General features: G+C 42.8%; 1 protein-coding gene across 2 annotated transcripts; it reads right to left on the reverse strand.

The window, feature by feature from the left end:
• Positions 1–646: 646 nt before the first annotated feature.
• npas1 (neuronal PAS domain protein 1) lies at positions 647–70,256 on the reverse strand. 2 transcript variants are annotated; one of them, XM_061682444.1, is made up of 13 exons: positions 70,228–70,256; positions 69,320–69,367; positions 49,526–49,693; positions 45,743–45,981; positions 26,507–26,574; positions 24,327–24,416; positions 12,226–12,406; positions 12,030–12,145; positions 9,415–9,611; positions 8,851–8,957; positions 6,779–6,926; positions 4,087–4,199; positions 647–2,815 (listed from the first exon to the last, which is right to left on the reverse strand). In XM_061682444.1, exons 3-13 carry the CDS (start codon positions 49,618–49,620, stop codon positions 1,749–1,751), a joined length of 2,421 nt encoding a protein of 806 aa, XP_061538428.1. In that variant the 5' UTR covers positions 49,621–49,693; positions 69,320–69,367; positions 70,228–70,256; the 3' UTR covers positions 647–1,748. The 2 variants fall into 2 exon arrangements, with proteins under 2 accessions (XP_061538428.1, XP_061538426.1); XM_061682442.1 differs by lacking the exons at positions 69,320–69,367; positions 70,228–70,256 and adding an exon at positions 67,006–67,181.
• Positions 70,257–107,463: the final 37,207 nt, after the last annotated feature.

Consider the following 107,463-nt stretch of genomic DNA (forward strand, 5'->3'; position numbering starts at 1 on the left):
TGGAAAAAATTAGAATACCAAAGCAGAAAAGAAAAAAAAAAAAAAGAAGAGATCCTCTACTGACTGGAATATTTTATTGTTATTGTCATCAGTATCATTGCTTTTCTTTTCTTTTTTTTCTTCTTTACATTGTTCATGTTGTTCAATAAGCGGCTGGAGTATTCACAAGGATGCGAGTATAACGTTAGATTCACAGTGATAGGCAAAGGGTTAGCTATTTAATTCAATTAAAAACAACAAGCGCGCACACACTCACACACACACGCGCGCGCGTGCACACCCACGGACACACACACACACACTATTCCAGAATATGTGTGCTCGCTCATGTGACAAGTGCAGACATTGTTGATGTGTTCGGAATTTGTATATTTTACAGACACCACAATCGAGATTTGGGGAAGAAAAACAAAATAAAAACATATACATGGGTGACATTTTTCTGACACAGCAGATAAAATGAATGTCAGTGGAAAGTGCTAAAGAATACAAATAGGCTTCAGTTTTATTCTAGTATTTATACTAGGCGACGATTTTAAAGAGCGCTTTAAATCCCACCACGTTTTTCACAGTTTAATACCTGTTCTGAGTACCTTTTTTTTTTTCATAAAAACATCAGTGAAAATGACTTGAAATGTCCCTTTCCCCCCCCCCCCCCCCCCCATTTTTATTCTTCAGTGAAATCCCACCACATGTAAAAGTGACTGATGGGGCTTTATTCCCCAGTCAACTGATACTGAAAGTGTCTCCTGACCCAACTGTGACTTTAATGGCTGTCATTTTATGACCCGTTTTTATGCTCCGTTACTTCATCAATGACTATTTATTCCCTCGGCTGCTGCGCGGCACGGCGGCTACGATATGGCGACTGCGCTTGCGTTGTTTTCTGTTTTAACAGGACGACATTAAGCTGTGTGAAGTGCTTCGAGTTAGAATTGTCAGTTAAGTGCTAAAAAAAAACCAAAAACTTTTCCTACCTTTTGAAATGATAAAAAGATATTCTGATGATATTGTGCAACCAGTAAAATCTTCATCCTTTCATTGCCTTTACGTAGAAACAACACAATTAAACAAAAATATGGCTTTCATACACATACAGGATGACGTTGCATTGACAGTACTATTATTAATCCTTAATAAAGTTAATTTCACGAGAAAAAAAGCATTTTGTTTAAATTCCATTTTCTTCTTCTCTCTGGGCGTATTATTATTATTAATTATATTTGTGTCCCCAACAGTGTGCTTTTAATTAATATGACTCTTTTTGTAATGATTTTGAATTTCAATACAAAAATGTATTATGAAGTAACCCCTAGAATCAAAGTCCCCCAAAAAGATGATTTATATATACTGCAATAATAAAAATCCACTCCTACAAGTGTCCATCTCTCTTTTTTTTTTTTTTTCCCCTACCGGGGAGAGGGTTAATTGTGTTAATTGGGGTGAAAGTTGCGGGCGAGGTGGGGGTGCTATGTGAGCTGAGGGTCATCATGGTTGTTGTCACTATATACAATATGGCTTCTCTGGGTGGAAGAAACACAGAAGTGGTCTGGCGATAGACACGCGCAGTTCATTATTTTGTCATAAAAGTCTCGTGGGAGCTCCCATCAAAAGTGGTCGAGTCGCTGTCAACTTGTGCGGCGCCGAAATAAACGTCCTGTCACACTTTTAACATCGTCCAATTAGCGACGTCCTCCGAGGATTAACGTCCTGACGCTTGTGCGCTTTTCAACGTCTTCTTCATGATCTCAGTCCTCCTCAGAGCCGGCGGCCCCGCGCAGTCCGTTCATACAGAAGGGTAGGCCGGAGGAGAAGGGGCTGTCCGACGGGGAGAAGCCGCTGAAGGGCGGCAGGCCGGCCAGGCGCTGCAGGTGGGGGAAGAACGCCGGCGGGGGGCCCTTGTGGTGGTCCGAGCGCAGCTGCAGGCCGTCCCCGTGTGCGACGGCGTGATGGTGGGAGTGGGGAAGCTCGGGGGGAGCGTAGCGGATGGTGCTGGGGGCGTACAGGCTCTGGGGTCCCTGGGGGCCCAGGGCGAGGGGATGGAAGAGGACCCGCCCCGCCGCGCCCCCTGCGGCCAGTCTCTGGAGGAGCTCCAAGTCGGGGCCCCCGCCCGGTGCGCCGCCCCGGCTGACCGTCCCCGGCAGGGCCCTCTCCTCCCGGGGAAGGGGGGAGGACACGGGCATGACGGGGGACAGGGCAGGGGAAGGAGGGGTGAAGAGGGCCTTTGGGTGGGCTTCGCTGCTGGAGGAGGGGTCGAGTATGGGGGTGTTGGGACTGTTGCCGTTGAGGCTGCTGGAGGGGGTGTGCGCGTGAGAGGGTTGGGGCTGGCTGCTATGCGATCCCCAGCGCCCCCCGGTGGCCAGGGCCTCGTGTTCAGTCTTAATGCAGGGGGACGGGGTCACCACACTCTTCAGCTGCTGGATCACCGCCCGCCCGTTGTGCACCCGGCCTCCCCTCTCACCTCTCGTCGGGGCGTGCGGCCCCCTGCTCGGCTTCCCTCCGCCGTCTTCTTGTTTCAATTTTTCACCGTCACCCCCCTGCTCCCACTCGGGCTCCTCCTCCTCCTCCTCCTCCTCCTCCTCTTCCTCCTCCTCGCCCTCGCTTTCGCTGGCCAGGTCCGAGGAGGCCGACACGCTCTCCTCGGCGTGCCGCAGCTCCTCCAGACGGCGGCGGCTCTCAGTGGGGGCGCCCTCGGGCTCGGACCTCAGCGGGCGCTTCCTCCTGTTCTCGGGCTGGACGGCGACCGTGGCGAATTTTTCTCGGGCTTTCGTGTCAGGGTCATTCTTCCCCGCTGAGCTTTTTGTTGGCTGCGAGCCTAAGGAGGAAGGAGGGTGGTGTCACGGAACATTTGATACTTTAACTTTTCATCTTTTCCTTTAATTGAGAGTAGGGCTGCAACGAGTACTCAAATGTTTCGAGTAAAAAAAATGTTCAAGGCTTGTTTTCTGCCTTGGGGATCCGCTTATTTAACTCATTCACTGCCAGCCCTCTCGGTTTGACAATATTGGTATTTCCAGTAGCTGTCTGTCAATGGCAGAAAAGAGTTAAATTGCGAAGCAGACGGACTAGTGCAACGAGATTACATCATCAAAGCGAGCGAAAGCGGCGGTAGCGGAGAGTATGTGTTTGATTCAAGGAGCGCAAAATAAATGGCGACTACGCGGTAGTTTGTAAGCTGCCGTTAAACACGAAAGAAGGAGGAGACGATGGCGACGACATCAGAGAAGACAAATGTGAGAAAAGAAGACAAAAGTCCAAAAGACTGAGCAGAAAGGCGAACACCGGTGACGTCTTCCAAGCAAGACACACACAATGCGGTGGAAAAGCCAAGATGAACATTGCGCAAATCAGTGAGTTTAACGTTGCGTTAACGTTTTACCAGCATCATGTCATCCCTGCGGAAGACTGCGATTTCTTTGAATTATTGTCGAGTTTATTACGATGGCGATAAGTAGAGTATGTGTGCGACTATTCAGGGTGCTTGCTTGTCAAGGAACACTTTTTGCTCAGTGATTTAAGCACCGTGTGACACATGGCCAGTGTACGAGCATCGTATCTGCAAGTGGCTACATTTTGAGTCAAGAGGGGCTTTCCCACCGCAGGAACCTGAGCAGGAACCTCCCTAGCTACCGTGGTAGCTCGACTTCCCCCTGACAAAAACTAGCAGGGTACGGAAGGTTTGATTCTCGCCCCTGCTGGTCTTATTGGGCCACTAAAATGACTTCAGCCGGTTCGGATGCACAGCTGGATTTGTTTCATTTTAGTTTCATTCTCAGATGACCACACGAGAGAAGTACGGTGGCCTTGAATGGTCAAAAAGGGTGAAACTTTATTAGAGCTAATTCGTGGTGACGTTGGGGTAATAAGCAGCTGTCACGTTACTTAATATGCTCAAAAGTATTAGCAGGTAACCTTATGAAGTTCTAGAAAGTAGATTTGCTTTTTAAACAGTCCAAAAAAATTCACGTCTGAAGTAAAAGCAACAAATCCAAAAAGCCTCTAGGTCTTGGCTCTGGACCTGTGTTAAAATTCAGCCTTGGCGGGGGGCCTGCTCGCAGGGTATTATGGGATGTAGCAGCGTCCTACCTCGGTCCTGCGGGGAGCTGTTTGCGGGAGGGGAGCTCACTCGAAGTCGCTCGGCTCTGACGCTCTCCGGCAGCTGCAGCAGATCCAGAGGCGTGTCGGGCAGCTCCGTTCGACTGGATGGGACGAGGAAAAGAAAAAGGAATAAAAAACAAAATAGCCATAAAAAAGAGGCGGAGAGGAGAGGCGTACATAAATGATCTTTGAAGCACTTTCAAAGCGGATTTAAGGGAAAAAAATCACCCTCGTGGCAAACTCTAATAATTAGGCTGCCTCCGTCACCTCAACATGACACGCTGGCCCCCAGCACACCTACACAAACAGGGACACGCGCAAACACAGAGACAGGCAGGCATCGCCCTCGACAAACATAAACACACACACACACACACACACAGAGCCCGCCTGTACACCGCCACGCTCCTCTCCGAACTGGAGGAGTCTGTTGGAGAAGTTAATGAGCTCTTGTAATTACAGCACTAATTAACTAAAACACTATTCAAGCCCCAAAATTCTGACATCCGATGGTTGTAATTATATGGCCTCAGCCCAATTAGCATCGACATTCAGCCTACTCTTGTTTTTGTCTGACTGCTCGGCCGCCTCAACACGTTATTATGCACTTAACGTGTGTGTGCGTGTGTTTACTGATGAATGTGTGTAGAACAGGGAAATAAATAGTGGAAGCATCTATTATTGAGCTTGTGCAGTGGTCTGTGTCACATTGTAACATTCGTGTCATCTGCGTGTGTGGCTTATTTTTAAGTCTGACATTAAACATTGTGCAATTGATTGAAAAACGACTGCCTAATAGCAAAAGTGATTGTCTATATATTTTTACTTCGTATAACCTATGAGAGAACCCTGACATAAACATGGCAAAAAATACTGATTAAAAATGTTGAAATCACAATACGTAAGCAACATAAAATGTTCTAGAAAACAAAAAACGTCAAGCAAAATGACTAAAAATGTATACTTAAATAATAAAACTGCTCAAATAAATTAAAGTTTTGATCATAAGAATTTAAAACAATAAAATATCTAAAAATGAAAACAAAACCTGTGTATTGAGAAAAAAGAAAATGAAAAGATGTTTCCATCCATTCATGTGAAACACATTACATAAATATATCTCAGTCAATATGTCACCTGGTTCATCATGCGAAAAAAATAGATTCAATAAATTTAAAAAAATAGGTAAGGGCGTAGGTTCACATAATATACATAAAATAGCACTATATAAAAACATACAATTAAATAGAATTAATTAAAAGTTAAAAAAAAAAAAACATTTAAAGAAATAATTCAATATGCATGACAAATACTGTATGTTATATACAGACAATATAAACACATTTAAAGAATGAAGTAAATATATAAAAAAATTAAATATAGATTAAAAAGGGCAAAAAGTGTAAAATACTTGATGTAAAAAAGTGTAGAAAACAAAATAAAATAAGAATAATTTAATGTAAAAAAGAAATGAATTTTTACGAATTCCAGTATAACTCGTGAGACATTTTACACAGAAACGTCTCATAATAATATGAAACAAAAAATTTGATTTAAAAAAAAAAACACCATAAGTGTGTAGGTTCACATAGGATACATAAACAATTCAAATGAATTAAAAATATATACAAATATGAGAATATAAATAATATATAAAGACAAAAATAAATAACAGTTTAAAACACATTAAATAAAAAAAAAATATAATTATAAAAAGGTTTCATCATAAGAAATAAAATTTGTTCAATATGTTAAGAAATAAGAGAAAATGTTAAAAAAAAGGTACTGTAAAGAAAATGAAAAGACTAGATTATCCTTTACAGCTGTGTTAGTTATTCTAAATTAATAATTTAATACTCACCACACACAAAAGGTAAAACTCCACTACCAAATGAGATTTAATACAAGATCTGTAACAAAAAATCTGGATTTACAAAAACAAAATACTGTCAGCGAGGTATTAATATATTTTTATCATTGTAATAGTAGTTTGCAGTAGTGCAGAGCAGTGATTCTCCAAGTGTAGTATGAGTACCACACAAATAAAATAGGCAGTACAATCACACGTAAGAATTAAGCTTAACGCTATGCATACATCCTGTATATATATATATTTTTAATCCGGTACAAGGGATGTTTTACTTTTCATTAACAGTACATTTTTAAGTGCAGTTGAGTTATATTTAACTTTTAAGAGCAATAAATTGCATTTGCATTTAATCTTTAAGAACTGCTTTTATTTTCAACTTTTGCTTTAAGTACTATACATTTTAAATGAGTCATTATTTAACAAAGTAAACTTATTTCTTCACTATATTTAAGCGCAGTGTTAATGTTCAAATTGTGCATAATTTCACAGTGGCTTACAGTAATATTAAATATTTTTTTTTTAGGAATAAAATCTCATAAAGGCATCTTTTGTATTGTCATTACACTGTGCAAGTATTAACGCAGTGTATTTTCACATTTTTCAGGATTTAATATCTATCTGCACTTAACTCATCAAGTATAATGGGCCCCAATGATACGTTTTCTTTCATGTCACAAACATTTCGCAGGTATCCTCATCAGCTGTTGGAGCGAGTCAAACCTCATTCCATCATTTCTGTCTTCAAAGCTCGTGTGAACACAGCATGGTGCTCGCATGCAGGGCTTCGCTGCCTTTTTTCTCGAAACTGACCTGAGGACGCAGTTGACCCAGATGACGTTGCGCTCGTGAGGAGCTTTGTGATTGATGGACACGGTGGCGGTGGACTGAATCCACAGGTAGCCGCCTCTCTTCTGGAGCCAGCGGTAGTAGCCCGTCACCACCTGGCCTTTCCTCAGCACTGGGTAGAGGAGACGGGGAAGAAGAGGCTTAAACATTTGGTACATGTCCAGTCGGTGGGGTTTCAGTACATGAACCCAATAGCTAAATAAAAGTCCCATCCAAATTTGAATACTCTACTCATCTACAACAAATTGTAGCCTCATGTGATGCGCTTTGGCAGAGATATACAGTATGCGACTGCACATTGGATGTTCAAATTTAAATGATTTATTGTTTGGGAATCAACCTTGGTTTCATCAGACCATAACACATTTTCCCACAGGAGATTAGGAGATTACAAATGTGACTTTAACCCCCCCCCCCCCCCCCCCCCCCCCAAAAATTAAATAAAGAATAATGTTTTCTTCTTAACGTGCGAATATCAAAAAAATTCCAACACGGACCTAAACACAAGGCTCTCTGACCAGCAGCGTCTGTATGTCTTCCAAGACCTGCCAGCTATTAATCAGGTAATAACATTCAATATTTGTTCAAAATATTTTTGATTGATTGACTTCATCGTTTGTCATACTAATTATACTGTAACTATATAGTCTTAAAATGTTTACGACCATAATTTAAAAATCCATTGGAGTAAAATTAGGACTTTTTCTTGTAATAGTTTACATACTAGCGGCACGGTGGGCGACTGGTTAGAGCGTCAGCCTCACAGTTCTGAGGACCCGGGTTCAATCCCCGGCCCCGCCTGTGTGGAGTTTGTATGTTCTCCCCGTGCCTGCGTGGGTTTTCTCCGGGCACTCCGGTTTCCTCCCACATCCCAAAAAACATGCATAAATTGGAGACTCTAAATTGCCCGTAGGTGTGACTGTGAGTGCAAATGGTTGTTTGTTTGTATGTGCCCTGCGATTGGCTGGCAACCAGTCCAGGGTGTACCCCGCCTCCTGCCCGATGACAGCTGGGATAGGCTCCAGCTCGCCCGCGACCCTAGTGAGGAGAAGCGGCTCGGAAAATGGATAAATGGATAGATTCCATACTTTATTCTATATTTTTGTTAACTTTTTCCGTAATATTTCCATCCATCCATCTTCATTACCGCTTCTCCTCACGCGGGTCGCGGGATGCTGGAGCCTATCCCAGCTATCTTCGGGCGGGAGGCGGGGTACACCCTGAACGGGTCGCCAGCCAATCGCAGGGCACATAGAAACAAACAACCATTCGCACACAGAATCTTCAATCAACCTACCACGCATGTTTTTGGGATGTGAGAGGAAACCGGAGTGCCCGGAGAAAACCCACACAGGCACGGGGAGAACATGCAAACTCCACACAGGCGGGACCGGGGATTGAATCCCGGTCCCCAGAACTGTGAGGCAGATGTGCTAACCAGTCCACCACCGTGTCGGCTCCATAATATCAATTTTTTAAAAATACATATATATATTATATATTTTTTAAAAATTGTTTTAATATTCCTTCTTTATTCTCCTAATAGCATCATTTCATTTAACTTTGTGTTTAAAAAAAAAAAAAAACTGTTGGTGCACAAGAATAACCATCAATTTCTGTAGTCCTCATTAGGTTGACAGGTGAGCTGGAGCCAATCCCAGTGCATGTATAGATAAATAATTATTTACACCCGCATTCACGTCACACCTCAGAACGTTTTGAGTCTAACATGCAGGTTTGGGAGATATGGGAAGAAGTAGCCAGAGAAAACCCACACAAGCACAAGGGGAACATGCAAACTCCACACAGGAAGCTGAGATTCAAAGCCAGAGTCTCAGAACCTGTGAGGCCGCCCTTGCACACAGACGAACAAATCCAAAGCAACATGACCTTCTTAGTGGAGATTAGGAATGACAGTTCATGGAGATGGCAGCAGAGGGCGCCAATGACACCAGAACAGAAAGGATTCAACAGGCTCTCCTTGGACATGTGTGTGTGGGGGTATTGGGTGCGTATGTGTGCGTAAGGACACTCACAGTCTTCATGGCTCTGCCGCAGGTTCTCCAGATCCTCCACATAAACGAAGTGGTAACAGGTACGTCCCACCACCTCTGCTGGCGTCAGGTCCATATAGTCGGAAATCCTGCAGATATATACGAGTCATTCATGCCGTCCGCACATTCTTATAGCGCTTATCCTCACTCGGGCCGTGGGTGAGCTGACGTTGAGCTAGAGGCGGGGTACACCCTGGAATGGTTGCCGGCCGATGGCAGGGCACATGGAGACAAACAAGCATTCACACCTACGGACAATCTGGAGTCTTCAATGAACCTAACGTGTGTTTTTGGAGTACCCAGAAAATCCCCACTCATGAATGCAAATGCTTTGAACCTAAAAGTTAAATACAACTGAACTGCACTTAACAAATGTGCTGTACTGGATTACAAAATATTTAAGACACTGTAACACAATGCACGGTTTGAACATTTAATTCAGTGATTCTCTTGCATACTACTAGAGGTAGACCGCATACCACTAATGGTACTCGTACCACTGGCCAAGGGGACAATTAAAGTTGAAAAAACCTAGTGAGGCTTCACCTGTTCTCGCAGTATGTGACCTGCAGGTCCATGTTGACCCGGAAGACAAACATGTGGCTCTCCATGCGGACCTCATTGAGCGTGGAGGGGGGCAGCGTGTGAGCCAGCGCCACCATCCCCAGGGGCCGGGGCACGGTACGCGCGGAGCCCGGAACGATCGTGATCCGGTAGCGGATTCTCCCGGTCACGTGGATCACCTGGGGATTAAGGGGAAGAGAAAAAAAAAAAAAAAAAAGACAAGAAGAGGCAGACAATTAACACATGCAAATATGATTGGATACAAACTAATGAATAGAATCCCATTTAAGATGAAGAATAGCAGCTCCGGCTTTGCGGTGCAATAAAAGGCAGCGCGCAGCTATTCAGTGTGAAATAAGGTCAAAGCAATAAAACACGGTGAAAACGACCATCTTGACACCGCTGTGAAACACGAGCAGAGCAAAACAAAGTGACAAGACTCTGCTTGTTATTCCTTCATGCAAAAAAAAAAAAAAAAAAAAAAAACAAGGACGCCGAGGACACGGAATCAGGTTCACCTGTGTAAAAAAAAAAGCTAATAATGCTCAGTTTTGACTTTGCATATTCTCACTGTATTGCGTGGCTTTCTCCGGGTACTCCAGCTTCCTCCCACATTCTAAAAACGGGCATGCTAGGTTGACTTAAGAATCGTAATTGTCCTTAGGTATGAATTTGAAGTGTCAATGGTTGTCTACATAACAAAGTAACAAAGTATTTGTACTTCATCAGTTCCCAACACAGTACTTAATTGGATTTTTTTTAGGTATCTATTTTATTTGAGTGCAGTTGGACTCCTGCTTAATCGCAGTTCGGCATCCACACATTTACCTATTTGCAGACTTTTTCAAAATATTTTTTGTTTCAAATTTGTTTCTTTTTTTTGTTTTGTTTATTCTTTGTTGGGGGGAAACCAACCCCGAAAACACTTATTGGCGGTATATCCCTGCTTATTGAAGAATTTGGGGGGTTAAAAAAAAATCCCCCAACCTTTCTTTTTCTTTTTCAATGTAATTATAATGTGCGTCAATTATCTGCAAATATTTGCTATTTGCGATCGGGCTGAATAGCGGGGGTCCACTCTTGCACTCTACATTTGAAAACAGGCGTCTGTATTTTCTACTCCTTTGTCAAAATAGGCCCATTACCTTTTTCAACCTGCTTCCAACGGATGACGACACAACGTAAAAAAAGATTTAACTCGAGCGAGGTTAAGTCAACCACGGTTGCGATTTTGACTGACTGAGCTCTTGAGGACTTAAGGTGGAAGAAGAAGAACAGTGACTGCAGCGGAATGGAGGCTCCAAGAATTATTTGTGGCAAATGCCGTTTGTCTTGTGCCAGCCTAAAAACGCAGCTAGCTACTCAATATTGACATTATGAAAGTTGATATAAGTGTTGAGTAATATGTTTTTTTCCCCCCGTTTTGCCAAGTTATCAAAATGGGTATTTGTATATACTTGACAGTGAAAAATATATTTTAACATGTTACTTTTGTACTTAAGTAGATTTCAGAATGCCTACTTTTTTTATTTTGACTTTGGTAAAGGAGTCGTATCAATTCCTAAGTACAGAGTTAATTGTTTTACCGCCTCTGGCAGAGTGAACCCCACCTCTCGCACAAAGGCCACTGGGATCGGCTCCAGCGTCGTGGCTATTGGAAATGGATGGATGGGTTCCACATGCTTCACCAAGAGGCAGGCCAAAGGGAGATTCTCTCACCCAGCTTTTCATCCACGCAGGGTCAATCCCTAAAGTGGTCTTTGGTCAGTTTTATCTGTCAAATCTCATCTAAATAGCTTATGTGTGCTTATTAAGAATCTTATTACCGTCATTTCTCGACGATAATATGCTTTTCCCCCCGTACTAATCGTATTGAAAATTGAGGGTGCGTATAATACATAGGTCCAAGAAAACTGCAAACATTGGGTCACATTGTATAGACGTGTACTGGTAACATCCATCTTGACAGCCAGTGTGTGGACCGCAGCTTTGGGCTGGCGTGGTTGCTTTAGAGTGCTTCTTTGTCGCGGTGTGAAAAAGCACAGCGATGACCCGGTGGGATATATTCCAGCCACTAAAGGCTTTATGCGGATATATTTCTGTTGCTCAAATAATATACCTAAGCATAAGAAAGATGCTAGACAAAGTGTTCCGCATTCAGCGGACACACCCACAGCATTCGAAAGCAGACACAATGGATTGATTTTCAATTTTTTTTTTTTTTTTTTTTTTTTTTTACAGTTTTGAAGCCTCATTTATAGTCCTGGCAATTTGTTTTGAATCATTTAAATTTGGCAGGGTTTGGCACTTTTCTGTGGTGTGTCAATTTTAAAAGACTTTAGTTTCACCTTACAGGGACTTAAATATTGCAGTGTTTGGTAAATCAACCAAGATGTAATTTTCTCGATTTCCTGAAAAATAGTGGTTTTGGGGATGCTTGGACTCTGCCCGACAGTGACGACATTTTTACATGAAGACCTCAACTGTGCACTATTATCTTAGAGCAGTAATAGCAGAAATGTAGCTTGATTGGATGTCATGGTGTACCTAATGAAGTTTCCAGTGGGGTGTACTGTTTGTCGGAAATAACGACTGACCTTGTATCCGGAGGATTTGACGTGCAGACCTCTTTTAGTGAGCGTGGACTTCATGCGAATGAAGAAGCCGCGGTCGGGGGGTTCATCAGCGGGAGAGTGAGGACTGGATGGCGCTGCTGAAGATTACAGAGCGGGAGATTAATCACGGCTGTTCATCTCGTGCGCTTGCAGTCATTACCGACGGCGCGAAACGTACCGCTGGGCTCGGGCGTGCCGGCCAGGGAGGAGGCGGAGGCCGAACTGGAGGGCGCGCTCTCGGGGCCGACTTGGCAGCCGGCCTCGGCCCGCAGGTGGGGCCTGATCCCCAGCCGCTCGGCCATCTCCACGTGGTCGGCCGGGTGGATGTAGTCGAACACGCTGCTGCCCGTGAGCTCCACCTGAGGGCGGACACACGGTCTTGTTCACCAAAAAAAAAAAAAAATACAAAAAAACACACTGAACACACACCCACCAAGAAAAATCAATATGTGTTATGACAGGAAAATGAAAATCTTGCTTTGGGTTACAATTCACCAAGGAGTGTGTCACTTGTAAGACATCCCCCCCCCCCCCCACACACACAGGTTCCTGTCTCAGAGGAGCAAGTGACGACAGTATTACTCAAATAACCCGGCGAGATAAAAATCAATTGTATGTGCTGATTAAAAACAGGTGAACTCTAAGTATCTCCGGAGGTCGCATCACTATTCTTCTTCCTCCTCTCCTGCGTTCCACCCTGCTCCTTCATTTAGTCGCTACCGGCAGTCCATCCTGGCAGGCATAAAGAGCTCCAAGCACCTGGCGTGATCCCATCATCACAATACATCATAGTCAAATCTCCAATCATTTAAAGGCAATAATGGCGCCGCTCTTGCATGGCATCCATAAAAGCAGCACAATCGGAGCAGGTGCGACTTGGGCTGATGCTATGTGGGTAAATGAATGCGTGTGTGTGACATGTACACGCCGTTTCCATTACATTTGTGAAAGTGTGCGTGTTTGTGTGTGATTGTGCGTGCCAATAGCATTTCATCTGATAACGCCGTGGCTGCAGCAGCCTCACACCCTTGTCTGTAGGACACAGCCATTTATTACCAGATTAGAGCCATTTACTGCGGGCTTTATGGGAGCTTCAGCAGGCCCTCAAGGACAACCAGGGAGCGAAGCAGGGAAAAGCAGCCACGGCGCTGGGATACAAGCAGTGATGGGATGAGTGTTGGGAATTTCCCACATACTGGTGGATGCTCATTTTTTCTCCCAATCCTCTGCTTTAATATCCTCAAAATTGAACTGGCAAGACTCATGACTAGGACTAGAAATGTGATGATATTACCCTGAGATTTGAAAGTTGTGTTACTTATAAAATATGACATGGCTTAACGCCTTCTTATCTTGCCGACTTAGTGGAACCTCGTGTTCCATGCCGAGCCTTACGCTCGCAGAATGCTCGTCTTTTGGTGACTCCGACAGCAAAAAAGAAGTCAGCGGGTTCTTGGGCTCCAGTGACCTGGAATGCCGTGGAAATTGGAGCAGCTACCTCTGTCGAAATGTTTCAATCTAGACTTCACTTGTTGAAACCACACCTAGTCTGCAACTCGTCTCTTGCCCTGCCTTACCTCCTGACATCTGGATTTTGGCCTGACTAACTGCCGCTTCCCTTCTCCTCTTCCCCACCCTCCCTGCTACGTTGCGATGAGCAAAGCGACGCTGTTGCTGTTGCCGTTGCCGTCGACTGTTCGGTGGAGGACCTGCGGAGTCCCCATTTCATCAAATGGACTCTCATGCTGTTTAAACTCACATTATACAGCATCATGCCCTGTGATTAATGTTGTCCACTCAGTATCCATTCTGAAAGCGGGATCCCTCCATCTGTAATCCATTCTCAAGATTTCTACCTTTTTCCCAAATGGGTTTTCTGAAGTGCTTCCTTGCCAGGATAGGGGATTTAGACCAGGGGATGTCATTGATCTCAGTGAATGTTCGGCCTGTCAAGCCCTTTGAGACTCTTTTGTAAATAAGGGCTATATAGTTCAACTTGACTCCACTAACGGTGGTGGAAATTCACAGTGAGCGTAGGTGGGTTATCCAAAATCCTTGTGTCATTTACCTCCCTCTCTGAGTGACATTTACAGTACAGTGAAACCTAGGTTCATGAATAATTTGGTTTACAAAAAAAAATTATATATATTTTTCTTTGACGAAATGTTGCCTCGGTTCACAAACAGTCAGGGCGTCCACACGGAACGCTCACGTGTGCGTTTTCTCATACGCCGTGTTTGCTCCGTGTAGCATGTTTCACACACAGATATGTATCTTTTTGTTTTGTCCTCAAAATTAGCCCTGAGTATGCCTTCCAAGAAATTGAAAAGTGTATTGATATTAACGGGAAAAGTTGATTTGGTTTTCGAATATTTCGGTTCATGAACAAAATGACAAATATTCTACCAGCCAACAGAAAAATGTTTATTGTCTGATGTTATAGGGGACCTACTATAGAAACTTACTTGTGTACTTTTTAAATTTGCCAGTGGTGGCTTAGTTTTCGCCTGGTTTGATGTGGCCACGACATCTGTCAAACGACAGTTTTTGTCTCATCATTGCTTTGCCGATTTCAAGAGAGGTGGCCACAAAGGTTCAGAGAGCATTTTGGCAAAGTGCTCCTTCATAAACTTGAGCTTATCAAAACCATCCATCCATCCATCCATTTTCTGAGCCGCTTCTCCTCACTCGGGTCGCGGGCGTGCTGGAGCCTATCCCGGCTGTCATCGGGCAGGAGGCGGGGTACACCCTGAACTGGTTGCCAGCCAATCGCAGGGCACATACAAACAAACAACCATTCACACATTCACACCTACGGGCAATTTAGAGTTGTCAATTAACCTACCATGCATGTTTTTGGGATGTGGGAGGAAACCGGAGTGCCCGGAAAAAACCCACGCAGGCACGGGGAGAACATGCAAACTCCACACAGGCGGGGCCGGGGATTGAACCCGGGTCCTCAGAACTGTAAGGCTGACGCTCTAACCAGTCGTCCACCGTGCCGCCTTATCAAAACTAAATTAGTAAAATTGATAGTGAATGGCATGGCGAGATGTTTGTTTATTTTGTTGTGATATACAGTATAATTTGTAGGGAGCTCTACTGGTCCTCGGCCAAGGGAAAGCAAATACTGTACTGTACTTGACACGTCCCCCTGGGGGGTCCTCAAAGACCTTCTGACAGCAATACTAAACACAGAGGTCAGAAGCCACACGTCGAACTGTCACAATACACCAGGGAGACACTGACATTTTAATCATCATATATTAAGTTCTATAAGGGTAGCGGTGTCGTTGTTGTTATCAGGCCTGCATCTTAGTCGTCAGGTTCTGAGTTTGAATCTCAGCTCAGGCCACATTCTGTAGTCAGATCCATCTTAATCCCAATCTGCAAGGCGTCTTTACAGAAATACTTTCAAGATGTTTGAATATTAGCCTTTAAATCACAGAAGAAAAAACCCAAATGTGTTGCACTATAAAATACTTTTTCATCACAATGTCAATAGTAACAGGAGAAGAGAATGATGGTGGGATGAAATTTGAACTAACATGTTAGAATAAAAGGTCCGTTTTGTTCCTGAAGCGTTAAAGCGAGAATTTAATTGCACACAGACGACCTGCACGCACCTGTGACCGTCACCTTTAAATGAAACATAATAATAATAATTATAATAATGACCGGTAACCAAAATAACAGGAACAGCTCTCCGTAAGATGTAGTTCAGTTCTACACCAATATAAACTACAAAAAAAATATTTTTAAATGAATAAATTGTCAATCCAAAGTGAGCATATTATCTTTTTAAAGGTGTAAATGTAAATAAATAAGCAAACAAAATAGAAATAGTGTTTGTGAATTGGATGTCACTACATTGAAGTTGACTAATTGCTTCTAACTTTTTTTTTTTTGGCATCTTGTCTTCCAATCGGCAAATTTAAAGAGGACTTTCGACTCGTCCGTCTGCTACCGTTGCCCGACGATAACGCTCTGTGAGGTAGCAAAATAGCAACTGTTATTGAATATATTGCAGTTACTAAGCAATATTTAGAGTGAGCGACGTCACTGCAAAGGGCAATTGCCTTATTATATTTCATTGATATGGAAACCAACTTACAAATGAGGGCGAACACATTTTGGATTTCCTTTAAATGCACACATCCTGTGTTGAGTATTAAAAAGTTGATTTCCACAGGATGAATAATACACAGAATTAATTCCCTTCATTATGCAGCAATAAGAGCGCTGATAAGTTTATTTTTTTGTCTTTTTGATTCAAAACTGACTTGACCAAACACATTTTCATCAAGAGGCTCGAGATGGACACGGTTTGGGGGAGGAATCTGGAATTTACCCACAAGGGGGCTGATTTGTTTTATTTTTCAAAGGAGGACAACAATAAATTCACCTCTGCTCCATTGAAAGAAGGACAACCCCGTCACCCCCTGCAAGTATTGAAGACAACATCGAGGGACAAACAGGAACTTATTGGCTTTACCATGACGGGGAAATCTGGGTGGGGGTGGGGGTGGGGGGGGGGGGCTTAAGCCCTATGCGAATACTATCACTCCATCACTGGCGGGAGGGAGGGATTGAAGTGAGAGATCAGACGGAGAGGGGGAGATGAGAAGCCATTGAGAGGATGAGTCAGGCTCAGACATAAAAAACAGGTATAGCATGTGGTGCGTACTGGCGGGGGTGGGGGGTGGGGGGTCGGCGGCGACGTGAGGAGAGACCCAGATCATTCAAGAGTGTGTGCGCGCGCGGCTAGACAGCCTGTTTCTAATGCCATTGTGTGTGTCATTGTTTGTGTGCCCTGCGCAGACACGTACGTGCATGTATGTACTGTGGGGATGAAGAAGAAGAGGGAGGGGGGTGGGGAGGGGGGCAGTGAGGAAGGAGAGACATGATATAAATAATAGCAAGGGGACTTTAATATGTATGAGGCATCCGGGCAGTGGTCCACAACACACTCACGGTCCTCATTGACTGATGGGAGAGGAGAGAGAGAAGGAGGGAGGGCAAGGGGGGTGGGGGGCTGCACAGTTACCATTCCCAGATCAATTCTCCTCTCCTCCCTCATCCGAGCATCCTTCCTTCCTCCTCTTTTCCCCATTTATTCCCCCCCGCCCATCATTCCTGTCTTTCCCGCTTCCAATCTCCTTGATTTCATCCATCCCCTCACCCTCCGCTGCTTCCCATCACGCACTCCGCCCGCGTGGCCTTATTGCAGGCCGGGAGACCCCAGTGAGCGGAGCGATGATACGAGTGGGCGTCTGGGGAGCCGGAGGCGGGGGCGCGGGGGGTCGGCCGTGCCCTTGGTCAAGGTGTGTGACCCGGGCTAAGCCGGTTAACCATCCACCCCCCTGTCAGGGGAGGGACCCGGGGGCAGAGGGGTCAGACATCAGGGACGGGGGGCAACATGCCCTCTAAAACAAACCACCAGTTACACACTTGCACTCGTTTGTTTGTCTGTCCTTCCTCTCTCCCCTGTGTGTGTGTGTGTGTGTGTGTGTGCCTCGACCTGCCAACAAAGTGCGCGCGTGTGTGCCTTACCTTTCCCTCTCTGTCTTTTTTCCATAAAGCCTCTCATACGTATAGCCTCCCTCCTATCATAAAGCCTCCCCTCACTCGCTCATCTTTTCGGGGGGAGCAAACGTGACATTGTATGCTCAAGGTTTGGGGCGTAATCTGCGATCATACATAATTTCATTAGAATGCTGATGGTTTAGGTCTTGTTTGAGGAGATGTGATGGGTTAGGCCATCTGCTCAGCTGATAAGAACAGCTCTGTTTTATTAGCATCGCCACCAAAGCCCGGCTGTCTTGTTTACCTCGGCAATCCCAGGGCGAATTTTCTTCCTACCGCACATTTAAACTCTGTTTACACACTCGTAGTTGCTCGCTCATCTTCCGCCGGTGTCGCTCTGTCCATTTCTCTCGTTTCTCCGCTCATCTTTTTCTTCTAACCGCCACTCCCCCCCCCCCCCCCCCCCCCCCCTCCCCCCCGTGAATTTTTGCTGTGGACATGCGTGTCATATATATGTGGGGGTCAAGCCTGAGCTTCAAGGTCTGCTCCTTTATCCTCTAATCCTTCCTCTCTCTCTGATGGCACTGTGATTTGATGTTAAGTTGCATTTAAAGGGCATAGTTGTGCTGTCCGTGTCTTTGGATGGATTTACACTGCAGGTCCAAGTGCCCAATTCTGATTTAATGCCTACATTTTTTGAACCATGTCTATGTTCGCCTAAGTCACTCATTTCCGATCTGACTGTGTTTACATTCACAGAACACATAAACAGAAGCAGTTATGAAAATGTTGGACCATTTGTTTTGTTTTGTTTTTGTTTATCTTAATGTTATCGATTCAGATTTGTATTAGGACGCTTGAAATTCTGTTCGTGCTGGGGCCTTGAAGGTCATCTTTCTGACGTTTAGTTTTTTTCTTTCGTTACAAGTATGTGTATATATATAAAGGGATTATATGTTGAGTTTGATAACAAGATTATTATATTCATATCATAAGTCAAAACTATATCACAAGGGATATGACTAGATAAATTCTTTACTTATATCTAATCCTTATTGAACATGTGGCAAAGGATGAAATGTATCGCTTTCTTTTTCTCTCTCTCTCTTTCTGTTTATATCTTCAAATAAAGTAATCACTCAATCAATTAACATGAAACACTCAGCATGTGCAAATGCCAAAACGGCACAACATTTTTAAAAATAAAACTACAAGTGACAACACGGAGGCGGCACGGTGGCCGACTGGTTAGAGCGTCAGCCTCACAGTTCTGAGGACCAGGGTTCAATCCCCGGCCTGTGTGGAGTTTGCATGTTCTGCGTGGGTTTTCTCCGGCCACTCCGGTTTCCTCCCACGTCCCAAAAACATGCACGTTAATTGAAAACTCTAAATTGCCCGTAGGCGTGACTGTGAGTGCGAATGGTTGTTTGTTTGTATGTGCCCTGCGATTGGCTGGCAACCAGTTCAGGGTATAGCCCGCCTCCTGCCCGATGACAGCTGGGATAGGCTCCAGCGCGCCCGCGACCCGAGTGAGGAGAAGCGGCTCAGAAAATGGATGGATGGGAATAAAAAAATGGGATCATTCCACATGTGAACAGGGTAGTTGGAAACGAGTGTCACTATTGGGTATAAGGAGAAGCGGCTCAGAAAATGGATGGATGGGGACAACACGGAAGTAAATAATCATACTTAAATAATACAAATGGTAAATGTTGCATAGTGTTTATTTGGCCTGGGCTGACTCTTCCCCAGATTGATTTAAATAAGCATAACCTTTGCATTACTTCACTGATCACCGTTGGCAATTATTTTATTTATTTAATGATGGACATCTATTTATATACATCATATTTAATGTTCCACGCATTCGCTGTAGTTTATATTGACAGCGGGTGTTTATTTGTGTTGTTTGGGCAGAAGCAGGTGTGTATATGTCACTCATCGTGTATTTTGATGACGTCATGCCTGAATTGAAGGGTTATATTTCTATTTACATTCAGACGAAAGACTTTTTTGAGAAAAGTTTGATTGTTTCCAAACTAGACATTTAAGTGCTTTATGTATATTAACTTAAGAATAATCAGCAACAGTGGTGTTTCCACCGTATTCAATAAGTTCTGTAAATTGTGATACTATGGAATGGCTGATGTTTTTTGTGGTAAAAAAAATAAAAAATACAGTAATTTCCTTTTATTGTAGAAACTGCTCCAACGGAAGGTGAGAAGTGATCATGTGACTATACTTGTTGTCCTGCACCAGCCCACTCTTCTAAAGGAGATGTTTAATCTCAATGAGACTTTCCTGGTTAAACCATTTCAAATACAAAAAAAAAAAAAAAGAAAGAAAATCAAATAAAAATGTGCCTTGTTGGAGTTCAGTAATCAAAAAAAAAAAAACGATTTCAAATGCCTCAAATTAAAGCCTTTGCGATATAATCAGGTACAACACTGCAAATATTCTTGCACAGCTAAGCAAAATTGGATCACAACATTATGTGGACATGAGATGATGGACAAATGTGAGCCAATAATCTTTCAGCCCATACACGGCTTGTGATTACTGTACTGAGATTGAGCGAAAATCATTTTCTTTAACATGGCGTCCCGCAGCCCTTCAACCACAGCCAATTTCCACAATTAAAATCTAATTTACATCCATTATTGTCGCGCTCAGCTCATTTCCCCCTTATTTTTCTCTCTCTCCGTAGCGCATTGTCTCCTTCTCGCTTTGAAACATTCCTCTCTTATCACACCTCTCCACCTTCCTCCACCCCGTTCTCTCTCTCCTCCTCTCCCGACTGTCTCTATCTATCATGCCATCCCCCTTGGTGTTTCCCCCCCTCCCTACAATCAATGTGGCTTTTAAGATGCCTATCGATTTGTTCCCCTAGACAGGCCCAGCGTGCCGGGGCGACACTTTGATTGCTGGGCCAGTAATTACTGTTATTATTTATGCATCTGGGCAAAATGGCAGGACTTAACATTCACAGTACAAGGCAATCAACAGAGGTGAGCACCTGGAGAGCGCTCCGGAAAGGAAAGAAGGGCGTGAGCGAGGGGAGGCGTAAAACACGCGCGCACACTGCATATACTGTCCAGTGCTTAACAAATTTATGAGACCACGACCTAATGGAAGGTTCATGCCGCAGCTGCCTTAAATTAGCAGTATTTGTAAATACCAATATCATTTTTTGTTATGTTTCTGTAATGCTTAATACACCAGAAAGTCAAGGGTCTCTAACAAATAATATTAATGTAAACATAATTGCTGCTATTCAATCATTTTCAAAAGGCAAAAAAACTTGACAAAAATGTTCAACACATTTCTATTTCTTCATTAACTCATTCACTGCCAGCCATTTTTGAGCATTTTGACTGGTCTTTCAATACCCACAGAATATTTTGTTCAGTGACAATGTAAGGATCACACCTACCAAAAGAAAGAGTAGATAGATTATTTTTCTTTTTACTTGTTTTTCCGTTCTTTAGTAATCAGTAGTAGAATAAGTTGATTTCACTCCCCCCTCCCCCCCAAAAAAAGGATTTCTGAACAGAAAAAAAAACTGAGAAAAAGAGCTTTTTGTGAAAAGAAACGCATCAAGCAGAACAGTCACTTTGACACTTTGATTGCGTGGCACCTCAAACAAAAAAACAAAAATAAGAAAGGGCTTCTGGTAGCGAAATAATGTATTTTACAGCATGGCTCGAGTTAAACGTCAGCGCTTTTTTACATGGTATGTCTCTTTCACCCCATAAACTGCCATCTTTTCTCACAATCACAACACACACTTTGTTCTACCTATATATATATATATATATATATATATATATATATATATATGTATGGATCAGTCTGGTTGTTCCCAACATCTGGTGAGCTGCTATTTATGTATATATATATATGTATGCTATATATATATATATATATATATATATATATATATATACATATATAGCAGCTCACCAGATGTTGGGAACAACCAGACTGATCCATACATACAAAGAAAGGAGAAAAAATAAGATCAGAAATTAAGTTGTGTGTAAGAATGCGAACTGACACAGGGAAAACGTATTGAACAAGCCAACTGGTATTTAATTAGTACTTTGTTCACAAGCCTTTGTTTGCAATGACAGGTTCCTGTATAAAGAAACTAAACTAAACTAGAAACTACTGCCACACAAGCAGTCTTCAAATCTTGAAGGTTCCGTGGGCTTCTTTTATGGGCCTTAAATTTCAGTTCTTTCCAGAGATTTTCGATTGGATGCAAGTCAGGTGATTGGCTGGGCCATTCTAGCAGCTTTATTTATTTTCTTTGAAACCAATTGAGAGTTTCCTTGGCAGTATGTTTTTGGATTATTATCCTGCTGAAATGTCCACCCTCGTTTCATTTTCATCATCCTCGTAGATGTCAGGAGATTTATATCAAGAATGTCTCGGTACATTTTCCCATTCATACTTCCTTCAATCATGTGAAGTTTACCAATACCATGAGCTGAAAAGCAGCCCCACACCATCATGTGCCCACCTCCGAACTTCACTGTTGGCGTGGTGTTTTTTAGGGTAATGTGCAGTGCCATTTCTTCTCCAAACATGGTGTGCATTATGGCATCCAAACAGCTCAATTTTGCTCTCATCAGACCAAATTATATTCTCCCAGTATTTAACTGGCTTGTCCAAATGTTGTTCAGCAAACTTTAAACGAGCTTTGACATGCTTTTTTTTCCATCGGTGGGATCTTGCATGGTGAGCGTGCATACAGGCCATGGCGGCGGAGTGCAATTACCCACTGTTTTCCTTGTGGCAAGAGTAACTGCTAATTTCAGGTCTTTTTGAAGCCCTCCACAGGTGGTCTTTGGCTCTTGTAAAACTCAAATTCTTTGCACTCCTCTGACAGAAAATCTTGCCAGGAGCACCTGATCGAGGCAAATTTATGGTGGTATGATTGGCTTTCCACTCACGTATTATGGCCCCAACCGTGCTACAGAAGGGTTAGATATGCGCCTGTAACCAATGCCATCGTTATGTTTTGCAACAATTAGTTTACGATGGTCTTGAGACAGTTCGTTGCGCTCACCCATCATGAGATGTGTCTTGACTCACACCTTGGCAATGAGACCTTTTCGTAGGCCATCAATTAGGACTGAACCAGCTGATATTCACTTGCACTGACAAGGGGCTGGATTTCTGTTTGATTATTGATAGATTTTAGGTGTTGTTTTGGCTTTCCATGCCTTTTTTGCAACTCCCTTTCTTCATGTGTTCAATACTTTTTCTCTCTGTCATTATTATTACACACAACTTAATTTCTGATCTTATTTGTTCTCTTTTCTTTGTATGTATGGATTTCTTGGGTTGTTCCCGACATCTGGTGAAATGTTCAGGTCAATAGCACCTTTGGAAGTATAATTTAGAGAGAAAATGGTGACGCGTTAAATACTTTTTTAAGCTGCTATACACACACACACACACACACACAGATATTCTTTCTACAACACTGGACAGAGCACCTTTTGTATGAAGCCACCTGCTTTTCAAATGAGCAAAAGTATTGGAATAGACATTATTAAATTAACTTAAAATGAATAACATTTTATATTTGGTGGCATAACCCTTACTTGCAATAAGAGCATCAAGCCTGCGACCCATTGACTTCACCAGACTTCATCTGAAATGCTTTTCCAGGCCTTCACTGCAGCCTCTTTCAGTTCCTGTTTGTTTCTGGGGGTTTCTCCCTTCAGTCTCCTCTTCAGGAGGTGAAATCAATGCTCTATTGTGTTACGGTCCGGTGATTGACTTGAACAGTCCATGACCTTCCACTTTTTTCCTCCTGATGAAGTCATTTATTGTGTTGGTAGTGTGTTTTGGTCATCTTGTAAAATTATTTCTCCTGATTAACTTTTCCTGGAAATTGCCAGACAAAATGTTTTTGTGGACTTCAGAATTTATTCTGCCACCACCACCATCATCATCATGCGTTACATCATCAATAAAGACCAGTGAGCCCGTTCTAGAAGCAGCTTTTACTTTTACAGGTTCTGCACCATGATTTCATGCTTTTTAATTCAATGGACACGCTTTGCACGCTTTGGTGTGGTTTTATGTTGAAAAGCATTGATGCTAATCTTTTTTTCTTAGAGAAGAAATATGTTTGTGACAATATATGCCAGTGAGTATTATTATATGCTGTCTGTATGTGTCATACACCGTATGTGTTTAAATATTTGTTGTTTAAAGGTTTAAAACTAGCACGATTTCAATGCTTGCTCCGTTAGCACAATTGAGGAGTTTCGCATTGTGAGTTACCATTTAGCTAGCAGACGTTCACAAAAAAGTTATGTGGTTTTGGTTAACTACACGAGTCTCTATTTTGTTTAATCTTCAATTGGCAGTGGCAATGGGCCTGATGCGGAATGTCACATGACCAAACCCGAAAACAGGTTGACGGACTTCCTGTGTGCGCAACGATTAACTATGGACTGAGGACATGACGGTTTGAACATGAACTTGCTGCAAAATTCTGGTGTCTTTGGACAAGCTAAAATGCATGCATATCATTGACTTAGACCACAGGTGACCTATTAATGTTAATTACGTTTAACCTATTTTTGCACTTGAGCGGCACTTGTCGACGGCTTATTTCAATGTCTCTGATTTCATATGGGAAAAAAATTAGGTTTCACATGAATGAATGATACATGAAGTTCAAAGAATGAGTGATTGTTTGTATGTGTGTATCTGTTGAGTTTGCCTTACCTGCGAGAGTCCCAGGTAGATAGAAACTGTCTCTGAGATGTAAAGAAAGCGTCCCTCCTGGCTGACCACGAACACAAAGCCGTCCAAAGACTGTGGACAAACGCACGCACACGCACACACACACGCAGGCAAATAAGACATTCAAATTAGAGCAATTAGTGTGTATCGAACAAATTACAATGGGCGTACAAACAACCCGTGACCCTGCAGCCCTTTTTTAATTCAAAAGTACACACACACACAGACAGACACACACACGCACAGATATATGCGCACGTAAACAAACACGGTACTTAAAACTTAAATATATTCAGTATATGCAGTCATGCTTCTCAAAAAAGCTACATATTCCCAACAAGTAAAAAAAAAAACCCATGCACATTTACACACTCATGCACGCACACACACACACACACACTGAAAGACAAAGACATAGACAAGACTCAGAGCAGTATAGTGCAGAGACTAGAGCAGCTTCAATCAGATGTAATGAACTCACAACCAAAGCAGTACACTGTATTCACACACGCGCACGCACACACACACGCACGCACGCACACGCAAACAGGCATATACATATGCAGACAGCAACAGAGACACAGATAAAACCAGAGTCATTACAGTCTGCAGTGAGTCTAATGAGAAGTGAAAGGTATACAACCAGCCCATTAGAGAGGACTGCTTCACAGAAAAATATTAATCGTCACAACAAGCTTACACACACACACACACACACACACACCCACACACACACACGCGCACACACGCACACACACACAGAGCAGGGGCACTTCGTTGTAAAGAATGATTGCTATTTTGGCGGGCCCGGTGCTTAAAGTGGCAGCGGTAATTTATGCAAGTGACACATCCAGTATGCAAATGTATGGCCGTGTGGGGTGCGGGGAGTCGTGTGTCGCGGCGAGGAGAAAACCAGCCGCCTGAATGTCGGAGAACTAAAGTGCAATTATCAGGCTATTACGGCCGGAGGACGGCTTGGGAGGAAAGAATCATACAGTTTTTTTCCCTCTTCCGCAGCGTTAATTTGATTCCTATCAATGCCGCTCCCTAAGTCTCCCATCCCTCTTTAAAATGCCAAAGAAGAGCGGACGTGTGCTTCTTTTTTTTCCCCGCATACCGTCTCACTTCTAAATTCCCAACCTCTCTCCACCTGCTCCTATACCTACCTTATTCCATTCCTCCCATAATCCTTGTACTTCCCCCTTATCCCTCTCTGCTCAGCTCGCTCTTCCGACCGGCGTCTTTCCCTCAGCATCCTCGTAATCTGCGGTGTTACATTCTTCTGAGTGTCTACATGCTGCACCTCACTCCCCCCTGCAACCCTCTTGCTCCACACTCCCCAGCCGACAATTCACCTGTGTAAAAAGTACACAGGTCAGCTAAAGACGCTGTCTGAGCATCTGAGGTTCATGGCTTAGTGTGACCGTTACTGTCTTGCAAAGCTTGGTGCCAAGGTGTGTTGTTTGGCTATAGCAGGGGCTAGCAGAATACGACCCCCTCTATTCTTTAATCTGACCGACCGAGCATTTACATTAACTCGAGTTCTAGCAGTATCGCAAAGGCCCATTCTATTCTATTCACGAGTGATGCAGAGACCATCGTTCATACGCTGTACAATTGTTTCATCCCGCCTCGACTACTGTAATGTGTTGTTTTCTGGTCTTTCCGCAGAATTAAAAGTTACGAAGTATTGAAGTGAGACTTTCGACCAATCTGATTGGCTCTATCGGATCAGCCGATATTCTGAATTTTATGCAAATTTTGTGAGCGGCTGTGATGTCTTCATTTGCAGATCTGATCAATGACGTCATCGATCGGATCAGCGAACTACGACATTCCAGCCGACACGATCTCGTTCAATCCCGGGACGTTCTGCACCGCTGTCTATGTAATCGGTAAACCTGTAGCTAACAGCATCATGGCTAACTGGTGTTAACAACGGAGCCCACAAAATCAATACAATACGATGCAAAACCTCTTGAGACAGAACTTGCCTTTCACGGCAGCACAACGGCGATACACGAGCATCTAAAAAAGAAGCACACGGTGGCCAATTTCAAATAGTTGCCCACCCCTCAGCTACAGGACGGAAAACATCATTTATCCATCGTCTGAAGTTGCAAAGAGGGCAGTAAGGAAGATGCGAGTGTTGTGGCAGTTACCTGCAGGAGATGCGCCCCCAGGTGCTGTTCGAAGATGTCAGTGGCCAGCGAATGTGAGGACCGTCTCACTGCAAAGAGACAGGAACACACGTGAAGAAGACATGAAGGCAAACTAAAATCAAAGCAGAAAAGACACCCCAGAGATCACACCGCATTGTCTACCAAGAGACTTTTTCAATGAGACAGGATTCTCTATTAATTAATGATATGAAATTAATAGAAAATTAAATCTGCTGACATGGTTGAATGGACCCTCACACGCCCATATAATATTGGGAGGTACGTCAAACAAAGGACACGGTGAGAGTATATAGAGGATCGGTTTACAATGGAATAGGTCGTAGTTGATCGCTAACCTACATTAACGCAGACACAGTAGAATAATTAGAATTGAAAAACACTCCCAAGGCCATAAATTTAAAAACAACTGAATGAAAAAAAAAAAAGTATTTATGGCGTTACGCACGCATGCCTTCTTGTACTGCATGACCACACGCATTCTTACGTCACTGCACATAGGCTACTAGTTCATTGCCCACAGTTCACAACCTCAAATTGCCGTATGTCCGGAGCATCGTAAGCCAAAGACACCCTGTATGTATAAAGTTTGAAGACGTGAGTAATTGCATCGACAGATACATATAGTACATACATATGCATCTTTCCAGGGCGGAATCATCATTAAACACACAGTTGATCAAGCTCTGACTTTGTGAAGTTGTTAAAGTTTCATATTTCATGGCACATTTGATACCAGGCTCCGCCCACATGCAATATTTAAAAAAAAAAATTCTCAATACAGTGGTGCCTTGAAATATGATTTTAATGTGTTCAGTGACCACAATCCTACCTCAAAATACTCACATGACAGATCATCTTTTCCCATTGTAATGAAGAGAAATGCAATTAATCTGTTCCAGCCCCTCAAAGCACCCCAAATTCTTTTTTTGGAACACATTTTCCATAAAAGTTGCACTCAACATAATTGTATTGTATGAAAAAACACAGTAATAACATTTGCTCTCCACATAACCCGCAAACATGGAAAATATGAACAAATCACGACTGTACCTAATGAATTGTCCTTACTTGTTCTTCCTTTATTGTTGACATTCCACTGCAAGTAAACCAATGTGAATTGACGGTAGCTGGATGCCGTGAAGTGTGCTGTCGTGATCTAGTCGTGGTGGTCTGAAGCACACTCGTGTCTCACATTTTGCTCATATTAAAGGACAAAAAAAAGTGACAGCTCTTATCTGGAAGAAAATCAAGTCAGGGCACTCGTATCTCAAGGCACCACTGCGTAGTCTCCCCCATCTGTCTAATATACGTGGTTTAGATTTAGTAGTAATCGGACAGAATATTTAGGATAAGACTGTTTGTTTGAGGACCCCTGGAAATGATTTAATTACCCTAAATCGGTTGCTGTTTAAATGAATATGGCAGATTTCCCGTGTGTTTTTGGGCATGCGTTTTTGAGACTTTTTCTGTCTCGACCAGTGATTTCCAACCACAGTGTCCAACTTCACTTCATTGGCACAAACATTATTTATTTACAACAAATAATGTATCTTTGTTCCTCTATCTATGCCAGCAACATATCGTGAGAGGTAGAACAATGATCTTCCACTAGATGGCAGAAGGTACTTTTAACCTCTGTAGCCATCTATTGCCATTTATACAATAGAATAATGGCCTTTGAGCAGAACATGAGCAGATTTCATACTGAGTAAGTAAATTTGCCAGTTCATTGAGATGAGATCATCGTTATTTCAACACACTGTACATAGTTTAAGTAATATTTTAGTTTGGTGGTGTGCCATGAGATTTTTCTAATGTAAAATATGTCCCCTGGCTCAATAAAGGTTGGGAAAACTGGTGTAACATGGCAACCAAATGTTATGCTCCTATACAAATTATATATTATATTACTGTTATTATATCATATTGTTACCAGCGTGTCAGTACCCAGATTTGGGTGGAATAAACGAGGAGGTGAGCACCTGGCAACTATTGGAAATCAGCTCCCAGTTTAAAAGCTCTGCCCGAAACCAGGAAGACGCCAGATTGTTCGCTTTGCCTCCTTTGTCCTCGCCAATTTCTGTGCTGCATTCTGTATCGCTCCTTTAATGGATGTTGCTCACTCTAAGTTCTGGGAATTTCGTGGTGTTCCTCCTTGCTCCACTCCTTCCTATTTAGTTGTTATTAGTTTGTACTTTGCTGCAAACAATTTTTACTACTTGTGAGTAGGGCTTGATGTTTATTAGTCTTTTCGTTTGTTCTTTGTATATTATTACTCGACCTATTCATCACTTTCACCCGCCATGGTACTTTTACTTGTATTTTGTTTAAAGACTGAGTTGCTCCTTCAATGCTCTGTGAATGCTTTGGGGTACAATCATTCTCAAATTGTAAAAGTGAAACTGGGTTCAGGGGCTGAATTAAAATAAAACAAAACAAAAAACACATTGCACAGTGCAGTATCGACACAATTTTGGTGGTCATACCACGGACAACTTCTAAATTGTTTTTTTTTTATTTTCACCTGGATAAACACCTTGCAGGACATGCGTTTTAAACAAGTATGTTGTTTAGAACGCATCTATTTCTACTTCATTACTCAAATATTATATTTGCCGGAGTCACTTTTGAACACGTTGAACGACTGGTTAGAGCGTCTGCCTCACAGTTCTGAGGACCGGGGTTCAATCCCCGGCCCCGCCTGTATGGAGTTTGCATGCTCTCCCCGTGCCTGCGTGGGTTTTCTCCAGGTAATCCGGTTTCCTCCCACATCCCAAAAACATGCACGGTAGGTTAATTGAAGTCTCTAAATTGCCCCTAGGTGTGAATGTGAGTGCATATGGTTGTTTGTTCATGTGTGCCCGATGATAGCTGGGATAGGCTCCAGCACGCCCGCGACCCTTGTGAGGAGAAGCGGTACAGAAAATGGATGGATGGATTTGTGTGCACCATGCTACTTTGAAAATCAATTTCACAGACAAGAAAAGTTGCATACGTAAGAACAGGCTCTATAGACCTTGTGTGCAATGTAAGTGTGGATCAATGGAGGAAGTTCATTTCTCAAGGGTCTTTCTTTTCAAAACTGTCCGTTTGCATCTAGTCAAGACATGTAAACAAAGTGGCGAAAGCTAATACATTCATGGTGAACAGCCAACAACATTCATGACAATTTAGTAAGGAATCTTGGGGGGAAAAGCACAATGTTGTGTTCAAACTGGACTAATTTTAAAGCAACCACTGCATGGGCACAACCCCCTCAAGGTGACATACTGCAAACAAAAATATAATAATCGTCTTGCGTCATAAAGAACATGCAGCTGTTCAAGTTTAAAGTGGAGCATGCTGCTGACACGCTGCACTGAAATGTTGGTATATGGTGGGCAGCATGGTGGGCTAGTAGCTAGTATATCTGCCTCACAGTTGATAGGTTCCAAGTTTGAATCTTGTCAGGCCATCTTATGTGACGTTTGCATGTTGTATATTGTCCACAGGTGTGAATGTGAATGGTTGTTTATCTATACAGTACGTCCCTTGCGTTTGGCCAGCGACCAGTCTGGGAGTTCAGATGATCCTAAATGTAAAATGAATGGTTTTCTCTTCATTATGGAAGAGTACAAAAGTCCAACTGTAATCACGAGAACAGGCTGGGTGAATATCAGTCTTGTGCGACATCAAGTATCCCTGAAGATTCAGCACATTTTGTCATTGTAAATTACCATCAAATACCTAAGGAATAGATAGCATTCCAAAAAAAAAAAAAAAATGAAATAGCTTTTCAAGGAAATTATTGTATGATAAGTTTGGTTTGTGCTCTTTGGAGGAAGAACAAAGCTGTTTTTTTTTTTTTACATTAGCAAAGACAAAAGCGCGAAGTGGGAGCAGCTTGACATAGCGGAGCCATTTGATATTGTTTTAAAATGAATGGAAGGCTCCATGCTTGCTGCTGAAAACCTTTTAGGTCTAATCTTCACATACGTACATTCCATATTTCCCCAGAGGTTTTCAAGTAATGAAGTAAAAGTACTTTGTTACTGTACTTAAGTAGATTTCTCAGGTATCTGTACTTGAGTAATTATTTTTCTGGCGACTTTTTACAAAAGCTCCTGATATTTTAACACAAATACCGGGTAACTTCAAATGGCGGGCATCGTCACGCAGCGGTCTTTCTCTCACACATGCCGCAGTCACAGACTGTCAAGATTCAGCACAGACACGGCCGGCCACCACGGCTTGCTCTAAAGTTCTGAAAGCGGACTCAGAAAAGAGAGTTTTTAAAAATGAATGGATGGACTAGTACTTTTCTATTCTTCCAGAAGCCAGCTCAAAACTGTTGCGTCTCATATATGAGACCGCTGCTTTACTAACACTAAACCACTCTTCCAAATGAAAGACGTACCCTTCAACCAAACATATCCAATGAAGGCGGTGGCCAGAGCTCTGAAGAGCAAACGAATGTTCCCTCCAGATAGCGTGGATTTAGGATTTCGGTCGTAAAGGCATGTGTCAATGCAGCTGCCATGGGCCGACTACTCCATGGTAAAATATTTGTTTTCCTTGAAATGTGCATTCACTTGTTCTGATTTACTTGAGAGTCAGGCTCGTCAATGCCTGCAATGCTTTGGTGGGTGAACCAAGGCAGTTTACTCTTACTGCATATGGATTGGAGGCGTGCCCAGCCACGGCAATCTTTTTTCTCTCTCTTAGCTTCGTGCATGTCACGTCACGTGACTCACACCACTTCCAGTTCTACGGTGCCTGTGTCAAAGTAAAAGCATGAGTTTCAAAATAAAGAACAATGCATGCGGGCCGGATAGAACCAGGTAATGGGTCTGTTCTGGCCCGCGGGCCGTACATTTGACACCCCTGCTTTAGCAATAACAAAACAGAGCATTTGGAAGAGAAGAACATGAAGGATGCCACTCATTCTTCCACACTCGCACGCACGCGCACGCATGCATGCATGCACGCACACACACACACACACACACACACACACACACACACACACACAGTGTCTGTTTCGCCACTCTTAATGCATCCCAAACACAAGCTATCAGAGCTGCTCGGTGCCAAAGTGGTGCTGTTTACCGAGGCAATTACAATACAAATAGAGTTGGAGGTGGTTAGGAAGGCGGTTGTGGGGGGTTTGGGCGGCGGCGTGGGGGTGGGGTGGCGGCGTGCTATAGATCGAGGAGGAGGGTGGAGGGAATGTGTGTGGTTGCAGGTTGAAGATAGGTATGAGAAATGCAGCAACGCTAAGGTGAGGAAAATGAGAAAACACTGCGCAAGGTGGTGGTGATCACTTTCTTCCAAGCTGGTGCGGGGCACGAGGGCCCCTCGGTGACGTGCGAGATTAATTCACCAATCAGCCGTATTTACTGTTTAATGTTGGGGGAGGGGGGGGGGCACTAAAGGAGGTGGGGGAGATTGGATACTACACTCGCGAGTGTGTGAAGACCGTATGTGGGGAACTAATCTCTCTTCAACAGGGCTGCTTTTGAACAGTCTTCCCTATCTGAACGTTGGTAGTTGTGTATACAGGCGTAATGCACACGAGTATTCGACTGTGTGGATGATTTTAGGACTCATCAGGCGTGTGTGTGTGTGTGCCTGCAAGGCTGAACAAAATCAATACACGTTATGACAGGAAAATGAAAGCGCTGCTCTGGGTTACAACTGAACACAGGGGGGTGGCGGAACACACACACACACACGCATACACACACACGCACACACACACACATATTTATATATTGGCCAGCTGCCTGCTTGTGATGTGAGTTCAGTGAATAGAAGAGGGAGGCATTCCATTAGAGTTATAGATGCACACACACCTCAGGAATACACACGGCAATGATTTCTCATGCACAGAACACACAGCACCCTGACTAAAACACACTCTCTCTCTCACACACACACATAAATAAAGAGTTGCCGGACAAAGCCACAGTGGCATTGTGAGATGGGGTGCCCCCTGTGTGAATATAAATAAGGCAAGTCCATTCAGGGCTATGAAAGGGGTCTGGTGCTGGGACCCTTCAGCCTAGCCAGTCAGTGCCTGGAAGGGAGGGGATGTGGGGGGCTCACAGTCAGTCTGGGGGCGCTGCCATCATATCACAGCAACCTAAAAAGTCACAGACGTGCAGCGTGCGCACGTACGTGTGTGTGTCATGCATCAGATCCCAGGAGGAGTGAAGGTGATGGCGGGTGATCAGGAGTGCTGACTAGTGTCAACATCGCAGAGGAAACGCTTGGATGTGACATGAGGCTAGGGAGGAGGGGGGGGGCAGGGGGTGGGTAGTGGCGGAGGGGTGGACTTCAGCGGATGTGGTGGGGGTCTGATGGATGAGTTTAAACTCACACTCACAAATACACAGAGGGCCATTTATTAAAGACTGCCGGGATACAATAGGGCGGCCAGGAAACCAAAACACTGGACACGCTGTGAGTGTGAGTGAGTGTGCGTGTGTGTGTGTGTGTGTGTGTGTGTGTGTGTGCGTGCATGCGTGCCTGCATGTGTGTGTGCGTGCCAGCGCGTTTCCACAATCATGTGCACATGTGAAGAGAGGGTCCCACAGCAGTGTCGGTATCTCACTCGGAACAAAGTTCCTTCTGTGGCGCGGTTGTGTGTGAACTCCGACTTCACGTGTGGGTCGACGGTTCAATTAGTTTGATGATGACTAGATGATAAACAATTTCAACATGAGGTGACTTGTGTCTCGCCATCCAAATCCTAATATGGATATGCAGCAAATTGTACACTTTCATAGATAGCCACCTCCTCCATGCTTGAACGTTATTATGATTTCACTCGTCCGAAATGAAACGTCTTAAAATCTCTCAATAATGACAAAAGTGGATAAATCATATCCTCAATCCACGCGGAAATTTTATACAGTGGTACCTTGAGATATGAGTGACCGGACTTAGGGGAGTTTTTCGAGATATCGATTTTTTTATTTGACTTGCGAGCGCTGACTTGAGGTAAGAGCACAGTATGGTGGCAGTGAACTCAACTCAACTCACTTCACAATAAGCAGCACTTGGGCACATAGTGAACAATTCTTCATAAATAAGAGCCGTAAAGCTGTTTAATGCCACTCTCAGTTGAAGTTTACTCTCGAAATGAACATCAAACAAAGAATTACACCTTGTGTATTTGAAACAACCAAACAATGGTTTTAGAACCCTTCAAACAATGGATCTTTGAAAACAAATGTAGACAGATAATGTCACAATACTTACAGGCATATATTCTTTATCCTCTGCGAAATAAAAAAAAAAAGACTAATATCATTGCAGCTTACTGAGTCACGGACAATACTGACAATGTGAATACAACGGAACCTCGATTTAGGGAACCTGGATACAACGAACTATTAGTCCGTTAAATAGAGGTTCCAATGTACAGACAAACAAAGAAGAGCCACTCTCGTCTTCATTTGTCTGTATAGTATTATTAAATAGTTAATTGAAGACTAAAAATTGTCCGTAGGTGTGAATGTGAGTGTGAATGGTTGTTTGTCTGTCTCTGTTCCCTGCGATAGGCTGGCGACCAGTTCAGGGTGTACCCTGCCTCTCGCCCAGAGTCAGCTGGGATAGACTCCAGCACGGCCGTGACCCTAGTGAGGATAAGCGGTATGGAAAATGGATGGATGGATGTACTGTATTCTACTGCCCTCCGGTGGCCAAGGCAGCCACACTAGAAGGAGCAGGAGAATTAATTGAATTGAAGCCTTAAATCATGATGCCCAAACTTTAATTCTTTTATCTTGTATTTAAGTATGTTATTACACTATGATTTTATAAAGTATTATAGAGTGCTATTTTCCTGCTTGAAAACACATTAGTATAATTTGTGTGGCGGGGGGGAGATGCTGGAACGGATTAATGGCATTTCCATTAATTTCAATAAGGAAAGATGATTTGAGTTACGAGCGTGGTCACGGAACAAATTAAACTTGTTAAATAAATGAAAGACGACACAACCATTCACAGTCATTGACAATTAAAGTTTTCAGTGAACCTAAAAGGAATGTCTTGGGAATGTGGGAAGAGTAGAAAAAACCCACACAAGAGCATCAAACCCAGAACCTCTCGACTGTGAGGCAAACATGCTAATCTTGTTTTTTTTATTTATTTTTTTATTTGAATGGTCGTCTTTGATAATTGAATGGTCGTCTTTCATAATTCTGTGAACCTGTGAACCAGGAGGCTAATATTCTAATAGACAAACAAAATATTGTGCTTAATGATATATTATATAAATTAATTATAAATTTGTGTTAATGAATGTATTTGCTTTTATTGCCATTTAAGTAAAACACAAATATTTTTATCCTTTTAGTTTTCTTGCTTATTGCCATTGTGTCACACACCCATTCACTTTTTTAGGGCCATACTAAAATCAATCTTTCTGCCTCACAAGAAATAAATGGTACGGTCCTGTCTCTCTCTCTCTCTCTCTCTCTCTCTCTCTCTCTCTCTCTCTCTGATTTGCTAAAATCCATCCATCCATCCATTTTCTACCGCTTATCCGAGGTCGGGTCGCAGGGGCAGTAGCTTTAGCAGGGACATCCAGACTTCCCTCTCCCCAGCCACTTCTTCCAGCTCTTCCGGGGGGATCCCGAGGCGTTCCCAGGCCAGCCGAAGGACGTAGTCCCTCCAGCGTGTCCTGGGTCGTCCCTGGGGTCTCCTCCCGGCACATTTGCTCAAATCATTTAAGTTATTTGTTTCCCTCATTCATGTACACATAGCACCCCACATTGACAGAAAAAAACGGAATTGTTGACATTTTTTCTTCTGATCATCCTTAAAATGGTTCTACACCTTCGTTGGAGTCCAGCTGTGTTTGATTACACTGATTGGAGTTGATTAGGAGAGCCACACACCTGTCTATATAAGACGTCACAGCTCACAGTGCATGTCAGAGCAAATGACAATCATGAGGTCAAAGGAACTGCCTGAAGAGCTCAGAGACACAATTGTGGCAAGGCACAGACTGGCAAAGGTTACAAAAACCATTCTGCTGCACTTAAGCTTCCTAAGAGCACAGTGGCCAGTGAATGAATCCAAGATGGTGAGAAATAAGATTCTCTGATCTGATGAGACCAAGATAGAACTTTTTGGCCTTAATTCTAAGCGGTATGTGAGGAGAAAACCAGGCACTGCTCATCACCTGTCCAATACAGTCCCAACAGTGAAGCATGGTGGTGGCAGCATCACGCTGTGGGGGTGTTTTCAGCTGCAGGGACAGGGAGACTGGTTGCGATCGAGGAAAAGACGAATTCGACCAAACCTTCTCTAGAGTGCTCAGGACCTCAGACTCGGCCGAAGCTTCACCTTCCAACAAGACAATGACACTAAGCACACAGCTAAAATAACGAAGGAGTGGCTTGTTCTTGAATGGCCCAGCCAGAGCCCTGACTTAAACCCAGTTGTGCATCTCTGGAGAGACCTGAAAATGGCTGTCCACCAATGTTCACCATCCAACCAGCCAGCAGCCAGCTTGGCACCGCTGAGCCGTACCAATACTGTATGTAGTGTGTATTATGTTTTACAATAATAGTTATCATTCCTAATTTCATATGTACCCGTGGCTATAGAGAAAAGTGTGAAGGGTCTCTGTCGCCGAAATGCACGGATGCAGTCTGCAGTCCATGAATGGGGAGATCGATTATTGCCTCTCACAATGTCCACACCCTCTCCTTTTCGTTTCCACTTCTTGACAAGCGCACCATGTTTTTGTGGTTAAAAAAAAAGAATAATAACACAGTTCAGTATACTGTATGTGGAGCATGAAAACCCGATACAGTCACAGTTTCTCCATTTTAGCCTGCCAGTAGATGTACAGTGCTCAAACGCTTGGTGTGCGGCGAAGCGTTGCCAACTGTAATTTTTTCTCGATGGTCGACTTCAGTCGCATTCGGCCACATCGCCGGGTGTACGGCGGGCCTTACACTCCAAGGAGATTACTTTGAAGGGGAAAAAGACTGGTGTCCCATCTTTTGGGACACCAGTCCTGGAACATTTCTGACACATCTCATACAGTATGTCATCCTGTATGAACCAGGAAGTAGCCTGCTAACTAATGAACACAAATATATATTTTTATATATGTATTTTTTTTTCATGTTCACTGTTTGACCTTGACAGACCCTGTAGTCTCAGTTACTGCTGTTGTGGTATTTACAAAGAGGTTAGCCTTTCCTTCTTGGATGATTCAAAGTTTACAAAATGTTCAGTGTGGCACTCACATTTAGCAGTACAGTTAAAACTTAATAGTTTCCAGAATAGCTTTGACTTAAATGTGGTGAGCGTTGACGTGTGAGCTCCTGTGATCATTGCTCGTCGCTCTCCATCACACTGGTGTTTGAAAGGCCGGCTGGGACTCTGCTGCGAGGCTTAATTTCATTGTGGGAATAAGAAACAGCAGGACAGGGAGCCGTCGCACACGTTAATTATGGTCTGACTCGCAGGTCAATTCTCCGGGTCTTCCTGGTGCTCGGTGGGGAGAAAAGACAGAATTTTCATTTTAATGATTTTCATTATACGTCTGTCTAATACATAATTTAGTCCCGGTTAAGTTCATGACTAATGGCACACACACACACCTGTGCAGAGGCATGCGTGATCTTCTCCTCCCCCACAGGGTCAACCTTTCTTAACCCGTTGCCATGGGAACCAGATAACTGTCACTGCAACTGCCTTCGTCCACTGTCTTCTTATCTGTCATTATCTTCCAAGTTCAGCGCTCCCACCCTTTTCAAAACACGAATCCCATCACCCGCCAAGTTGTTTACTCGCATCCAATTGTGATGTTTCATCAGCTCGACACACGCACAGATAAAGAAAGAGTGACCCTAATTGGCCGCGTCCCCCTCCAGCACAATTATCTTCTCTCTCCATCCCTCCATCCCTCTGTCTCTGTGCCGTCATTCCCTCGCTCTTTTCGCGGTCGAACATAATTTGAGTGCAATTAACTTGCCTTAAAAGCCCCGGCTGCTTTTAACGCTGTGAATTAGAGGGGTGGCAAATGCAGGGGAGGGAAGAGGGGTACGACAGGAGTGAGGCGAGGGTGGGGGGGCGGCAGGGAGGGAGAGCGAGTGTAAGCAGAGTGAAAGTCAATGTCAGCGCCGCTCGGTGGGTGAGAGGTGTGTTTGACCTCACTAACAGAGACAGTAAAACACTTGAGGCCGGAGCCCACTTGTCATTGTTCAATACCTTGTAAAAGATGGGATGGGGCTCTCCAGCTGCCATGTTGCACCTGTTAACCACGGAGTTGCGCCGCATTTGTAATGTGAAACCTGACCGCTTTATGACGAGTTAAGACCTTTTGAATCTGGATTTACAATGCATCAGGTTAAAGATGACAGACTGGGGATTGTATCAATATATAAACTGCGCAAAAAAAACAGTCATTCTGACATAGTGAAACAGTAAATACAGACATCAAATTTAGCTTTTACAGACGCAGATTCAGGTAACTTTGTTGTGTAATTTGTTGTTGCATTTCATACTGTACATCCCAGCGGGTCGTTGCGGGGCTTTCCACGCTGCGATCAAAGGCGGTATCCACCAGCTAGCTTGTAAGCTAACAGGCTTTCGGGGCTCCTCTTGGCCGGTGGACGAGCAGTGGTCTCGTTTACGGCGTCACTTCCACGCTTGGGGATTTAAATAAAGACACTGAGCTGTTTTGTAAATTGTGACATCCAGCGAAGATGAATTTTCAGGGGGTAGGCATAGCCAGCTAGCTAACTGCACGCTGCAGTGGCAAAAATGGGTCAAGTAATTATAACTAAGTAACGAGCAAGTGCGTCAGATAACCACTGACGCAAACAAAGGCACTCAAATTCTTATAGTGGGGAGACGGGGACTCATGCCCGATGCTATCTAAGATAAGGGATAACATATCTGAGTTAATTTCACTTGATCTCTCTTTCTATCGGTTGTAATATCCTATTTTTCTAAGAATATTGCTCTAAGTGCATATTGATATTAATGTTAAATGGGATAGAATGGCTGCTAACAAATGGTACAGATCTCTTATGTTTGTATTCATTGCTCTGTGATCTGTTGGTAATGCCTTGGCAGGAAGTAAGGAACAGTGCACTTCGCAAAAGACATTTAACTCCGCGTCGCCGTCGCGTATGAGTCCAAAAGCTAGTTTATTTTTAGCCTTGTCACATGTCTTATGGCGGGCGCAGTACTGTAACTATCTGACGGCCAAGAAAGCTTTTTCAATCTTGTCGGTGAAAAAACACGTCGTCGGTGTGGGACTATTTTGCGGTGTCTCAGACAAACAACTCGTAAGTTATTTGCAGTCTGTGCACAACTGAAGTACGTCGTGAGGAACGTCATCTAAATGCTTCACCACAACAATTTGATCGGGCACCTGAAGAATGTACACAAGGAGGAACATGCCGCGTTCAAGCAGCGCAGCCTACACTGTGCGGAGCTTCAGTGAAGTCAGTTCTCAGTCAATTGGGTGAGTGAAACAATAAAATACGTCTATGCCAACATTGAGACAGCTAACAAGGTAAACGGTTGCTTGCACTTTTGCACTGATGGTTTTTATGCCTTTATTTTAGTCTTCAAACCAACGTGAGCGGCGATGAGGAAAAAACCCCAAAAACCATTAACATTAGCTTAACATTGGGCTAAAACCTTTACAACTTTACATCACAATGAATTGCGACAAAATTCACACAAACGTTGTCTCACAGTATCACAAACACTAAACTTGTGCCTCATCGGTGGGTAGGGAAAGGAATCAGCGTTTTATAGCATTTGGTTCCATCCATTGAAGATAATATTAATAATAAACCTAAAACAATCACCGGTGCCGTGTGAAGTTAGTTTACGTGCCAAAATGCTGAGTTCCGGTGCGTACCCTTCGAAATAAAAGGCCACAAGCTTAAAACAAGAAGTCAAGTTCAAACATGCACATATAAACCATTTGAGGTGATGAAACAGAATACAGGGGCAGCTATATAGTATTGGTAAAATAACTATTCTAACAATGCTGTCAGGGAAGTCAACTGGGTGAGGAAAACAATAAAATAAAATAACTATTTTAACAATGCTATATTTAACTTTTAGCTGAAACATGAATTAATGAATATTAAGTCAATTGGGTCAATTGCACACACATTGCCTTTTAATTCATAGGTTTGATATTGATACTGGTTATGAAGAACCTCGAGTCAAATTTTAGGCTATGCTGCGGGCTGCTAAGGAAATGGATGTTCATAATTTGGACACCCTTCATATAAACCATGCAAACTTTTTTTGACCCAACCCCCTAAAAGAATCGGAATCGTGAATCGTTTGGAACCGGAATTGAACACAGGAACCGGAATTGGACCTGCTCAAATTCAAACGATGCCCAACCCTACTGATTAGAGCCACACAAAAAAAGACATGCTGAATCAGAAAGAACACTTTGGCTTCTTTTAAAATTGGCTTTTTCATTTACTTCGTTCCTTCCCTCCTTCCTTCCGTCCCTCACTTCCTTCCCTCTTTTGCCCACACACCCTCCTCACACGCTGCTCTCTCAATCTCGTTCCCTCTCTCCCTCTGTGAAGGTCATGCAATTGATTTTGCTATGTCTATTCATTTTTCAAGACTGGCTTTGAAACGTGGGAAGCAGACAAAAGCCACAGCAGCCCCTCCCCTCTCTTCCTCCAGCACTCCTTCCTTCCTTCCTACCCTCGGCTGCGTCTCGCCCATCCCAAAACCCTCGGACAAGGGGGGAGTGTGGAGGAATGCGACCCCCCCAGCCCCTCTCTCCTCCAAACATACACACTTGGATCTTTGAACCTTTCTCATTTGTCCCTTCCCCTCATCGCTCTTCTCCTCCATTCATGCACGCTCCGGCCACATTCCGCTTACAGAATTAAAGTCATGCATCACACTTAAAACTCGACCAATGCATTGTGAGTAGACATGTTCAAGCTGATGTCCAAATTAGCATTGCATTTTTTATTCGGGCTACCACTGTGATTGTGTGGCCTAACTTGTAACTTAAAAACAAAACAAAAACAAAAAAACAAAACAAAAAAAAAACCTAACATCCAACTTCATCGGATTGTGTAAATGGAAGAGATAATTCAACATTTTGGAAGTCAAGGATAAAAAGATAAATACTTTGCCTTGAAGTATAATGAGAAAACATTTTTATTGTGTATTTGTTACATTTGAAACATTACAATTATTTGTAATCTGACCCCAGATTCCTCTGTGCCTACACTTATGATGTTAGTATTCACCCCGGAGCTCATATATTATTTGTTTTATTTAGAATGTGTGAATATTTGATTTAATTACAAGGAAAGTGATTTTTAATGGTCAAATTCTTGCAGCCAAAACCAAGATTGCTATTGAGTAAATGTGCGATCTTTAATCTTGCTGTCTCAGATTAGTGAGTCGTCTCTTATTGGCTAGCATCCCCGTGCTGCCCCGCCCCCTTGTCTGCACACGGACTTAACACAAACAAACGTTGACTTGTATTTACCAGCGTGGTCGGCTGCTAGCTATAATCTATGGGCCCTAACCCAAAAAAATAAAAATAAAAAGTTTTTTGTTTTTTTTTTTCCTCACAAGAATTTAGCACATTGTTAAACCAAAGTTAAGGGCTATATTGGAACTATTTTTCAATTTCAGTAGAAAATAACAAAGGTTGCATTTGAGGGTAAATTACTGCCAAAATGTCATGTACAGTATTTCACAGTCTAATAACAGTTAAACAATTATCATACAAATTATCTCAAAGTTTAAAGCAAATGAGTCGAGAAAAGCTAACTGAGTTTAATGTTAAACTTTGGTTTCAATTAAATGTTAGTGTAATGTGTTACTTTTAAATCTGTCTTTGTGAAATTGTGAATAAAATAGCTAGTATTTTACAACCTAATAATTTTGTGGCAATTTCGATAATTAAATCTTTGACTTTTCAAACATGAAGCCTATTTAATTTAATTTGCTTAGCACATGTAGTTAGATATTCATATTTCAAATGGTTTTACTTTCATTTCAAGGTAATTAGTTCTACAACAATAATACTGTCTAAATTGTAAAACATGATGCTGATTCTGTGTCACTTTTTCCACACACAAAAATGATGGCGGGATTCTAACTTTTAACATTTTAATATACTGATAACATTTAACAGGACACCAATGCCAAAACAACAAAGGAGAATGATTTTAATGGGCAGAACTGCCATTAAACATGTACTTTTTCAACAAAAATCATTATCTACTTCCTCGTTTTTATAGCTACAGATTAAAGTACAAAGCCAATTTCTTTTAAAAAAAAAAAAAAAAGACAAAAAACATGCTTTACCTTTGTGTCTATCCGCGTCTAGTCATGAAATCATTTAATTGGCAGGCAATATGTGCTGCTAGAAACTAGGGATTGAACCAAATAGTCGACTAGCTGACTAATCAACTTTACTACGCCACATCGACTTTTAGCGCTTGATGTAACAAGTCCCAAATAATGTTTTTGGCAACTCGTCTTCCAGTCGGGCAATTTATAATGGCCTTGGGACACTTAAACCGACACCGACGTCAGTATTTTAAACGGCCCGTACGGATGCTACAAGCGTGTGGAAATACGTTGACCAAAAATAAGACCTGTAGCAAGTCTACCATCAAAAACAATGAAAGCAGTAGTGAAATAGAAACATTGAAACACAACAATGCTTAACACGAGATGAGACCAACCAATTTGTTGGAAGAAAAACAGGTGCCTAACTGCCACTAATTACAGCAACAACAATTAGAGTAATGATGAGTTGCATCTCTTACTATTTGTTTTTATTTATTTCTATGCTGGTCCGTAGAAATATGTCTTTACGTGAAACCGGTCTGAGGCGCAAAAAAGGTTGCGGACTGCTGTAATGTGCTAATAAAATATCAATGCCGTCACCGATTAATGAACTTCAACTCGACTTTCATCACATTATGGTCGGCTACAACAAATCTTTAGTCGTTCATCCCCTACTGTACACGTAAACTGGTTCAAAGATAATTGACATGGAGACTGCCCAATGACTCCATGTGCAGTGACTGAAAAGCCAGCCAACAATGTTTTATTTTTTGCATGAAACCCCACAAACGTCTTGCGAGCGACAGGCACATCGCCGCTGTGATATAACAACCTTGTAAGTCCACTTTATGACTATTCTTTTATTATGTGAATTCTCATTGGTGAAGAGTCAACATTATGTTGCTGAAGGCATGTTTTATTCTAATTGCTGTTACAGTATATTATATAATTCAATAAAGAACAGACAACCTTGGAGAATCAACGTAATGTTGTGAGTTGATGAGGAAGAATAAATGTATATAGATTTTAGGGGTGGGACTCGAGTAAAAAATCAGTCAAATTAATTAGAGGCTATGTCATTAATCTTGACACATTTTAATCATATAATATTTGTCCCAAAAAGCAACACGGTTTAATTGAAAAGGATTTTGTTGGACCACTGAATGAAATAATTGACAGACAGGAATAATAACTCTAGCAAAGAAAATATTCCTGATCAAAATAAAACAGACCTAAAGTTAAAGTGGCATTTTTGGACATTTTTTTTTTCTTCTTTTCAGAATAGTATTGCCTTTAAATGGTTTCTGCATGACATCTGAAAAGTAGTTGTTTTTATTTTATTTTATTTTATGAAATTTGCCTGCCATCAGTCCTAGCAACGCTGTTTCATCCAATTCCTCCATTTTGGTAGCCGAGCTCTGACCTGTGCGTCAGTGTAATCGGTGTACCAGGAAATCGTGCACTGACAAAGCTTCCACATTGTTTAGAACACAAAATGCCATTAAAATGCTTTTTCAACAAATTTGTTAGTCATTAATTTAATTTAATTAATGTATCAATGTCCCACCCCTATTTTTTTATTTATTTATTTATTTTTGCTAAACTCATCAGACAATATTTAGATTTTAACTTCTGCTATTAAGTAAGAGTTCTTTGTGTTGTGTTTTAAAGCAATAAGTAGAAATATAACCTACACGTTTGTCACTGAACAGCCTTGACATGCATGCCAAAATGAATTTATGTGTGGATATTATTTATTTTCTTATTGCCTAAAGGGAAAGTCTTAAAGTACTTGAACATAGAAAGCCAATATCATGAACAGTTCAGTTTTGACTGTGAAGAAACTGCAAATAAATGCTGCGCCGACATGTAGGTAGTCTTGCCTCAAAGTGTCCTTTCCCGGGCCAGCCGATCAATCCTTACAGCCTCAAGAGCCCCTTTAACTCAGCCATTGTATTGACACAAGCATAACAGACCCGACCAAACTTATTATACTATTAAAGCCATTATGTCTTATCTGGAACACACAGTGCTCTTATTGCGGTAGGATCACACACACATGCACGCACACACGCAGCCACACACACACACACCCCCCCCCCCCCCCCCCCCCCCCCCGCACACACACACGGCAAAAAACATTAATGCAATTAGCATCACATTTTTCTTTCTTTTTTTGCCCATGTTTTTTTCTTGAATTCGACAAGAAAGAGGCATAATCACACAGACAGACAAACACAAAAACACGCACCTCTAATTGTATTGTATCTGCGTGGTTTCCCCTCAGTAATACTAGCAATTAGACAGGCAGTGTAATTACACTGTCCTTGTTATACAGTTAATTCCTGTAATTACAAAATGCGCCGATAGTTTCTCCTTTCTTTGTGTACCCAGCAGCACGCAGATAGATAGGACGACGCCTATGGAAAGTCTTTGTGTGATTAAAATGCATATGCACGTGCATGTTTTGCAGGCTGGGAATGAGCAAAAGCGCATGTGTGTGTGAGTTTGTGTGTATTTATGTGTGCGTGCTCAAATGCAAAACACAATTCATGATGCTAATAGATGAGTGAAAATGATCCCGCTCCAAATAGAATTCTTTGTGTTGTGTGGCAAAACAGATGCTTTGTCACACATGTCATTTACATGTGAGTGGACACAACATTAGGTACACAATCAGATGAGATACAATACAGTGGTTTCTTGAGATACTTTCATTTGTTCTGTGACCTTGTTAAGAACTCAAAATATTGTTCAAATATCCGTTACTGATAATACCTATTGGTTAGCTATGGCGTTTTTCATTGTTTGTTTGCATGAAGCTAAGCGGGCTTTCCTAAGGCAAAGCTATGTGGTTGTTTTAAAGACACAAATTGATAAACAGCTGATTGTTGTGAAGTGAGTTGAGTTCACTGCCACCACACAGCACTCTTAACTTATTTTTTTGCTCCCAAGCTAAACAAAACAAACAAACAATCAAAAAACGGCCAAACTGCGGCTCATAGTTCGAAAAACTAGTAAGTCGGGACACTTGAATCTTTAGGTATTACTGTACAAGCTTGTTCGAAAATCTGATCGTTACAATAATGCTCAATTCGTATTCAAGCTGTTAATTGAACAATGTGTTTATTATTATGGATATTGTTTGCGGTGGTCATTTAAATAGACACATTGCTCCATTTTTTGATCGGATCGGTGATCGGTTATCGTTTTTTTAAACTCGGTGATCGGCCCCAAAAATCCTGATCGTGTAAAGCCTACAAATTCGGTCTAATAGTATGAGTGTAGTCATGCTGTTTTTATTATAATGGATGTATGGCAAGGATGTGACTGTTTAATGCAGTGTTTCCTAACCTTTATTTTGCCAAGGCACATATTTTACATTAGAAAAATTTCACAGCACATCACCAACCAAAAATGTCACAAACACTATATAGACTGAAATAATGATGATCCGGTGTCAGTTGATTTACAAAGCTATTATTCTGTTGTATGAATGGCAACAGGTGGATAGACAGGTTAATTGTACCTTCCGTCATGTCAAGAGCATTTACAGCAATTGTTGTGCCTGTCACTCTCCATCACTGTCATAGATAGATAAACATGAACACAATACTTTTTGGACCAGTTAAGTGAAATTTGCTCATTTTCCTCAGCATATCTGATGATGTTTCATAACACAGTGGTTGGGAATCACTGGTTTAATGTACTTTTGCGTGTTGCATGTTGCAACTGTTTCCTACATCTTATTGTCAAAGATCTTTTTCCCTGAAGGAGCAATTAAAAATGTTTTATCGAACCGAAATCCATTACATCCATGTTGCTGGGTGCACTGCATTTTCTGAAAAAGGAGGAACCATAATGATGAAAACAACTGCTGCTCACCTTTGCTACAGTTCCTGTCTCCCTCCAGCAGGGGGCTCCAGGGCGGGTCCCCCTGACTGGCGAAGGTTCGCATGTGCAGGTAGCTGATGGTCAGCCGGATGACGGAGGCCTTGTCCAGCTGGCTGGTGATGGCGCCGGGCAGGGGCAGCATCTTGGCCAGCTCGAAAAACTCAAAGTTCTCCTTCCCGCGTCTCGACCGGGCCGCATTGCGCGACTTCTCTTTGCGCAGGTTCTGCAGACTGCGTGAGAAAAGAAGGAAAAGGGAAGATGAAGTTCAGGTGAAAGCACAGATCGGAAGAAAACGCGTGCTGACCAGTGATATATACAGTAACTGTGCAATATGTGTAATGAAAACTAGGATAATGTCATCTATCCATCTATCACATGCGTGTGGAAATAAAAAAGTCTCCACACACCTGTTCTAATGCCAGGTTTTTGTGATATAAAAAGATGAGACCAAGATAAACAATTTCAAAACTTTTTCCCACCATTAATGTGACCTATAACCTGCACATGAAAATAAATGAAATATTTGGAGAGAGTAAAAATAAACAACTGAGGTAATCTGGTTGGACAAGTGTGCACACCCTCTTATAACTGAAGATGTGGATGTGTTCAGAATTAAGCAATCACATTCAAATGTATGTTAAATGGGACTCAGCACACACCTGCCACCATTTAAAGTGATGGAAATCACAAAATCTAAATCTCCCTAACATATCGTTTGATGTGCATTCACAAATTAGTAGGGACACATAAAGTAAGATCAATCTGCATCTTAGGACACAGAGCTATGGGTTCGTACTCCGGCGTGGTGCTGAAAAGCCGGCGTATGATTATTATTTGTATTTTTTTTAACGAGACAGGACTCCAGTGTGTGACTAATTTGATGGCATATGCCCCTCATTTCTGAATGGTGTGGCATAAAAAAATAAAAATAAAAATAAAAAAAACCCCAGAGGGTGCGTACAGCTGTCCAGTCATTTGAGGAAGGAAAAAAAGATTTATACGACTTGAAAGCAGACACATGAAACCCATCATGGTCTCTTAACTAGAGATATTGAAGGGTGGGGACCCTCCATCTGATTGGCCGTGTACGTGTCTGCATGTGTGTGCATGCGCGCGTTTGTGTGCGATGAACGGGGCCATCCCGCTAACACCAACAAGCTGGTATGTCGAATTTGTACAAAGTCGCAACAAAGACACAACTTAAAACCTCGAAGTGACAAAATCAATTTTAAACACAACCATCCCACATCATTTCTTCAGCTGGGAACAAAAAACACAGTGCGACATTTCCCGTTTTCTGTCAGCTTGCAATTATGGAACCCTTTGCCCAACAATGTAAATACAAACATCCATCCATCCATTTTCTGTACCGCTTCTCCTCACTAGGGTCGCGGGCGTGCTGGAGCCTATCCCAGCTATCATTGGGCGAGAGGCGGGTACACCCTGAACTGGTTGCCAGCCAATCGCTGGGCACATATAAACAACCACCAATTCGCGCTCGCATTCACACCTACGGGCAATTTAGAGTCTTCAATCTACCTACAACGCATGTTGTGGGGATCTGGGAGGAAACCGGAGTACCCGGAGAAAACCCACGTAGGCATGGGGAGAACATGCAAACTCCACACAGGCGGGGCTGGGATTTAAACCCCGGTCCTCAGAACATTTTAACATAGTTCCCCTTATTTGATAGCAGCGTCACAATTAGTACATCCATTGAACTTGTTTTCTTCTTCTTCTTTTTGATTAAGTTTCTGCTTGAATTACTTTGCAGGATGAAAAAATAGCCTTCTAAAACTGCTTTTTGGACGTGAACTGCCTCCCACCCACATAAATCTTGCTTGAGGATGCTCCAAATGTTCTCAACAGGGTTCAGGTAAGGGGAGGATACAGGCCACACCATGAGCTTCTCTCCTTTGATGCACATTGCAACCAATGATGCAGTGGTACCGTTATTCCTTGCAGAATGAGATGGTGCATTGTCATGCATGAAGATAATTTTGTTCCAGACAGCACGGTTCTTCTTTTTGTACGATGAAGGAAAGTCGTCAGTCAGAAACTCTGCATACTTTTCTGTGGTCATTTCCACACCTTCAGGGACCCTAAAGGGTATGACCAGCTCGCTCTTCATGAATCTGGCCCAAAACATAAATCCGTCACCTTCTTGCTGCCTTGTTGGGACATGGTGGCCATCCACCAACTATCCACTACTCCATCTTTCCAGACCATTCAGGGTTACACGGCACTCGTCAGTGAATCTCATGCTGCAAAGAATCCCTCTGCTTCATTGACCGCTACTGTATGTGCAGGGAGAGAAACTCATGGTGTGGCCCGAATCCACCCCTGACTGAATGACTGACTGTCATTTGCATTGGCTATTTAGGAAAATCAGAGTAAAAATATCATTTGCATATTAATTTGGAGCACAGTGTATGTACTGTAAATACTGTATATATAGTATTGGTATGGCTTGACAGTGGCCAGCTCGATCTTATTGTCAGATCTGGAAACATATCACTTATGTGATATGACAATAAGGCTAGTTGCAGACCCCGACACATGGAGCAACAATACAGTCGCGTTCATCCGTGTTGCTTGGTGCGCGGCGGGCCTGCCAGATGATAACCCAGAAATCAGAAAAACACGTGCTGACCACCTGTTGATGAAGGTGCGCTGCGGGTAAACGAGCTATGAGCCGCCGCATCAATCTGAAAGCTCATCTCGTAAATACATAGAATGGTAATGGCCCTGCTGCAATTCAAGTGAAACAATCTGTATCGTGACCCATCTCCAGCAGATTGGCTTGGTAATTACAGACAAACTCCCCTCTTCTGTCTACCACAGCACACTCCTAATAATGCCATTTGCTTCCAAATCCATACGTGAACCCACGCACGCACGCACACGCACACACACACACAAACACACACACAACCCTCGCTTTCCCTTGCACGCTGGCTCGCTCTCATCTGGTCCCAGGCTTGTGAGCCGGGGCTTTGATTGAGGGATCAATAGGAGAAGGAGGGGCACAGTGACAGAAAGGGCGAGGGGGGTGTTGGAGGGGCTGGGCTCAGGTAGCCTGTCTCTCTGATTGGGTATTGACTCTCCTCAATGGGGCCTGAGCGCTGGAATTATGTTGTCACCACCACTTCACAATTTGTGTCGCTGCTGTGCACAGGGGGGAAGTGTGTGTGTGTGTGTGTGGTGAGCATTTGTCCCTCACTCGTTTTGATTCTTATCCCCCTGAAAATGTGTGCGTGCAGCACATTGTGGTAGTTTGTACTTCAATAAAGTGACAGCGGTTGCATTTCTCTTTGCTATTGTCTAATATGTATAAATTGTGTGTGTGTGTGTGTGTGTGCGTGCGTGCGTGTGTGTGTGTGGGTGTGTCAGCCCCTGTAATATCTCATTATTATACAGCCACGACCCCAGCCACAGAGAACAATCAATACACACATTGATTATGCTTAGTTTTTATATCCGCCCGTAACTGACTGCCCATTAATAATTCCAGCCAAATTTACTTAATCTCCCGCCAATCGAGTGCAGATTGGCAACACCGGCGCAATTGACAGGTGAGCAACAATACACATTGGATTTTTCTAGCACTCTTTCTTTCCTGGATTGTGATGCATCGATACAGTGTGTTTTCCACGTGTAAATGAGTGCATTTCACCTTGCTCAGATGAATTCATAGACATGCGCCGAGGTTTAAATGGTATCATCCAGTGTGAGTGTTTGTGTGTGTGTGTGTGTGCGTGTGTGTTGTCTCACCAGGGCAGGGTAGGAGGCTTGGCCAGAAGTCCTTGCAGGAAATCCCATTCCACGCTCACACACTTCCCCTCACTGACAAATGGCATGGTGGCCATCCTTCTCCCAATCTGGCGCCCACGCCGCTCTTAACGAAGGCTCTGATTGGCGGGCGAGCTGACAGACTCAGACCTGGGTGTCCCGACAAGAGGAGGGAAAATATGATTTAGTTATCATTTTTGGCAAAGGCACTTTTTAATAGATGGATAGATGAATAGATAGGGAAAAACACTTCTGGGTCATTAATATACAGTAAAACAACCCAACGAAAAACAGTAAGTGAGCGTGTCTTCTAGTACCGCATGATCACATATCTTTGCTGCCAGGCCGAACCCTCATATGTCCATCCGCCCATCCGTACCACTTATCCGCACTAGGGTCGCGGGCGTGCTGGAGCCTATCGCAGCTATCTTCGGGTGAGAGCTGGGGTACACCCTGAACTGGTCGCCAGCCAATGGCAGGGCACACATAAACAAACAACCATTCGCACGCACATTCACACTTACGGACAATTTAGAGTCTTCAATCAACCTACCATGCATGTTTTTGGGATGTGGGAGGACAAGGCGAAACACATTTAATTTTATTTTAATGGGATTCAAATTAAACTGTCAAGAATTTCAGAAAAGCATTATCATTAAACAAAACATAACCATAAAGAAATTAATGATGGTTGTTTTTCAGTTGTCAGTCGTATTTAAAAATAAAAAAATAAAAAATAAAAAAAGATATTTCACAAATTATTATCAAATATGTAAACTTATGAGCACAATTGTACATATATGCAGTCATATGTACCCCTGTCACATTGGAATGAAAGTGTAGGCTACACCTTTTTCATAACCTCTCGGTTGCGTACTAGAATGAAAGTGCACAACTTTTTCATAACCTCTAGGGGGCGGTGGCATATTGGAATGACTTCTTTATAACCTTTACATGGCGCCATACATTTATAAAATGTGTCTTTTTCATTTTCCCCCTATACCTATGTATAATGCGCACTATTGACTTTTGACAATTTTCTTTTGGGGGGGGGGGAATGTGCATTATACACAAGAAATTACGGTAATTTCATTTTTTTTATTTTTTTTTTTTAAATGGCTCTCAGACATTTGAAATAGAGTTTGGAATGACAATGCACCTGAATGACTTCAATGAATAAAACTTCATGAACAAGCTTATATTTTGGGTGAAATTAACTTGGTTCATTTTTTTACCTGATGAACGTTATTGAGAATGTGGTCATTTTGGTGTCTATGAATGGTTTTTGAACGCAAGTTAATTTTTGTTAGAGTGCCAGGTTTTGTTAGGGACTTCCTTCCCGTCTGAACACATGATACTGTATATAGTAAGACCCTTCATATGTCAGGGTACAAACGCTGAATTTGGCAACGGATTCAGTGCGGCCGCCATTCATCTTTACATGCACGAGGTGCGATCAGGAACGCTGTAAATTAGAGAGAATGTGTTCGTTTGGAAAATTATTCTTTGTATCAGACTGCTTTACATAAAACACTACACTACCACACTGCCATAATATTGAATTTATTTTATTTTGTAATAAGACTAGATAAAATAAATTTTGTCAATATAGTAAGGCCAAAGCTACGAGGAATGCAAAGTTATCAGCCCTTTCACAATCGTTCCTGTCCTACTGTGTTGCGTGTCTTTGTTTGCATATTAAAGACAAGAGTACTGTTTTTGTTTTAATTCCTCATTTAAAAAAAAGACCATTCAAGCAACACATTTTTCCTCATGTTTTTGAGAATTTAGGGTGAAAGCTGCAGCTGGCTACTCGAGTGGAGTGAAAGGGTGGTAACAATGTGGAAATAAAATGCCAGTATTTTGAGGGTAATAGCCCATCAGCAACATATTGAGAGAGGGAAAAATAAAAAAGAACAAACTATTTTTATGTTTGGAACTTAGGTCAAAATCATGAATTATGAACGATGAACTAAACTACTTCATTTTTGGAACGGTGAACTGAACTTTGAATTAGTTCACGTACAACATGTCCCTAACATTCTAATCATTGACTGTAATAAATTAGCGATTTTTCGTCAAATATAATCAGTGATTGAGCATGATTTTGGGAAGGTATGAAGGTATGTTGATGTTGGTACTCAACAGCATATGATAGAAATATAAGGTATAATACCAACTTTAATGATTCAGGGTTTGGCAACTCGAGAATTTCCTAAAAAGCAGTGGTTTTGGAGATGCGAGGTTTCTGCCTGACAGCGACGATATTCTTACGCCACTGTACAAACACTGTTCATTTTGTGCCATTTGTAACGTCATACGTCAGTATTGTCGTAGGAATGTAGGAAAGTGGTGTCTTGAGATATCAGTGACCCGCTTTAGTTTTTCGAGATACGAGACGTCGATCGTACAATCTTTTTGCTTCAACTTGCGAGAGCAAACTTGAGATATGAGCGCTGGATGGTGGCGGGTGGCGCAACTCACTTCACAACAAGTGGCAGTTTGGCATAAATATAATAATACCGGGTTCAAGCTTTTTTATTGCCACTCTCAGCTAAAGTGCCACCAAAAAGTATTCACACCCCTTCACTTTTTCCACATTTTGCTGTTACAGACTTATTCTAAAGCTGATTTGAGTATAGTTTTCTTTGTAAAAAATCTACATGAAACATCCCATACTGACAAAGTAAAAACATGTTTAGATAGTTGTGCAAATTTATTGAAAATGTAAACATAACAGGTACATAAATACTCACACCCTTAGCTTAATATTTTGTTGAAGCACCTTTGGCGGCAATCACAGCCTCAAGTCTTCTTGGGTATGTCTCTATTTGCTTGGCACACCTGTTTTGGGGCATTTTCTCCCATTCTTCTCTACAGATCCTCTCAAGATCAGGTTGGATGGGGGGGTCGGTGGACAGCCATTTTTAGGTATTTCCGGAGGTGTTCGATTGGATTTAAGTCCTGGCTCTGGCTGGGCCACTCAAGGACATTCACAGCCTGCTCCTGTAGCCACTCCTTTGTTATCTTGGCTGTGTGCTTTGGGTCATTGCCATGTTGGAAGGTGAATCGACGCCCTACTGTGAGTTCCAGAGCAATCTGGAGCAAGTTGTCTTGAAGAATCTCTATATTTGGCAGCTGTCATCTTTCCCTCTATGCGGACTAGTCGCCCAGTTCCTGCACCAGAAATATGATGGCAGATATGACGCTTGCAATTCAGGCCAAAAAGTTCTATTTTGGTTTCATCAGACCAGAGAATTTTGTTTCTGCAGGTCTGAGAATCCTTCAGGTGCCTTTTGTCAAACTCCAAGGAGGCTGCCATGTGCCTTTTAGTGAGAAGTGGCTTCCGTCTGGCCACTCTACCATAAAGGCCTGATTGGTAGAGTGTGTTAGCAATGGTTGACCTTCTGGATGATTCTCCTATCTGTCCAAGGGAACACCGGAGCGCCGCCTTAGTGACCGTAGGGTTCTTGTTCACCTCTCAGACCTTGTCCCTTCTTCCTTGGTTACTCAGCTTGGTCAGACAGCCAGATCTAGGAAGGGTCCTGGTGGTTCCAAACTTCTGCGATTTCTGAATAATCGAGACCACAGTGCTTTTTGGGACTTCAATGGTGCTGAAATTCTCTTGTATCCTTCCCCAGATATGTGCCTTGACACAATCCGGTCTCGGAGGTCTGTAGACAATTCCTTAGACTTCACTGGTTGGGTTTCTGCTCTGATATGTACTGCCAATTATGAGACCTTATATAGGCATGTGTGAGCCATTCCAAATGATGTTCAATCAACTGAATTCACCACAGGTGGACTCCATTCAAGTTGTAGAAGCATTTCAAGGATGATCAGTGGAAATCAGATGCACCTGAGCTTAAGTTTGAGTGTCATAGCAAAGGGTGTGAATATTTCTGTACCTATTATGTTTAAATGTTTACCTTTTTTATAAATTTACACAAATGTCTGAAAATATGTTTTTACTTAATACTGGAATATTTTATGTAGATTTTCTTTAAAGAAAACTATACTCAAATCAGCTTTAGAATAAGTCTGTAACAGCAAAATGTAGAAAATGTGAAGGGGTGTGAATACTTTCTGGTGTCACTGTATTAATAATAAATTACTAAATTCAAAACTACTGTGATTGGATGGCGACGGGTTCAGGGTGTACCCCGCCTCTCGCCCGAAGATAGCTGGGAGAGGCTCCAGCACACCAGAGACCATAGTGAGGAAAAGCGGTACAGGAAATGGATGGATAAATTCAAAGCTAGATGATAAGTGTTTGTGATATTGTCTACATAATTCATATAATTGTTTTAATCACCAGTTTAGAATTAACTGACCCGCCCCACCACCACCACCACAAACAAAATATGGTTGCATCTCTTGAAGTAACCATAAAAAAGCTTTGCTTAACTGCGATCACTCTTCACCAAAATGTATGTGGACAACGCTACCTATACCCACTTCAACCTCTAAAAATATTAACGATTGCCCTAATATTTTGGATTTTATGGACAAACGTTTTCCTCTCCATATATGGAGCATCAAGAGTGACACTCACTGGAAAAGGCAATTATCTCGCTTAATGTGAGAATACTGCAATCACTCTTCATCAAAATGTAAGTGGACATTGCGACTTACAGTATGGCCACTTCAACCTCTGAAAATATATTATAATATAGATGTTAAGCGTTTTCCTCCTATGTGTTGAGCTTTTTAATATGGAGAGGAAAAGGCCCATCCATAAATCCATAAAATTGGGGCAATGATTCTGATATTTGTGATATTTCTTTCTCTCTATTCGGGTTAACTTTATCAATCGTACATCGATGTGTGTTTGCTAGTTGTCTGACTATACTAAACGATATTCTGAAAACAATATATCATATGGCAAGTTTCAAATCAAGGAATAACATGAAAAATTGACATGTATTTAGAAAGACAATGCATTTTCCCAACCACCACGGAGATTGCCAGAGAGAGGTTAAAAAGTGTGTCAAAGTTCTCTGCCTGCCTGACCGTCATTTCATAACAAATTTAACAAGCTCCTAACGTTGTATTATTAAAACAAAATACAGTATAACAAGTCAAATCAAGCGGATCGGTGGCCGAGTGGTTAGTACATCTGCCTCAAAGGACCCGGGTTCAAATTCAGCCCCGCCTGTGTGGAGTTTCAAAGATGATACCAATATTCTCCTACCTTCTGTTCATAAACAGCACACCTCCTACATCCCAAGTTACCGTCTCCATCCCCCTGTGCTGTGTTGACATTTAAAGGGCTCGCGTGGCCCCGAGCGCCACGGTGTCATGCCCTTGAGCCTGAGATGCCCTCTCGCTTTCTCACTCTACACTCTGACTGTGCCTGAGCTGGATTAGCCCAATAGAGTAAGAGAACCTATGCGAGATTGACAGAGATTGGAGCTGCACCAGCCAATGTTGAAATATTGTATATGCATGACAACCTCTTGGACCACGTTCAAATACAGCACAGTCAAATGGATTGGTTGTTGAACAGGGACGTTGGGTCAATGGCTCACATCCAAATGCTCGTTTGACATCCAAGTGTCTCCTTAGATCATTGCAATCTATACATAGAGCCGAACATGTGCACAGTATCTTTGTAGTCACAACATTATACTGAGCTGAAAGCTCAAGCCCCATTTCCACCAAGCAGTAAAGGTTAAGGATACTAAAAGATAATTTACACCTGTACCCTGTGCACGTTCTTGCAGCCTATTCTTGGTATACCAACCACATACTGTAGGTACAGTATCTATTGAGTGGAGATAGACTGCTCTATACTGATTGGTTGGCAGGGAATCAATGACAATGAAAGCAAAGAGCAATACCTAGGACAATACTGTGTATTCTGATCTACAATTGGCTGGCAGCCAGTCAGGAGTGTGCCCCGCTCCTCATAAAGATCAGCTGGGATAAGCTCCAGCTCTCCTGCAACCCGAATGAGGGTAAGCGCAATAGAAAACGGATGGATGGATGGAACGGATAGATCGATGGGTATATTTCACTGCCTCACATAATAGAAAAGCTAGTCCGATCAGGGTGTACCATTTGAAAATGTAACAAACTGAACTGAACTAGAAAAAAAAACAACCACAGAAAATTCAAGTATGTATTATTTCAACAATGACCATGGTTTAGATTGACTTAAGCCCAAAATCATGACTACGAGTTTAAAAATAATGACACTCACAGAAAACCTTAGCCTGGATGATTGCATTGCAGTAGTTTGATCAGAACTTGATGACTGAAGCCACAATTCCACAAAGCAGTTCAGTTCAGTTCGGTTCAGTTCACCATGATACGGTTCAGGCAATGAATGTAACTGGTACAGTGTTGTGTAAACAAGGAACACAGTTCCTCGATTTCTTCATCCTAATCAATTAATTCCCTTCTAAAATGGTAGAAGACAGACAAATCTGTTGACCAATCAATAGACAGCACAATGTCTAGCGCCGATGTCCACAAAGCACTGCGGCCTGCACCCCAACAATGGGTACTGAGAAGTAGGACGATTCGGGTGTAGCTCTTTTGGACCCTTTACAATGGATTAGAATGTGTACTGTACTGAAGTGAACCAAGTGGCTTGACAGAATCTGGGCTGTTTCATTGAAAGGAAAGAAAAGGGTGTTTTGTTTCCCAATATCCGTGCATCCATTTTCTATGCTGCTTGTCCTTATTTAGGTTATGGATGAGCTGGAGCCTCGAAACCTTGTATCTCAGGACCGGACTGAATCTAGGATCCCCTGAACTGACAAACAGATTCTATTGGCTTTCCTGTATAGACCTATTCACCATAACATGGAACCATTGGTAAACAATTCCTTCCATGTTATTTGACTAAGGCAGAGCAATTAAGAAAATAGGGCAAATGCTTGAATGAGAAATTTAGCCTATTTCTCTACTGTGATAGTTTGAATGTGTAAAGTGTCAGTCAAAAAGAAGATGGACGTTTGGGCGTAATTTACATTTCAACAGGGAAGTGATGCAAAAATAGACATTGTGGAAATTCGGACAGTTAACATGATCACTGAGGGACTGGCTAATTAATTGACTTTTCTGTTACATGGATTAATGGCACCAACTTGCTCTTTTGACGGTGATATGGCTAGCCTGCTGCGGTCTACCAGCAGGCTAGCCATTATGTTTGCTAAATTACTCAACGACAATCAAAGCAAACATTTTCAAAACAGTGTGCCTGTGAGAAAATGTGTTCGCAAACCCGATGAAGGGGGTTTGCTTTCTGGTCACGGTGGTTTACAACTTGTGATATCCTCTGTACAACTATTTACAACATCGACTCGATTTATCCTCCTCACCCACTACTTCTGCTGGATTAGTTTTCATTTTTATTGAAGGATATCCATCCATCCATCCATTTTCTGAGCCGCTTCTCCTCACTAGGGTCGCAGGCGTGCTGGAGCCCATCCCAGCTATCTTCGGGCAGGAGGCGAGGTACACCCTGAACTGGTCGCCAGCCAATCAATCACAGGGCACATACAAACAAACGACCATTCGCACTCACATTCACACCCACGGGCAATTTATAGTCGTCAATTAACCTACCAGGCATGTTTTTGGGATGTGGGAGGAAACCGGAGTGCCCGGAGAAAACCCACGCAGACACGGGGAGAACATGCAAACTCCACATAGGCGGGGCCGCGGATTGAACCCCGGTCCTCAGAACTGTGAGGCAGACGCTCTAACCAGTCGTTCACCGTGCCGCCTATTTAAGGATATTGAAAAAATAATAATAATAAAAATCTAGCAGTGCAATCCCAAACCCAACTACTATTTGTAATGGTTTCAGTTCAGGTCAGCGGTCGTCAATCACTTTCTGCCATCTGGTAGCGGTACCCTTTTTTTTTCCAATTGAGTTTGACATAGGTAGTCGGGATGAGTGGTTTGCGACCAAAGGGTCTCTGATTCACTTCACACGACCGGCATGGAATATACACATGAACTGACACGACCCATACCCCAGGATAGCCCTCTGAGTTACCCCTCCAATGAGTTACTGGTGTCCCAGTTGCGTTCACTGCTGTGATAGTTTACCTGCAGAAGTAAGCCTTATCTTGAAGAGAAAAGTCCTCTCCGCAGACTCTTACGTTGTGTCCTGACTAACTTTGAAGGATTTTCGTGCTTGTTGGTCGCCGTAATTATCTGACTATTTCCTATTGAGCGGCCTGTTTGCTGCAGGGGAGACGGGTCAAGCAGCAGGAAGCACCTCCCTGTCGAACAACATTCACCTTCGTCCCCTTGTCTATCTCACCAGGATAAACACACATCAAGTACAGTAAGAGGGAGATCCGAGAGAAGAGAGTTTCATTTGAGCACCTCACATACACAAGCTCAGACTTTTCCCATTAAATCTTCCTCTTGTTTATCTCCTAATTGACCTTATCTCTGCTTATCTAATCTCTCGCTCCATCTTTCTGTCCCACACAATCTCTCCCATCTGCCCGATTCAATCCGGGCAGTCACATCGGCGTAATGGACAGGGGGCCTCCACAGGTAATTATTCAATCAGCCTCATAACCTTGCGGCGGGTTGGGCAGCCCATTATTGCACTCACCCAAATGGAGCCGGCCACTTTGACTGCTAATCCTACGGAACAGCAGAGCGGGATGAATGTCAGCGGTGTCGTCTGGCGGGTGGAAAAATCTAGCAGTATTGTTCCGTAAAGGAAATATTTGGAATAGGAGACTTCATGAATCGGTCGGAGGTAGAATATGACTTTTGCAAACAGCTGTCGAGATCAACCTGTATCAAGTGTGACTGCAGGTGTTTCCAATGTGTTGCTGGGGCTGCTCCATATTCATAGGTGCAATGAGCACGTGTGTGTGACCCTATAGAGTCACACTCTCGTGGCACAGTGGCAGCACCAAGAGAGGCGAGGGCACTGCGGCGAGCTTTCGCAGGCGTGCATTTCGCTGGCTGGCTGCTTTGGCTCAGGCTCTTGTTTATTTTCTGCAGGGACGTTTTAATTAGGGCCTCCAGCTGTCAGAGGTTCGTTAACGTGCCCCTCCTCTCCCCGGGCCGGCCCACCCCGCGGGGAGTCGGCGACATCAGGCAAATGAACACATTTGAGTCACACTGCACGCAGACTGACAATAGCCCTTCGCCGCCACGCCACCGGCTCCCCGAGGTGGAGACATGGTTGTTTTATGCCTCATCTCCCAACCCCTGGGGCCCCGAACAGAGCCTGGCCAAGACTGACAATGTGCATACTGCCATCAGGCAAAGGTGAAAAGACAGGCGCAAGATAGTGAAAAAGGATAATTAGTTGTCTCTTCCTTTATTTGAACTCTAGATTATTATTGCGTGGATTATTAACTAGAAATAGCCATTGGACTACATTTCCTTAATCGACTTTGGGAAAAATTCACAATCACGTTATCTACATCATTTTTAATGGGATGTCCTAAACTGAAATCTGCGCTGATGTAGCTCAACGTCATGTTTTCCTTGTTGAGAAAGAAAATTAGATGAGACTGAATCAACAGAGCCTCTGTTGGTTGTAGATCAACAATCAGAATCAACTCTTAACAATCAGTTAATCTTGGGGTCAGTGCCCTGTTCTTCGTTCTTTGTAATACGTATTTTCATATTTAATACTGATATGGATGAATAAAACTCATTTCGTAATCCAAACTGTTTTATTTTTGCTAATCATTTTTTTCGTCTGACTTCTTACTCCTGACATCTTTTGGTCCAGGGGCACAGCCTGTCATCCCCTAGCTTGCCATTCATATTTATTTGTTATCAGCCTGTTGGGCTGTGATTGGCTGGTGACCACTTGAGGGTGCACCCTGCCTCTTGCCCAGAGTCACCTGGGATAGGCTCCAGCACCCCTGCGGCCCTCGTGAGGATAAGAAGTATGGAAAATGGATGGATGGCCTGGTGGGCACAATTGAATTCTGCCTAGCAGCAAATGGCCACTAAAACACCATACCTCCGTGTATAAGAGACATTGAATCTTGTAGTTTGATTCACCGTAGCCGAGTGGTTAGCATGGCTGCCTAACAGTCCTGATGTTCGAATCCTGGAGGTTGTATGTTCTTCCCGTGCGTGCGTGCGTGGGTTTTCTCCGAGTACACCGGCTTCAACCCACATTCCAAAAACATGCATGTTAGGATCATTGAAGACGACATTTGTAGGGTGTGAATGTCAAAGTGTTGTTTGTCTGTATGTGCCTTGCAATTGGCTGGTGACTCGTCCACGGTATACCCCACTTCTCACCTAAAGTCAGCTGGGATAGGACAAGCACTATAAAAATGGATGGATGGATCTTTCTACTGGATAGCAGGGTTACGTTGAAAAACATACCATGTCTACTAAAAGCATGTGGGAAAATCTGTCATGGTCTCTTGAAACCAAGGTAGAACTACTAAAGATGAAGGTGAATTTCACCTTTCATCTTGACCAAAAGCATGGAATGAAGATTTGGATTGGCCCAGCCAGAGACCAGACCGAAATCCAGTTGAAAATGTGTGCGAGTGGCCTGAAGGAAGCTGTTCCTTTGTGGTCAAATATTGTGGAGCCACCATGAAAAAAGACAGAATGCTTTATTTCCAGCAAACGTTACTTTAAAGGTGTGCACACATACACAACAGCTTGTGGTGCATGTTTTATCCCCCTGAATTCTGAAATTGTTTTTGCAAATAAAAGGACGCGAGGCATTTATTCTTGCCATCCCGCAGTGTACACGGGCCTCCTACAGTTCCTCTACTAATTATCCAAAACCGAAGGTAAAACGAGAGTCCACATAAAATAGCCATGTAATATATTCTGGAGGATAATATTTTAGGCAGTCAATGTCCAATATCATGGAAGATGTAGCAAAAACACGCTTGGAAATCACATGAACAGAATATTTAATGTTGCTGGTTTTGCAGCTTTGCTTTCATGTTGTTGAGTAGTTATAATTGAGTGTCTGCAGCGTCGGGGGAGATGAAGTTTGGTATTCTGGTTGGAGGGCTGAAACCTACTTATCATGCATTACGGCCCTGCTTGGACCTCAGGATTTGGAAGTCAAAAGACTTTCTAACGTACATATTTCTTTCGACCGCTGATCAATCGACAGCTGCTGGGCATGACAGACCCACCCCCCGCCCTCTCCTCAACACCCCACCCCCCTAAAACCGTGTCAGGGTCCCGATCTCTTAATATTCCACATTCTCACTTGCTCCGCATTCTGCCTCCGTATGCTGCGGTTGACCTTGACGACTGGGTGATCATTCCCAATCCAAGGTTCTCTCCAACTCTCAAGGGCCCCACCGCCACACTTCTCCAGCCCCTTGGTCACTACCCTCCTCCTCGTACCCCCTGCCTTCTCTGCTCCTCCCTTGGCCCCTGCCTGGGTCATTAATTATCTAATGGAATCAATACAGTGTTAGATTGGACCGGAGTGACCCTGCCCACCCTCGGGTTCCTTGATGAAGGTTCTGAAGCAAAGAAAAGGAATGATGCACTCCTTAAAGTCGAAATGTCCCGAAAACCGGCGGAAAACTGAAGAAAGACGGCCAATAAATAAATGATTAGAAGAGTGAGGACGAGGGGGTGGAGTGAGGCAAATCAGAGAGAAATGATGGAGGAATGAAGATAAGATGGGGGGGGGGGAAGAAGTAGGGGTGTTGCTAATGTTCACCATTGCTGATCAATACATTTCTCCTCCTTCTCTTTTATTACTTATTCTCTTATTTATTAAGAAGCTTTGGTGAGCCTCCCTTTCATGTCCACGCCGCCTCACAGAACTCGAAGAATCGCCAACTACACACTTCATTTGATGCACCCGATAAAGTGCAGAACTACATCATTCCGGTATTTTCTAGTATTCTACCCTTATTATAAGGTAACCAAAATATTCAAGGTACCTCTCAGAATGACGCAGTCTGACAACAACAATAATAAATATATTGCTATATTAATACCCCTATAAAAGTGCCAATCAAAATGGAGCATTATTATCTTTGAAAAGGCAATATGGAAACTTTTTTCCTTGACAGCTACTGGATCGGGTCTGACTGACTTCTATACAAGAAGAGCTTGCTGTTATTATGCGAGCTGTTGTACTTCAGGGCTTTGTAGTCTAATGTCATTTTATACACGACAGCAGCAGGGGACTCTTCAGGAAAAAAAAAAGAATGCGTTCAAGTAGCAGATTGTTTCTCTTTCGACTACAACAATATGCGCAGGATCAAGCAGATTTGTCTGAGAATTAAAAAACAATCAGTGAAAACAATTAAAAGTTATATTAATGAGTCCTGTGGTAGCTGAACTGGGTGTTAAAGAAGGCCGGCCCAATTAGAAGAGCACACATCAGTTTAATCTCTGCAGGAGGAAAGGGCTTAACATTGGATTTACGGGTAAATGTGGTAACAGACAATCATTGGACACTTCATTAGGTACACCTACACAGTCAAATGAGATCCAATAGAAGAGCTGTTTCAAGACTTGATAACAATGATGTAATTAATTTTACAATGTGATTATAATTGTGGTTGTACTTGCAGTGGTGTAACTGCACTACTATCCATTACACGTACAAAAGTAACTTTTACAGTATAATGTTTTTCTTTATTTGCTTTTTTTTTTTTCTTACTTGTTTTACCTCTGACCATACATAATGTTTGCTTGAAGTGATGTGTGGTGTGATTTTTGTGATATTTTGCCTTTCTTATTGCTGCTACTGGCCAAGAGAAGTAGCCACCTGACCTGGCCTGGCGTAGAACCGCACTACATCATTTTGGGCTGACGTCATTTGGCCAAATTAAGGACATTCCTAGATCGTTATAACTGAAAAGCACCTTTTTGATACAGCTCTTGTATCAGCTCTCATTTCACCGTGCATCAAATATGAGGTTCCTAATCATGTGTCAAACTCAAGGCCTGGGGGTCAGATCCGGCCCGCCAGATCCTTTCTGTTGGCCCACAAAAGCAAATAAAGGGTCTACTGTGCCAGAATTTTTCTTCACTTTTTACAGATATTGCAAGCATTTTTTCCCACACCAGATCCCTTCTTAACATACATTGAACAATAGTACTTATATTGGATTGTCACTATTTTCCATGACTCCTGATTTTAAAATGTTTTGTTAAAGCATGCATTTAATACTGAAACGCAAGGGCAATCGTATATATGTAACAATAAGCTATAGCAAGGTGATTATAGATTCATGGGTTTCCCAGGGAAACTACAATGCTGACAGTTTGGTCAAAGACACAGCAGAGGCACTGCAGGAGTTTATTTATTATTATCTATTGTGTTTTATGTTGGATCTTCATTATGTAAAGCACTTTGTTACAGTTGTTTTGTTAGAAGTGCTCGAGCAATCAAGTTGAGCCGTAACGTCCCTCATGACAACAATGTGGCCCTCAGATCAGACTGTGTTTGACACCCCTAAGATATGTGTTTCTGCTTCCTTAATATATACATAGCTAATAGTTCCTGGTGAACGAGTAGCGAGTCCTGCTGACTGTAGAAGTGCAGAGTGGACTGGCCTACAAGGCAGAAGGCTAAATCCACTCCCGCAGGCAGGGACCACATAAGCTCTGACCTCCAAATAACCACAGGACACAGTGCGGAGCACAGGGTCACACACGTACTCACACACACACACACACACACACAACGACGCACACGCACTAACATGGATGTATCAATTAGCCAGGTGCAAAAGTCACTGTTCAGAAAAGTTGTGTAGGTGTCTGGAGGAAGCCGGATATCCACCGGCCTCATGTTACATTCTCACACACGGCCATAAACTCACTGGGTAAACTTGTGTTACTTTACCACATCATATAGTGACACAACAAGATAGGAAATAGACAGATATGAAAATTAGAAATGCACCACATCATGTGACAAAGTGCAATGTGAGTAAGCTGGTGAATCCCTCCAGGCCGGCGTGTGAATGACAGCGGGGGTTATGTAAGGAGCCGCCACGGGGCCCGAGTGGACAGTCCGAGTGGAGATCAGGTCAGCCGAGTGTGACACTAAACACATCTCCCTGACACCGCGCTGACACCCTCTGTCACAGACGCACACACACACTGTCTGTCAACGCTCTTCAAGCACACACACACACGTGCGCACGGAAGCAGGAAGTGTGCGAGCGGCTGTCTGTCAATATGGTCGACACTGAACACCTTAGTGTGTGTCTGTGTGTGTGTGTGAGTGTGTGTGCGCGCGAAGAAGAGAGGAACATAACACGTGCATCTTATGTAGATTTACAATGGATCCCCACAAGTCAAACTGCATTTGAAACTGGATTTTTTCAACCAGAAAAATGTCTCTCATTGCACTAAATCATCGTGCTTGACTGCAAAACGTAAAGGGAAGTTTGCAATTAAAAACAAAAAACAAAAAAACAATTAGTTTGTGTCTTTGTCCACATCTGGTGCCGCTAATTTGATATACAAGAAATCATCTCGCCTGAGGAAAAACAACCAATCACAGAGAGAAAGCTTTGCGTTGACCTGTTACATTGTTACCCTAGAAAAGCAATTTATTCGTAACAGAGTGTTACTATAACACTAAAAGTTATTAGTTTAAAATGTTATTTTTAGCACGGTCGCAAGATTGTGCCTGTGATGAGTGTGCCCACGAGTGCCCGACAAATGACTGACACCTCGTAAGTCATGCCTTCTGCCTCTTGGCTGTTTTTTCTCAAGCGTGGTGGTTTCTTGTAGCGGCACAAGATTCGGCTAGCGAAGGCTGATTTTTTTTCGTAGACCCTATTTTTCATGTACTACTGTCAAGCCATAATGACTCTTTTGACAAACATGAAAAAAGTAATACTTTTTTTTTTTTAAGATTGTAAACTCCCCTTTAATGTCATTGAGTGACATTGGCACAGGTGTAAAACTCGAGCCCCAGGGGCCAGATCTGGCCATCTATATTATTTTTGTGGCCTACTGAAGTAACAGTCTACTACAAATTGGATTTATTCTTTTCATTTTGAAAGAAAATATTTTCTTAACTTTTTACCGATATCACAGCTTTTTTTTTTTCCAGAAAATTACTTCTAAACATAAATTTCACAACGGTTGCAGACTTAAAAATTAGGTTGTCTTCTGATTTCAAGGTGAATTTGCTGTTAAAAAAATAAATGCAAACAATACAACACAGGAGCAACTGGATATACATCATAAGATGATGAGCTGACAATATATATAATATATATTGTATATATATATATATATATATATATATATATATATATATATATATATATCATTTTTTTTAGTCTTTGGCTTTTGTTCTGATGCCAAAAGGGAAAAGTAGAGAATAGAACTGGGAAATGATTAAGGGGAAACACACAGCATTGTGGAGCGATGACACCACAGTCTACACTACGCTGATCATTGTTAAAGGCGCTGTCTACACAAAACAAAAGATCATATCGAATACATCCAGGAAATTTGTCTCCACACTTTAATTCATCTGCAAAACCGTTTACATGTTAAGGTGCTGCTGTTTTGGTTAGCAACAGAGCTCCAAAGTTAAAACTTTGTCTGTGTGACCAATAGTTTCAATGAATAGCCATAATTACAGTTCGAGGAAATATGGTATTAATGTTGGAATGTCCTATTGTTAACATCAGTTAACTCCTTTTAACCACTTGTCAAAATGTTATGTTGTTTCCTGTACAGTTAATATTGGTTATGATGGTTTGACCTTGAAACAGACTCATTCCATTTGAGTCAATCCCCATGGGAAAATTTGTTTTAAAATTAAAACAATTGGAAGTCCGCATCACAGACGGAATTATGGTCGACATAGGGGGTTTCCCTACACGTCTCATAAAATATGAATCACACTTATTTCTCGCATCGCTTATTTCTACAAATTCACACAGCGTGGTGATTAGTTATGCTCAAAGGAGGTTTTCGCCGTAATGGTGGCAAAGAGGATGCAAAGCTCACAGCATCATCATCATCAAAAAAGAAAAAAAACTCAGAGGTGCTGATGCGGGGGAAATGAGACTTCTCCCGATGCAGCCTTTAAAATGCGTTTTTTAAATTTCCTTCTGCTCGTCTACCATCGAAGCGATGCGGGGCAGGGTCGCCCGCCTTTTGGCGGCGAGCGCAACGCCTTAGATGGAATCCAGAGGAAGAAGCCGGAGCCTAATAAAAAAGGCCTAAAGGTGGGTCACGGGAGAGGCGAAGCGTGTACACACACACACACTTGCACATGTCAGGGTTGAAGCGGATGGAGAGGCTCAGAGGCTCAGCGGGCCCATGCACGAAATGTGATGACGCGGGTCTGTTTCGAGTCAGGGGCGCAATCCCATTTTTATTGGAGCTCCTGGCACAGACTGAGTGCAACGTAAAAGGAAAAATATTCATCTTTTTTTTTTTTGGGGTGGGGGGGCATCAAAATTCCAAAGGGAACTTTTTCTGTATTCTGTATATAGAGCTGGTAGTGATTTTGTCAGGTTATGTGCGCATTTATCCATGGCAGCTGCTATTCAAGCAGGGGCGTGTTTGGGAAATGATATGGCACAGCACACTTTCCACGAATTACACTGTCATTGAATTCAGACCTCCTCCAAGCCTTGACAATTTGGATCAATACATTCACATGTCGGAATTTTGAGATTTAGACAATTTTCACTGAGAAATTGCAGAAACAGCAAAACAAATCCAGGATTTCCAGCCAAAATGTGTGGCATGTGTAATCCCACTAAGAAACACTCATACAGCTTCTTGGCAGAGGTTTTACAGGCACTTCCAGGAAAAAAAGTTGTATGCAAAGATCCAAGACAGGCACAAGAGGGATCTTGCATACCAATCATTATGAGCGACGTGCATACATAAAATCAAAGTCAATAAGAGCAAAGAGCGAGACACCGTGGGAGCAGCGAAGTGACAACAAAGTGCTGGTTTGATGCTGTTTACTTTGTGTATTGGTCACAGTCATTGCGCCAACTCGGACCACCTGCTGCAGACTGCCTGAAGGCACCCGATGTTACTGAGCCACTAAACTGTGACCAATTCTGCCTCTGCAGGTGGACAGGCATCCACTGCTTGGCGCTCTCAACATCGCACACTCCTACACAAACACACACACGCGGGCGCAGTGTGTACCTCTAAAGTGGCCAGTCATTATTATCAAGGACATCCTTCACGAATAAGTTTATCTAAAAAGCAAATATTAAGGAGGCGAATGAAAGCCAAGTGGAATGTGTGCAGGAGTTACTAGTTCAAGGGCATTTGGAGAGAAGGAAAGAAATGAAACAAATCACACATTGCAAACGCAATGTTACGAGATGAGAGCGACTTTAAAAGTCACTCTTTTAAAGAAAAAGTTTTAGACAGGAAAAACATATTGAGATTCACACTATTTGATAAAAGTTGCACGTAAAAATGTGTACATGTGTACAAGCAAGCAAGCATGCACGTGTGTGTGTGCGTGTGTGTTTCAATTTGCATTATCTACTCACCTGACGGGCATTTCCAGCTTGGGATGTGCTGCTTCTGATCTCATCCACTTTGTCTCTCTCTCTCTCTCTCTCTCTCTCTTTCTCTCTTCCTCTTCTCCGGTTCCCTAGCTCTGCCCTGTCCAGGGTGCCCCCCACCCCACCCCACCTCCTCGATCCTAAACACAGCAAACAAACACTCTGTTTGTGTGTGTGCGTGTCTACGTGAGTGTGTGTGTGGAGTCGAATAAGCTCAGGACCAGGGCAGCGTCTGTCCCATCAGCCCCCCCCCCCCCATAACCCCCACCACCGCCTCCCTCTTTCACTTTCACAGAAGCAATGCCGGACACATTGTGGACTCCAAGTGTGTGTGTGTGTGTGTGCGTACGAGCTAGCTGATGTACCTCTCCTCGCCTCTTAGACTCACTTCACTAACACTCTGCTCCGCTGCCTCCAGGAGATGGACTCGGATTAGGACACAGCCAGTGTGAGAATCTCTTTCAGCCCCCCCCCCCCCCCCCCTCCTCTCCTCTCTCTCTCTCCTCGTCTCTGTCTCTCTCCCAAGCCAGCGTGCTACCCTCCTTCCCTCTCTCCGAGCTGAAGCTCCTTTCTTTCCATTTCCTCCAGGGAAAGCTGTGCACACACCAGTTGTCTCTGCCTTCAGCTGGTCCCTCTCCCTTCTCTGTCTCAGTCACTAGTACATATAAAAGGCGTGCTTGTTCAGCCCCTCGCCTCAGTCTCTTCCTGGCGCTCTCTCGCTCTCTGCCCGCCTCGTGCTATTTCGTTTATCCCCACCTCCCTCGCCCCCCCCCCCCCCACCCCCACCCCGCACCCAAGCAAGCAAGCCAGCTACCTCCCTCCCTCTCTCTCCACACTTTTTCTTTCTCACTGTCAAAGTTGCCTTTCAAATGCTGATGAGCAGCCGGAGCAAAAGAAGAATGAGGGAGAGGAAGGGCGACGGAGGAGTGGACCGCTCAAACAAGTGGGGGGATTCTGCCCCCCCCCCCCCCCCCCCCCCCCCCAAAAAAAAAGTGAAACGTCCCGTCCTGCCCCGGTATCAGCGGCCAAACCGTTAGGTACACTTGGACAAGATCATGAACTACATTTTATGATTGACACTCTCAAGTAGGTCTTTTTTTTTATTTAAAATGAGTTTATTAGCATCGACATGGTGGGCCTAGTGGTTAGCAGATGCGCCTCACAGTTCTGAGATAAGGGGTTCAAATTAGGACCCGTGTGGGTTTTCGCTGAGCACTCCGATTTCCTCTCACATTCGTTAGGTTGCTTCAACACTCTAAATTGTGGGAATGGTTGCTTGGCTATATGTGGCCTGTGATTGGGTGGCAGTCAGTCTTGGGTGTACCCCACCGCTTGCCCAAAGTCAGCTGGGATAGGCACCAAGCTCACCCGCAGCCCTAATGAGGATCAGCAGAATCGAAAATAAATGGACAGATGGATGTTTATTATCACGGTTGGCATTTTGTGTGGTGACGAAGGGCACGGCATCGGACTGTGAGCTGTTCCGAATATTTTGCCCCTCTTGTGTAACTTAATCAAATATTTAACAGCCTTCAGTAAGACGCCGTGCCATTCTGCACTCCTGCACACTACAGCCACAATAATAAACATATTGTTACATTCATTTAATTGATTCATTAAGGTCAGACCTTTAGCAAATTATGCATAGAATAACAGTGATGAAAGGCAAGGAACCATATTTGGTCATTAAAATGGGATAAATACAGAAATAAAAACAAAAAATAAGGCAGACCAAAGAATCAGCAAATAAAATGACTGATAAAACAGTTCCAATTAATAATAATAAAAGAAAAATCCTATAATAATAATTTTGGAGGGGAAAAAAGAACCCAATTTGTAAAAGTTAAAACTAAAATGATGACTGTATAAACACAAACGATACTTCGCAAAACATCACGCATACAAGTCAATACGCAGACTGCAACATTTTGGAGGCTCTTAAGTATAGCGATACAATCATAAAACTTGAGATATTATGCAGGAAATAGCGTATGTGACGGCAACATCATTTGACATTGTGGCACACATAGTTCCATCAGCACTTTAAGGTTAAAAAACCTTAAAGATGGGCTGTTGTTTCCGTACGATAGATGAATCATGAAACTTCAACCTTAATGACTCCGAAGCTTCATGAGGCCCATTTGTCTTGAAAGTTATCTTGACACTTAAAGAAATGTTTGGCTACACTCGTGATATGATTAATGGGAGCTCTTGAAATAATAATCATAGTATTAAGTGTTTTCAGGACTTTACAACGACAGGCATCAGGCAAAGTGTTGTGTCACGTGAAGAGACTCACCTCGCAGGCACATTTAATCCCTCCTCTGCATGTCCGTCATATTCTGTCCTGCGCACATCAACAGAATGAACAGTGACTACACAATTTGTGTTTTAATAGGCGTCGATCAACTTCTTTTTACGCTTTTATGAGCATTGATCATGTTAAAAAGGTACGAGGCGTGGTCGGCTCGCAACATCAAAGGGTGTTTTTCTTCATTTTTCTATTTTGTTTTAAATAGTTTTATTATGGCGCCGTGGTGGGCGACTGGTTATCACGACCGCCTCACAGTTCAGAGGTCGTGGGCCCATATAATGGGCTCTGGCCTCCCTGTGTGAAGTTTGCATGCCCCCCCCCGTGCTTGCGTGGGTTTTCTCCAAGTACTCCGGCTTCCTCCCGCATTCCAAACACGTGTATGTTAGGTTTATTTTAGACTTTAAATTAAATGTGAGCGTGAATAGTTATTTGTCTCTCTGCGCTCTGCGATTGGCTGGCGACGAATTGAGGGTGTACCCCGCCACTCGCCCCAATGGCTTGTGTTTCGACCGTTAAGATTCTAGCATATTTGGTGATTAAAATAGTAAGTAAAAAGAGTCCTAGAACCGTACGTATGCATACACACTATATGAGCAACTAAAAATGGATGTGTATTGATGTCAGACTGTGAGCATAAACAGCCCCTATACATTTGAAGGCGCGCTGCACACATGCGTCTACGTGAACAAATAATCACACTCAGACTCGCTCAAGTCTACTCTCTATACCAAAATACCCCCCCCCCCCATTACACCACCCCACCCCTGCCCGCCTTCCACCTCTCCTCTGTTCGTTCCCCTTGCCCTCAAACGCTACTCAGAATATTGATACATCACCCCCACCTTGTCTTCCTTTCCTCCCTCTCTCTCCCTGTCTCTCCCTCCATCACTCACTTTCTCCGCTGAATACTGATAGGCTGTCTCGTCCGTGGTCTGAGTTTCAAATCTCTCCCTCCCTCGCTCTTCCTCCCGTTCTGAGGCAAGAAAAAGCGGCGGCATAAAGGAGCAAATAGCACACAAGTCAGAGCACAGAGGTAGACATAAATTCACTTAAGTACCATTTCAGATTATGTCAAGCCAAAAAAAAGAAAGGAGTTTAACATTGTGGGAAGATGAGGGGAGAAGAGGAAGGCAAGGGGGTGGAGGTGGTGGGGGGGCGTCAGTTGAGAAGAAAAGTGCTGCTTTGATTGGCCTGCAGCGGAAACTGGTCTGAGTGGTCCTGCTGCACGGTGGCGAGCGGGCGGGCTGGCGACAAAAGGGAAAAGACGTGTGAAAAGTTCAGGCAAATGAAGACACATTCAGGGGGTTTTGTACGACAACCTCCCTCCTGCCTCATTGTGGGATATGTCAGCCACGGCCCGGTGCAGGCGGGAGGAGGGGCTGAATGAGGTCGTCAATGAGCCCCAGTGAGCTCCCCCTAAACACACACAAACGCACACACACACAAACGCACGTACACAAATACATGCTACAACAGAGCAACAACACAGACAGAAAACATGTTGCTTTTCTCTCAGACAGTGCAAAAGCTTTTCAGGACAGTTGTGTTCAGGTACGTGTGTGTGCGCGCGTGTGGATGTGTGCAGTTTTGTTCTGTCTGTATTAGAAGTACACAGACACTCAGAGAGTGCGTGCGTGTGTGTGTCCTCCAAGTCTTCCACATTTGTCCTTGAAGCAGACTAGCAGGGAATATGTGTCTTTCTAATAGAGAGAGAAAGTGTGTGTGTGTGTGTGTGTGTGTATATTTAAGGGGTCACTAATTTAAGCAAACTAGCACCCATCGCTCCAACAGGGGGCAGGATGTGACAAGCAAGTCGGCGTTTCCACTACTGTCAGGAACAGTGCATGCAGACATCCTGTATTCCCCACACATTTTTGGAATAATTTCAATATTACCATAAAATATTACAGGTATATTTCAATTTATGTTGACTGCAAATGGAGTTCAAAACTAAATATAAATAAGTATTTATGGAGAAGTACAGTAAAACAACAAGGGGAGAAACATTGGGTGGAAGCAATAAGGGCCTGATTTACTAAGGCCTGTGGCACACCGAAGCGACAGGGCCGAACGCGACTAAACTTGATGATCGGGAACAAATTACAGTCAGGTCACCAAGTGATGGACACTCACGCACAAACCGACGCACTGCTAAGGGAAAAGTGTGACCCCTGTTATTCTTATCAGGAATTGGGAAACAACATTTTGAGGCCCCTCATACTCCGTCCATCCATTTTCTTCCGCTTATCTGAGGTTGGGTCGCGGGGGCAGTAGCTTTAGCAGGGAAGCCCAGAATTTCCTCTCCCCAGCAAAGTGAGCTCACCCAACTCTTCCGAGGGCATCCCGAGGCATTCCCTGGCCAGCCGGGAGACATAGTCTCGCCATCGTGTCCTGGGTCGTTGCCAAGGTCTCCTCCCAGAAAGAAGTCCAGGAGGCATCCTAATCAGATGCCCAAGCCACCTCATGTGGCTCCTCTCAATGCGGAGCACCAGTGGCTCTTCTCTGAGCCCCTCCCGGATGACGAGCTTCTCACCATATCTGTAAGGGAAAGCTCGTGACCATAGGTGAGGGTCGGAACGTAGATAGACCGGTAAATCGAGAGCTTCGCCTTTCGGCTTAGCTCCTTCTTCACCACAACTGACCGATACAAAGTCCGCATCACTGCAGACGCTGCACCGATCCGCCTGTCGATCTCCCGTTCCATTCTTCCCTCACTCGTGAACAAGACCCCGAGGTACTTGAACTCCTCCACTTGGGGCAGGATCTCATCCCCGACCTGGAGAGGGCACTCCATGCTTTTCCAACTGAGGACCATGGTCTCAGATTTGGAGGTGCTGATTTTCATCCCAACCGCTTCAGACTCAGCTGCGAACTGCTCCAGTGAGAGTTGGAGGTCACAGCTTGATGAAGCCAACAGAACCACATCATCTGCAAAAAGCAGAGATGCAATACTGAGGCCACCAAACCGGACCCCCTTTACGCCTAGAAATTCTGTCCATAAAAATTATGGACAGAATCAGTGACAAAGGGCAGCCTTGGCGGAGTCCAACCCTCAACGGAAAAGAATCCGACTTACTGCTGGGAATGCGGACCAAACTCTGACACTGGTTGTACAAGGACCAAACAGCCTGCATCAGGAGGTTTGGTAACCCATACTCCCAAAGCACCCTCCACAGAGGACTCTGCGAGGGACATGTCTGGTTGGGCGAACTCCCATGCACCCTCGAGGACCCTGCTGAGGGTGTAGAGCTGGTCCACGGCCAGGACGAAAACCACATTTCTCCTCCTGAATCTCAGATTCAACTTTCCGACAGACCCTCCTCTACAGCACCCCTGAATACACCATACCAGAGAGACTGAAGAGGCGTGTCAGTGGAATTGAGGAAGCCTTCAAAGTATTCTCTCCACCGACTCAGAACGTTCCGAGACTAAGTCAGCAGCGGCCTATCCCCACTATACACAGTGTTGACGGTGCACTGCTCCCCCCTCCTGAGACGCCGGATGGTGGATCAGAATTTCCTCAAAGCCGCCCGGAAGTCGTTCTCCATGGCCTCACCAAACTCCTCCCACGCCCGAGTTTTTGCCTCAGCGACCACAAAGCTATATTCCACTTGGCCAGCCGGTACCCATCAGATGCCTTAGGAGTCCCACAGGCCAAAAAGGCCCGATAGGACTCCTTCTTCAACTTGACGGCATCCCTCATCGCTGGTGTCCACCAACAGGTTCGGGGCTTGCCGCCATGAGGGGCACCGACCACCTTACGCTCACAGCTCGGGTCGGCCGCCTCACCAATGGAGGAACATGGTCCACTCTGACTCAATGTCCCACCTGCTCGGCGCCTCTCACTGTGGGCAACTCCAGAGTGGAACAAAGTCCAACCCCTCTCGAGAGGACTAGTACCATAGCCCAGACTGTGTGTGGAGGCGAGCCCGACTATATCTGGTCGGAACATCTGGACCTCATACACCAGCTCGGGGTCCTTCTCTGCCTGAGAGGTGACATTCCACGTCCCGAGAGCCAGCTTCTGTAGCCTGGGATTGGATCGTCAAAGTCCCTGCCTTCAGCCACTACCCTGCTTACATTGCACCTGACCCCCATGGCCCTCTCCCACGGGCGGTGAGCCCATGGAAAGGGGGACCCACGTTACCGTTTCGGGCCGTGCCCGGCCGGGCCCCATGGATGTAGGCCGGGCTGCCAGGTGCTCACCGTCGAGCCCCACCTCCAGGCCTGTCTCCAGGGGAGGGCACCGGTGAACCGCATCCGGGCAATCAACATCTCTGACCATTTTAGTGTGACTTTGTACAAAATCTGCATTTAACTCTGAACTGTATTGTTAGCACTAATGCTATAGTTAGCACTTAAATGAGAGGTGTCCAGGCTGGTCACTCAAATACTATACAGTTGACTACAAATGCAGGTGTTTACAGTATTTTATTGTTGTTGTTGTTGGTTTTTGGGGGGGGGGGGAGAGGGGGGGGGGGGGGGTTGGGAGGAGGTCAAGCCTATGAGAGGTGTTATTCTTTTAAAATACAAATCGGTATACCATCTAACTTAAGCTTTTGTGATCAGGGCACATAATTGGCTATTGTTACTCAAAGGGAACAATGACCGAACATCAGTGGTGCTCTAACCCTCGGGAAGGAGGGAGGAAAAACACATCGTGTGCAGACTGAAACTTTAACATTGATGCAGGCTCCTCCCGTTATTAATTTAAAAAAAAAATTCCTCTATGTTGCCTGAAAGAAACAGGAGACTGTTCCGTTGCCATCACCTGGATAGTATTCTTATTTAGAATAATATTGTTGAATCCTGACTGCAGACGCACACGTATGCGGCGTGCACAAAAGGTTCTTTTAATGATGCCGTAACAGGAGATAATATTCTAAATGTATCAGACAATTCTTTGAGGGCGCGTGGCCATTAAAGAGCCATTTTGACGTCTGTTGAATAGGCTCCTCCATATTTCATTGAGATGCATATCTGCGTTTCACACTGTCTGCCTGCTCTGTTATTCTCTATTCATAAGTGACCCATTGCTCCCTGCCATACAATCCTTCACCTTCCTGGCTTAGAAGTAATTACCACTTTAATTTGCTGCCTGCTTTTGTGCACGTGTATCTGTAACCGTGTGTGTGCCTGCGCATGTGAGTGAGTGTGAGTCTATATGGATATTGAGGGAAAGGGAATGCATGGATTCATCACCTAACCTCTATGAGTGGGATTTGAACAGGTTTTCAATAATTGAGTAGCAATAATTTACATTAAAATAGGATTAACCTATATTTTTGGGGGGTGATGGTTTGCAACTGTCAAATGTGTGTTTTAATTAAATTCTATTCTGTTTATGGAAGATCATAACATGATCTTTAGTAAATAGAAGTTTGAAATAAATGTAATAGTTACACAATGTAAAATTCAAACTCAAGACAAATTAAAAGTCTTTGGTTTTGATTTACTGTTCATAGGCTTTGTTGATGATTTCAGTGAGGATATTTAATATGAATTATGCCAGAAAATGAGAACATTTGCTTTTATTAATTTACACAACTCTCGCACAGACAGACGGTGTCAATCATTTGCCGTGCACTTGCTGGGATACTCATAGCCAGTCACGGCGCATCCCCGCAGCCTCGCACTGACCTGTTACCAGTGTTGCCTCAGTTACCCTGAAAAAGTAACTCAGTTACTTTACAGATTACGTGAGTTTAAAAGTAATTTAGTTACTTTGCTGATTACCTGATTTCAAAAGCGACTAACTTTTTAGTAGACTTCACGCAGATCTGATCACTGTTATCGGTATCAGCCGATAATTAGCATTTTATGCTGATCGGCGCGGCACGGTGGCCGACTGGTAAGAGCGTCAGCCTCACAGTTCTGAGGTTCAATCCCCGGCCCCGACTGTGTGGAGTTTGCATGTTCTCCCCGTGCCTGCGTGGGTTTTCTCCGGGCACTCCGGTTTCCTCCCACATCCCAAAAACATGCATAAATTGGAGACTCTAAATTGCCCGTAGGTGTGCATGTGAATGCGAATGGTTGTCTGTTTGTATGTGCCCTGCGATTGGCTGGCAAGCAGTTCAGGGTGTACCCCGCCTCCTGCCCGATGACAGCTGGGATAGGCTCCAGCACGCCCGCGACCCTAGGGAGGAGAAGCGGCTCAGAAAATGGATGGATGGATGCTGATCGGCTTTCATGTCATAAGTCGCGATCCGATCAATGACGTCATCGATCGGCTCCACACAAGACATTTAACTCCGCGTCTTCGTCGCTTATAAATCCAAAAGCGAGTTTATTTTTAGCCTTTTCACGTGTTTTGTTGTGCAGTACTGTAACTATCTGACGGCCAATAAAGTTTTTTTAATCTTGTCGGTGAAAAAACACGTCGTCGGTGTGGGACTATTTTGCGGTGTCTCAGACAAACAACACGTAAGTTATTTGCAGTTTGTGCCCAACTGAAGTACGTCGTGGGGAACGTCATCTAAATGTCTCAACACAACAAATTTGATCGAGCACCTGAAGAATGTACACAAGGAGGAACATGCCGCGTTCAAGCAACGCAGCCTGTGGGATTAAAAAAACAACAACAAAAGTCAAACGGACTCGAACTCTGGACAACACCCGTCCATATAGCTGGGACAGTGAGAAAGTTAGAGTAAGCATGTCATTAGCAGTATTTATGAAATTAATTTAATTGCAATAAAGTAATTTAATTACAGTAAGTTAGCACCCATTATTTCTGTCATGTAATGTTGATTTGACCTAAACTTACGTCAGTGGCCAATCCTTGAATGCCCCGAGAGGTCATTGGTGTTTTAACTTTTGTCTAAAATGCTAGAGAATAATTTGAGCTGGGACGGACGGGCTCCAGCACGCCTGCAACCCTTGTGAGGATAAGCGGTGCAGAAAATAGATGGATGGATGGATGGATGGATGGATACAGTATACAGTACACAAGTATATACAATAAATGAACAAGTCATGTAAATAGACACATTACTCCATCTTGTGATCAGATATGTGATCGGTTATAAAAAAAATGTAAACTTGCTGATTGGTGATCGGCCCCAAAAATCCTGATCGTGTAAAGCCTACTTTTTAGTTACTTTCCGCAGCTGCCAAGTGGCAGGAATATCACTTATCCATATTACAAAAAAAAACCATTAGCTTAACCGTACCCATTACTTGCCAATGTACGCCACACAAGTTACAGAAGGATGTCGTCAGCATGACGCAATAGCTTCAATATTAGTGTAATTGAAGCCACTTTAAATTAGCAACTTAGTGCAGACATGCCAACACAATACAGTAAGTTCCTAAACCTAAACAGTACACTGCCGATTGTGGTCCATGAAAGCAACTGTGTGTGTGTGTGCACAGTTTTGTTTTGTTTTTTTGCATGTGTGTACGTAAACGTGAAACATACACACACACACACACACACACACACACACACACCATTGCTCCCACCACAGTAATTTTGATGCGAAGAGTGAGAAAAAGTTTTTTCTTACTACGTGACTTCAGCCATGCAGCGCGTTCAACCAGCTCACAGACGAAGTTGAGAGTTCTCACTGTTCATTGTAAATATTATTTAAGCTAAGTATTGTAAGTCCTTCAGTGAGTCAATCCTTAAGCTCCATGACCGATTGATGATCGCACACTCGGTAAGAATAATTAACCATTAATGCATTGCACGTTTCTCTATTCTTAATGTGTAAAAAGTAACAACAATCAAATACACATTTTACTAAGGAAAATGACAAAAATAGTGTGGCGACAGTGAAATTGTGCATTTCTTTGCACTTTTATGGTACTGCACCGTCACTGTGCATTGTAGCGTCAACAATCACTTCTCAATCGCTTTCTTCTATTCATTGGGGAAAAGGGTGGTTTTGGTTAAATGCTATTGTACAGTTGCTCTTTGTTTGAATCATCAGCTACAAATTATTGTTTGTCGATCATGCAAAAGTAACTATTGTCACATTAAAGAAGTAACTGTAGTCGAATTACTTTCCCGGGAAAAGTAACGTGTTACTTCGCTCGTTAATCACAATGGTGGGTTTTTCACTGCCTGTTACCTTGGGCTTCAGGAGCTTTGTTGAACTATGTCGGAATATCCACTTCTAGAAAATTAAAAAAGTGCCCATCCTTTGTTTAACGAACAACTGAGGAAGACTAACAAACAGAAGCAGAGCAAAGCAGGCAGTTGAGATGGTTTAGAAGCGACAGAATTAGAAACATCATTGCTCGAAAGGTACGTTTATCACTTCTTTAATTTTTATTTGATTGTACATTTCCAAAAAAAATAAAGCTTCAAACCGATGAATTTTGTGTTATAGTAACACTTTATTATGAACAAGTCATGCTACCAATGTAGTAGCCGTGACTAATGTTGGCTTGTTTAGAGTGCTAATGCAAGCTTTGTATTGCTAGCAATTCTATTTTGTTGAAATTGGACAGCCTTCTTTGTGACTATCACAACTATGCACTTTCAAAATGGCATGTTATTATGAAATCATCAAACTATCATCTGACTATTATTATTAGGGATAAGCGAGGGATAAGCGAGATAAGGCACAAAATCTGACAGAGTAAGTCCTCCTTGCCAGTAGTTGGCGCTACACTGCGGCGGTTTGACCCATCCGCAAATCATCATATGGGTCAGAAAGGAAGGTCTTTGTTCACAATTTCATGTCATTGTGTTATTTGAGGTTGATTGGAGACTCTAAATTGCCCATAGGTGTGAATGTGAGTGCTAATGGTTGTTTGTTTATATGTGCCCTGCGATTGACTGGTGACCAGTTCAGGGTGTACCGCGCCTCTCGACCGGAGATAGGGATAGGCTCCAGCACGTCCGCCACCCCAGTGAGGATAAGCATTACAGAAAACGCCTCCCACATTCCAAAAACATGCATGGTAAGTTAATTTAGGACTATAAATTGCCAGTAGGTGTGAATGGCACACCGCTACGCTACTGAGGATAAGCAGTATGGTGGATGAATGAATGAATGAAAATTAGGCATGTGGTATAACCAAACATGGTCTTTAAAGCGTGAAAGGGGTTTAATTAAGTTAATTGGGATATTAACAAAAAAAATGACGTAGATAAAAAAATGTTTTTCCTTAAAGTACATAAATACTGCATGCAAGCCGAAAGGAAAAGAGGACGTATAATATACTGAATGCTTGTAAAGACAATACAGTACATGCAATTAGCATGGATGTCACAGTCTAATATGCAATATTACTTTAACTTTTGTCTCCAAATTTGCAGATTTATTCCCAAATAGCAATGCAAATGAGCGCATAAATGAGTGTGTGAGTGCGTACTATATGATTTGTTGTACTTTGTGCGCGCGTGTATGTGTGTGTGTGTGTTTACGTCTGTCCTCCCATTGGTCCAATTACTCCACAACCAAAGCTTGTCTGCTTCCCTGCATCCTTTTTAAAAAACCCTCACCCTACTCACCCCTGCAGTCCCAATGGTGGAGCCAATGCCCCAACCCACCCCCAATCCCACACCCCCTTACCATTTCACAGCCAGATTGTCCGTCAGAATACATCACCGCTGCCCCGGCCCTCCAAACCCCTCACAGGACCTCCACTATACCTCCTGTTCCCTCACACCTCCAGAGTTATCTCCATTGTTCCCCGCTTTGTCGCTCACCTCCCTTCACTGTCTTTCTCCTCCTTCATTTGCCCCCTAAACTCTTCCTTTACCCCCCTCCTTGCCTTTATCCATTCTTCCCATAGTACCCCCACCTGCCCGCCCCAGTCCCAGGTGAGCTGAGGACACAAGGAGAGCCAAAACACCCAGTGAATATTAATGGTTTGATCTGAATATTAATAAACTATGCATCTTAATGATCTTTAAAAAATTTTTTTTAAAAACAGAGCTTCAATAAAACGCTATGCTGCTGGGACACACACATACGTACACGCGGCGATCTGCACAATCCGTCGCACGTTGTGTTGCATAGTTAAAACGAGGCCTTATCCTCCAACCCGCTGTTTAAATGCTGAGCGTCGCGTTGAAGACAAATGCTTTCTCTCTTCCTCCTTCTCAGCAAATGAAGACACTTCTCCTTTCCCACGTCCTTCTCTTCTATCTCATCCTGTTGCTCTCTTCGCTTTCTTTTTATCTCCTTCTGCTCGTTTAGTTCAGCCAGCTCCCGTCGCCCCGGTTCACCTCCCTTCCTCTTTACCCGCTCCCCACCCCTCCACCTTTTTTTTTTTAGATCCCCCCCCCCCCCCATCAACAAGCTATCTCACCCCCTTTCCTGCTATATATTACCCCATCTCTTGCTCCCATCCTCACCTACTCGATATTCCAGCCTTGTTCTCCTGCAGTCTCCAGCACAACTTTCTGACCCACTTCCTCTCTCGTCCCTGGCCTCCTGATCAAAGCCTGGAGGACGGCATTGCCTTGGGCAGAGTAGAGGGAGAACGTGAGCTGGGTGGGGAGGCGGGGAGGTGGATTTTGGAAGGGGAGGGTGGATGAAGGGATCTGAGTTGAGAGGAAAAGAGGAAGAGACAGATAGAGAAAGGATAGAGACGCAACCCGGAGATCACAAAGCTCGGGAAAGAGGAGCCAGGTGCCCTCTCAAGCCCAAGGACAAAAGCTCTTCCTTGCTGATCACACACACACACATGTACGCACGCACGCGCACACACACACACACACACACACGTGAGAAGGCTGTCAGCGCCGTCATGTACATTACGTGTGACGACAAGGTTGACAAGGTGTGATAAGGAAAAATAAGGAACATTTTTTTGTTTACTCTCTGCAAAAACATCTCTTATTTTTGAGGGGGGAGGAATGGAAATTCAACAGGATGTTTAATAAATTACACTTTCAGATTACGTGTTTTCCCATCTTGTTATTGTGTTTTGCATTCAGGTGTTGCACAGATGAGCGTTGCTAACAATGAGTGGATATGTATTCCAGCAGGTGTCAGTCAGACAAATTCCCCGTTAATAACAGGGGCTGCGATGAGCTGGCGACTGGTCCAGGGTGTACATGCTCAAAGTCAGCTGTGATAGGCTCCCATATATATATATTTTTAGAATAGAGACACCTACAGTGATTTATTCATGATGGAGTATTGCTAAACTTGAAATGTTACCAATTTGATGTTGCATTTTTTGGAATGAACAATCAATTAAAAATCTAAGAGAGGTGGTCAACTCGCCTGATGACCCGGTGAGCATTGGCGGTGGTTTTCCTAGCCAAACCATATGCGGCCATTGGCGTATAGGACGCCACCATTAAATATGTTCACCCTTGATTTGTCTCAAGAGCGGTCCAATTCCTTGTTTTTGACTTTTGATGCTAACCAGAGTTAAATAATCCGGCCAGGAAACTATAATCGTCTCCTTTTGCGAGAGGCTTCTGTGTGTCCCCGCAAGGCTGGATGTGTGCAGTGCATTTGTGCAAATGATTGACACAGTCCACGCTTTCTGTCTTTACAGTCTCTGATTGGCTATTCTTGTCGTGCCGTGATAAGTGGTAAAATAATAATAAAAATTCAATTACAGGCATTAGATGCAGCCAGAGGGATGATATTTCAAAAGATTCATTAATAATAATAATATTAAAAAATATTTTTAAAATATTTTACTGTCAGACACAGTTTTTTACATATTTGACAAAATGTTTTTTTTTTTTTTTTTTAAACTGCAAACTCTACCTTTAAATGCCTAACGTGTTAGCCAGTCTGTGTGTTTAGTACTCAGCGCGAGTTGTAGCCATCTGCAGGTTGTGTATGAAAGTGCTTATTATGTTTGTTTTCTTACCGTTTGTTCAATTAAGGAATTTAAAGTGTTTGTTCTTGACCACACGCAAGGGCAACAATACATTCTCACTACTGACGATAGGCTGTATTAAATTATCTAACATCGTTACGTTACCTTGTCTTGGCGATCTGTTTTGGTACACATTGCACTCTCTCTTTCTTGTTATGTGTAAGATGATCCCAAACTTTGGACATTCCCTGTTTTTTACAGACTATCCTCCTGGTTTGCCATCATCTCGCCATCTTATTTCAACACGGAGTGGTGCGTGCGACTCCAGCGACATTAGTCCATGTGGGAAAATGATCCCTCTGAAACTTCGAGGCAGAGCTTTTGCTTATACCTTTTTTGTGATTGTATTATTCAAGTTATTCAAGTCTTCGGCCTGGGTTTTTGCCTGCTTCCATTAAATGTTTCTTTTAAATCATTGCTTATTCTTCCTCTCTGTGTTGTGAGTGGTCTGTCTTTTGCTCTTTCCATCTGTTGGTCCTCAAGAAGAAGAAGAAGAAGATGACAAGACAATTTTATTGTCATGAACATGCATGCACACGAAATTTGTTCTCTGCATTTTACCCATCACAGTGAACACATACACATGTTAGTGGAACACACTGGAGCAGGGGGCAGCTGAAGCGCCCGGGGAGCATTTCAGGGTATCAGTGTCTTACTCAAGGACACCACAGCCGTGAGTCCAGGGGATGTTGGCGGATGGTCCAGTCGGTGAACCTAGGTCCCCCACGGTGGCAGGCGATGATCTTAACCATTGGTCCACGGCTTCCCTGGACTGCAAGTGCAGTGCTCAAATCCACTCAAGTGCTATCTTTGGGATTCTGTTGTCATCCATGCAGTGTGTGTGCCCGAATTTATCATTGTGCATTTCCTTACGATTTGAGTCCGAGTTCTCATCTTGGTTCTTTGCTGTACATCTTCGTTTGTGTCATGATCTTTTGTGTAGCCTGAGTTGTTATTTGTAACGTCTCAGATGTATCGACAACCACCAAGAGAACTACTGCTTCCTATACTGTATTTTGAGTTTTATCTGTAGCTTGATACTTTTTCACTTCCATATATCGCATAAGCTGTAAAATGTTAAATTTGTAGTATCAGTATTTCCTCAGAGATCTTGATGCCGTTGCTACTTTTGCTCCCAAGGTATTTCATTTTTTTCTCCCTCTCTATGGCTTTTCCATTGATAGATTTGCCCCCCTTTGTGTCTGATGTATAAACTTTACATTTATCGTCATTAAACCTTACACCCATTTTACCCATGACCTCTTTTGTTGCATCTGTGCATCTTTGAAGATTGTGTGAATCCTTATCTAATAAAGCAATGTCATCAGCAATTTCCTGGTTCCACAGTTGATACCAAACCCTTCTTTCTTGAATGCCATCATTCCAAAATCAATAGCTAGGAGGAAGAGGAAAGGTGACAAGATATCTCCCTGTATGACATCAGCACTTACTTCAAATATTGTAAACCAGGAATTTACAAAGTAGAAGTTTGGCTCTTAAAAGGGAACTTAAATATTTCATGCAGGAACAGTGGTGCTTTGACTTACGAGTACCCCAACCTATGTGTTTTTTGAGTTACAAGACTTCACCACCAACCCACCCCTTCCAGGCCCCGCTTCTTAAAGGCATATATCAAACCCACAGACACTACAATACATACAGTATTGTCTCAACCTGAACACCTCAATTGGAAAGAAAATAATCTACCTAGCTATCTTTTCGATAGCTGAAGTAAAAATAAAAAACTGACATAATATGGTTGCACAAGTGAGCACCCCTTCTGATAACTGGGGATGTGGCTGTGTTCAGAATCAACCAATCACCCCACTATTAACCCTTTATTGCTCAGTGACTGTTTTTATTTATTTTTTGTCAATGTCTTTATGTCTCAAAGTATTCTCTGTCAATTGAGTGTCTGTTGTCGTACTAGAGCGGCTCCAACTACCGGAGACAAATTCCTTGTGTTTTTTGGATATACTTGGCAAATAAAGATGATTCTGATCACATTCAAACTCGTGTTAAATGGGAGTCAACACACACCTGTCACCATTTTAAAGGGCCTCTGATAAACCCCAAATAAATTCAGCTGTTTTAATAGGCTATTCTTGATAAATTTTTTTCTTTACGACAGAAGCCTGATGTTTTTTTTTGTAACACTGACTGGTATTTGGAACTGTTCATAAGTACCGCCACTTTGTCTAAGGCATTAATCGGGTCCAGCTGAAGAAAAAGAGCCCCAAAACATGATGTTGCCACCACCATGCTTTATTGGAGGTAAGGTGTTCTTTTTGTGATGAGTAGTGTTGTGTTTGTGCCTTTTGGAATTATGGCCATAAAGTTCAGCCCTGATGAAACCAGTTATAAGCGGGTGTGCACACTTGTGCAACCAAATTATTGAAGTCATTTATTTTTACTTACCCGCTCGAAAAGATATATATATATATATACATATATATATATATATATATATATATTTTTTTTTTTAAATTTATTTATTTATTTTTTTTATTTATATATTTTTTTTTAATCAATTGAGTTGTAAATGATTATCATTACAATTCAAATGAAAAATAGTAACAAAAATAGAGAATGTTTCCTTACTTTTACTCCTGGTGACATATTCTTATGCCGCTGTGGCAACTACCGTGGATATTAAAAGTCTACAACCCCCCGACCCCCCGTTCAAATGCCAGGTTTTTGTGATATAAAAAAAATTTAAACGCAGATAAATCGTTTTATTTTTTATTTTTTTAATCCACCATTAATGTGCCCGATAATCCTTTACAACTCAATTGATTAACAACAACAAAACAAAAAAAAGATTTTTTTTTTAGGAACAGAATTCTGCATTAAATGGAGGACCCCCTGTACTTAAAACATTGTCTGCACAGTATTAAAGGTTTTTGATGGTCACGGTTTGACTCTGGAACAGATTATTTCAATTATAATTGATCCCTGAGGGAAAATGTGTTGTGAAATTAGAACAAATTGAAAGTGTACCAGGCGTTACGGAACAGATTGCGTTTGATTCGGGAAGCCCCACTGTATCTTAATTCTTAATTTCTCTGAAAGTATGAATTATTCAGCAAGCGTAGACGCTAATTTGCGGCAAATTATGAAAAGGGGAAAAATCAGCTTGCAGCTTGTTATATCAAGGAATTCTTAGACTTTTAGGAGCTTTTTGGAATGTAAACAAGATGGCTCTCTGTGCAGGATTGTAGTCTAAGGGCTCGTCCATCCCAGCGGCCATGTCAGTCAGAGGTGGGAGGGAGAAGGGGGGTGCTATAAGCGTGAAGGATGGAAGAACACCAGTCCATTTGTACCCAGAGTGAGGTGGGGTGTACTTTAACATTCCCCGTGCATCCCGACAAAGAGCACTAATTATAAATAAATTAGGGACACGACACGGTGCACCACAAGGGGGTGAAGTGTGTGTGGGGGGTGGGGGGGATAGAGAGGCGGCTAGAGATCCGAGAGCTAAAAGAAATAGACAGAGACACCAGAGTGAGGGAGTACAAGACAGGAGAGATTTTGCAATGACATCGAGGTGCAAGTGGGAGAAGAAAGCAGATAAGAAATAAGAGGAATGGAGCGCAGGAAGGCCAGGGGATGTGGATGGGGATGAGCTGGTGGAGGCGGAGGGTTATAAGTGAGCGAGTATACAAGGCCTGAATCCTCAAAATATAGCTCCAGCATACATCTGCTGCCAAAAAAGTACGACAAGATTCCCACTAGATGACGGCGCGGAGGCGCTGCAATGTGTTTGAACACAGATAGAAGAAAGTGGCGGGGAAATTAACAAGCGCAATGACACAAAGGGGAGAAACATCAAGATGAATTGTTGGGGGGGGGGGGGGGGACAAAACGGCCTCTGTTTGGAATGAATTGTCTGTGTTTTAGAAAGGAAGTGATATAAATCTGATTAAACAAATGCTACGCAATAAGTAGGAAACAGAGATATCAAGCGGAGTCAACACTCCCGACTTGTCACTCACGCTTATCTGAGATGACTTGTCAGCCTAGCGAGTGCGTGTCAAGAGACTGTGGTGTGTGTGTGTGTGTGTGTGTGTGTGTGTGCGCAAGTGAGGGAGTGTGAATATGTTTGTGTGTGTGAAACGTGCGGGCGTGTGTTCCGAAAGAAGAGAATTTTGCTTCTTTGCGTCACATGCGTGCACATGTACTGAATGTACGTATTTGTGAGCATGGCCGCATTTGTGCTGGTTTGAGTGTGTTTTATTTATGTGTGTGCATGTGTGTGAGTGGAAGCCTTGCCACTATCTAAATGGATCACACTTCTTCAGAGTGGGCCACCATTTCTCAGAGGCTGCCATCTCTGTGCAGACAGACAGATATAGATGGTGAGAAGGATGGATGAATGGATGAGTGGGTGGACGGATGAGGATTGCAGGGGACCGCTCAAGGTTACCTCCCGCCTGAAGCGGAAAAGCAACGACGGCCGCCAGGAGGCAAAAACAACAGTCGTGCTCACTCGGCGAGCGCCATAATGTGATGGAAGTTAACAAGCCTGCCACGCGATTAAAGCCGGGAGACATTTATTGTCTCCGACCAAGTGGCGTGCGCCTCCTTGTCGCCTTGAGGCACGGCGAAGGGGGGTCAGAGGCCATCAGAACTGTGACAAAGACAGAGAAAGGTCCGCGGACTGACCTGCGATCGGCCCCCTGACACTCCCTCCTCATCATGGTGAGCCCAGTCGCCATGGCTACTGAGCTGCACACTAACATGATGTCACTATAGGACTTGAGGGAGGTGCAGAGGAGAGGTCACAGCACTGAGTACTCACACACAAATCAGTTATTATTCAAATGATAACTACGTTGGCATTTGGCAGCTTAGAGGACTATTGGTGAGCAAATCTGCCTCACATTTTTGGGTTTCCATGTTTTAGTTGTTGTTTGTTTCTTTGTTTTTGTTTGTTTTTCAATTTCTGAGATTTTCAAGTTGTGAGCGGTCACTCGGTTGATTTGTTTTTGCTTTGTACTGCCAGCAAAAATTTTATTTTCGAGTACGCTTCACACACACCACCACTGGAGGGAAGAGTAATGGAGCAATGAAGATGGAACAACTTAGGGAAACCTCAGTAAACTAACAAATTGATTTTTGAACAAAATCTTAGGACAAACATAGCTTGGGTTCACAAACTATACTTCTCTGATTTTCTTTTTTTTTTTTTTACTGTACTTTAATGTTAGCCATTATATTGGTAGTTGGAGCGCTAAATATTTTTTGAGGTGGTACTTGGGCTAAAAAGGTTGAGAACCACTGAATTACAATACGTGTGCGTTACTTTCGGCTTAATTACACTTCATAAAACCAGTTTATTTCTTTATACTCACATATTATGTTCTGGTATGTTTTTATGTTGATAATTTATTTATTAAAAATGTAACAGAAATTGTGCTTTTTTTAGGGGCTGGAACAGTTTAATGGCATTTACATTTATTTCAATGTGCAAAATTGTTTTGAGATACATGTGATTTGACTTACGAGCGTCGACACGAAATGATTTATACTTATAAGTCAAGGTACCAATGTAGTACTTTTTGTTTCCTGATGGAAAAAGGGAGGCATGTATTTGTGTCGAATGGATGACGTAGCGGCAACTAATAAGGGTGCAGTGAGGGCATACATTTATTACAATTGATAAAACAATAAGTCTAACGGGAGGCTAAGACATTTTGCTGCATACTTTTTAATTTGTGGCAACCACACCTTCATTATCAAAGTGAAGCTTCTATACGAGTCTCGTGTGTAAAGTTGCAGCAAAGGAGGGGAGTTCAAGGCAGGTAAAGAAGAGGAGTGAGGAGCAGCTTGTTGCATTAGCATTCCACCAGCAGAGAGGCTGTCTGTTTGCCTCTGGCAGCAGCCGAGAGAGGGGGGACACTCTCTGCATCCTCACGCAGCTCGTCTATCTCTCGCTCTGTCACTGTCTATCTCTCGCTCTGTCTGTCTCTGCCTGTCTCGCTCTCGCTTTGCGCTCGCCCAGTCGACATCCAACAGCATGTCTCCCCCCTCCTGGTCCCCTTTCTTTGCCGCCGCCTGTCACCGTTTTTCTCCACCCGAGACGTTTTCCTCTTGTATCTCCCCCATCACGCTGTCAAAGCGGTATCTTGTTTGTTTATCTCTCCCGCTGCTAATTTTCTATTGTGCCTCCGTCTTTTTCATTAAGAACCCAGTGACCCCCAACTACAGGCGCTACAAGCGCTAACATGTGATGCTGGTCACTGTAGATAAACAGTTTTAGACATAGGGGTTTAAAGCACGTGACATCAACAGGTGTCTCATACAAGCGACCACTGGTCAAATAATGGTAAAACTATGTATGTTTTTATCCCATGAACCCCTAAATGTAACTGGTATACTTCAAAGAAATTTTACGAACATATTTTCAACAAAATGATTCAGGTTCTTAAATTTTTCTTACATGTCACAAATTGTGTACTACCTCAGTGGAATGACCCATATATCAAATATACAAATTATGAATAAAACTACATTTAAAAAATATGATTAAAAATATATAAATATACATGAAAACAAAATTCTAAATCAAAAAATAAAATTTCATCACAAATTTATAGAACTGCATTTTATCACAATAAGAGCTGTTTCTAATATGCGTCCACCTCCTGTGTAGTTAAAGTAACCACATTAGCAACACAAGCATCTTTGGAGCTATTAAAAAGTGCTATATAAGTAGGATTATTATCATCAGTATGATACAGTGCAGTTGTGGTATCACTATAACAAAATACATCTTTTAACAACTCTTTTTAAACCTTTATTTAGGAAGGGAAAAATCTTTTGCACAAGAGTGTCCTGGTCGGTGTCAATCAAAACTAAGTATTATAATCATTGTAAATGAATAATTATTGATAAAAAACTATGTGGTAAATGTCATGAATGCTGTGGTAATTCCATAATAAATTTTTTTGGGGGGGGTCATAAATTACTAATGGTTACAGAATGATTAAATTGAAAGTGTTACCATTATGATTTCAATAAACCATAATAAGTATGCTTATAGATTTATGAAGGCTTTGCATTAATAGGCACTGTGATCACTTTCGGTTATTCATTCAGTCAATTAAATGTGGTTATGTGGTAATGGTAATGCTGTTATAAAGAGTACCTGAAATGCTTTTATCTCAAGTAGACTTGACTATTGTAATGGTCTTCTGACTGGACTCCCCCAAAAGAGCATTAAACAGCTGCTGCAGCTCAGATTCTGACCTGAAAAAAGAGGTCAGAGCATATTACTCCAATTCTAAAGTATTTACACTGGCTTCCAGTCAGCTTTAAAATAGATTTTAAAGTTCTGGTCTATAAATTACGAAACGGTTTAGGTCCTGAATACATGAAATAAATGCTAATGGAATAAAAAACCCATTAGGGCTCTGAGATCGACAGGCTCAGGTCAAATAGTGGCTCACAGAGTCCAAAGCAAACATGGTGAAGCAGCATTTAGCCACTATGCTTCACACAAATGGAATAAGTTGCCAACAGAAGTGACGTCTGCCCCAAGTGTGCATGTTTTTAAGTCAAGGTTAAAAACTTTTAATTTCCACTTTTAACTGATATTTCTTGCACTGTACATTGTTTTAATTGTATTTTTATTTTATTCCTTTGTTTTAAATGTTTATAAGCTGTTTTTTCCCTTTGTTTTTAAATCCTTTTAATCATGTAAAGCACATTGAGTTACCTCGTGTCTGAAATGTGCTAGATAAATAAATTTGCTTTGCAGAAATAGGAGCGCCAAACCCAGAGCTGCCAACCTATAAAAATTCACGTCCAAAACAATTTGTCCAAATTTCCATATTTTCAAAATTTTGTCAAGAACAATTCCGCGCGACAGTCATAATCATAATCATTAATAAACGTGACAGAATGAACCGAACAGAACAGGTCCCAGCGGGAAGAACATGGCGTCACCCTGGACACCACCAAACTGCCTCCCACCGTCCTCATCCTGCCAATCATACCTACCCTCCTCCAGTAAGCCCTATCGTTCAGTCTTTTCTGTCTTTTTCATCGGTGCCCCCCACTTGTCCTAGTTATTCACCATGCCCTACTATTTTACATCCACGTTTTTTTAGATTCTGATTTTTCTGATTGTGAAGATGGCCCCGATTTAGTTAACCTCCTGTCTGATTCCGACTCTGACACAGATTTAGATTTTTCTGGTTCCTTCCCTAGTTTATCCCGTCCTCGTCAGTTTTTGTCACGTCTCCCCATTTCCAACCCCAGTGAGTCCAAATCCTTTCCCTCTGACCTTTTCTTGGGCACCCGTTTGGCCATCTACCCGGGACCGCCTTGTGGTGTCCAACGGAGGCGCCCAAGTAAAGGTCAAATTTTGCCCTCGTTTTTTCCCCGTTCCCAAGTCACTTACTTTTTCACCAGTTCCCACACGTTGTTCCACGGCTCCAATTAAGTCACGTCTATTCAAACCTGCCCCCGAGCCACCACGTTCAGTAATACCCGTTTTTCCAAGTTCACCTTCCCGAGTTCCTGTGCACTCTGCCCCTTTCGTACCCTCTACTCCCAAACATCAGGCTGAGGAAGCGACTGCAGGCCCCGTTCCTGCTCCTCGGCAGCTGCGCCAGGCTCCCGTTCCTGCTCCTCGGCAGCTCCACCAGGCTCCTGTTCCGCCACCCGTCCCGGCTCCGGTGGCGCTCGTCCAGCGGCCCCCACCCGTCCCGGCTCCGGCGGCGCTCGTCCAGCGGCCGCCACCCGACCCTATTGCCTGGCCCCTGCATTACCATTGGGTTTGGCACCGTGGCCGTCCGCCTGAAAGGCCCTGTAAAGATCATGGTGCTTGGCATCCTGGACGACCTCCTGAACCACTCAGCCAAGCACCTCACCTCGGGTGGCCTGGACGGCCACCAGACTGATCTGAGGGGTGGACTCGGATAATTATATTTCCTATATTGATAATTGCTGCTGAAATGATGCAAAATTCCCCATTGTGGCACTAATAAAGGTTATCTTATGGTAAAAATATTTATTAAGTATAATAATAATATACTTTTAACCTGCCCATGTTCTGAAAGAACGTGCGCTGTGATGTAATAATTCATTTCAGGTTCCTGTGTGGACGTGGATTACATTATAGTTATATCTCTAAACACGTATTAATTGGCCTGTTATTTTGTCCATCAAAGTTGGTTACTCCCCTGAAAACGCGGTCCCAGCCAGACCTACAGTGAGCAAGTGAGCAAAAGTATTAAAACCCACAAATTAACTTAAAGTGAATAACATTTAATATTTGGTGGCATAACCCTTACTTAATAATGACTGCATCAACCCTGCGACCCATTGACTTCCCCAGACTGTTGCATTCTTCATTTGAAATGCTTTTCAAGCCTTTAACTGCAGCCTCTTTCAGTTCTTATTTCTGGGGGTTCTCCCTTCAGTCTCCTCTTCAGGTGGTAAAATGCATGCTCTATTGGGTTAAGGGCTGGTGACTGACTTGGTCAGTCTAAGACCTTCTACTTTTCCCCCCTGATGAAGTCCTTTGCTGTGTTGGCAGGGTGTTTTTGGTCATTGTCATGTTGCATGATGAAGCAGGACATTCCAAATTGTTGTATTGGCTATGCCCAATGTTTGTACAATAACTACAAATTGATTTTCTCTCTTCTCTCAGCTTCTAAATGGTTTGCTTTTCTCCCATAGACACCGCTCTGGTCTGCTTAACAGCAAATGCAGTTTTCACAGGTGAAACCCAAAGCCAAAAACAAGCACTATCTAATGGTTAAGCGATCAATCTAAAAGGCAACGCCTGAGCAACTAGAAATACCCATCAGTCACAAGTTCCAATACTTTTGGTCACTTGAAAAGTGGGCAGCTTCAAACAAAAAGTGCTCTGTCCTGAGTTCTATAACACAACTTGGTGTAAATACCATAAAATAAAAGCTGGAATTCTGAACCATCCATCCATCCGTCCATCCATTTTCTGAGCCGCTGGGCAGGAGGCGGGGTAGACCCCGAACTGGTTGCCAGCCAATCGCAGGGCACATACAAACAAACAACCATTCGCACTCACATTCACACCTACGGGCAATTTAGAGTGGAATTCTGAACCTTTGTCTCATATTCATCTTTTGATCTGCAACCCAAATGTCTTCAGTATACAACAAAAACAAATGAATTGACCTTGGCGTTCCAATACTTTTGGAAGGGACTTTATGTGACAAGTGTATTGTTTTACCAAATCACTTATTTTGATGGTTTGCAACTGTTGGTAACGATAGCTTAGCAATTAGCATGGCTTTGACATTGTCTTCAGTAATGCACTCCTGGTCCTCCCTTCGTGAGACTTTTGGATGAAGCGTGGTAAGAAGTGTAGCTTATTCGCTACCACGGAGTCGATGATGAGTGACTTAGAATGCATTGACACAAGACGCAAAGAGAACTTTCGCCTTTGAGGCTTGGCAGCCGGGGGGGGGGGACGTAATAAAATAGCCTGCACCAAGCAGTCGTTCAATGTGGACGCACCGGTAATGTCAGACGCTGGATGTTTTTCCCCAATTGATATCCAGTACAGTGTCAGTGTTACGGCCGTAACGAGTCAGCGTTCAGTGATTTCCGTAACAAAATACAGACGTTCCGTAACATTTGGCAGCTCTTCAAACCTCTAATTATACTTACAGTCATTCTATGAGGTACACTTGCACTATCTAATGAAATTAAATACCTACGACAACAACAAATTAGCTCTTTCTGTGCTCCTATCTCAGTTAAAAGTTTCGGCTCCATCCTCCACACTAGAAATGAATATCAAGCCTTTTCAACCTGACCTTCAAACTTAAAATGCGTTTATATCCATAAAAGTGCCAGGCGCCTCAGAATAATCACCATTTTACAGTTTCAGGTGAGAAGGCAGGGGAGGCCTCAACAGAGAAGATCCCAAGTGTCTGCTGACCTCTAAAATGTTACACATAAGGTATAATGGTCGCATGATTGTCATTGATTTTGAACTGTTCTCTTCATCTGTGTCTGAGGATTGCTGTATGTGCAGTGATCGCTGAAACAACTGAATAGTCATATTTAGTTGAAAGGGAACATATTGTACAAAGTCGACTTTTTAAGAGCTTGTATACAAATAGTTGGGTCTTTGAAGTGCCTGCTCACCCATCAAGTGTGAAATCAAACAACCTCATAAACATTTTATCTATATTTGAAAATGTGTCTGTGAGCAAGCCACTCTCCACTTCCGCACCACCATTACATATCAGGGAGGCTAATTAATATAATAATCACGCCCATGCAATTTTCTCCGCCCATGATATAATCAACATCGATGCTAGCTTCAATGCTATGGTGTTTATTAAACTAGCGTACTTTCATACTGTAAGTTATTTGCTTTGGCTGAATACAAAACATGGAATTTGCTTTGTTTTATGATAAAACTTAACTGGGAATGGCAATAAACCATTTAAGTGCTCATAACAAAAATTTTCCTCGCAATTGCAGACAGAAAAATCGGCCGAGCTACAGCTCTTATCTTGAAAAACCTGCAGGTCAGGTCACTCGTATGTCAAAATACCACTGTATACCCATCCAAATGACATAAATTTAGTCCTATTTTTTTAACACATTGAACTTACAAAACAAGGGGGAGAAAAACTTAACACACTCACAACACACTTCCTTTTTTCTGCCATGGTCAGAAGATTCCGAATACCAACTATGGAATCATATCTCTTTCAATACCTCACAATCCTTTAGAATATGACACAAAAAGGTTTTTGATTAAAAAAGAACAAAAAAAAAAAGAACATAAGCAGCAGTGACATGTTTAAAAACTAAACCAAAAAAGGGTTAGGACTACAAAAGCGTGTGCTGCTGTCTCTCTACCTTCAGACTTCACGCACACCCACTTTGACTTCTTTTTCCCCCGCTCAGCTTTGAGCCACAAACGCTTTTTGGCGTGTCAAGTCCAGTCTGTCTTCTCTGCCATGAAAGAAGTCAATCATGCAGAGGATTCAACCTTTGTCAGCACTTTGCCAGTTGACGCCTTGTGAACGCCACACACATGTTACCGCCCTGACCACATTTAATTCACTGTCTGTCGGCCTCAAAGTGAATCACGCGTGCGCGCCAGGAAATCCTTTCTGACATCACTGAATCGCCGTCGAACAAAGTCAGCAAGTAAGCGCGATGGGTATCAACATAATGCTCTGATGACTGCTGCTTTATCAAATTTAATTAGATTATACAGGCTTAGCAAGGCTGAGGCGTGAGAAGGAGTAGGGGGTAAGTAAGTAAATAGCGTGCTACTCAGCTGAGCTAACGCAAAACGGCAAACAAAATGCAGTCACGTTAATTAATAGACTATTAAATAAAAGCAAGCTAACTGCCTTGAAAACATCGGCATGGCATCTGTTCTCATGAGAGTTAAGTAGGAAACTGTACAAAAGTGGTAAACATTTCTAGTACTGTATACAGTGGTGCCTTGACTTGCGAGGTTAATTCATTCTGCTCACTTTTAACTCAAAACACTTGTATCTCAAATCATCTCTTCACATTGAAATGAATGGAAACGCTATTAATCCGTGACAGGGCACCACAAAAAAAAATAATAATAATTTAAATGTGTTTTTTAATAGGAGAAATACCATTCCATATTATTGTACGTCATAAAAACACAGTTATAAAATAATTAAATAGAATGTAAACAAATTTTTTTTTGTATCATGAAGAAGACCATTACAATTAAGCTGCAATAATAATACAATAACAATACAATAATAATAATACAATAACCTTGTTGTTGTATGCCCTGTCTGCATGTGTTGCTACCGCTTGTGTTCAAATTTGCGCAGTTTTCTCAAATTCAATATTTTGTGGTGAATAAATAAAATAAATTAAAACAAAAGTCACTGGTGATGCAGTGGTAAACTCACCTGACTTTGGTGCAAGCAACGTGGGTTCAGTCCTCACCCACACCCACTCACGAACATGAGTGTGAACAGGTGTCTGTCTCTATATGGCCCCTGTCATTGACTGGCGACCAGTCCAATGTGTAGTCTGCCTTTCGGCCGAAGTCGGCTATAGTAGGCTCCAGCTCCAGGTATAGAGAATGGATGGCTGGATAATTGAAATGAAACTAAATTAGTTAACATTAACAAAAGGTGGGACACCAACCATTTGTGTTGGCAACATACAGTATAAGGAGAATTACAGCGGTCTCGTACAGTTTGTTTTCCTTTTGTTTCTCTTCCAAATGGCGCATACTGACCCACACATGCATGTGTAAACCGTTCTAAAAAAAAATCCAGAACTGATTATTGCTAGCTGGTAAATGCAGCAAGAGATCGACCCAATAACTATTTATGACTATTATTATTTTAGCTCTCATATTTATGTCAGTCACTGATGGTGTAGTGGTACACTCGCCTGACTTTGGTGCAGGCAGCGTGGGTTCAGTTCCCACTCAGTGATGGTGTGAATGTGAATGGTTGTCCATGTCCAGATGTGCCCTGCGACTGACTGGCGACCAGTTCAGGGTGTAGTCCGCCTTTCGCCCGAAGTCAGCTGGGATAGGCTCCCGCGACCCTAACCAGGATAAGCGGTGTTGAAAATGGATGGATATTTATTTCATACATTTGGAGCCACTTGTTCTTAAGCAGAAGTTGAAAAACACATTCCCCAAAGGGGAATAAGAAAAAAATGGCAAAATAGTGTCAGATAGCACATTACTCTGTATTATATGGCAAAGGTGAAGCCTTTTCTTATACAGCAGCCCTTAACACAGTAGTCCATCACATCTCGGCTGAATTACTGTAATGCACTTTGGAGTCAGCCAGTACCCCCCGGAACATCACGAGCTGGTCCTAAATGCTGCTCGCCTCTTAACTGGAATAAAAAAGAATGAGAACATAATTTTTATTCTGGCCTCCCTTTACCGGCTGTCTGTGCACTTAAGAGTTCATTTTAAGATTCTGCTATTTGTTTTCAAATCTCTAACTGGTCTCACCCTGCCCCACGTGAGCTGCTCCATCCCTACGCTCCTGCCCCGTGCCTCAGGTCAGCCGACCCGCTGCTCCTTGAGATTTCGAAGTGGAAGCGGAATCTCAGAGGTGATAGAGCATGTTCTATTGCTGGTCTCAAACAATAGAGAGAACCTCCCAGTGGACAAGCCTCACCTCACTGTACATTTTTCAAACCTGCCTTAAAACTCATTTTAATTCCTTGGCTTTCAACACAGCATGAAACTCTGCCCTTGTTTTTAACTTTCTTTGTAGGCTAAATCATGATACGTCTAATCTTGTGTTCGATTTTGATTTATAGCACATTGTTTATGCTGTGGTTGTTTTAAAAGTGCTCTATAAATTAAACTGAGTTGAGTTTTATATAAAATGTTAATGGGAAAGAAAGAAAATCTGTCTGCTGTATCAGGTGGGGCACTTCCTCGCCTGCCCCTAATGCAGAGTCAGCACTAGAAAACAGGTTAATCTAATGGGAGTGTCTTATCAAATGAGCCTTTTTCTCTTCATGTAAAAGTGATATCTGGAGGAGGTTTTTATCTCCTTTAGTACTGTGAGCGATGGTCAGACTTAACCTCGACATAATCAACTATTTTTGTTTCATTGTACCCGAAACTCATCCTTCTCATTTAAAAAGGCACTGTATCTCCCCTGTCTCAATTCATCTTCGCCTCTCCCTCTGTTTGCCCGTCCGCGTTTCCTCCCCCCGCACGCTTGCATCCATCTTGTTCCCACCTCCCTCTGGCCCAGCCAGACCATTCTGGTATTCCCAAAGTCATCTGCAATCAGACATCTTCAATGGATTAATTACACTGTCCTCGCGTGGCTTGATTGAGCATCTAACACCCCCACCTCTTAGGACCACAACACCCCTTATGCACCCATTGCCTACACCCACTTAGAGACATTGCCTTTTTTTTTTGCACTCTCTTGAGCTCCTTGCTTCCTTTCCTTCTTTCCTCTTCTAAACTTCACCTCTTGTTAGCCCCGTCCCTCCACCCTCTGGGCTGCGCCGCCTCACTAATTGGACATCGATTGGTATTGGATCCACTCCATGATCTTTCCTGAATATTGGGATCACACTAACTTAACAATGAACTGAGGTGAAGCGCACACAAGGAAAATGGATGACTGAGAAAGCCAAAGGCACACTAAACACACAAGCTAAACGCTTCAGCTTAAAGAAATACAATACGGTATGTCCAGGCACTTTCCTTCGCATTTACATGCATGTGTGCTTAATTTAAGGCAGCGATTCCCAACCAGTGTTCCGTGACAGATCATCAGGTGTGCCGAGGAATTATCCAATTTCACTTAATTAGTTTGAAAATTATTTACAAATAATATATTCCTGTTCATCTATGCCAGTGATGCATAGTGACAGATTCTCTTTAGCAATTCTCTTTTCCAGTACCGATCTGGCTGCAATTAAATGCTAAAATTAAATGCTCTTCCATCAGATAAAATCAATGACCTGTGTATCCCCTTTCTGGTACATTTTTGTTTGGTGGTGTGCTGTGAGAGTTTTGTTAGTAAAATATTTATTGGTTTGGCTCAATAAAGGTTGGCAAACAGTTAAGGCATACACTCACCAGCCATATCATGAGGTACAACGGAACAAAACTGAATGAATGCTCTCTGATTGTCATTGAAATGAATTGCGAGTTACAATCATGGACACTTCATTAGGCGCATTAAATAGTATTTCCTCCACTCTAATAGGCACCGTGCCTCAGTTAATCAGTCGGTGTGTCGTCCCAACTTGAACAAATAAGTGTCACACATCAAATAAACACTTTCAGGTGGTTCTACAAGGTGCCTGGAAGTACCTTTACCCTCCATCCATCCATCCATCTATCAATTTTCTGTATTGCTTATCCTCACTAGGGTCGCGGGCGTGCTGTAGCCTATTCCAGCTACCTTTGGGCGAGAGGCGGGGTACACCCTGAACTGGTCGCCAGCCAATCGCAGGGCACATATAAACAAACAACCATTCACATTCACATCTATGGTCAATTTAGAGTGTTCAACCTACCACACATGTTTTTTGGGGATGTGGGAGGAAACCGGAGTCCCTGGTGAAAACCCAGGCAGGCACGGGGAGAACATGCAAACACAGGCGGGGCCGGGATTTTAACCCCGGTCCTCAGAACTGTGCGGCAGATGTGCTAGTCATCCACCGTGCCGCCAGTACTTTTACTATGACATCTTATTCAGGGCAGCGCGGTTGTCTAGGGTTTAGCACGTCTGCCTCACAGTTCTGAGGTTCGGGGTTAAAATCCCAGACCATTAGTGTGAATGGTTATTTGTCTCTGTGTGCAGTTGGTTAGCGACCAGTCCACAGTAAAGGCTGTTGGCTGGGATAGGCTCCAGCAAGTGCAAAAGTAAATGGATGGATGGACATTTTACAGTACTGTGACTTACATTAAAAGTCTTTCCAGTAGACATGGCATCTGGAAAAGATAAAGTTTATTTTTTTCCAAAACATAATACATCATTATTTATGAAAAGAACCAGTGATACAGCAGCTGAAATAAATATTGAACATGTCACCATTTTTGTCACTAAATATGCTTCCAAAGGTGCTATTGACCTGAAAATTTCACCAGATTTTGGGAACAACCCAATTAATCCATACATACAAATGAAGTAGAACAAATAAGATCAGAAATTAGGTTGTGTGTAAAAATGTGAAATGACACAGGGAAAAAGTATTGAACACATGAAGGGAGGTGCAAAAAGGCATGGTAAGCCAAGACAACACCTAAAATCTATCAATAATCAAAGAGCAATCCAGTCCCTTGTCAGTGCAAATGAAAAGCAGCTGGTTCAGTCCTAATTGATGGCCAACAAAAAGGTCTCATTGCCAAGGTGTGAGTCAAGACGTAGCTCATGATGGGTAAGAGCAAAGAGCTGTCTGAAGACCATCGCAAACTAATTGTTGCAAAACATAATAATGGTAGTGGTTACAGGCGTATATCTAAGCTTCTGAACGTTCCAGTGAGCACGGTTGGGGCCATAATAAGTGGAAAGCCAATCATACCACGATAAATCTGCCTCGATCAGGTTCTCTTTGCAAGATTTCTGACACAGGAGTGCAAAGAATAATCAGAAGGGTTGTCCAAGAGACAAGGACTGCCTGTGGAGAGCTTCAAAAAGACCAGGAATTAGCAGGCACTGTTGTCACAAGGGAAACAGTGAGCAATGCACTCTCCGCCATGGCCTGTATGCACGCTCACCATGCAAGACCCCATCCATCCATCCATCCATTTTCTGAGCCGCTTCTCCTCACTAGGGTCGCGGGCGTCCTGGAGCCTATCCCAGCTATCATCGGGCAGGAGACGGGGTACACCCTGAACTGGTTGCCAGCCAATCGCAGGGCACATACATACACTCACAGTCACACCTACGGGCAATTTAGAGTCTCTAATTAGTGCATGTTTTTGGGATGTGGGAGGAAACCGGAGTGCCCGGAGAAAACCCACGTAGGCACGGGGAGAACATGCAAACTCCACACAGGCGTGGCTGCGGATTGAACCAAGGTCGTCAGAACTGTGAGGCTGACGCTCTAACCAATCGTTCACCGTGCCGCTGCAAGACCCCATTGCTGAAAACAAAATCATGTCAAAGCTCGTTTAAAGTTTGCTGAACAACATTTGGACAAGCCAGTTAAATACTGGGAGAATATAGTCTGGTCTGATGAGAGCGAAGTTGAACTGTTTGGATGTGGTAATGCACACCACATTTGGAGGAGAAATGGCACTGCACATCACCCGAAAGACACCATACCAACAATGAAGTTCGGAGGAGAGAACATGATGGTGTGGGGCTGCTTTTCAGCAAATGGTACTGGTAAATTTCACATTATTGAAGGAAAGATGAATGAGCAAAATGTACCGAGACATTCTTGACAAAAATCTGCTGCCATCTATGAGGATGATGAAATGAAATGAGGGTGGACATTTCAGCAGGATAATGATCCAAAAACATACTACCAAGGAAACTCTCAATCGGTTTAATCACCTGACTTGAATCCAATCGAAAATCTATGGAAAGAACTGAAAAAGAAGCCCACGGAATCTTCAAGATTTGAAGACTGCTTGTGTGGCGGAATGGGCCAAAATCACACCAAAACAATGCATGCGACGACTTTCTCCATACAGGAGGCTTCTTGAAGCTGTCATTGCAAACAAAGGATTTGATACAATACCAGTATATATATATATATATATATATATATATATATATATATATATATATAAAATAAATACCAGTTAGCGTGTTCAATACATTTTCCCTGTAATTTGAAATTATTACACAGAACTTAATTTCTGATCTTATTTGTTCTACTTTCTTTGTATGTATGGATTACTTGGGTTGTTCCCAACATCTGTTAAAGTTTTTTGTGTCAATAGCACCTTTGGCCTTTTGAAATATATTTAATGAGAAAAATTGTGACGTTAAATACTTATTTTAGCCGCTGTATTTAAACAAATAAAGACCAACCCTGTAATTGATGCCTTACTCTTAATAGACCCAAGGTAACATCTGCAGTTGAGTAAATACATGGTTCTACATAAGGCATAATATTGTCGGTGTACTTTTGCCTCTGGCATGTATCTGGATAAATATTAGAATCCCCTAAAAGTATGATGCAGTGCAGTTCTCCACCACTGAAATTACAACCACAATAATAAACATTGTTATATTAATACCTCTCTAACAGTGTCAATAAAGTATTGTCTTCAAAAAGACAATTCCTTACAATTCCCGTTTTAGATTGTTCAAGTGTCCCTAATAAAGTGTCCACTACATGGAAACGAGCATAGATATTTTTCCTATGTAGAAACAGTTGTTGTCATCAGATTAGAGTCACTTTAAGAAGCTCCCTAAACAACCGGCTCATCTCATCGTGTTGCACATGTGCGCCCGTGCACACACACACACGCAGACGCACGCACACACACACACACGCACACACAATCTCTTTCCCACTCCCGCCTACAAAACACCCATCCAGCTCGCATCAATCATGGATCCCAGACCATAACCCTCCAAGCAGAGTGCTGCTTTGAGTCATTCTAAAACCATGATGGATGACAACTTCCCAAAGCAATCCCTCTTGTGCACGCCAGCATCATTTAACTAACAGCGTCTACCTGCCCTGGCCAATAGCACCCCCACCATGCCACCATTTCTCTGCCCGGACCCCACCTTTAAATCAAAAACACAACAGAACCTCCAAAGTCGACCTTCTGGTCATAGTCTAAATGACAAGTTAACCACTGTCTAAAAAAATAAAAATAAATAAAGCAAAACTACTCACCCTTTTGAAGACATCTGACGGACAAGGTGGAAGTAAGGTGTTTGCACCGCGATAGGGTCACCTTGGGGGGTTTTATAGGTATTGCTTTGCATCTGACAAATCTTTAGGTTTGCAGTTGGTTCATTGGTATTGCAAAAACTAATGGATAGTGAACGCTATGAGATTTTTGTAATCGATTATAATGTTATGAAAGTCAAACTGAAGTGGATTAACTGATGAGCAAATAGCACTACAGACCACTTTCACGTAAAGGCATATTTCAACAGATTTGCATATAACCAAATTATAACAAATTATTAAAAATGGGAGCCATGCGCATGTTTCTTTTCAACAAGCCGTCAGTCTCATCTTGTGTTCAATAGTGTTACAGTTTGTGACTGATGGGACCCCAAAGCAGTAACAGAGTGTAAGGACGATCCAACAGTATTTCCAAAAACTAAAGGAAAAAAAAAACTAACTGAAAACTACTGTGCAAGGCAAAAAGCAAACAAAAGCACCACAACAAAAAGCAAAGACTAGAAAAATGTGGCTTACAAGGGAGCAAAGAGAATCACCAGGAAGACGCTAAAACTAAAGGCACAGGTGCTACAACAAAGAAAACCCCTACAGAGAGACATACAAAATAATTCTGGAGCGAGACAGGATGCAGATGGCAAACAACTCCAAACAAAGAAACTAGCGGTACAACGTCATCTTCCAGGTGTGCACGAAGGGTTTAAGACTGGGAGCTGTTTGCCAATTGCTCCTAGGCTCCTTGGTGCCTCCTTGCTCACTCCACCCTGCTTACTACGCCCCCTAAGGGAAACAAGAAGAAACACAGGTAAGAGCCGGGCTGACAGTAAGAAACAAAACATAATAGCAAAGTGTCTCGTAAGACGGAACGTCATAGGCAGGCTCTCTTTTTCACTGGTTCTATTTCACTTGTGCTTTTATATGGGGATAGACTTCTGAGACTCCCGGTCTCATTTTCGGTCAAATATTTCCCCACACTTATAGCGTAGTACAGCCGTATGCCATACTGCGACAAGTGTTATGACACAGTGTCATAATGCAACAAGTTGTTGTGCGCACATTACTGGATAACATTTTTATGACCACGATGGCCAAAGCAAATAGTCAAAGCTAGCAAGGCTAAACACTACTGTCTTCCAAAACCAGTCCAGCCAAAACCAGTCATCCAATGTCCTTTGTAAATTGGCCCATTTGAAGACGAGATGTCAAAACCATAGGATTGGCGATTAGTTGACAGTGTGAGTGTGAAGCCGCTGGGATGGGAAACAGTACCTCCAAATCTGAGACCATGGTCCTCAGTCAGAAAAGGGCGGCGTGCCCTTTCCGGGTCGGGGATGAGATCCTGCTTCAAGTGGAGGAGTTCAAGTATCTTGGAATCTTGTTCACGACTGAGGGAAGAATGGAACGGGAGATCGACAGGCGGATCGGTGCAGCATCTGCAGTGATGCAGACTTTGTATCGGTCCGTTGTGGTGAAGAAGGAGCAAAGCCGAAAGGCGAAGCTCTCAATTTACCGGTCGATCTATGTTCCTACCCTCACCTATGGTCACGAGCTGTGGGTCGTGACCGAAAGAACAAGATCCCCGATACAAGCGGCCGAAAAGAGTTGCCTTTTGGCACCTCCCTTTCTTCATGTGTTCAATACTTTTTCCCTGTGTCATTTCACATTACACATAACTTAATTTCTGATCTTATTTGTTCTACTTTCTTTGTACGTATGGATTACTTGGGTCTTTCCCAACATCTGGTGAACACCTTTGGAAATATATTTAGTGAGAAAAATGGTGACTTGTTAAATACGTATTTCAGCCGCTGTATATCTAACACGATACAGTATGACTGCCAGGCAAACAGCTGGTAGTTATGAGCTTACGTATTTTTTATCGAAACATCAAAATAATGTAAACAACAAAACAGCATGAAACAACATTTCAAATTCTAATTTAATATTTTTGTTCATTAAAAAACACTGCACAAAAATTTAAATATGTAAGGGCAGAATAAAATAACTTGAAACACTGTAAATGTATTCTTAGTTTTATTTTTCTGCTACAGCAGAGAGGTGCACCAAGTTCCCAAATGCCACATACTGTATTAGGTACAGGAAGTGTAGCTGCCTTTTGTTTAGAAATAGTCACTGACAACAGAAAACTTATTTCCATTGTGCATTTCACACACAAGGTAACTCAATGTGATTTACATCATTAAAAGCATTTAAAAAAGAGAGAGATAGGGAGAGAAAAATATATTTTCAAAAGCTTTTTCTAATTAGTTTATACCAAAAGTCGGTCACACTTTGGAACAGAAATGGGTCAAGCATCATCACGGAGACATCGCCGTGAAGTAGCAGATATTTCCTCAGTCTTGTTGGTCTCCAGTAGGTCTGGGAGATGTCCCAGAGACCTTGCGGAGACATCTCCTTTGACAGAATTAGTTTCCGTGATGTCTCCGAAATGTCTTCGAGATCTTTTGGAGACTTGAAAAAGTTGCCAAAAGGTCTCCAAGGAAATTGAATGTTCGATTTCAGTTCAACTCCTTGGCGACATGGCTAGTCTCCAGGATGTTCAGTATCTCCAACAACGTTAAAATCAGTGGCCTAGGGGTTAGCACATCCGCCTCACAGTTTTGTGGTTTGGGGTTGGAATCTGTGCCCCGGCCTTCCTGTGTGGAGTTTGCATGTTCTCTCTGTGCTTGTGTGGGTTTTCTCTGGGTACTCGTGCTTCCTCCCACATTCCAAAGACATTCATGGGAGATTCATTGAAGACTCTAAATTGTCCATACGTGTGAATGTGAGTGTGAATGGTTGTTTGTCTATATGCGCCCTGTGATTGGATGGAAACTAGTCTAAGGTGTACCCCACCTCTCACCAAATGTCAGCTGAGATAGGCTCAGGCTCACCTGGGATCATAATGTGGACAAAAACTATTAAAAATGGATGGATGATTGGTTGTCTTCACACTTGTTTCCTACTTGCCATCACTGGTACTCATCTGTGGTGACATCAGAAAATTACTAAAAAGCAAAAACAAGTCCTTCAGAAGGCATAGATTTTCTGGCCTCACACAAGTCCAATTTTGGTTTGACTTTTAAAGAAAAAAAGATTGAATTGTCTTTTGAGGGGTTTCCACAGTTAAACAATAAATAAATAAAAATAAAATCTTAGTTCAGAGGCATTAGTAGGCTGTCACTGAAGAATGATCTTAGCCCAGAACGTTATCTCCCCCCCTTGCCTTCTCTCGATCATGAGTGGTAAAGACACATTTGTGAGGAGGTTAAACTGACCTCCGACTCACTCTTTAGAGTGGGTTTACCCGGGAGTGGGAGATGACAAAACATTTAGCCCAATCTCACTTGCAGCTCTCTGACAGGCAGAAACAAAAGCAGCCTCGGAGGAATCCAGAATCACTGAATGAATGTCAATTAATTTCACAGGACCGACTTGAATTGATTAGAATATAAAACAATCTTTCTTGAACGCAGAGGGGAATTGACGTGCGAGACCTTCAAACAGAGAGAATGCGCAGGAATGACAAAATGAAAGAAAGATGAGTGATTTCTCAGCGCGTGTGTGCGTAGTTGTCAGGGTGTGTGTAAAGTAATTAACATGATAGGCTCCCTCTCAGCCTGATAGCCCGTTCCCTGCAGCGAGGTCGTTCAGCAGACATTAACAGACACCTGAGCCGCCTCTCAGACAACAAACACGCAATGCATCTCTAATGCAAACACGCGCAAACATGTTCCGCCCACATTTCCCCGGCAACCGACACCTGCTGCAAACGCGAGGCAATCAGCGGACATGACGCCGTTCGTGTTTAGCTCGTCAGCCGCACATATGGCCAAGCAAAAGGCTCACTGCTTGCTTCAGATAACACCACACTAACACTAACATGGATCAAATCAAACATATATGAATGAAATATTGATACATAAAACTGCATAGTTGTGATTCAAAAGGAAAAAAGTAATGAATAAACTATTTTATATACAAGAAAACTCCAGGCCTGAGGAAAAAACATTAATCAAAAACAGAAGGCGTGACTTACGACTCGGGGAGGGCGATATATATCGCCTTCGATACAATCGTGAACATTGCTTTAACGATGTGCAATGTTACATTATCGAGTATTCAAACTGTCTCAAAAAGAAAATAACCAAACGCGTGCATAGACAGCATAGGAGGAAAAGCGAAATGAGGAAGCGCAAAGTCCTCATTCGTCAAATCAGCGGACATGATTTAGACTCTGTGGCAAGCAAAACACTCGCTCTCATAAGGGCTGACTCCGAGCAACCTTCTAAGCAGTTTAGCAGCTTAACAATTGGGTGAATGGTCGCTATGGACCTCAATGGAATACATGTATAGCTTTTTGTTGGCCAACAGGTAAATGAAGCAGGTCATTTACCTGCCAAACGCGGCCAGTTTAAAAGTGAAACGAAGAGAATAGAGAATGGACGGTACTGTTTTGATTGTATATTAACTGGAGCATATATTCATTATTTTTTTTTCAATTGTTAAAAACAGTTTTACAAAGAAAACAGTGCTGTAAAATTCATCCCCACGGCTGGTGAGGCTAATGGAAGAGCTTGCTAGCATAGTCCTACGGCTGGACCGTAAGTAAATATCTCACTATCCCGTCATCGATCACCCACTGCTTTACTTATTTAAACACAGTTGCTAAACTTGTCACCGGGAATTTAAAAAAAAAGAAAAAAAAGAAAGAAAAGATTTTGCGGCCATGCATGATGTTACAATCGTCATCGTCATAGGTCACTAGTATCTGAATCGGAATATGTTTCGAAAGTAACCCTCCCAACCCTGGGTATGAGGAATACGTCCTGTAAAATTTTGAGATTCCACAAGCACGACTACCGCTAAAGTAAATCTGCACAACACACTCAGAAAACCGTCACAGTCATTTTTCAAACACGTACCATATGACAAAGCAAGTAAATGTTGGCAAGACATAAAGAACACCCTCAACTACATTTCATTCTGCAGTGTTCTACCAACATTTGTACGCCAGTGTGTGCTGTAGTGACAAACAAAAATCTATTTGGGTTACAATATTTTATTAGGGTTAGGTTTACATCTTGATGTCATCTTAATTGTTTTTGTTTTCTTTTGTTACAAAGGTTTAACTAAAATACTATTACGCAAACCTTATTTGGCATATTCTCCTGTATACAGCCTGGACATAACGAAGTTATCAATGGTTCAATATTGCCATACAATATTCTTTTGCAATATTTTGCTTTGATGTATGAAGCACTTTACAAATAAACTAGAGTTGTTGTTCTGAAATGCTGTCTATCAATAAATCTCCTGGGAAGTAAGTAAAGATTTAGCCTGTTTTTTTTAGGATATCGTCAAGTTAAATAAATAAATATCTAGATTTTTTTTTTTTTTTTCCCCATATCGCCCACTCCTACTTGTGTCAATCATTTGTTGCACACCCACAGGAAGATTTTGTAGTGTCGTGGGCACACCCCATGCGGCCACAGGCTGACCTCTTACCTTGTTACCCTCAGAAAAGCACCTTATTTGTTGGGTGAGAAGTTATATTCTTTCTGAGGCCGCGGGAGTGTGGCATTGATGAGTGTGCTCGCGGCTATGCGACCAATGATCGACACCTCGTAAGTCCCGCTTTGTCTCTCATTGGTTGTTTTTCCTCAGGCACAATGGTTTCATGTGTATCAAATTCGAGGCATGAGGTGGGGCCAGAGATGGCTGATTTTTTCACAGATCATATTTGTCATGTACTCCTGTCAAGTTATAATGACTGTTTTTAACAAATTCGACAGAAATTAATATTTATATTATACTGTATATTATAATGTATCTTCTTCTTTTCCTTTCGGCTTGTCCCGTTAGGGGTCGCCACAGCGCGTCATCCTTTTCCATGTAAGCCTATCTCCTGCATCCTCCTCTCGAACACCAACTGCCATCATGTCTTCCCTCACGACATCCATCAACCTTCTCTTTGGTCTTCCTCGAGCTCTCTTGCCTGGCAGCTCCATCCTCATCATCCTTCTTCCAATATACTCACTATTTCTCCTCTGGACGTGTCCAAACCATTGAAGTCTGCGCTCTCTAACTTTGTCTCCAAAACATCGAACCTTGGCTGTCCCTCTGATGAGCTCATTTCTAATTTTATCCAACCTGGTCACTCCAAGAGCGAACCTCAACATCTTCATTTCCACCACCTCCGGCTCTGCTTCCTGTTGTCTCTTCAGTGCCACTGTCTCTAATCCATACATCATGGCGGGCCTCACTACTGTTTTATAAACATAAAATTCTTCTGTCACACCTACAGCACACCTCAACGCTGTTCTGCTGCCCTCGTACATATCCTGTATTATTCTAACATACTTCTCTGCCACTCCAGACTTCCGCATGCAGTGCCACAGTTCCTCTCTGGGTACTCTGTCATAGGCTTTCTCTAGATCTACAAAGACACAATGTAGCTCCTTCTGACCTTCTCTGTACTTTTCCATCAACATCCTCAAGGCAAATAATGCATCTGTGGTACTCTTTCTAGGCATGAAACCATACTGTTGCTCGCAAATACTCACTTCTGTCCTGAGTCTAGCCTCCACTACTCTTTCCCATAACTTCATTGTGTGGCTCATCAACTTTATTCCTCTATAGTTGCCACAGCTCTGCACATCACCTTTGTTCTTAAAAATATTATAATGTATATTATATATTAATGTGGCACGGTGGATGACTGGTTAGAGCGTCTGCCTCACAGTTCTGAGGAACGGGGTTCAATCCCCGGCCCCGCCTGTGTGGAGTTTGCATATTCTCCCCGTGCCTGCGTGGGTTTTCTCCGAGCACTCCGGTTTACTCCCACATCCCAAAAACATGCATGCTAGGTTAATTGACAACTCTAAATTGCCTGTCGGTGTGAATGTGAGTGCAAATGGTTTTTTGTTTGTGTGCCCTGTGATTGGCTGGCAACCAGTTCAGGGTGTACCCCGACT

This window comes from Phycodurus eques, chromosome 7, assembly GCF_024500275.1.
Source record: "Phycodurus eques isolate BA_2022a chromosome 7, UOR_Pequ_1.1, whole genome shotgun sequence".
In the NCBI taxonomy this organism is placed as follows: Eukaryota; Metazoa; Chordata; class Actinopteri; order Syngnathiformes; family Syngnathidae; genus Phycodurus; species Phycodurus eques.

Excerpts from the sequence above, each read along its gene's own strand:
- npas1 (XM_061682444.1), bottom strand. The coding sequence starts at position 49,620 with ATGGCCACCATGCCATTTGTCAGTGAGGGGAAGTGTGTGAGCGTGGAA. Across the intron at positions 45,982-49,525 it reads AAGCCTCCTACCCTGCCCTG|TCTGCAGAACCTGCGCAAAG; the intron begins GTGAGACAACAC and ends TTTCTCACGCAG. Across the intron at positions 12,146-12,225 it reads CGGCACGCCCGAGCCCAGCG|CAGCGCCATCCAGTCCTCAC; the intron begins GTACGTTTCGCG and ends TGTAATCTTCAG.